At 49.0% G+C, this 121266-nt stretch overlaps 2 protein-coding genes across 6 annotated transcripts; both read left to right on the plus strand.

The window, feature by feature from the left end:
• The first annotated feature begins 17533 nt into the window (after positions 1–17533).
• On the plus strand, positions 17534–77088 carry ELN (elastin). 4 transcript variants are annotated; one of them, XM_060268537.1, is made up of 36 exons: positions 17534–17695; positions 42774–42821; positions 43583–43624; positions 44553–44609; positions 45412–45443; positions 46478–46514; positions 47758–47889; positions 48388–48492; positions 48826–48888; positions 50646–50693; positions 51593–51664; positions 52681–52713; positions 52837–52911; positions 54422–54469; positions 55895–55957; positions 56345–56389; positions 56493–56585; positions 57424–57486; positions 63191–63313; positions 63693–63731; positions 64378–64506; positions 65466–65522; positions 66600–66689; positions 67118–67180; positions 68183–68278; positions 69396–69446; positions 70217–70321; positions 70466–70513; positions 71107–71145; positions 71423–71479; positions 72134–72175; positions 72469–72495; positions 73978–74022; positions 75509–75538; positions 75647–75676; positions 76972–77088. In XM_060268537.1, exons 1-36 carry the CDS (start codon positions 17611–17613, stop codon positions 76995–76997), a joined length of 2238 nt encoding a protein of 745 aa, XP_060124520.1. In that variant the 5' UTR covers positions 17534–17610; the 3' UTR covers positions 76998–77088. The 4 variants fall into 4 exon arrangements, with proteins under 4 accessions (XP_060124520.1, XP_034995085.2, XP_060124521.1 ...); XM_035139194.2 differs by lacking the exon at positions 46478–46514 and having other exon boundaries at positions 45412–45444; XM_060268538.1 differs by lacking the exon at positions 43583–43624.
• A 5439-nt stretch (positions 77089–82527) lies between these two features.
• LIMK1 (LIM domain kinase 1) lies at positions 82528–120285 on the plus strand. Of its 2 annotated transcripts, XM_035139609.2 has the most exons (16): positions 82528–82658; positions 84719–84815; positions 103506–103644; positions 104504–104613; positions 105748–105942; positions 107989–108094; positions 108682–108857; positions 110857–111040; positions 112279–112365; positions 113162–113293; positions 113784–113843; positions 114419–114484; positions 114604–114751; positions 115982–116037; positions 116562–116719; positions 117460–120284. In XM_035139609.2, the coding sequence occupies exons 1-16, from the start codon at positions 82601–82603 to the stop codon at positions 117620–117622; spliced, it is 1935 nt and encodes a 644-aa protein (XP_034995500.2). In that variant the 5' UTR covers positions 82528–82600; the 3' UTR covers positions 117623–120284. The 2 variants fall into 2 exon arrangements, with proteins under 2 accessions (XP_034995500.2, XP_060124285.1); XM_060268302.1 differs by lacking the exon at positions 113784–113843 and having other exon boundaries at positions 117460–120285.
• Positions 120286–121266: the final 981 nt, after the last annotated feature.

Raw genomic sequence — 121266 nt, forward strand, 5'->3', positions numbered from 1 at the left:
CGCCTGCCTTGTTCGAAACAGCTTCCCCCCCTAGCCTTGTCCAAAGACTCAAGGCAGCATTGCAAAGAAAGCGATCCGTAATGTCAATGTTATTCTCTAATGTCTTTATATCCCACCTTGGGATTCAAGGTGGGCTTGCAACATTTAAAAATAGAAAGGGATAGAAACTCACAGGTAAACCAATAATTAAAATGCATTAAAAAAAAATACATCTAGAAGCAGTTAAAGACCACGTTAATGGCCAATTTGCCCTGACACCAGCCCAGGGATCAGCATTGTATGTACCTTAGTGGTTCACACCAGTTCATATGAAAAGAATCAATGGATCATAGTAGACCATGAGTCGACAGTGTGATGCCGCAGCAAAAAAGGCTAATGCAATTCTAGGTTGCATCAACAAAAGCCTGGTGTTCCGATCAAAGGGAGTTATAGTACTGCTGTACCCTGCCTTGGTCAGAGCCCGCCTGGAGTCCTGTGTCCAGTTCTGGTTGCCACAGATTAAGCTGGAAGGTGTGCAGAGGAGGGTGACCAAGACGATCAAGGGTCTGGAAACCAAGCCTTATGACAAGGGAGTTGGGTATGTTTAGCCTGGAGAAGAGAATATCTTCAAATATATGAAGGGTTGTCACATTGAAGATGGAGCGAGTATCCTTCTGCTGCTCCAGAGGGGAGGATCCAAACCAATGGATCCAAATTTCACAAAATTACAACTGAACCTTAGGAAGCACTTTCTGGCAGTAAGAGCTGTTTGACAGTGGGATGTACATCCTCAGAATGTGGTGGAATCACCTTTGTCTGAGATTTTTAAAGAGAGGTTGGGTGGCCACATGCCAGGTCTCCTTTAGCTGTGATTCAGGCGGTTCCCCCACTGTGAGAAGGGAAGTTACAGGGAACCAGGCGGAGGGCCTTCTTGGTAGTGGCGCCTGCCCTGTGGAAATCCCTCCCATCAGATGTCAAAACAGACAACCAGCTGGTAGGCTGCTGTGAGGTCAGGAAACGGGGCTGGATTGGGCCTGATCTAAGAAGCTCTTCTTCTGTAAAAAATTCCAGCAGTTAGAGCAGGGGTCAGCAACCGTTTTCAGCCATGTGCTGGTCCACCGTCCCGCAGACCATGTGGGGGGCCGGACTATATTTTTGGGAAAATATGAACGAATTCCTATGCCCCACAAATAACTCAGAGATGCATTTTAAATAAAAGCGCACATTCTACTCATGTAAAAACGCCAGGCAGGCCCCACAAATAACCCAGAGATGCATTTTAAATAAAAGGACACATTCTACTTATGTAGAAACACGCTGATTCCCAGACCGTCTGCGGGCCGGATTGAGAAGGCGATTGGGCCGCATCTGGCCCACAGGCCTTAGGTTGCCTATCCCTGAGTTAGAGCAAACCATGAAATGCCTGGTACGTGTGTCTGGGGCAGTAATCATGGTTAGGAAAATAGGTGTGTTGCAAGCATGCCCCTATTTTTCTCTGAAATTTGTTGGAGAACATGGCAAGCCCAGATCTCATTTCTGGAAAGAAGCAAGGCCACCAGGTATCATTTTTTTCAAGACCTTTGAACTGTGGCGACCTCTGGGATGTTTATGAACATCCAGTGTCCACCCAGCACTATTGACCTGTTATATTCATGCGCGGTTGCACTTTCTCCCTGGTGGAGTTTTACTCCACGTCTTTGTTTTAAGCTGCAAAGATGGCCCTGGATCCAACCTGAAGCCTTTGGGGGCCGTGCGGATTGAGCGCTGAGTGCCTGCACTGTGACTCACCCTCCGCTATGTTTAGAAGCCTCGCAGGATGCATTTTGCTCCGATTCCAAAAACATCTTTCCTTGCCCGAGTCAGGGCTCCAGTAAAAAGGGCGAAGATGAAAGGCCGGCTAATTCCAAGAGTTGCTCATGCTGGGGCCGGCAGGCGACTGGAGCTTTGTTGACCTTGGCTCCTCGCGGGCTTGGCATGCTCTCGCCTCGCTCGGAATCGGCTTGTGGAGCTAATCTCTGTCTCCCACACCAGTCCCAGCCTGCCTTGTCCAACCCCCCTCAACTCAAGAAGAGAGGGCGGGCGAGATGAGGAGCAGGACAAACTAGGCAACATCTTCCTCGGGAAAGGGAACACGAATTCCCATCATGCTGCTTTGCAAGGGGGAAGGGGCACCCTTGTCTGATTTCAGCTGGAGGCAAGGTGGAGGGGACACCTGTAAGGGCTCCAATGTCCATGCAATAATACAATCACAGAATTGGAAGGGACCCCAAAGGCCAAGTAGTCCAACCCTTTGCGATGCAGATGGCCATCCAACCTCTGTTTAAAAACCTCCAAGGAATGAGAGCCCACTGCCTTCCAAGGGAGTCCACTCTGGAGCAGCTCTCACCACCAGAAATTTCTTCCTAAAGGTTTCGTTGGAACTGCCTTTTGTGTCATTTGGATGCATTGGTTTGGATCCTCCCTAGTGTTTAGTCAGTTTCTCCTTCTTCATGCAAGGCACACTTGACATAAGAGCCCTACAGCTGGACCCCTCGAGGCCAGCATCCTGTTCTCACAGTGGCCAACCAGCTGCCCCAAGCGGAAGCTCGTAAGCAAAACCTGAGCACGACAGCAGCAAATCTCCCCACTTGAGAATCCCAGCAACTAGATGCACTCAGATTAATAAGCCTAAATTAGTTGTGTCCATTAATGCCCATGGGTTTACTCTAAGGCTAGCCTTTGATGCAATCTCTAGGCAGCTATCTGTAATTCCGCAAGGAAATGGAGTTAAGTTCATCAACCCTAGAAAATTCGGTTAGATCAAACAAGTTTGCTAGTTTGAAATAAGAAGGTAAGAGGAGCCTGCTGGATGAGGCCAATAGCCCAGCTAGCCTGTCCTCACAGTGGCCAACCAGATGCCTTGGGGGGGGGGGGGGACGGACGACCCAGAAGCAAGGCCTGAGCACAAGAGCATTCTTCCCTCCTGCAGTTTCCAGCAACTGGTATTAAGCTTCTTCTGCCTCCAGTTATGGAGGAAGAGAATAGCCCTCATGGGTAGCAGCCATTGATAGTCTTACCCTTTGTGAATTTGCCTAATCCTCTTATCTAAATTGGTATCCATCACTGTCTCCTGTGGGAGTGAGTTCCAATTTGTGAAGGGGAATTTCCTCTTACCTGTCCTGAAACGCCCAACATCCAGCTTCTTTAAATGGCCCCACCTGAGTTCTAGCATTATGCTAGAGGGGTTATGGAACTCATTGCTACAAGATGTGAAACTGGCTATTATTTTAGACAACTTTTCAAGGGCTTGCAAAGGACCTACAAAGGATAAGTGTATCAGTGGCTATCGGTTACTTTATTTGTTGACTACTTTTTACCACAGTGTGTTCACAAAGCAGTTTCCAACAAGTGTTATTGAAACAAATAAAGAACCCAAGTACCACAACATTTAAACCACAGCATTCATCTTCTCCCATATGAACCTTACTGGGTTCTGATATCTTCAGGGGAGGTGTGTCTCTCAGTCCCCCCACCCTCACTGGCACAATTGATAGGGATTCAGGACAGGGCCTTCTTGGTGGATGCTCCCAGGTTTTGGAACACCCTCCCTGGAGAAACCAGACTAGCTTCCTGCTTGCTGTCCTTCTGCTGGCAGGTAAAGGTAAAGGTAGAGAGAACACTGACCATTAGGTCCAGTCATGGACGACTCTGGGGTTGCGGCGCTCATCTCGCTTTATTGGCCAAGATAGCTGGCATACAGCTTCTGGGTCATGTGGCCAGCATGACTAAGCCGCTTCTGGCGAACCAGAGCAGCACACAGAAACGCCGTTTACCTTCCTGGAAGAGTGGTACCTATTTATCTACTTGCACTTTGACGTGCTTTCGAACTGCTAGGTGGGCAGGAGCAGCGAGCGAGCAATGGGAGCTCACCTCGCCACAGGGATTCGAACCACCAACCTTCTGATCGGCAAGCCCTAGGCTCTGTGGTTTAACCCACAGCGCCACCCGCGTCCCGGCAGGTAATACTGTTTTATTCCAACAGGCCCTTGAGAACTGATTGGTTTTCAGCTTTTTGTATTTTATCTGCATTTCAATTTGTGTAAGCCACTTTGAGTCCCAGTCAGGGAAGAAAGGTGGAATATAAATAAATACAGTAACAACAACAACAACAACAACAAAAACAACATCAATAATAACAGAACTATTGAAAGGCAAAGCTGGGCTCCTTTCTTGTCACTTAAATCCATTGGTTCAGGTCCCACGCTCTTCAGCAACAAAAAGAAGCTTGCTCCATTTTCCATGAGACGGCCCTTAAGATATTTGAAGATAGCTATCATGTCTCTGCTTCTCCAGGCTAAACATACCCAACTTCCTCAACTGTTCCTCATAAGGCTGATTTGCAGACCCTTGGTCATCTTGGTCACCCACCTTTCAGCTTCTTGATATCCTTCTGAGAACGTGGTACCCAGAACAGTGGCAAACAGTGCCGCTTGGCTGCCTGGGGCGGCACCCCCTGGGGGCGGCGCATCGTTCCGCAGCATGCATGCGTCCTGACGTGACGACGCATGATGTGCGCGCCAGGACAAGCCAGGACAGACTGCGCATGTCTGGGTTGGTGCTGCTGCTCTGCTGGCGCGGCTCTGCCGGCGCTCTGCTTCAGAGCACGCTACGGCAACCCGCCTGGCAACCCGCTCTGTAGCACGCTCTGCTTCTTTCTGCTCCGGCGGGGGAGGCGAGGGAGGGGCCGGGGGCGCTGCCCCTGCGTGCTGCCCCCACACCATAGCTGCCAAGTTCGAGCCTGAGAAATAAGGGACTGGACCGGAAGTAGCAGACCGGAAGTAGCGCTGCCGCCATTTTGGAACTGGGTGGAGCATGCTCAGAAGCTACTTTTGATGCTGCTCTGCCCTGTTCCAAAATGGCCGCCGCACCAGAAGTTGCGCTGCAGCCATTTTGGAACTGGGCAAAGCAGCATCAAAAGTTGCTTCTGAGCATGCTCCGCCCAGTTCCAAAATGGCCACCGTGCCACAATAAACCGGTAAAAAAAACAAAAAAATCCGTTTTTTTGGCTGGAAAAACGGGGGTTTCCCGGGGAATAAGGGAGACTTGGCAGCTATGCCCCACACCGCCCCTGCCAGAGTGGAGCTAGTGTGGAGCTAAGGGCGGCCCGCCCCCACGCCCCTCCCTTGCTATGCGCCTGACCCAGTACTGGCCAATTGCGGGTAGAATAGACTGTTACTTTCCTAGACTTTTGTTGATGCAGCCTAGAATTGCATGAGATCTTTTTGCTGCTGCATCACACTGTTGACTTGATGTTAAACTTGCGGTCTCCTTGATCCTTTCCTCATGTCCTTTAGGTATGGCCTGCTGTTACCTCCCCACCACCCCACCCTGTTCTCTTAATTCCACTGCCATGCCTCTCCCGGCCCAATCCCTCCCTTGCAGCACATCAAAAGAGGCAGGTGCCGTGCGCAACTTGTGTGTTCCTCTTGCGCAGCCCCGAGCATGCTACAGTCAACCTGCCTTGGATCCCTCTCTGCATGCTTGTTTTGCAATACTCCACCACAGCTGCGTAAAAAAGGAAAAAGGGGGGGAAAGAGAGAGAGGCTGTGTTCATTCAGAAGCAGAATCCACATCCGCCCAGACAGGCCATCTGGAGCCATCCAGAGCCAAGTGGAAAAGATAGAAACCCACTTGAGAGAGAGAGAGACAGAAGAGCAACAGGCAAGCTCTTGAAGAGACAGAGGCCGTCTCTAATTGAGGGCATTTCGATTGCTTCTTGGTCACTGACCGGAGGCTTCCCGCCAGGCTCAAAACAGCTGGGCGTGCAAACATCTGGCCGGGGTCCCTCACTGGCTGCCCCCTCCTCCCAAGGCGGTGTATCGTCAAGCTGTGCATTTATTGCCGGAGAGAGCCAAGGGCGCTGTCCTTCCTCTCCAGCCCGGTTTTGCTTTTTGCCCATCACACCTCGCCCCTTCAAAGCTCCTGGAGGGGTGCTGCACATAGACAGACCAGAATTTCAAAATTTGGGCAGGAACTCAGTTGCCGGGTGCCATCACAGGACATTCCCAGCGTGAAGCCGTAGAATGGATGTATGACGGCGGCAGTTTGGGGTCTGCACGGCACACGAAGGGGCCACGAGGGCTGGGAACTGTGGATGCAAGATGGGTTGTGCACACATTGGGGCCAGATAGACTTCTGATCCATAGGGTGGCAGGGGGGAGAGCATGTAGCCATCCAGATGTGGTTCCCTGGTGACAGGCCATACCGGTTGGGCTAAGGGCAGCTGGAGTCCAGAAACATTTGGCAGGCCCCCAGGGCTGCGCCAGTCATTGAGCAGGGCAGGCTAAGTGGACCACAAGCTTAACATGAGCCAACAGTGTGATGCAGCAGCAAAGCAAGCTAATGCAATTCTAGCTGCATCGACCAAAGTCCAGTATCCAGATCAGGGGAAGGCATAGCGCCTCACTATTCTGCTTAGGCTAGCCCCTAAAGCACAGTTTAGGAAGGATATTGATAAGATGGAAGGTGTGCAGACAGAAGATGGCAACCAAGATGACAAAGGCATGGTTGAGGGAGTTGGGCATGTTTAGCCTGAAGAAGAGAAAATTGAGAGGTCATACGATAGTCGTCTTCACATATCCGAACGGTTGTCCCTTGGAAGATGGAAAAAACTTGTTTTCTGTGACTCCAGAGGGGAGGACCCAAACCAATGGATATATTGTACAGTGGTACCTCGGGTTACAAACGCTTCAGGTTACAGACTCCGCTAACCCGGAAGTAGTACCTCGGGTTAAGAACTTTACCTCAGAACAGAAATCGCGCGGTGGCGGTGGCGGCAGTGGGAGGCCCCATTAGCTAAAGTGGTACCTCAGGTTAAGAACAGTTTCAGGTTAAGAGCGGACCTCCAGAACGAATTAAGTTCTTAACCAGAGGTGCCACTGTAAATGACAAGAAAGGAGAGTCCAACAAAATGTTAGGAAGATCCTACTGCTGATGAAAGCTGTTCAGCAACAGAATGGACTCCCTGCTAATGGTGTGGGCTCTCCTTCAATGGAGGTTTTTAGAGAGAGGTTGGACGGCCATCTGTCAGGGGCTTCTTTAGCTGTGTTTCGTGCGTTCCATGAGGTTGTACTAGATGACTCTTGGCGTTCCCTTCCAACTCTACAATTCCGTGATTCCATGAAGAGAGGGCTGGATACAGCCACGTTTGGTTCCAGGGCCCAAGGTTCCTGACCCGATCTCTACAGCCTGAACGCTCATCGTAGTGGGTCACATGCTAAGCAAAACCTCCCCACCAGTCGTTTGAGTACCTGACGTGGGGAAAGGACAAAGGCAGGGTAGCCAAGTTGCTTCATGGCGTGGTTATTCCCTCCAGCCCCATCCTATGCAAGGTCCCTTTGTTTCTGCCTGCACATACTCTCCTCACCCAGAGGGCTGGACACTCTCCTTTTAAAAAACAACAACAACACACCAGTGCAATCCAAGCTGAATCCTGCTCATGCTGCTGTCTTTGTGGCTCTCTCATGGGACCCGCAGAGCTCTGCTGGCCACAGCACTGATGGCAGGAAATCTCACTTGTGGCCGGGCATCTCTAGAGAGTGCAGCGCCCTGTGACAGGCAACAGGGTGGTCCTCTGCAGAGGTGGGTACAGAAAGAAAGAATGAGAGGGTTGCTTCAATGGCGCCACCTATAGGTTCAAAGAAGACCTTGGCGAGCTTTTCAAACTCTTAAGCTGTGCTGTTCTAGTTACAGATGGATGATTCTGTACTTTTCAATCTCTCTCGATTTATCATTCTCTTCCCCCGCCCACAATCTGAAGTTCAGTCACCCCTTTTCTGCATCCGTTTGCAATGTATTTAAAAAGTATGCATGGAAAAACAATTGGGTGCACAATTCTGGGCCTAATATACACGCTCCATTTTTTGCGAGCCATTTCCCCGTAAAATGATGGATTTTTGTACATGAAATGTGTGTTTGCTATAATTCGCTTTGATATGCATTTTCTGAAAGCAATTCCCTCAAATAATACACTTTTTGGAGCACCTTTCCATCGGAGACCTGCACTGCGATATTCAGAGTGCAGATGGGCAATTTGGGTGGTTTCTGATTTTTTCTTGTTCACTTGCCCACATTTTCACATCAGTTTGGGGAATCTTTCTTTTTTCAGTCTGTCAGCATTTTACTGCAAATTCCTCCCCTAATATACTTTGCCTAGATGCACATTCCTCTACCTACTAAAAGACTTCTTGGTATGCCACTCTCACTGATATATGCCCAGTGCATCATTATACACACTTTATGTTGATATATGAGAATATAATAGGAGCCTGCTGGATCAGGCCAGTTGCCCATCTAGTCCAGAATCCTGTTCTCACAGTGGCCAACCAGTTGCCTCTTCTGGGAAACCCACAAGCAGGATTCGAACCCAAGAGCCCTCTCCCCTCCTTCCATTTCCAGCAACTGGTATTCAGAAGCATTGCTGCCCTGACTATGAAGGCAGAACGTAGCCATCAATAGCCCTCCCCTGCATGAATTTGTCCTGTCCTCCTTTAAAGCCACCTAATTTGGTTGCTATCACTGCCTCCAGTGGGAAGGAGTTCCACAGTTTAACTATGCCCTGTATAGTCTTTTATCTGTCCCGATATCTTCCAGCTTTAAGCTTCATGGGGTTTCCACAAGTTCTAGTGTTATGAGAGAGGCAGGAAACTTGAGTGGAGAACGGCAGCTCAAGATTAGGAAACGCATGTCTTTCAAAGATTGGCTGTGTTTTGAGTCTGCATATTGTTTAGGAAACTGTGAATGCAGGAGGGGTGTCTTTAAGCGTGAACTGAAACAAGTTTCTCTGAAATACAAAGGGATGCTGAGTTTCCTCCACAAAGGAGGTTGGGAACAACGGATAAGCTGTCCTGAAAACCAGCTTGGTCAATTCTGCTTCTTGTCCTTTGCCTCCTGGGCTGCCAACTGATCACCCAAAGCCCAACCTGCAGCACCCTTGTGCCATTGACTGTAGTAGGTCCAGTAGGGGGAGCTTTTGAATGCAGGGAGATGATCGCCTGCTATTATTGCCCAAAATAAAGTACATAAATGCATTCTATTGGAGGGAAAGAGCTGGCGAAAATGTTTGTTTGAGACTAAAATGCATACAAAAATGTGTTTGTTGGGAGTACTGCAACACAACACAATTTGCACACGATATTCCAGATTTCTCCAGTTTTTACCTGTCTGAATGTGTTGTTTCTTTCCTTCTTTCTTTTTATTGATTGCATTGGAATTTTATTTACAACATAACACAAACCCCCCATCCCCCCATTACACAAATCCACCCTCATTAAACGTGAACATAACATACAACAATACAAACAACCAAATAAAATACTTCCTTTATCCTGTATCTGGCCCCCTTATTTAATTCTTATAAACTGTTTCCTTTATGAATAATTAGTAAGATTTTTCTAATTATAACTTAAATATCCACAAAGTCTCCTGCAGACATTAATAAAAACCAGTCCAGGTATGTATTTTAGGGCACTGTTTTGCGAAGTATTCTCTGCATTCCCCCCATGCTTTTTGAAACTCTTTTCTAGTGTGATCTCTAATTGCTTCTGTTAATCTAGTTCAGGCATCCCCAAACTTTGTCCCTCCAGATGTTTTGGACTACAATTCCCATCTTCCCTGACCACTGGTCCTGTTAGCTAGGGATCATGGGAGTTGTAGGCCAAAACATCTGGAGGGACAAAGTTTGGGGATGCCTGATCTAGTTCAATATACTCGTTAACAGTTTATATTGCCATTCCTTTTTTGTTGACACAGTTTCTTTTTTCCAGTTTTTAGCAATTAGGATCCTTGCCGCTCCAGTGGCATAGAGGAATATTTTCTGATCTTCTCTTGCTATACCTGTGTCCGTTATCCCTAGTAGAAAAGCTTCTGTATTTTTCATAAAGTTATACTTAAAAAAAAAATTAAGCTCTTCATGCACTGTGTTCCAGAAGCTTTTGATTTTTTCACAGGTCCACCAAACATGTATAAGTGTTTTACCACACCTCCAGCACAAATTTGTTTTTGTCTTATACATTTTAGCTATTTTGGTAGGTGTTAAGTACAATCTATAAAACATCTTGATTAGGTTTTCCCTCAATACTTCACAGGCTGTAAATTTCCAGCTCTTTCTCCATCCCATGCTGTTAATGGTTTTCCCAATATCTAAAGTCCACTTGATCATTACCTCCTTGACCTGTTCGTCTTTGACCTCCCACTCCAATAATGTATCATACATTTTTGGTGTTACAGTACCTTGGTGTTTTTTTTGTAGTAACACTTTTTCTAATAATGAAGGTTCATTTGAGAAACCTTTTTTCTTGTCTGTCCTGAACACTTCATGTAATTGATGGTTTTTGGATCCAACCCGTAAGGTGTTGTTTAATTTCCTCATAACCTTTAATTACCAATTTATTGTCTTTTTCCTTAATCAGATCTTTATATGTGGCCCATTCTAATTCCATATTTTTCTTTTTTTATTGTGATTGCTTCTAGAGGTGATGCCCACCATGGTGTTTTCGGTTCTAGGAGATCGTTATATTTTGTCCATGTTTTATATAATGATTTCCTTATGACATGATTCATAAATCCCCTGTGTACTTTTCCTTTTTCATAAGCTAAATACACATGCCAACCATAACGATTATTAAAGCCTTCTAGATCTAACAATTCATCTTTTAATACAATCCACTCTTTTAGCTGAATGTGCTGTTTCTATTCTACTTCTTTATTTATGTTGTGTCTTTTTAAAAAAAATTAAAATACTTTTCTATCATTTTATGTCACTATGCCTTTCAAGCTCAGCAGCAGAGCACCTGCTTTGCATTCAGAAGGTCCCCGCTTCAGTCCCTGGCAGTGTCTCTATGTTGGGCTGGGGAAGCTTGAAACTCTAGAAAGCTGCTGCCAGTCAGTGTTGTAGACAGTACTGAGCCAGGTGGAGCAAGGCTCTGAATGTAGATTAGAGGCAGAACACCTGCCTTGTAAATAGAAGGGTCCAGGTTCAACACACAGCATCTCTAGGGAGGGGTGGGAAAGACCCCTGCCTGAACCCCTGGCAAGCCGCTGCCAGTCAGTGTAGACAGTATTGAGCCAGTGGACAAAGGGTCTTAAGGTAGCTCAGCGGCAGAACACCTGTCTTGCACGCAGAAGGACTTAGGTTCAATCCACGGCATTTCTAGGTAAGACTGGGAAAGACCCCTACCTGACCCCCTGGATAGCTGCGGACCCATCTGGAACGGATTAATTCACTTTCCATTACTTTCAATGGGAAAGTTCGCTTCAGGTTAAGTACGCTTCAGGTTAAGTACAGACTTCCGGAACCAATTGTGGTTGTAAACCGAGGTACCACTGTATTCCTATGTTCCTATGAGTGGTACAGTCGTCAAATAAAATGACTGATAGAAAAATGTCAAAACTTCAGGATGTTCATTTTGCTTAATAGCCTGTCCTATCTCTCAGGACTTGGGGTGACTCTCAGTTGAAACCCGCACTTTGAAAAAAATCAATCAAATCTGTAATGCATCGAGCTTTCCCCTAATGCTTTTGAGTGCCTCCCCCCTCAATAGCTGGAGCCTTTCCCTGCACCCCAGGGGAGGGTCGGCCCTCCTCTCTTGGATCAAACCGAAGTCCACCTAATCTAGCATCCTGTTTCTGACAGCTGCAAGCCAGATGCCTCTAAAACGGCTACAAGCAGCGCATGAAGGCAACGTCCCTTCTCCGTTGGTGGTCCCCCAACATCTGGAGGTACTCGGAGGTAGATTGCCCCTGAAGCTGGAGGCTCCACATAGCTTGGCTAATCCAAATATTCGACACCTGTACCCAGCGACAGCAGGGCGGATGCCTCTGGGGAGCTCAAAAGCATGGCACGGAAGAGACAGCCTCTGTTGTTTCAGCATGCGGTATTTGAGGCAAACTGCTCCTGGACCTGGAGGTTCTACTCAGTGTGGAATTGAGTAAGCACATTTAACAGTTAAAGACGTGGGTGTTTGCTGCCGAAAATGGCAGGCCCCTTCTCCATCTATAACACGAGAGACAGCGTGGCGGAATTGCCCTAGTGCAGGGTTCAAATTTCTCCTCCATAAGAACGTAAGAGCCTGCAGGGTCAGGCCAATGGCCCATCTCCCCAGCATCCTCTTCTCACAGTGGCCAACCAGATGCCTCAAGCGGGATTTGAACACAAGAGCATTCTCCCCTTCCTGCGGCTTCCAGCAAACTGGTATTCGGAAGCACTGTTGATTTATGCAATGCACAGCTCCCATGGTTGATAGCCACCGATAGCCCTCTCCTCCATGACTTTGCCTAATCCTCTTTGAAAGCCATCCGAGTTGGTGGCGATCACACCCTCCTTGTTCCATAGTTAGATGATGTGCTGTGTGAAGAAGGAATTTCTGGATCACCGTAGTCCAGCTGTAGTCGCTCAGCTTGGCCTACCTCGCAAGGCTGTTGGGAGGCCAAACCAGGTTGTTGTGGAGGAAGGATTGGATAAAAACACTTGGAGAATTGTGGGGTTTGTTTGGTTTTGCAATCAATAAATTCCTCGAAATAAATAAAGAGATAACAAGCAAATGGTGGAGGGGGGAGGAAATCCTGATGGTGATGATGTATCACCTCACAAGGCTCCCCCTTGGCACCCCCATTAGAGAGGCTATAGAGAAAAGGAGGCCTGAATCTCTGGTGGTGAGGTATCTCCGACCTCTGATCTTAATTAACGACGTCTCCCCTTTTGGCTGTTGAGGGAATTCTGGCCACCCCGTATATGATGTTTATTCTGCCTCAGAAAACCCCACCTGGGGTGCATCTACACACAAGAAAAAGACACTATAAATAAATCAGAAATTAAATCGTTATAATAAAAGAAAACGAAAAACACTATGTAAAATCGCATAGGAATTTATTTATTTTTGCTCTCCGGTGCTCTCTGGTGTTGCATGTTTATAACGCATTCAAAACACTTTTTTGACTAATGTAGCTGAGTCCCTGGAGTCCTGTGTCCAGTTCTGGGCACCCCAGTTTGAGAAGGATGTTGACAAGCTGGAAGGTGTGCAGAGGATGGTGACCGAGAGGTTCAAGGGCCCGGAAGCCAAGTCTTGTGATGGAATTAGGGGTGCTTAGACTGGAGAAGAGAAAACTGAGACGGGATCTAAGAGCCATCTTCAAGTATTGGAAGGTATGTCGCATGGAAGAAGGGGCCATACCCGCCAACAAAATCAAAATCCAGGACGCCATCTTTCCGAATGCTGTCTTCCTGCTTTTTATCACAAGAGCCATTTGGGTTTCGTGCGATTTCGCATTGCGGTTCTCCTTGCCAAAAGTGCTTTGTCAGACACGGTGCCCCAAAACATGTGTTTTGGGGTCACTTGAACCCTGGCATCTCCCAGGTGCAGCCTGACACTCTAACCACTCTGCAACACTGTCTCTCTTAAGATAAAGCTTTGGCTTAGTTTGCACTTCATAGAAAGTCCATCTATTTATTTATTTATTGCATTTATATTGCCCCCTTTTCTCCAAGTACATCAAGCTGCTGTACCTGCCTCATCCTCCTCCCCCCTTAATCCCCACAGCACCCCTGTGGTTGGGCCAGTGGGGTAGTCACACCCAGTGAGCTTTGTGGCTAAGAAATAGAGATGCGAACCTTGAGGTCTTAGTCCAACATGCTAACCACTGTGCCACACTGCCTCTCAGCCATTGCCTCTACGTGTGGCAGGGAGTTCCGTAAGTGAATGGCTGCATCCTTTGCTCATTCTGAAGCAACCAAATGGACTTTGCTGAGTGCCTGCAAGCTCTGGCGTTTGGACAAGTCTCCTGCAGCAGGGAGTTCCATAAGTGAATGGATGCATCACATTAGGAAAAGAGGCTTTCTTTGCCTTGTTGAGTGCCTGCAAGCTCTGGCCTTCTGAGGAATCTGCTCCTGCCTGCCACCTTGTTCATGTAGGGAGAAGGAGGCCCACGTCTCTTCCTGTCTCCTCCACTGTGCCCGACAGTTTGGCGCAGGCGCCTAGGTGTGGCTGGGGAAACCGACAGGCCCCTGCCCAGCTGCCTGAGCCAATGCCACAGGAAAGTCTTATTCTGCCCGGCGGAGGGCTGCCGTGTTTTTCCAACCCTGCAAATACTCTGGGGCTCAGATTGCCAGGCCTCCTTGGGGAAGTCGGCTGAGGAAACTGTCAGATATTTGCAGGGTGTGGCTTCCCAAATGTCTGATATTTGGTTTCTCTCTTTCTCAGTTAAAAATCTCCGTTCTTGAGCCCTGAAGCACTTGTTTTTAAAGAAAACTTGCTCTCGGAGGAGTCTGTTCTCTGGGTTTCTGCCGGAGTCACTGCTCCGGGTGTGCAGCAGAGGGGTGCAGCGGTTTTGCCTGGGGCAGAAGGGCCCAACTGCAGCTGATGCAGGGTAGCAACAAAATTACTGATTCAAAGGAGGAGAGCTCAGACCAGTGAATCATGCAGGTTTGCAACAGGCAGCCTCCTCCGGATCAGGTGTGATGGAATGACCCACTTATATACAACAATAGGGACGAATTGCCCACTGTAGACCCAAACAGCGACCTCCTCTGAGAGAGGGATGGGTGCATTTATCATCTTTGGGTTTTAATTCTTCTTAAATTCAGTTTGCCACATTTCTGTATCAGTTTGCATTAAAAAAAAAAAGCTCTCATGGAAATTAATCATTACCTGGAGTACTGCGTTTGAGTCACTGATGGCCACCTTCCTTTTGATCCTTTCCAAATGTTTTTTTGTCTATCCTGGAACTCCTGCTAGCTTCATGCCGCATCCTAGTATTTCTGAGGGGGGAAAGCAACATTCCTCTCTACACCTTAAATACAGTCATACCTCATGTTGCGTCTGCTGCGGGTTGCGTTTTTCCAGGTTGCAAACGCGGCGATCCCGGAAGCATTTACTTCTGGGTTTCACTGCGCGCGTATGTGCAAAAACGTTCTGCGCGCTTCACGCATGCGCAGAAGCGTTCTAGTGTGCTTTGCGCAGAAGCACTCTATTGCGCTTTCACGCATGCACAAAAGCGCCACTCAGGTTGCGGACTTTTTGGGGTGCGAACGGTACCCCAGAACAGATCGGGTCCGCAACCCGAGGTACCACTGTAAAGTTTTGTGGTCTTCTGCACAAAATCTTTTTAAAAATCAGAAAAGTGGTATGCCCTCTCCGCTCTTTAATGGTGAGGGGGAGACACGCTCCAAACTTTTGCTAATCACAGTTCATGTTTCTTAGATTCATAGAATTGTAGAGTTGGAAGGAACCCCCAAGGGACATCTAGTCCAACCCCTGCAATGCAGGAATCACAGCTAATGAACCCCTCGCAGACGGCCATCCGTCCTCTTGTCTGAAGGCACTGAGAGGAACCTTTTTAAAATAAAAAACACTGTCCAACAACCTGGCTAATGTCTTCCAAACACTGACATCCTGAAAATGATGGGATCTGGCAAATAAATTTGCCAGACGGGGGTGGGAGGGAGCAGGGAAGGCACCCATTTCTGGCATCGAGGAAAAAAGTCAACAAAATACAGTACAGGCTTTCTAGGAGGCTGGGAAGAACAATTCCTTGGAAGCAAAAGGTTCCAGAAATTCTTGAATGGGGAATTCTGTGCCCCATGCCAGATTTCTGGGGATGGGGGTTATATCCATCTGTCTTCTCTATACGTGACCCTACACATTGTGGTGGAGCAGTCCTACTCTATCTGCCACTGCTGCCCACACCAAGGTGGGTGGCATAGCAAGGGATGGGACTCTATCAAAGGTAACACCTGGTTTCTGGGGCCTAGAGTGAAGATTTTACTAGCATCTTGAAGATGGCAAGAGTTCTCCTGGGCATATACAAAGTGTGCTTCAGTCATTATGGTCAGGTATGCCCACTGGGCTTCTCTATTCCACCTTCTGTAGCAGGATGGAGTGGTACTTTTCTTCAAGGGTCTACCCCACGCATGTGCAGAGAGCATTTCAGTCACCAAAGTGAGAAGGAACCTCATATGGAAGGATCTTCTCCAATCTTGCCATCTCCTAACCACCTTCTTCATTGCAGCTTTCCTTATAATCACTTCTACTAGGAATTTTGTCAACGGGTTGATGAATATACCCATTTCACAGAAGGGCAACAGAAGCCAAGAGAGTTGCCCAGCACTTTGTGGTGAATGCAGCAGGGCAAGACATCTTGAAATTCAGGCTTCCTCCCACTACCACCTACATCCCCAAAATGTGTGGGTCTCTTTTACCGCCCTGTAGGAGGCGTGGGGGATAAATTCCGTGGGCGAGTCTATCTAAATCGCACGTTCCCAAACAACCTGAGAACCAAACCTTTGACATATGCACTTCTCTGAATTTTGCAATGCAGTTCTCCAGCCAAGTAACAAAAATGCATTCTTGTTAGGCAAAGTGTGCCTAACATTGCATCTCTTAGCAAAAAGAACATGCCCAAAATGCATTATATTATGTGAAACTGTTTTGCACACAAAAAACAAAAACCTCGCATAGAGCCAGGCCAAAAATTGCATGCAACCAACTGCATGTAGCTGTGTGCATTCGGAGCTGACGAATTCTCGTGAGGACTTTTCGAAATAAATAAGCAAATTGCAAACCGATGTGGAAACATGCAGAAGCGGACTGGGGGACTGGAAGAACAAGGACCTGAAATGGGCAGGTTTATCTGTGCCTCTCCTCCTTTGCAAATGTGGCCACGAGAGCATTGGTGCTGTCGTTGGTGTGTGTGTGTGTGTGTGTGTGTGTGTGTGTGTGTGTGTGTTTGCTAAAGGTCAAGGGTCCGCAGCCCCCTTGGCTCAGTGCCACTTTCAGGCCACGGCTCCCTGTGTTGCAGAGCACCGGTCCAGGTGTAGGATGTCTGAGCACAAACAAAACTGAAGCAACCGCTTAGCGGGGGCTGGCTGGCTGCGGCCCAGGGGTTCGGCTGCTCGGAGCTGGAACCCTTTGGAGATAGCTTATCTCCAGACTCTCCGGCTTAATTTCCGCCACTTTCCCCCACCTCCTCTCTCCCCCACCCCACCCTTAGTCCTGTCTGTTTGGCGGGGACCCGTTTCCGCCGGCTCCCATCCTCAGGGCCCCTCACATTCCATTCCAAGACACCCCCCGCTTCCAAGACCCATTCCGACGAGGGACCCTCATCTCTCTAGGTTAAGTCCCACAACCTGACGGCCTCCTGGCCCGTCCTCTTGGCCTTGATGCCCTGCATTGGTCCGGGGCATCTGATTCGGCCAGAACTTTACCCCCCTCCCTAAAAGGAGGGGGGGAGCCGCTGTACCATTCTGGATCCCCCTCCCTCCAGCTCCCTCCCCCTTTTCCTGAAATCTCTCTTGGCAGCAGAGTTCGCTTTTGGCAACCGATCCCACCCGCGCTGGGGAGAGAGAAATTACAAAGGCAAGCCAGGCTCTTGGAGAGAGAGAGAGAGAGAGAGATCCGTCTGTGTGTGTGTGTGTGTGTGTGTGTGTGTGTGTGTGTGTGTGCCCCCTCTCCCAATGACGTAGTGTCCTGAGCCTTGTCCCCTCCCCTCATCCCTCCCCTCTCTCCCCCCGCTTTTACATCCTTGGAAGCCGCAATTAAGCAGCTCCGCTAGGATAAAACACTCCGGCGGCCAGCGGGCTGGGGCATTGCGTCGAGAGAGATGGCCAGGCTACGGACTCCTTCCTTCCTTCCCGGGGCTGTCACTGTCCTCCTGCTCTCCAGTCTCCCGGCTTCGTGGCAAGGAGGTAAGAGGCAGCGGGAGCAGCAGAGAAGGCTCAGTACGAAAAAACCGCAGACAAGCCCTTGGCCAGATGCTTTCCCCCGGCCCTGGAAGGGGTCGTCGAGCCGCCTCGCTTCCAAGCCATCTGCGGCGGAGGCTGCTCGGGTTTGGGCAATCGGGGCACCTGACCTCCGCCTGCACCCACCTTCCTGCCTTCTTGCAACAGGCCATTGGCTGTCACAGCCTCCTCTGCGGTGCACTTCTAGAACTCGGCAAGGAGCAGGATGGGGGGCGAGACTGAGAGGAGTCATCTCCGCCTCCCTCTGCGATGGGTCTCTCCAGCTCCTGCCCCACTGGTGGGCACCTGCCGTCGCACCTTTTAAAAACTCAGTGCCCCCCCCCCCGCCCCCGGAGCAAGACTCACTGCTCCTTGTCTCAGACATGCTGCAGGGACCAATTCCTCTACCCTCTGCTTGTTGGTGACAAGGGGCAAAAGTCTGGAGTCCCCCATACTGACCCTCACCATCTCCAGGCTCTCTGAAATCTTCCAGGGGGGCACCCTGGAGGTGGCTGAGGTGCTGCCTGCCCACAGGGAGTCACTAATATTACCTTGACCCCCACCCCCAATGAAAAACTTTAGGGGTCTATTGTGGCGGTTGAAATGCAGTGTTTCTGAGCATGTGCAGAGTGCATTGAGGAGCCATAGCCGTGCTTTGGGGCTTGGGGCACAGAACGTCGGAGTAAAAAGGGTTCCTCTTGAACCCCAACATTTACTTTCACCGACTGTGGTGGTGGTGGTGGGGAGTTACCTCCCCGCTCGCCCTACACAAGTGAGTTTGGTCATTGCTCTAGAATTAGCTGTGGTTCCTGCTTTGCAGGGAGTTGGACAAAGTTGAACCGCTGAGTCCCTCCCAGCTCTACAATCCTATGAATTATTGCATGTCAAAAGGATGTGCCACCTGCACGGCCCACACAATTTGCACAGGTCACTCTCCTGTGGTGATGATGTGGCTCTTCCCGGGTGACCGCAGACACTTTGCCCAGTCTGGGAAGACCATGGGGAGCGGGAGGGCAGGATCCAAGTGAGGTTCCTGCCTTGCACCCGATCCAAAAAGGGGAATCAGGCTGGAGAAGTGGGTCATGCCTGTAGGATTAAATGGGGTTCATCAGAAGGGACATCGCCATCTCGGACGCCTGTGCCCCATTTCTGGGAACACCGCGGTCCCGCCAAACAGCCTTTGCTGCCTTTGCCTGCAACTTGGGTGTCCTCTTGGAAAACATGCTCTTCCCGGGTTTTGAACACAGCAAGAGGCATTAATGAAACACACTCTCTTGCTTTTCTATTTTGGCATTCCCCGCGAGATCACACTGTCTCCCCTTGCCGCCCTCAGGAACTGTCATCGCTTCAGTCCAAGTGTGTGGGGTGACGGCTTGAGGTTCCCATTTATTTATTTATTTAAAAAAACTCTTTGGGAGGACTCAGATCTGATAGGCTGGGAGAATTCCCCATCTCTGGGTCGAACTAGACAGAGACCTGCTGTTCAGAAGGGTGAGCTTTCTCACTCGAGCAACCTGCTTGACAGATCGCCTCTGCATCCAGTAGGGGAAGGATTGCCTAGGGCTCAAATGTTGGGACCTGGGTGAAGAAGGGCACCCAAGGATCACCAAAGTCAGGGCTGGGGGGGCTGGTGACCCCATAGACATTGCAGGACTCCAACTCTCATTGTTCCCCATCGTTGGCTGCTGGGAGTTGGAGTCCAACAGGGTCTGGAGGGTCACAGATGTGGTGGGCTGTAAGGGGCCGGGGGTGTAAGGGGTCGGGGGTGGCAGCCCAACAACCTTTGTGACATCATGGGAGAACCTGTGAGGTAGCTGTGATGGGTGAAGCAGGCCCACTCAAGTCAACTCGGGTCCCTTGCAACTCTACAATTCTCGCTTCCATGGGACAAGAAGCATTCCCCATATTCTCTCTCTCTCTGGAGCCCTCCCTAAGTGAACTAGAGGAACGCACACGACCCGTCTCCATCTGTTCCTTCTATTCGGGTTTTTTTCACGCTGGTAGACCGAAGTCGTTTTGCTGCAAGAGTCAATTTATTTATTTCCCTCCTTATTACAGTGGTACCTTGGTTCTCAAACTTGGTTCTCAAACTTGGTTCTCAAACAGTTTGAAAACCAAGACGCGGCTTCCAATTGGCTGCAGGAGCTTCCTGCGCTCAATCAGAAGCCACGTAAGCCACGTCGGATGTTCAGCTTCCAAAAAACGTTCAGAAACCGGAACACTCACTTCTGGGTTTGCTGCGTTCAGGAGCTGATTTGTTCGGGAGCTAAGCCGTTTGAGTACCAAGGTACCACTGTAAATTTATACCTTGCCCCTTCCTCCCAAAGGAACCTGGGGGTGGTGTTGAGAATGAGGTCCCCAAATTCACAGAGAGACCCTGACTGGACGGGTAGCGGGATTCTTTTTTGGAGTGAGGCAGCTGGCTCAGGCTGCAGGCAGCAGTGCCCAGCCCCTCTGCCGAGCCCCCTAAGCTAGCCTCTACTCTGCACCCCCTAAGCCGCCCTGCTGCCTCGGGAAGAGCTGAGGATCTTGTCAATATTAGAGTAATTTGTCAGTCCAGTCAGATGCTTTCAGGGCCCCCGGGACAGGGCAGAGATCTTGCCATCCAGCCCCTTGCCTCAGGCAGTAAAATGTCATGACCAGCACCCCATCACCCCCAGCCAAGGGTGGCAAGTCAGCTGAGAGGGCAGGAGTGGCCAGGCTACTTGGCGTGCCCAACTGGGTCCTTCATCACCTTGCCACTATTCGGTACTTCCCTGCCACCAGAAGCCGCCTCCTCTACATTTCGCCCAACAGCAGAGCCGGCCCTGATGCAAACTCCTGGCTGGAGCTGGAGGGGGGGGTGCCCTTTGCATGTTCTCTGTTCAGACTGCCTCGTACGAATTGCTGCATGTGTGGCAGGTCTGGGAGGCAGGGCGTTTGGAGTGTGCAAATCAAGTGCCATTGGGATTGCTCCTGAGTATGGCTGCACATGCATAAGGGTCCCAGGTTTTGTCCCCAGCTGGGAGACACGCCTGAACCCCTAGAGAGCAGCTGCCGGTCAGTGCAGACTGTCCTGAGCTAGATGGACCAAAGGTTTGACTTGGTAGAAGGCAGTTTCCTGCTTTCCTATGAAATAAGTCAGATTCCCCCCACCTCCGCTTTTCCTGGGCTCTCCTGGGGTGTAACCAGAAAATCAGCCTGGATAGCTTATTAAGTTGGTTAGAGCACGGTGCTGATGCCAAGGTTCCAGGTTCGATCCCCATATGGGACAGCTGTATATTCCTGCACTGCAGGGGATTGGACTAGATGGTTCTCAGAGTTCTTCCAACTCTGCATTCTATGAAATATCATCCATTAAATAGTTTGAAGGTTCAGGACCCTCAAGCCCAGGATATGGATTAATCTCTGGTCCTACTAACAACACCCCTGTATTTTGCCACTACCCATTCCTCCGACAGCCGCATCTCCATAAATATTTATCAGGGATAAAAAGAGTCTCTGAAAGCCAGAGGCAAGCCTGGACCTTTTTGCCCTTCTCACAAAAGTGTGTCTGTTATTACAGACTAGATGCCCCTTTGCGTCCCTTCCGACTCTACAATTCAGCTATTTCCTCCTGCCTAAACAGGAGTTCTGTGCACAAAAGATCTCATGAGAGTTGGCAGAGCTCTGGTTTCCCCTTCTTTCATTCCTGGAAGGGAAACAGCCACAGAAAGGGGAAGCGGGCTCCCCAATAGCTCTTTTCCTAGTCGCCTGGGGTGAGCCGAGATTGCCTGCTGGTCGACCACAGCTTGCAAATGATCAAGAGGGTGGTTTTTCTTTATGAGGTGCTAGAGTGCTTAGAGATTCCTAACAGAGGCTAGTAAATTCTTTTGGTAATGACAAATATGAGCCACTTTTTGTTTTTGTTTTTAACGTGAGCTAGTATTCTCTTCTGTGGTCAGAAGGTCAGTTTATATCTGTAATTCCTACTCTGTGTTGCTTTAGGCAGGGGTTAAATTGGATTTAACTTTCGCCTCTCACACAGACACCCATTCGGAAACCCAGCTCCACTCAGGAAAAAGACCGCCACATTTTCCTATACATTAAGGATCCTCAAGGCCTTTTCACACCCACCCGCTGTGTTCTGAAGTGAGTGCCAATGAATTAAATTATGGAACTCCCCACACCCAACTGGAGGCAGTGACTGACCACCAATATAGATATCTTTGGAATGGAGAAATTCACAAGCTATTGTAGTCATGATGGCTCTGTTCTGCCTCCATAGTTGGAGGCAGCAATGCTTTTGAATAACAGTTCCTGGAAAACACAGGAGGGGAGAACGCTCTTGTGCTTTAATCTCTGCCTCTAAAAGTGCTCTGATGTCTTTTAATTACAGTATTACTTTCCACTAGTTTCCTTAGCATTTGATAGGTTGGATGCTGCCTCGAATCCCAGCTCTGGAGAAAGGCGGAGAGAGAGAGAGTCCAAATAAATTTAAAAGATAATAACTTGCAAATACACCCACCCACCCCCACCAGAAAGAATCCAGATTTGCATAAAATTTGCACCTGCTGATTGTTATGCATTGATGAAAATTTAGGGACAATGACTGTAGTTTCAGAAGAAATGCAATAATCTCACCCCAGTGGCCAAGTTAGCTGAGTCTGCAAGTTTAACCAGCTGTCCAGGTGCTGATGACTGTGGACGGCTCATTTCAAGCGTCCCAGATCCCCCTTCCGAGACGTTAGTGCTAAACAGGACTTGGGCCAGCTAGTTCAATGGTTTTCATAGTGGATAGCACTCCCTGACAGGTGTTCAGATTACCTGGGGGTGGCCACGCTGAGATGCAAGGGTGTGGCGGGGGTGGGGTGGGCACTGGAGGTGGAAATGACCACAGCCTTTGAAAAGCTGAGTTTTTTGTGGTTCCTGTATTGCCAGGGGTTGGATTCTTGGGATTCCTTCCAACCTTGCAATGCTGTGATTCCATCAGTTTTTGTTGCATTGATCAAAATAGTTTTAAATGGGTTTTGAATGGATGTGCAATTAATTGTCGGTGCTTTGAATTTTATTGGAGTCTTGCCTTGCTTAGTGGGTCACGCAAACCACTATTCTGAAAAATGTTTTTTGTAGTGGGTTTTTTTTTGGTGGTGGTCAATGGGGATGAGTTTATTTTCTCCTTCAGGGAAAAAGGTAGGGTGTAAATTAACATGTGATAATAATAATGATAATAGTTGGGGGGGTAGAGGTGACCCCCAAACGTTTGGGAAACGGCAAGCTAGCTTTTCAAATCGGAGGACCGTTTGCTGCAAAATAGGGCACATACGAGGCCACCCTTGTCCCAGGAGAAGTGCCCTCCTCCCGTCGGCTGATCCTTGGCGTTTTTACTGGGAGGTAGCTCCCACTTGGTCCAAGTGGCCTTCCTCCCACATTGAAGCATTCAAATAATTGCAGGGAAATTGCTTAAGGAAAACAGGACGGTGCATTTTTTAGTTTGGCCGGCCTTCAGACCCTTTAAAAGCAGGTCAACAATTCTGAGGAATCAGGGCTTGGGTCCTGTTCCAAAGCAATCTTTAGAGTTCAGTGAGAGCCTGGGCCTACGTCTAGGAACCATGCACTCCACTGGACAGGACTGTTATATATAACGATACAGCAGCCCTGCTTGCAGGATTGCAGGCTGATGGGGCTTTGCAAAGCAGTAGCCAGGAGGATAGGAGGTGGAAGGGGAAGGGTGGGTTGCTTAACCCCTCCTCCTCCAGCCCTCCCCTTGGCTTTCTCCTGCCTTGTTTTTCCCTCCCACCAAGAGGCTAGAAATACGTCCGGCTGCCTTGGGAGGCAAAGGGAGGCAGGCAGAGAAATGGTAGTGGCTGGGAGGGAGGGGCAAATGTTTCTCATTTTTACAAATCGGAATTGTAGAATTGTAGAGTTGGGTGGGACCCAAAGAGCCCTCTTCTCCAACCCCCTGCAATCTGAATTTCAGTTCCCCACATTTCGACATCAGTTTGCTAAATTTAGTAATAATAATTAAAAAGTCCTCGTGAAAGTTCACCAGCGTTTTAGGACAGATTTCTCCTAACTGGGAATGCTTGAGGGAGTTAGGGGTGTTTAGCCTGCAGAAGAGAAGACTGAAAGCCGATGGGATAACCATCTTCAGATGTCTGAAGGACTGTCTCATGGAAGACGGAGCCAGCTTGCTTTCCACTGCTCTAGAGGGGAGGATCCAAACCGATGGATCCCATTGTCAAGAAAGGAAATTCTGATTAAACGTTAGAATCTGATTAAACGGCCTCAGCCCAGTATACCTGAAGGAGCATCTTTACCCCCATCATTCTACCCGGACACTGAGGTCCAGCTCCAAGGGCCTTCTGGCAGTTCCCTCATTGCAAAAAGTGTGGTTACAGGGAACCAGGCAGAGTGCCTTCTCGGTAGTGGCGCCTGCCCTGTGGAATGCCCTCCTGTCAGATGTCAAGGAAATAAACAACTACCTGACTTTTAGAAGACATCTGAAGGCAGCCCTGTTTAGGGAAGTTTTTAATGTTTGATGTCTTATCATGTTTTTAATATTTAATATTCTATTGTGAGTGGTCCAAGTGGCTGGGGAAACCCACCCAGAAAGGGGCGGGGCCCAAATAAAAATAAATAATAATAATAATAATAATACTTCCTCACAGTAAGAGCAGGACTCCTTTGGGACGTGTTGGGCTGTCTTTCATTGGAGGTTTTAAAAGAGAGGTTGGATGGCCACCTGTCAGGGATTCTTGAGCTGTGATTCATGCAGGGGGTTGGACTAGATGACCCTTGGAGACCCCTTCCAATTCTACAATTCCATGATTCTCTGAAATCTTGGAGAGCCCCTGCCAGTCAATGTCAGCAGTACTGAGCTAGATGGACCAACAAGCTCAACTGTCTCTACAGAATGGCAGACTCTGCACAAGGCATTTCACTGTGTCCTTATGAGTGGGGCCTCCATCTACAGGGGAAGTCTACCTCTGAGAACAAAATCACGGGAGCCAAAACAACAGGTCTTGGTTGTCACCTGCAGGTTCCTCTTTCATGGTTCCTATGGGTGCCTAGGCAAAAAGAGGAGGCTGGACTCCACGGGCCAGGAAGGGAGGGAGAAAAAGTTTGCTCCATCCACGAAAACCTCACAGATTTTTTAGAGCTGGCAACAAATGGGACTTGCAAGGTTTTGGAGGTGGTCCGAAACTGAGCAGCTGCTTGTTAGAGCTGGGGCAAATTAGCAGCCCCAATGTTTTCCTTCCTGGTGTATCATGGTCCCAATGTTATTTCTTATAGTGTCCTCGTGAAACCTCTTTTGTTAAGAAGAGGCCTGCAAGATAAGATTACGACCCTTACTAGGCTTTCTATCCTCCTTCTGTAACCAAAAAAAAGGATTGGGATCTGAGGCTTGCATGCGGGGGAAAGGAAAGTCTCGCCTCCCTGATCCCATAAAGATATTGTGTTTTGCTGGTTCCAATTCCTTCCTAGCTTGCATGCCCTTCATGTGTTTTCTTAAGCTGTTCGGGACATGGCAAGGCCTTGCCTAAGCCGTTAAGTCAGTTTCTTAAGCTGCCTCTCCCCTCCCTCGTGAGTAGCAGGAGCAGAGGAAGGCTTGGGAATTAATGCAGCAATTGGCATCAAGGCACCCAGTTCATAGCAATAGGCCCACTGTATTGTGCTTAACGCAAGTCAACAGTGTGATGCAGCAGCAAAAATGGTTAATGCGATTCAGCAGAAGTCAGCTGTCCAGATCAAGGGAAGTAAGTCTGCCTTGGTCACCTGCCTTGGACTCCACCTGGTGTCCCGTGTCCAGTTGTGAGCACCCCTGTTTAAGAAGGGTATTTTCAAGGTGTGCAGAGGAGGTGACCGAGATTATCAAGGTTTTGGAAACCAGTTCTTATGAGGAACTGGGTATGAGTTTAGCCTGGAATAAAGGGGACTGAGACGTGATATGAAAGCCACCTTCAGATACCTGAAGGAAGATGGAGCAAGCTTGTTTTCTGCTGCTCTAGAAGGCAGGACCCGAACCAATGGAATCAAATGGCAAGAAAGGCGATTCTGACAACACATTAGGAAGACCTTTATGTCTGTAAGAGCTGTTTGACAGTGGTGGTGGACAGAAGGTGGTGGGCTCTCCTTCCTTGGAGGTTTTTAAGCAGAGGTTGGGTGGCCCATCTGTCAGGGATTGTTTAGCTGTGATTCCTGCCTTGCATGGGGGGTTGGGCTAGATGACCCCAGGGGTTCCTCCCAACTCCACAGTTGAATGATTCTATTATATTACACCTTTTTCTTGACTTTTCCCCAAGGAACTCATGACAGTGTAGAAAGCCTTCTCACTCACTTTAGCATCAAAACAGCCCTGCGAGGTGGGTGCATCATGCTTAGAGATGGAGACTGGCCTGAAGTGGGGATTTGAACCCAGTTTCAGTGATGCTAGTAGTCTGCCCCCACTACCACCACGGTGCTGGGTTGCCGGGGGGGGGGGGTCTGTCAGTTTCAGTTTCTACCAGTTTATCATTTTTTCAACCTTCAGTTCGGTTTTCCACATTTTTATATCAGTTTACAGATTAGTCCTTAAGAAAATTTGTTATCTTTTTAGTGCAAAGCAATTTCCGCTTCCATACTGCATGGATGTATTTATTATTATTATTATTATTAGATGCTATTTAGCCACGCTCTACCCCAGAGTTTGGATTTTTGTACACATAACTTGGCTGGAGAAGTGCATTGCAAAATCTGTTCAGATTTTGAAGGATGGGTTCTCTGTTTCATGTTTGCACATTGCTTTGTGTAAAGTGCAAATTAGGGAGGCTTGCTTTTAAATGCAAACTGAGCTGGGTTTCTCTTCCCAACCCTTGTCATAGCTCAGTGGCAGAGCATGCAAATGTTCCCGGGTTCGATTCCTGGCATCTCCAGGTAGGACTGGGAGAGATTCCCTGCCAGAAACTTTGGTGAGCTGCTTCCAGTCAGCATACTAAGGTGGATAGACAGGGTATAATAGAAGGTAGCTCCCTGCGTTCTTGTGAGTGGGGTCTCCATATACCAAAGCAGTCTACCTCTAAGAACCGGCGATGAAAAACCACAGCTGCACTGATTGGGGTGGCTGATAGGAGTTGTAGTCCATCAACATCTGGAGGGTTCTGAGTTGGCAAAGCTGGTTCTAGTCTCAGGAAAAAAAACACTATTATTTGGGCCAGAAATTTGGCTGTAGATGCAGACCTGATTCATCCAAGTCATAATGCAGGGGGTTGGAGTAGATGACCCTTGGGGTCCCTCCCAGCTCTAAAATTCTGTGATATTCACCTCTGCCAGGGCAGTCTTGGGCCTCCCGAGCCTGGCGTGTCTCAGCACTAAGGCGATTAGCTTGGCTGTCGTTGTGCGGGGAGACAGAGGGGAGGGAGGCTGAGGCTGAGACAGCTGGGCACAAGATGCCGGCACTTGGTGGCACTCTCAACTCCTGACCTCTCTTCTTCGATCGGAGCTTTGGCCTTGAGGACGTGGGTGGAGGAAAGGAAGCTGCTTTTTTTTGTCAAGAAAGGGGGCAGTGTTTGGGACTCTTTAGTTGAGGGAAATGGCGAGAAAGAGGCGACGCGACAGAAAATTATGCCTGGCATGGAGAAAGTGAATAGAGGACTTCCAGTGATGCTGAGTGTTTGAAGATTCAGGACAGACAAGAGAAAGTCCTTCATGCAGTGCAGAGTCCAACCATGGAGCTCTCAGTGATGGCCGCCATCTTGGATGGCTTTAAAAGAGGATTGGACAAATTCGTGGTGCATAATAAGGCTTTCAGTAGCTATTGGCCGCGATGGCTATGCCCTGCCCCTGTGGTTGGAGGGAATACCAGTTCTGAATACCAGTTCCTGGAAACCACAGGAGGGGAGTGTTGCTCTTGTGCTCAAATCCTGCTTATGGGCTTCCCAATGAGACATCTGGTTAGGAACTGATTTTATGGGTGGTTTTGTGGGGTGGACCATTCGACCTCTGCTTTTCTCATCTGTGAGATTTGGACAGTCAGGGTCCGGGAGATCCACCAGAATCCCAATTCCCATTTGCACGCCCACCCCACAAAATCTGGATGTTTCAGAAGGGGGTCTCCTCAATGTCTCTCCAGACTTTTCCCTCTGGCGGGAATTTGCATGAGGCGCCATCAGAAGTCCTTGGCAATGCTTTGGTTTGGGGTGGGGTGGGGTGGGTGGGTGGGTGGGAAATGACCTCCAGAGTTGACAAATGTATCCCTTGCCCCCCCCAAATGTTAACACCCACCAAGAGAGCAACCTTTCTTGCTTCCTCTCAATTTTACACCCCCGAAACAAATCTAGGAGGAAAATGAGAAAATGATCCCTTAATTTCCCCGTGACAAGAAAACATTCTCAGTCTGAGATCACGGCAAATGCAAACATTGCTCTCCACCTTTGGAACATGACCGGGGGGGGGGGGCGACACAGAATCTGATTATCTTGCCAGAAAAAGCCCCCCCTCTCCTTTTTGAGACACCCCAGGCCACACCTTCAGCTGAACATACGTTCCCAGACAGGAGATAAACACAGACCCGTGGGGGGGATCAGATTGGCTGGAATAGCAGCCAACTTTCTCGATTAAGAACATGATTTAAGAGCCTAAGAAGAGCCTGGTGGATTAGGCCAGTGGCTCATCGAGTCCAGCATCCTGTTCTCACAGTGGCCAACCAGATGCCCCAATGGGAAAAGCTCCAGCAGGATTCAAGCTCAAGACGAGCAACTCTCCCTCCCATCAACTGGCATTCATAAGCATTGCTGCTTCCATCCATGTGGCTGCCATGCCTAGTAGCCACCAATAACCCATGAATCTGTCCAATCCTCTTTTTAAAGCCACTCAAGTTGGTGGTCATCACAGCAGTGAGTTCCACAGTTTCACTCTGCTCTGCGTGAAGAAGGAGTTGCTTTTTTTCCTGTCCTGAATCTCCCAGCCTTTGGCCTCCTGGGATGTCCATGATTTCTAGTTTTCTGAGAGAGAGGGAGGGAAAAAACCCTTTCTCTACCCACAAGAGGCAGTGACGTCTACCAGCCTGCATGGCTTTAAAAGAGGATTCGACAAATTCATTGAGGAGCAGAGGGCTATTGATGGATACTAGCTGGGGTGGCTGTGCTCTGCCTCCAGCTCTGTGGCTGGAGGCAGTAACTGAATACCAGTTTTTGGATACCGCAGGAGGAGGGGAGAGGGCTTGTATGCTTGGGTCCTGCTTGCGGCTTTCACAGAAGAGGCATCTGTTTGGCCACTGTGAGAAGAGGATGCTGGAACAGGTGGGCCAATGGCCTCATCGAGCAGGTCTCTGACATACTCTCCAACATTTATCCAATGAAAATAGGGGTGTCCTATTCCCTTCTCCTCCTCCTCCTCCTCTTCCTCCTCTCGCCCATCTGACTGCATTGCCCCAGCCACTCTAGGCAGCTTCCAACATATATAAAAACATAATAAAACGACCAACTTTATTTTTTAATTCCTTATATAGGGCTGTCTTCTAAAGGTTGTATAGTTACTTATCTCCTTGGCTTGGGGGGGGGGAATCCCATACCTCCCAACATTTCTCCGATGAATGTCCAAAGGAAAAGCAGGACATTCCGGGATCAAATCAGAAGCTGGGGTGGCTTCTGTAAATCCGGGACTGTCCCCGGAAAATCGGTACATTTGGAGGGTCTCCTCTAAAGCTTTTATGTCCGCTCTGTTAACTTGGCACCAGCAAGCCAAAGCGTGGGGCCGGGCTGTGGGGCAGTGCCAGGTATCATTTCCCGCTCTGTAGCATCTGACCATGTGCTCCTCTTGCCCTCCTTGCCTGCACCTGGCAGGCACATAGCTGCCAAGTTTTCCCTTTTCTCGCGAGGAAGCCTTTTCAGCATAAGGGAATTTCCCTTAAAAAAGGGAGAACTTGGCAGCTATGGGCAGGCATTAGCTTAGCCTGCTCACTTGCAAGCCAGCCAGCCAGCCAGCTACAGCACAGAGACACAAGCATCCAGGCTGGCGGCTATCATCCCCGGCTGCCTGTTGCCTGAGGAACTCCATTATCTCAGGGCTTTAGGCCAAGCTGAGGCATCCAGCCGAGTCCTGATTGGCTAGCCTCTAAGGTGTGTGAGTAAGAAGGAGCTGGGAGGCCCATAATCCTTCCCCATAGGGAGGCAGGGCGGATTATCGGCGTAAAAATCACCATTCCTGGGTCCAGTTTCCGAAGGCCATCTGCGTGTGAGTCAGGTCTCTCTCTCTCTCTCCACCCACCGCCCAGGAGCTCTCTCCAATTGCTTGCTGGGTGTGTGTGTCTGCAAACACCTCCATGCCAAGACAATCGTATCTGTGAAAATAGGAGAGGTTAAAAATACATTCAAGTTGGTTTGAAATATAACAGACAGAACTCCCTCCCTTGTCTGAAATGCCAGCTCCCAGCCTTGTATCTTGCGCTGGCCAAGAGATGAGGCATCTGTGCCATCTCCAAACTGAAGCAGGTGAAGAATCATAGAATTGGAGAGTTGAAAGGTCACCCTTAGGGTCATCCAGTCCAACCCCCTGCAATGCAGGAAACAAATCTCAAGAATCCCTGACAGATGGCCACCCAACCTCCAAGGAAGGAGAATCTGCCACCTTCTGAGGTATTCCTTTCTACTGTCAAAAACAACTCTTACTTTCAGAAAGTTCTTCCTAATGTTTAGTCCTTATGTTTGCTGTTGTTTTGCTCATGAAAGCCCCCTTTAGCCCCAGAACCTCTTTTGAATGTCAGTTTTGCTCCCTTCTGGAGTATGAAAAAGCAGGCACAGACATCTCTGGGCATGTGTCAAGTGCATTTTGCCCTCACAATCTACGTTGTGTCAGTCACCACTGAGTTTTGTTCAGAGCAAAATGTCAAGATGGGTTTTGCACGTTACTGAGCAGAACAGCTGAGATGGCAGACTTGACTCTCCGCCTGCCTGGATTGGGAGACGGGTTTTGATGCCCAGTGCCAATTTTAGAAGAGGCAGGACATCTTCCTGAGAGTAAAGGCCAAGATCTCCTCTCTGTCCCAGCATCTTTATGCCTGGAAGCTGAGATGGTTCTTCCTGCCACCTCTAAGCTATGGAACTCACTGCCACAGGAAGCACAGGAAGCAGTAATGGCCGCCAACCTAGATTTGCTTTAAAAGAGCATTCAAGAAATCCATGGAGGAGAGGGCTATCAGTGGCTATTAACCATGATGGCTGTGCTCTGCCTCCAAATTCAGAGGCAGCGATGCATCTGAATACCAGTTGCTGGAAACCACAGGAGGGGAGAGTCCTCTTGTGCTTGGGTCATGCTTGCAAGTTTCCAGTTGGGGCATCTGGTCGGCTGCTGTGAGAACAGGATAGGCCCCCAGGAGGGTCTCCTTATGCTGCTGTGGGACACCAAGTGCAGCCTACTTGGCACCGAGGCTGTGCAAAGCTTTGCTCCAGCTCTGCCGGAGGAGCTGGAAAGGTCGGCTGAGAGCCGCCCCCACCCCGCTGTTTGTCTGCGGACTGCTCTCACACACAGCAGGCGCCTCAGTTTTCCCCAAGGAGATCGAGGGAGGCCGCAGCGTTGAGCCCACAGCACAAGCTCTCCTGCCAAACGCTAGCCTCTTTGACCTGTCGTAAGCTCTGGGAAACAGGCTGGAGGCAACTGGCGAGGATGTCTGGGGTAGAGGGACACACCATCAGGATAGACTATGCAGAATGGCCACAGAGAGAGCAAGGGAGGCCAGCTCTTTGGGTGTTTTGGGTGGGGGGGGGCAGTGAGGTCCACAGGGCCCTTTGAGTTGACTCGAGGACTGTGGCATCTGGCTAACAGATGCCTATAAATAGGAGATGCTAAGAAACCGAACAGATCAGTGCAGTTTTCAAGTCTGTGCAGTTTGGAAAGGTTCGATCCACCACCTTCATTCCAAATGGTATCTGCCAATATCAAAATTTAGATGCAAACATGCCCTTTTGTTATGGACACCATTATCTCAAGAGAAGAGACAGACAGACAGATCACTATCTAGTAGATGTGAGGCATGTTGTAATGATAGAATTGTAGGGATGAACCCTCTTTAATCCAACAGGGATCTTTGGGTGGCTGTATCTATAGGGCAGGCTTAGTGTAGCTTCCTATTCACTCATTCCTCTCAGGAAATCCCTGCGAATTGTAGTTCTGCAAAGGGGGCAGGGCAATGAAGGTTCCCTCCCCTCCCACATGCCCCAAGCGAAACAGCGACTCCCAGAATTCGTTGGGAGACATTGCGACATGGATGAAACTTGATGCGAGAGCATAAGAAGAGTCTGTTGGATCAGGCCAGTGGCCCATCTAGTCCAGCATCCTGTTCTTAAAGATGCCAAACCTGTGAGAAACCAGCAAGCAGGATCTGAGTTCAAGAGCCTTCTCCCCTCTTGTGGTTTCCAGAAAATGGGATTTGGGAAGCTTTGCTATCTCCAGCCACGGAGGTGGGACAGAGCCATTCCAGCTAGTAGCCATTGATAGCTCTCTCCTCCACAAATGTCTCTAGTCCTCTTTTAAAGCCATCTAGGTTGGGGGCCATCACTCTCTCCTGTGGGAGGGAGTTTCCTTTAAAATATGTTCTGTGGGCACTTCTTTTTCTCTGTCCTAAATCTTTCAGATTTCCTTTTGCACTTTGCAGTCTGCATGTTAGTACAGTATATGGGTTTCATTTGAGCTTAGACCTTGGCAACCGTTTACAGCTGAGCCACTTGAGAGCAGGGACGGGGGTGGAATCCGAGCAAGAAAGACTCTGGGCTCATGCAGAGTGCATTTTCTCTTGTTCCTAAATCACCAGCTCTAAACAATTGTTTGTCCGTCTCCAGCTGTGAAATTTCTGGCGAAGGAGTTGGGGGGGAAAGGCACACGCCCCGTTTTATTTTCATTTTTAATGAAAAGAAAATACGTAAACATTGTAGCAAAACAATGAGCTCTTCAGAGGGTTTGCTGAGTCCCATCCCACCCTTTGCGTGCAAATAGTTACATCCTTTGCGGGGAGAGGGTAGATTTGCAAAATGGCATCCCCCTCCCTGAAAACACTCATGTTTGCAGCAAACCACCTGGGGGGGGTGAGTAAGTTTAGGAAATAAGTCTATTTTCCAAATCCCCCATTTTGTTTTTCATAGCAAGCCATGGAAAAATGGGGAGGGGGGGGAGAGAGAGAGCATTTTCCAAAAGTTGATTCATTTTCTGGGCACAAACATCAGTGTTACAATTAAGCAGCCTTTGACTGTCCTTTTCTGTTTGTTAACAGGGAGTGGGGTAGAGCAGGGCTTAATTAGACTATGGTTGCATCCTCGTTCCAATGCTAATCGTCTGGGGGGAATCAAACACCTCTGAGCATGAGAAGAGTGCCTTCCTTTGCAGCAGTCCTTAAGTATGGCATGCATGGCCTGGAGAAAATGGACAGAGAAAAGCTCTTCTACCCCTCTCATATTAACACAAGAACTTGCAGATATCCAATGAAGCGGGATGTGAGATGATCAGGACAGATATAAACTTCTTTATGAAGCGCAACTCATTCTTGCAGGAGGCCACCATGCTCACCAACTTAAAATCATAGGATTTTAGAGTTAGGGTCATCTAGTCTAACCCCCCTTGCAATGTAGGAATCTCAGCACACACACACACACACCCTCCAAGTGTCACTGTTTTCCAGGGATAGTCCCAGATTTACAGAAGTTCTCCCGGTTTCTGATTTGATCCTGGGGTGTCTCATTTTTCCTGAGGACATTCCTTCAGATGTCCCTATTTTCATAAGAGAAATGTTGGAGGGTATGGAGTTATGTGACACACACACACACACACCGAACCAAGGAGATAAGTAACTGTACAGCCTTTAGCAGACATCGGAAGGCAACTGTATGGGGACTTTTGGTTTAATGTATAATGCTTTCTTATGTTTTTTAAAAATATGTTGGAATCTGCCCAGAGTGGCTGGGACAACCCAGTCAGATGGGTGGGGTATAATAATAATAATAATAATAATAATAATAATAATAATAATAATGGAATAGGACATCTCTATTTTCATTGGACAGATGTTGGAGGGGTATGTTATTTTCAATTCCTCTCCTGATGATCCCTAGCCTTTTTCACGCCCTTCTTGGGAAAGGGATTGTAGGCCATTCTCCTTTTTGCTCAGCAGTTGCAAAACCCAATGCATTTAGACTGAGGAGACAGCGAGATATAAGCCGAGTGATAAATACAAATAAATCTCGGAGAGTCGTCCGTCTGCGAGGCATCAGATTCTGGCTTGCCAAGTCTCTCCGCGTGCAGCCGCCTCACTTCCTGGAATCGCTCTCCATGGCTGCCCATTCCTGAGTCACATTGCACAAGGAGTGTGTGTGTGTGTGTGTGTGTGTGTGTGTGTGTGTGTTGCAACAACTCCATTTTATGCATGTTCACTGACAGCCCAGCAGAGCTGCGGTGAGAGAGAGAGAGAGAGAGAGAGAGAGAGAGAGAGAGAGAGAGAGAGAATGATGGCCTGTCTTGCTTCCCCTTTCCCTGGAAATTCAAGAGCAACACTTTGGCAGAGCTTTATTTGTTAAACAAAATCTATATGCCACTTGATCAAGGCTCCAAACGGTTTACGAGAAGTCATCCATCAAAAAACAGTAATTGGAAGCATTTGGAAAATGATTAAAATTAACGGCAGGCTAAAGAGAGATTTGAAGTACATATATATGTACATGCCTGGGCAGGCTTGCCTGAGCAAAATCTTTAAGCAGGTGCTGTAAAGAGTGCAGCCGACGAGGCTCCTGCCTGATGTCAAAAGGCAGGGAGTTCCAAAGTTTGGGTGGTGCCATGCTAAAAGAACAGATTCCCACAAGTGCAGAAGTTGCGTAACTGGGCCAGTTCTGCAGAGCTAAGCAGTTGAGTCGGCACAGAGTCAGGTGATCCTGCGATGAAAGTGGTCCTAAGTTGTTGACAGGTTTTTGTACCGGTAGCAATGCATTGCTATTGTTATGAAAAAATGTACCCCAAAATGCGTTGCCTTTTAAGAAGGACAGACGTGGGTCGGAAGCTCCAAAATTTGCACTAAGTTCAGCTCCGCCGGGAAAATGACAGAGACCACACTTGGCCTGATAGCAAACTAGCAGCCTGTGCAGATTCCAGTTAAATGCTAGGAAGAACTTTCTGGTAGTAGGAAATGTTTGATAGGGGAGTGGACAACCTTTGAAAGTGGCTGGACTCCCCTTCCTTGGAGGTTTTTAAGCAGAGGTTGGATGGCCATCTGCCAGGTTATCTTTAGCTGTGATTCCTACATTGCAGGAGGTGAGATTAGACGACCCCTGGGCTCCTTCTTAAACTGTGGTGCTCAGAACTGGATAAGCTTCCCCTTGGCGATTCATCTTCTCTGGTCTGGAGAAATAGCTCCTGGTTCCAAAGGTTTTCTGAGGCAGAATCCTGGACCCAATGGGCTGTGTTTGATGGCAGACCTATTTTCTTGGGGGGGGAGAGAGAGAGAGAGAGAGAGAGAGAGAGAGAGAGAGAGAGAGAGAGAGAGAGAGAGAGAGAGAGAGAGAGAGAGAGAGAAGCATGTTCTGGTTACAGGCAAAGGCAGAGGGGAGCTGGCCCACAGCCACTGACAATTTTGGGAAGGAAACAAAAGATTGTGTTTTTGTTTTGATTTGATTTGTTTCTTACAAAGGAGACACAGAGAGCTCTAGTGAAGCCAGCTGTGAGGGAAGGCCAGGATTGCTCCAGCCACATACCTGGGCAGATTGAAGCCTCAGCGACATCTGCTGGGGAAGGCAGAAGCGGCACAACTAATTGTTTCCTGGGCAGCAGGTGATCGTGCTGATCTGCCTCAGGAATGGCCACTGTCCCAGTTTCAATCCCATAGCGTCTCCTGGTAAAGCTGGGAGAACCTTGTCTGAAACTCTGGAGACTCACTGCCTGTCAGTGTAGACACTGCTGATCTAGATAATAGAATCAGAATTTGTAGAGGTGGAAGGGACCCCCAAGGGTCATCTAGTCCAACCCCCTGCAAGGCAGGAATCTTTCGCCCAACGTGGGGCTCGAACCCTCGGCGCTGAGATTAAGAGTCTCATGCTCTACCAACTGTGCTATATGGACCAGTGGTCTGACTTTGTCAAAGGCAGTTCTCTGTGCTCCTATTTGGGAAAGGCCTATTTAAACCAGCTCTTTGCCTAGAACCATGAGGACTAGAATCTTACTTTACTATTAGTGAAAGCACCATTGCTCACCAGTATAGCATCTGCTCTGAATGCAGAAGGTCCTAGGTTCCATCCCCAATGGCATCTGCAGGTAGAGCTGAGACTGTCTCCTCCTTGAAACCATGAAGAGCCACTGCCAGACAGTGTCAACAGTAATAATAAAAATAATATCTTTATTACGGTCATAGACCAGCTGTCAACAGTACTAAACTAGATGGACCAGTGGTCTGATTCTGTACAAGGTTGCTCCCTGTGTTCCTCATAGAGTAGGCAAAACTGATGAGGAGGGTGGAGGTCCCACATTGGCTAGGATTATCTAGTGCAGGCATCCCCAAACTGCGGCCCTCCTGATGTTTTGGCCTACAACTCCCATGATCCCTAGCTAACAGGACCAGTAGTCAGGGATGATGGGAATTGTAGTCCAAAACATCTGGAGGGCCGAAGTCTGGGGGTGCCTGATCTAGTACAAGGTATATTCATTGTGTTTATGAACCACCTTTTTTCTCCAAGGCAGTGGTGTAGCATAGGTTGCCAATGCCCGGGGCAAAGCAAGTTTTGCACCCCCTAAGCCATGGACCATTAGCACAGATGCCAAGAGGAAGTTTTCTAGGTGGGGCTTGGCGATCTCACATGGAGCTAAAATGGACCAAGTTGAGTTGTAGATAACCTTAATAAGGTTACCAGACGTCCCCGTTTCCTGGGGACAGTCCCCGGATTAACAAATCAGTCCACATACAAAATCAATTGAAGTTGAAAAGTGTCCCTGGATTCATTGAAAAAAATCTGGTAACCTTCCCTTAAAATCAGAGGCTGGCGGAAAAGCAAACATAACTTTCTTCTTGCCTCTTTCTTTCTTTGTTTCGGGCAAGTCTGTGCAAGGGCTCATTTCTTTTAAAAGAGGCGCTTTCTGAATCCTAGGAGGTGGGAAAATCACAGCATGGAAGAGGACAGCAGCAAACTGGGAAGGGCCAGTATTTTTTCTTTTGAAATTTTGTGCCCCCTAATAATGTTGCACCCGGGGGCCCAACCCTCTCCCCCCCCCCCATGCTAGACCACTGCTGCAATGAGCTCAAGGTGGCGGACATGGCCCCCCTGCCTCATTTAATCCCCACAACAACCCTGTGAGGTAGGTGAGGCTGAGAGGCAGTGGCCAGCCCCCAATGAGACCTTCATGGCTGAGTAGGGGCAGAATTCGAACCCTAGTTTCCCAAGTCCTAGTAGTCCGATACTACAGTACATTGGTCCACAAAGAAGGCAGAAGGGGATAAATCTGGCTGATATCTGAGCCTCTTCCTGCTCCTCCCTCCTCCCTCAACGCCATCCCCCCCTTGCCGGCAGCCATGCTCCTCCTCGGGTCTCTGCTTATTTCATCACCCTCCTCTTCCCACCCTCCTCTCCTCCATCCGTTTTGGCGAAGCCTCTTGCCTGTTTCCCAATCTGCCCTGGCTTGCATGTCTTGGGGATTCTGGCTTGTGTTGACTTCACTTTGGGCCGTTGTCCAGCAGCCAATTAAGCTATATAATGCCGGAACTTTAAACCAGTTCTTGACCCGCTCCGGAGAATGGGGGTGGGAAGGTGGTTAGAAGAGGCATCGGTGTGTGTTGGGGTGGGAATAGTGTGTGTGTGTGGGGGGGCCAACCTAGAGAGTTTTGCTGATCTGGAGATTGGAGGCCTGTTTCTTATGCTGGCTTCCAGATGTTTTTTTCACGGCGCTCCCCAGCACGGCCAGAGCAGATGTTCAGGCGGTAGCGCTTAATTGGCGCCTTCCCTTGAACATGAGGACCCTAGGCTTCTGGATCAGGCCACTGGGCCGTCGAGTTGCAGCATCATGTCCTCCCAGTAGCTGACCACTGGGAAAAGCAGGAGCAGGATTCACCACTTGTGATTCCCAGCATAACTGCCTCCAACTGTGGAGGAAGAGCGTAGACATCATGGCTGTCTAATCCTCTTTGAAACATTAGGAAGAACTTCCTGACAGTAAGAGCTGTTCGACAGTGGAATTTGCTGCCAAGGAGTGTGGTGGGGTCTCCTTCTTTGGAGGTCTTTAAGCAGAGGCTTGACAGCCATATGTCAAGAATGCTTTGATGGTGTTTCCTGCTTGGCAGGGGGTTGGACTGGATGGCCCTTGTGGTCTCTTCCAACTCTATGATTCTATGATTCTATGAAATCCATCCAGGCTGGTGGCCCTCGCTGCCTCCTTTTGGAGGCAGTTCCTGGAGAACCTAGGGAGATCTTGCTGGATCAGGCTGATGGCATCTAGTCCAGCATCTTAGGAACAGGAGATGGGTTCAAAATTTGAGCAGAGAAGAGATTCCGACTAAACATCAGTAAGAACTTTCTGGGGGTAAGAGCTGGTCTGGACACTATTGGAAGGTAGTGGATGCTCCATCCTTGGAGGTTTCGAAGCAGAGGTTGAATGGCCACCTGTCAGGGTTTCTTGAGCTGGGATTCCTACATTGCAGAGGGTTGGACTAGATGGCTCTTGGAGGTCCCTTCCAACTGAATCATCTTCACCATCACACCCCTAGGAGGTGCTGCTGATTCCTCAGTCTCAAGCCTTCTTTGCATGCTCCCAAGTATTGTAGCCTGCCTTTCACGGTTGTTGTGTGAAATTACTGCGGCAAAGCATGCAACTCTGCTTTTGGAGGGGGGAGAGGGAAGTGTTATGGAAATTCTGTGAGACACACGGTGATTTTTATGGAGCTTATGAAAATACGCCCCAAGCTCAAAGGCAGGAGGTGGTGGGTGCAATATTGAGTATGTCCCCCCCCTCCCGCTCCTCTGAGTCGCACTATGGCTCACGACTTTGATATGGGGATGGGCTGGGGTTTTGTTGCCAGTGCACAGCTTGACTCGCTTGCTTGAGCCATCCATGAGTCTTTGCTCAGTTGCCCCATCTCCCTTGGGTGCAAGATCAGTGGGGGTGCTTGTGCTCATGGGGAGGGGAGATTGAGAGGGCCCTGTCCTTTGACTGTCTGTCTTTTTCACGGTTTGAATAGAGGGAAAACAATCTTCAGAGAATGACCCCAGTGTTAATTAGCTAATTGGGGGGATGCTGAGAGGGTGTGTGTGTGTGTGTGTGTGTGTGTGTGTGTGTGTGTGAGAGAGAGAGAGAGAGAGAGAGTCCTTCATTTTTCCACCCCCTAAAAAAATTAAACCTCTTCACAGCCCAACTTGGCCTTTGTTTGACAATGGAACAAACTCCCTTGGGAGGTAGTGAATTCTCCTTCCTTGAGTTTAGATGGCCACCTGTCAGGGATTCTTGAGCTGTGATTCCTGCATTGCAGGGGGTTGGACTAGATGACCCTTGGGTACACCTCCAACTTATAGAACTGTATTCTGTGGTTCTATGCATCTGAGGCCCCTCTGGATGTTTTGGACTGAAACATCCTCCAACCTCATCAACATGGAGCTGTGTTCCCCATGAGCTGAAATATCACATGACCACACTGGCTGGGGCTGATGGGAGATTTATTTATTTATTTAGATTTACACACTGATTGATTGCAAAAAAAAAAACTCTCAAAGAGGTTTACAAAAAGATAAAACGATGAACTTATCCGTAAGAAGAATTAACAACAAAAGTTAAGACTTTCAGATTAAGAACTAATAGCAGATTAAGAACTAAAAGCAGATTCACATCAATTTTCTAAACATCTCAGTGGGCTTGTCTAAACAAAAATGTTGTTAGGAGGCACCGAAAAAGGTACTGGGACTGTTTATGTATGTGACAACAGCTGCAAGGACGCTACTAGCCCAAAGATGGAAGGAACCAACAGTCCTCCTGACTAGGGAAACTGCTGGACTATGCTGAAATGGCAAAACTGACTGGGAGACTTAGGAATCAAAAAGATAATCTTTAAAAAAAGAATGGGGAAAATTCATAACTTACTTAGGAGACCATTGTAAACAAAGCTGGACTTTAAAAATAACTTGTAAAGAAACAAAAGTTATGGATAATTTAGAAAGATAAAAATTGTGGAGAACGTAATGATATGTAGTTGTGTGGTTTTTTTTTAAATAGTTTAAGGACCCATGCAGGGGACGGGGGGACGTCACAAGATTAAGAGAATATCGTATATATGGATATGTTGAAAGATTTTTCTTTTTATTACTTTGAATTTGTTCTTGTACAAACCAATTTAAAAATATTATAAGAAAAGAAAATGGCACAGGGAAGGCAGGTGCTTGGCATCAAGAGGCAGGGAGTTCCAAAGTGTAGGAATGGGTATTATGAAGTCCAAGTCATCTAGAGGGCCCTAGGCTAGGGGAGGATGGTCTAATTCCTCCCTCTGCCAGCTGCTCCAGCTCTCCCTACTTGGCAAGGGCACTCTCCAGATTTCCTGGTGGACATCCCATAATAAATCACTGTCATAGGGGGGGGGGAACAGGACAGGGGGAGATGCCCACTTGAGCAAAAGAGCACATGGGCAGAAAATCCCAGGGTCCAGCTTTCTTTTCTTTGCTACCCCTTCACAACTTATCCAGAGAGAGCAGATATGTTTGGGTGTTGCCGTTCTTTCGTAACTACAGGCAGATCTGCATTAGATTGACTCTCTCTTTTAAAAAAAAATGGAAAAGGAAAAGCCTTCTCTCTTGTTAACAGAATGTTCAAAGCTTTAGAGGAAAGAGATTGATGTGCAACTGCGCGGTTTGCATTTCTTTCTGTATACAAGCAAAGCAATGTCACGCCATGTGGTCCACCTACAGGAAAGATGGGCAACATCTGGAGAGGGGCTCCAGATGTGCTTGACTCCAGCTCATGGCATCTGGCCTCGGGGTTGATGGTAAGAGCTGGGAATCCAGCAAACACCTGGTGCCCCCCCCCAAGATCTCCCCCAACCATGACCTGCATCCTGTTCTTACAGTGGCCGATCAGATGCCTGTGGGAAACCCATATGCAGGACGTGAGCCCTGTCCCCCCCCCCCCCCGTGGTTTCCAAACACTTGTATTCAGAAACATTGCTGCCTCCAAGGTCCCTCAGTGCCCCCCCAGCTGGAGCCCCGGACCCTGGGCTGACAATAGATCCCCTCCCTTTGCTGCAGCAAAAGAGAAGCACTCTGCTTGGGCTCAAGAGCAATCCTCTTTCTTGTTCCTACTTCAGAAGAACATAAGACAAACCTGCTGGATCAGGCCAGAGTCCCAGCTAGTTCAGCATGTTGTTCTCACTGCGGCCAACCAGATGCCACAAGCAGCATTTGAGCACAAGAGCACTCTTCCTTCCTGCAGTTTCCCGCAATGGGCATTGAGAAGTATGGCTGCCTCCATCTGTGGAGGCAGAGCAGAGCCATCCTGGCCAACAGCCATCTACAACCCTTTCCCCCATGAATTTGTGCAATACTTATTTAAAGCCCTAAGGGACCCAGGTGGCGCTGTGGGTTAAACCACTGAGCCTAGGGCTTGCTGATCAGAAGGTCAGCGGTTCGAATCCCTGTGACGGGGTGAGCTCCCGTTGCTTGGTCCCAGCTCCTGCCAACCTAGCAGTTCGAAAGCACGTCAAAATGCAGGTAGATAAATAGGAAGGTACAGCGGGAAGGTAAACGGCGTTTCCGTGTGCTGCTCTGGTTCGCCAGAAGTGGCTTTGTCATGCTGGCCACATGACCTGGAAGCTATACGCCGGCTCCCTCGGCCAATAATGCAAGATGAGCATGCAACCCCAGAGTCGGTCACGACTGGACCTAATGGTCAGGGGTCCCTTTACCTTTACCTTTATTTAAAGCCCAATCAGTGGCCATCACTGCTTCCTGTGGGAGGGAGTTCTGCAGTTTAACAATGTGCTGTGTGCAAAGTGGTTTCTTTTACCTGCCCTGAATCTCCCAACATCCAGCTTCCTTGGATGTCCAGTGTCACGAGAGAGGGAGGAAATCTTTCCCTTATCCACTTTCTCCATAACATGCATGCTTTTATAAACTTCTACCATGTTGCCTCTTACATTTCTCACAATGAAAACCCCCCTTTCCTTGGAGGAGGGTCGCTCCATCCCCTTGGCCTGCTCTGCTTGTCCTTTTGTGACCCTGCTTGGCACATTCTGGGGCTGGTATTGCAAACGGGTTCTGGGGCTGAGCCCCGTCTCAAACAAAGCTCTGTGTGGGCGCCTTGCACAAGGAAGAGGCGGGGGGCTTAGGTCAGCCTTCAGACAACTCAGCTCCTCCCCAGGGCTTTGCTTCCAGCTGAGCATCTTTGACTCCCACAAGCCACGCCAATAGCTCCTTGGCCCTGAGAGAGCCCTTCTGCAATCAGACAGTTGAGAAAAGGTCAGCTCTGTTGTTCGACTCCCAGGGCAAAGCATGTTGAACTTAAACACAAGTGTTTATTTAAGAGGGAAGGAGCAAGGAAGGCGTATTGGCTGGACAGGAGGGCGAGGGGGAGGGAAGAAGGCGATATGAAAACAAAGGGTGAGCTGTTTAGGGCATGGTTGTGCAATCCTCACGGAGGGTCAGAGGCAAAGCAGGATTCCACCCCAGAAAGCCAAAGCGCTGTCAGTAACTGGCAGCAAATGAACGGCTGACACAGGCCAGAGATGGTGGGGGCGGGGTGTGCAAAAGAGAGAGCGCAGATCATAACACGATACTTGCCATGTTAATTATTCCTCTTTATGCGTCCAGGAAACTAGCAGATCACACTTGCAGAATTGGTTCACAGAATCCCAGAATTATAGAGGTCGAAGGGAACCCCGAAGGTCATCTAGCCCAACCCCCCGCGGTGCAAGAATAATGGCAAACCCTCAACAGATTGCCCCTTGGACTTGTGCCCTGAGCCCTTTTAATACCCAGCTATGCTTCTGAATGGCAGGAAGATGGGAACGAGAGAAAGATGGAGGCCAGTCTTCCAAGCCTGTCAACACTTTTGTCTTAGATGGGCACGAATGGGGTTTCTCTTCATCACCAGCTCAATCAAACTCTTTTTTCCCTTCCAGGGGTCCCAGGTGCTGGCGTTGGAGTTCCCGGGAGAGGCTATTACCCAGGTAAGGGTCACCACTACCTGCAGTGTTTGCCACCAAATCCACCCGAATTTATTTGTGCGTGGAATTTCTCTGCCCCTTCCCACAATAAGCCACCCTTCTCAAAGCCCCTTTCTTGCAAGAAAAGGGTCACAAACAGGAATAATGGGGCGAGATGGTGCACTGCCCTGTTGAATTCATGCATGCATTCTTCCATTTGTCTGGCTGGTTGATTTCTGATCCTGCTGACATGTCCTCTCCCTAAGGGTCCCAGCGGGAATCGCAATCACAAAATAATGCATAATCAGTCAATGAGAGCTGGTGCGGTATTGTGGTCGGGTTAGGACCTGGGAAACAAGGGTTTGAATCTCCCCACACAACAATGAAGTTCCCTCGGTGACTTTGGGCCTGTCACTGCCTCTCAGCCTAGCGTACCTCATAGGGTAATTTGTGGGGATTGAATGGGGGGGGGACATGTATCCTACCTTGAGCTCATTGGGCAAAAAGGTGGGCTATAAATACAATCAATCAACAAACTGTGAATCAACAACAGTAAATGCTACAATTGATAGCACCATTTGCAGCGGGTGTGGCTTGTGGCCCCCCTGATTGTTGCTGAACTACGACTGCCATCCTCACCCCTGAGCTATTCTTGCTGGTGCTGAAGCTAGTTTCAGTTCCCATCAGCACCAGTGATGGGTGCTAGGTAAGCCCGCTTGCGATGGCTAGGCACTGTTAGAGGGCCCCTCCTGGGTCTCCTGAGACAACCGTCTTGATCCCTACAGGAGCTGCTGGTGTAGGAGGACTAGGAGGACTTGGTGGGGCAGGTGAGTCCCTGGAGGAGGGAAAGGATGCTCTCTGCCTCCTGTGCTTGAGCGACCGAACGGTTTAGAAGATAATGCATGGGGCGGGGGACATAGGTGGCGGTCCTTTCCCCTGTTTCACCAATGGATCAGCAGCTACTTCTTTGGACGGCTGCATTGAACCTAAACTGAACCAAGGATCAGAAAAGGGCAACCCAAACGATTGAGGGGCTGCAGCAAATCCCCCACAGGGAAAGGTCGCAGCGTTTGGGACTTTTTAGTTTAGACTAAGGCAAGTAGCAGGAGCTTGAAAAATTATGCATGGCAAGCAGAAAGTGGGTAGAGGAAAGCTTTCCTCCGTCTCTCAAAACGCTGGCACTCCTGGACATCTAATGAAGGAGAACAATGGAAGATTCAGAACCTGTAAATGGGAGGGCTTGTGGATAGCTTAGTTGGTCAGAGCATGGTGCTGATGATGCCAAGGTTGAAGGTTCGATCCCTATAAGGGATGGCTGCATATTCCTGCATTGCAGCGGGTTGGACAAGATGGTCCTCAGGGTCCCTTTCCAACTCCATGATTCTATGATTCTTCATGCAATGCATAGTTAAACTTTGAAACTCCCTCCCACAAGAGGCAGGGATGGCCACCAATTTAGACAGCTTTAAAAGGGGGTTAGACAAATTCATGGAGGACAATAAAGCTATCGACGGCTACTAGCCAAGATGGCTATGCTCTGCCTTCATGGTCGGAGGCAGCAATGTTTCTGAATTCCAGCTGCTGGAAATTGCAGGAGGAGAGAGGGCTCTTGTGCTCAGGTTTTGTTTCTGGGTTTCCCATTGGGGTATCTGGTTGGCCATAGGTGAATAGGATCCTGGACTAGATGGGCCATTGGCTTGATCCAGAAGCCTTCTCTTAGGTTCTTACATTCTGTGGTTCTCCTGTCCTCCACAGGAGCTGGTGTCGGAGGTCTGGGAACAGGCGGCCTTGGAACTGGACTGGGAGGAGCAGGTGAGGCCTCTGTTGAATGGTTTTGTCTGTTGGGTCAGCGTAGGGCAGCACCATTGTGGACCAAGCCCACTCTCTGTTGCTGTCCTTCAAGGCTATCCAACGGGGTGCCTTCCGGATGTTGCTACAACTCCCCTGATCTCTGGCCATGGCTGGGGCTGATGGGAGAGTTAGCTGTGATCCCAACATTGCAGGGGGTGGGCTAGATGGCCGATGAGGTCCCTTCCAACTCTACAATTCTATAATTCTATGAGCTGGCATCTATAGCATCTAGAGGGTGTCATGTTGGCTGCCCATGATACACTTTGGAGCTTAGCGTCAGACAGTTGGGAAATGTGAGTGGGGAGTCTTCAAAGTCCATTTCAAAGTCTTCAGGGTAGAAACCATGTTTGCCTTTCTGGGGAGGGAATTCCACAGAATGGGGCCAGTCACCATGAAGGCCATGTCTCCGTTTATGTCCGCATTAGGAAAGTGTGAGGGCAGACAATTTCAAGCCTGGGTGCTGGATGCAACTCTCTATGTGGCCCCTGAGACCCTCATCTGCCCTGCACCTGCCTGGAGTAGTATTGCCTGGGAGGGGTGGGTTCTTGACCTGAGACGTTGCCTCTTGCTTGCTTGGATGGCTGTTAAAGCAGTGGGTGTTTTTGTGGGTGTGAGAATTTCTGACTTTCATGGGGCTCGAATGTAGCCTACCATACAATGGTAAGTGTCCCAATTCATTGCTCTGCCCACTGTTGCTTTTGGGGACACTTCTCCTGACATAGGTGCTCATCTAACTGTACCGGATGCTTCCCTTTCTCCCCAGGATTTGGAGCAGGAGCAAAGCCTCCCAAACCAGGTAAGTGGCCATCTCCACTTCCCCTAATGCTTTTTGCGACTGGCATGGTCTCTCCTCTCTTGTTGTGGCTACTGAATGGGGAGAGGAGGAGGAAGAAGGAGCCCAGTGGGCTTCCTTGTGTACTCCTCTCCCCAGGTTCTGTACCAGGGATGGGGGGAAATTTGTGGCCCTCCAGATGTTGACCACATTATAACCGGCCACTGGCCATGCTAGCTTCCAGCCATGGGCATAGCTAGGATTCTTGTTAAGGGGTGGGGCAGGCCTTTTGTTGGTGGGAGAGGGCAGAACCTCAGTTTGTTATATGTTTTGTTGATTGATTTAGGGGGGCCTCTCCCTGCCCCCCTGGCTATGCCCATGCTTCCGGGGCTGGTGGGAGATGGAGAAGGTTTGGAAAAGAGCAAGGGGGTAGAATGTCTCCCCTGTGAGGAGTGGTTGCAGCCTCTGGGGATTTTTAGTTTAGAGGAAAGAAAAGCAAGGTAGACCTTTATAAACTGATGCACAGCCTCAAGAAAGTGGGCAGGAGAAAGTTTTCCCCTCTCTCTTATAACATTGCAACTTGTGGACATCAGGTCAAGCTGAATGTTGGAAGATTTGCAACAGCTAAAAGGAAGGGCTTCTTATTCCGACATTGCAGGGGGTAGGACTAGATGACCCTTGAAGGTCCCTTCCAACTCTACGATTCTATGGTTTTATGATTCACGCAGCACATAGTTGTCCTCTGGAACTCACATTTCCCACAGGAGGCAGCGATGGTGACCAACCAAGCCTAGATGGCTTTAAAAGAGGACTGGATAAATTCAGGGAGAAGAGGGCTATTGTTGGCTACAAGCCGGGATGGCTATGTTTTGCCTCCGTGGTCAGAAGCACTGATGCTTCTTAATACCATTTGCTGGAAACCACAGGAAAGGACAAGGCTTTTGTGTTTATGGCGTTTGGTGGCCACTGTAAGAACAGGACGCTGGGCTAGATGGGTCCTCTGTGGGCTGATCCAACTGCAGGACGTCTGATGCCCTGGCTTCTTTTTTCCTCTGCGGGTGTCGGAGGGGTTGTCGGGGGCACTGGAGCACTAGGTAAGCTTGCCGCTTGCACATGAGCTCTCCAGCTGTTTCCTGGGAAGGTCTGGCTGAGAGCAGGTATCTCAGACCCATCTGGGCCTCCCAGGCTGGTGAGAGGGAATTGTTTGGAGGATATACAGAGCACTGGCTCAGCACAACTGCTGCCTGGGGCAAAGCAGAAAGATGCCAGCTTATCCTATTCCATGCTCAAAAGCAGATTGGCAGCTGAGTCTTACTTCAGCACTGGCGATGAGGACAGCGCCCTATGCGGCATGTGAGGGCAGAATGCCTTCTTGACCTACCGTAGTGGTTCTCAAAGTGTGTGGCATTGTGCCCATGGGATGGGCTTACCTAGGTGGGTACTAAGAAGCAAGCACAGAGGCTGGAGGTGAAAATGACTCTCAGATTTTGAAAAGTTGGTATCACTGAATCATCCATTTTCTAATTGGGTTTTGAATAAATGTGCATTTCATTGTTGCTGCTTTGAATTTTATTGCGTTGTTATCTGCCTTAGTGGGTCATGAAGGCTGTTATTCTGAATAATGCATTTTATACAGTAGGGGAGATGAATTTATGGGACCAGGGGAGGTGGACCCCCCCCCCCAAAAAATAGCAACCAGGTTGGATGGCTCTTGCTGGTTTAAGAGATGGGCACATGGAAATCAAGTGGAGCCCAGTGTCAGGGACTGGCTGGACAAAGAGGAGTGGTGGGAGGTACCCGCTGGGGGACCCCCAGGGGAAACCCCCAAGGAGGAAGGCTCAGAGCCCAGGGATTGGTGGTGGGACACTGGGGAGAGGTCAGGGGGAGCGGATTGGGAGGAGCAACTGTATGCTGAAATGGCAACAGGGTTTGGCGAGCAGGACGAGCCTGTGACAGGGTGTTCAGACTCCGAGGCTGAAACAGCAGACTGCAAGAGGCTGCAAAAGAATCCAGGGAGCCTCCCTCTCCTGCTGCAACAAACTCCCCTCCTTGCTGGTCTCCAATAACACAGAGAATAATGAGGAGGGGGGCAGAGCAGAGGTCAGAGATGCACAGACACAGATAGCTTGGAAAATGTCTAGGAGAGGAAAAACCTTAGGAGGGGTGGAAGGCAGATGCTCCATAGAGGCAAGACCTGCTTGGAAGTGTTGCTGAGTTGCATGCCATTTCCTTGAAGAAAGAGTTTTCTTCACTGATGACAGAGTCCTGCATCTTTCATGCTGACCTGCATATGACTCCAGCCCTGGCACTCAGCGCCGTTTTCTTTCTCTGCCCCAGGTGGTGGCGTCTATCCAGGAGGTGCCTATCCAGGAGGTGCCTATCCAGGAGGTGCCTATCCAGGAGGTGTCTACCCAGGTGCCGGAAGCCCTGCAGCAGCTGCTGCTGCTTATAAGGCAGCTGCTAAGGCTGGTGAGTCTCTGATGATTACGGAGGTTCTTCTGATTGCCTACTCTGTGGGACACAGAATCCGTGCTCTGGCTGCCTCTCTGCCCCACAATGCAGCCATTGCTTTGCTGGTCTCCCCTCCTGATATTTTCCCCTTAGGAGGCAATTCCCAAACAATCCCTCGGTGGTGATGTTGGACTGTCCCAATACAGAGATGCAGTGCTTTGAGGAGGCTTCCCATTCTAGTCAATCGAACACCTTCTCTGCACCGGAAGATGCCATCGCTTGTGGTGCAGGGGCATAGCAGAACAGGCAGCCTCTTGTAGGCTTCTGGATGAGTTCCTGTTCTGGACAGCAACTCACCCAGAAGCACAGGGGATGTGATTCCTGCCTTTAGGCACTCAGAAAATAAATATTGTGGGTGAGGGGGAAGGCGGCTTTCTGAAATGTGATCATGGCTGCTCCAGCTGTGACAACAAGGCCTGAGTCCCTGAGACTCTGTTTGTGTTGTTCCTTAAACAGGCGCTGGGGCTGGTGCAGGTACTGGTGTGGGCGTACCTGGAGCCGGCGTGGGTGTACCTGGAGGCGGTGTAGGCGTACCTGGAGGCGGTGTGGGTGTACCTGGAGGTAAGCTATTTTCACAGGTTATGTTGCCTTGATCTCCTCATACCCCACTCCCAGAGACTTAGGAACACTGGAGACAGAATTGGCCCATCTAGTTCAGCCTTGCCTGTGTTTCCTGCCAGCACAGGAAGTGAAACAGGTTACATTCCAGCCAGGCAAAGGCCTGCTGGTAGGGCTCAGAACCAGGCTAGAGGGGTGAGTGGTCTAGAGAGGAGGCATGGCTTGGGAAGTGCCCACAGAGGCCTGGAAAAGCACATTCACCCCCAGGCCTGAGACTCTCTGGCTGTCCTAAGGCAAGCAATGTGATATTTCTCTTTCTCTGTCTCCCTCCCGCAGGTGGCGTCTTGCAACCAGGAGCTGGCGGGGCTGGTGTTGGGGCCAAGCCTGGCAAAATCCCTGGTAGGTCAAAGGCTGCCTCCTCTAAAATCCAGGGGCAACTTGGGGAAGAGCCAGATGTTTTTGTAGTGGACAGGGAAGAAATCTGTGTGGTCTGGTGTGTGAGCTGCAACGCAGCCAGTCCTTTGAAACGGTCACTTCTACGAATTTTGTGACCTACCTTTGAAGGTGACCCGGAAACTACAACTAACCCAGAATGCAGCAGCTAGACTGGTGACTGGGAGCGCCCGCCGAGACCACATAACACCGGTCCTGAAAGACCTACATTGGCTCCCAGTACGTTTCCGAGCACAATTCAAAGTGTTGGTGCTAACCTTTAAAGCCCTAAACGGCCTCGGTCCAGTATACCTGAAGGAGCGTCTCCTCCCCCATCGTTCTGCCCGGACACTGAGGTCCAGTGCCGAGGGCCTTCTGGTGGTCCCCTCGCTATGAGAAGCTAAGTTACAGGGAACCAGGCAGAGGGCCTTCTCGGTAGTGGCGCCCACCCTATGGAATGCCCTCCCACCAGAGGTCAAAGAGAACAACAATTACCAGACCTTTAGAAGGCATCTTAAGGCAGCCCTGTTTAGGGAAGCTTTTAATGTTTGATGGATTTCTGTATTTAAATGTTTTGTTGGAAGCCGCCCAGAGTGGCTGGGGGAACCCGGCCAGATGGGCGGGGTATAAATAATATATTATTATTATTATTATTATTATTATTATTATTATTATTATTATTATTATACAGTTCTCAACCCAAAAGTTCTGTATCCAAAAATAGTGTATCCGTTAGGGGAAAATGGGCACCAAGACCAATGTGTTTGTGAAAACAGCTTACAAAAAGTATATGGCACAGATTATCTTGATCCATAACTGTTGCAGTTTGGGGTTGGAAATTTCCGTAAGAGTTTTGAACAATAGTTATCTCAGCATCTTTTAATCAACTCCTTTGGACCGTTTCTTTTTTAAACAAAAAGTCTTTTATGGTTCTTCCACATATAATAAACATAATTTAAAATACAATTACAGTGGTACCTCGGTTCTTGAACGTAATCCGTTCCGGAAGACCGTTCGACTTCTGAAATGTTCGAAAACCGAGGCGCAAAGGGCTGACTGCAAGTTCAATAGTGAAAATTGAAAAACATGCAGCAGAAGCCCTTCGACTTCCAAAGAGCGTTCGAAAACAGAAGGATTTACTTCCGGGTTTTCAGCATTTGAAAACTGAAACGTTTGGTTTCCTAGGTGCTTAGAAACCGAGGTACCACTATAACAGCAGCAATAGCATCTAGTCTGTAATTCATTGGAGGGAAAACATATCAACAGCTTAAATCTGGAACCACCACTTCGAACAAGTTTATTAAGCATATTTAAATTTCTCTCCAGATGTTTCCAATGGTCTGGGGAGGTTGTCTCGATTGATTGCCATGTCTCATATGGGAGATGAATGGCTGCTAGGATAAAGGTCTCATCTTGCTTTGAGCCGCCCTGACTTAGAAGGTCAATTTCTCAGCAATGGACCACACCTGAGCATACCAGGAGTCTATTGACACACCTGTTGCTGGTCACCAACATTTAGCAACTACTATACGAGCAGCAAAAATGTCAGCACCTCCCAGTGAGATAAATGTTGATTTGATTCATCTATTATTCCTAGCAAGGGTAACAAAGGAGTTGGGTTTATCTTTCTATTACAAATTGATCTCATATCTTCAAAGACGGCTAGCCATTTCTGTGGGCTGCATGTTGCAGATGCTCCACAGTTTGTGCTCTCTCCTCGACAGGTGTGGGGATCCCTGGCGTCTTCCCTGGAGGTGTGCTCCCTGGCACAGGTGAGTTCTGTCCCATTCTGGAGAAGGGCCATCGCTCAGTGGTACAGTCTCAACCTTGCATGCAGAGGGTCAAGGGTTCAATCCCCAAGGCCATCTCTAGGTAGGGCTGGGGACGTCCTCTGCCGGAAACCCTGAAGAGGTGCTACCAGTCAGTGTAGACAATACCAAGTTAGGTGAACCAAAAGATCTGACTCTCAGGGTAAGGCAGCTTCTTCTGTTTCTATTTAAATCTGCCCTTGATCTGGAACCATGAGGCCTGGGATCTTAGCTCAGCTGCCTTGCAGGCAAAAGGTCTCAAATTCAGCCCTTTCATAGAATCATAGAATTGCGGCTTTCGAAGGGACCCCAGGGTCATCTAGTCCAACCCCCTGCGATCCAGGAATCTCAGTGAAAGCATCCATGACAAGTGGCCACCCAACCTCTGCTTAAAAACCTCCAATGAAGGAGAGTCCACCACTTCTCATGGGAGTCCATTCCGCTGTAGAACAGCTTCCTGCCAGAAAGTTCTTCCTGATCTTTTGCCGGAATCTCCCTTCTTGTAACTTGATGCTATTGGTTTGAGTCCTACCCTCCAGAGCAGGAGAAATCAAGCTTGTTGCCTCTTCATGTGACAGCCTTTGAGATATTTGAAGATGGCTCTCCTATCTCCTCTAAGTCTCCTCTTTTCCAGGCTCAACATACCCAGCTCCTTCAACCATTCCTCAGAGGGCTTCAACTCTGTGTTCTCCCATAGGAACTCAACAGCTCAGCACATAGTGACAAAAGTCAACACCTTTTTAGCACATCCCATCCTGTTTCCAATTTACAGTTCAGCTTTAGAGTGCATTCAAATAAAGATCAACATTTGAAGCCCTGTTGTAATTTTTTAAAGAGTCCAGCATCTTCTGTTTCTTTTTCAGGGATCCGTTATCCTGGTGTTGGAGTCTTACCTGGCGTTCCCACCGGAACTGGAGTGAAGCCAAAAGTTCCAGGTAAGCCTTCTTACCCCTCCCCAATGATGGCTGTAACCATTCCTTGCTCCAGAGAAGGTGGGGCTTGTCGCCTTCAGATGGGCTTTGTTTCTCAAATTATTATGGCAGTTTTCATAGGTAGGAAGTCTCCTGCAGCCGATTCTAAAGTCGCCTGGTTGCTAGAACAAGCATAGCCATTGTGGTGCCTCCAGATGTCATTGGACCCCAACTCCCAGCAGCCAGCAGAGCCAAAGGTCAGGGCTCATGGGAGTTGTAGTTTGGCAACATATGGAGGGCACCATGTTGGTTATCCTTGCACTAGAATGTGGGGCCGTTTAACACATGATTAATGCTCACTACTTCAGAACTCCGGTTGTCGTACTTACTTAAGAATATCAGAACACCCTGCTTGAATCAGGCTGGGCACCCAGAGGTGATGATGGGAGTTGTAGTTCGGCAGCATCTGGAGGCCCAAAGGTCCCTTGCACTTTGAAACCCACTCTTTTGGCCAAAACGAGCTTTAACTAAAAACAATTATGTGTGATCAGAAAATAAATGTATTTATCATTCATTGCGTTTATATACCCAACCTTCCGTCCGAGGAACGCAAGGTGGCACACATAGTTCTCCTCATCCTCATCTTACCCTCACAACAACCCTGTGAGGTAGGTTAGGCTGACAGAGACTGGCCTAAATTCACCCGGGGAACTTCATGGCTGTGTGTGGATTTGAACCCTGTTCTCTCCCAGGTCCTCGTCCGACACTAAGCATTAAATCGGGCTTCCTCAACCTCCTCCCTCCAGATGTTTTTGGCCTACAACTCCCATGACCCCTAGCTAGCAGGACCAGTGGTCAGGGATGATGGGAATTGTAGTCTCAAAACATCTGGAGGGGCGAGGTTGTGGAAGCCTGCACTAAATTTTGCAACACATTAAGCCTTCTGCCGATTGCATTGAAATGTTTTGACCACCATGTATCATGCTGCTAGTCCTTTGTGTGCAGGGACAACCACTGATCATTCCCTCTTTTCCTTTCAGGGGCAGGAGGAGGAGTTGCCAATGGGCTCTCTAGTAGGTTGTAAAAACACACCTATGCATGTGCCCCCTTCCCAACACAGCCCACCTTGGTGGAGTAGGGTGGTGAGAATGGTTGCACTGAGGGAAGCCTCATTTTCTTTCCCTTTGCTTTTCTAGGCTTCGGAGCCGGCTTCGGAGGGCAGCAGCCCGGGCTCCCACTGGGCTATCCCATCAAGGCACCCAAACTCCCTGGTGAGCCCGACACCCAGAACCAAATTGCTGTTGAAAACCCCACTCTGAGAAGGTCCTCTTTCCACAATCAAAAGAACGCGAGGCATATCTCCCCTCCCCTCTTGTTTTCGGCAAGCCACCCAGGCTCTGAGTTTGAGTCCTGTCTGAGACTGTTGACTCACTGTGTGCAACTCGGGCAGGTCACCGCCCACCCCGGCCTCAGTTCTGCTTCCGTAAAATGGGACCCAAACCCACCCTTGGTTGCAGAGCTGTTAGGTGGCGGTTCTGGGTTCCTGAAATAAAGGGCTGTAATGCTCGTGTCAAATGTGAAAGGCAAAGATGAGGAACCTTTCTTCACCTGGGGGGGCCACGTTCCCTTCTAAGCGGCCTTCCGGGGGCCGTATACCAATGGTGGGTGGAGACAGAAACAAAAGTGGGTGGAACAACAAAGGTTAATTTTAATTAATGGATAATAGTGTTTTTTCTTCTGGGCGGACGCAGGGGTACGCATACCCCTAAACATTTTGTGAATCCTTGTACTTTTGTCCATTTACTATATTTATTTTTCCTGATTTGAACTATAAAATGGTGATTTTCCTGAGTCAAAATGAGAGTAGCCCTAAACATTTTTTTAGAAAAAAGCACTGATAGTTCTACCTTTGAACACCAGCCTTGTTTTTACATTTACACACACACACACACACACACACTTTCTTTTGTCCAGCCAAGTAAGAAACATAATAATAATAATAATAATAATAATAATAATAATAATAATTTATTTATACCCCGCCCATCCAGCTGGGTTTCCCCAGCCACTCTGAGCGGCTCCCAACAGATTAAAGGATTATCAGGGTTCAAGGGCAGATCCTAGCCAGGAAACATCACTCAACGAGGGTGCCTAGCAGGGTCATTAAGGGGTGTGGCCTGATGAAAGTCTCAGGGGCCAGATAGTGAGGTTGGAAGAGCCTCTGAGCCTGAGGTTCCCATCACTGGTGAAAGGCGTCTCAATTCTGTTGTTAATTTGTTTAAATGTATTCAGATGGACAGCTTCTATCTCTAAGGCAAAATGCAAAACATCCCTTTAACATCTCAACCATTGGGAGGGGGAATTAATAAAGATATTAAAAACTGGCTCTATTTGCTTAACTTGCTGCTAAGGGGTCAAGGACTCGCTTTGCATTCAGAAGGGTCTAGTACAGGCATCCCCAAACTGCGGCCCTCCAGATGTTTTGGCCTGCAACTCCCATGATCCCTAGCTAACAGGACCAGTGGTCAGGGATGATGGGAATTGTAGTCCAAAAACATCTGGAGGGTCGAAGTTTGGGGATGCCTGGTCTAGTAGGCAGGTAACCAAAGACCATTCTGTGCCATAGCTGTCAAGTTCTCCCTTTTTTAAAGGGAAATTCCCTTATGCTGAATAGGCTTCCTCGTGAGAAAAGGGAAAACTTGACAGCTATGTTCTGTGCTCGATGAGGCAGTGGCAGGCAGTTCCTTAGGCTCACATTATCATTTTTCTTTTCTTTTCCAGGTAGCTATTATGGCCTCCCATACGGCGCTGGGAAGGGACCTTATGGCGGTGAGTTCTCTTGGTCTCAAGTGCCTAGCTTGTGGCCTGGGGGAGGTGGGGAGGGGCTGAGAGAAACAAATGCATTTGGGGGGCTGAAAGTGCATGGATCTGTGTTTGGGGTGGGCTACTCCACTGGGTACCACAGTGAGACTGGCTGTGCAGGCACCTCAGTGCTACAGATTTCAACGAGTCGGTTTGAAACCTGTTTCACTCTCGCGGCTTTTGTGTAGGACTGCGCTTTTTGAGGGGGGATTTTGAACCCCCTTAGGAAACTCCGTCAGTTGCCATTCAAAACTACAATCCCATAGCATGGGCGTAGCCAGGATCAAAACTAGGGGGGGGCAAGGGGAGGGGCCAAGGCACGGAAGGGGAGGGGCCACAAAGTGGGCGGGAACAGCGAACTCGCGCTCCGCCGGGCTGTGCCCCTCCCTAGCAGCAGGGCTGGTGGGCGGAGGCGGAGCCCAGCCCAGCGGAGCGCGAGTTCGGCGTTCCCGCCCACCGCGCCGCGCTCCCTGGTTCCCCGCCGCGCTTGGCCTTGCCTGAGGGCGCGCCGGGGAGCTGGAGGGAGGGTGCGGCGCGGTGCGGCGGGAATGGCGAACTCGCGCTCCGCCGGGCTGTGCTCCGCCTCTGCCCACCAGCCCTGCTTCTAGAGTAGGGCAGCTGCCCTAACTTGCCGCATGGTGGGTACGCCCTTGTCCCATAGGCATCCCTGGATTGAGAAGCAGAGTTGCTGCTGGCCCCAATATCTCAGTGTAGACGCCTGGTTCTTTGCATCAATCAGAAAGAGGAGGGGACTGTACCACATCACTCTGAAGCAGTCTGGGGATAGGCAAAAGCACAACAAAAGGCCTCTGACCCTTAGAACCCCCGTCACCAACCCCCGGCCAATTTCCTCTGGGCTTTGCATTGTGCGGTTCCTGTCCCCTGAAGACTTGACTTCTCAGACTTTATGGAACTTGCAGAAAAAGACAGGGAGACTACGCGACCAGAAAGAAGATACGGTGGAGGAAGTTTAAAGTTTATATGAAAAAATATTGTAATATATGGAAATTTTGAATTCTTAGAGGAGGAGAGTAGGCTTTCGGTATAAAGGTAGAGTGTGGTACTGTATAGAATCTAGATTTTTTTTGTTTTTGTTATATGGAAAAGCAATAGGTTAATGGTATATTTTATTTAAATGTTGAAGGATATGTGAAAAATCAAACTGCTAAAGGTGAGTTAAAATGAAACTCGGAAGGAGGAGACCGAGGGAAGTCATTTAACATTGTTAAAGAAAGTTAGAAGAGAAACAAGAATCTTTTTATGTTTTTTTGTTTTTGTTTTTTTGCATTTTATGTTTTTATTTGTGTAGGTTTGCATTTGTTGTTTGTCTGAAAAGGAATTAAAATTAATTTTTTTAAAAAATGAAGACTTGACTTCTCTTTGTGATTCTAGGTGTTGGGCCAGGCGGAGTGTACGGTGGTGCCGGAGGGAAGGCCGGTTACCCAACAGGAACAGGTAAGCGGGTTGTGCTAGCACACAACACCAGCAAAGAATGACACCCCCCCCCAGAGTCTTTGACCCCTTGGCTGACCCCTCTGTTGCTCTGCACAGACAGAAATCAACACATGCTTAGCCAACCTGGTGCTTCCAGATGTTGTTGAACTACAACTCCCAGAGACCCAGCCAGCCTAGCCGGGCTACCTGGGACTGATGGGAGTTGGAGTCCAAAATGGCCCTGCTGATTGAGGCTGATGGAGTCCAACAACTGCCCCAGGTTGCCAAAAGCTACTTGGTTTGGATCCTTGATGTCCGAAGCCAGTAAGTCAGGATACCTGTGCTTTGTGTCCTGAAGATTCTAGCAACGTGGCCACATCGCTGAAGCTCTTTATGTTCTTTTTGCAGGCGTGGGAGCTCAGGTAGCCGCTGCAAAAGCTGCTGCAAAATATGGTGAGTGACACCATGCTGGAGGAGCCCACATGTAGCCATGCTCTGAAGCCTGGGCTCTGGTTGGCCTTCATTCACTCCTCTTTCTTTCTTTCTTTCTCCAAAGGTGCTGGAGCTGTGCCCGGGGCAGTCGGAGTCCCTGGCGCTGGGACTCTTGGAGGAGGCTTGGTGCCCGGCGCTGGTGTCCCAGGAGCAATAGGTAAATGACCTTGGATGGGTAATTGGCAAACAGTTTTGCAAGGTTAATAGTCAATGCCTTTGGAGGGGTAATAGATAAGCATCTTTTAATGGGCAATAGTAAACGCCTTTAAAGGGGCAATAGTAAACACATTGGTATGTACAGTATGTATGTATGTATGTATGTATGTATGTACAGTATGTGGGTTTGTTTTTCTTTCTTTCTTTTTCTTTCTTTAAATAATTTTATTTTGACAAAGTAATAATCATAAATAAATAAGAATAAGAATATGCACCCCGCCACCACCGAGACCTTTCCATTGTAACTATCCAACCTCCCGAAATTTCAACACCTCTTGCAGTGGTTTGAGCCCTTTCCATTTTAGCAGTACAAATCCTACAAACACCCTCCATATCTCCTCAAAACCATTTCTCCTGCATATTCCCCGTCTTACTTTAATGGCACATGTTGATTTATCATTAATAGCTATATCCCACACCTCTTTATACCATTCTTCCATTTTATATTCCGCTTGCCCCTTCCACTTCCTAGCTATCATAATTCGTACAGCTGTCAATAAATTTGGGAGCAAGTCCTTCATAGCCTGCGATCCTTCTTTTCTTTGTTTTTCTAAGTCACTTTGAGTTGCCCCAGCAAGAAAAAGCAACTAATAAATTTAATTATTATTAATAATAATAAATAAATAAATGATATAGATAATGATAAATGCACTAGGTGAGTGCCTTTGCCGCCATTGTGACCAAAAGATTCTGCAGTTGTGCTCTTCAAAAATAAGCCCATCCAGGTAGGCCAGGTGAAAGGAATGGCTCTCAGTTTCTCTCACCCTTTTTCACCGCAGGTGGAGGTGGACCGGCGGCAGCAGCAGCAGCAGCCAAAGCAGCGGCCAAAGCGGCAGCTTACGGTGAGCTGTTTACCCAATTGATCAATAAAACAGTCCAGAAATCACAGGATTTCTGCAGTGCTTAAAACAAACAGAAGCCGTACGGGTAGAAATGCAAGTTCCATCGATAGGTACAGTAGAGCTTACTGAGAATGCCTGCTGAAGTCAAAAGGTCTTTGCCAAGTGCCTGAAATTAAACGGGGAGGAGGAGGGGGCTTGCCTGATCTTAGCTCCACAGAGTCGGTTCCGCAATCCTGAGGCTGATATGGAGAATGTGGCTCTCTATGAAAGTCGTTCTCCCTCTCTCCTAACACTAGAACCCACAGGCATCCATGTGGGAAGATTCAAGACAGAGAAAAGAAAGTCCTTCTTCACGCAGCGCAGAGTTAAACTATGGAACTCGCTTCCGCAGGAGGCAGTGATGGCCCAAACTGAATGGCGTTTTTTAAAAAGATCGGACAAATTCGTGGAGGAGAGAGATATCAACGGCTACTAGCCAGGGTGGCTCTGTCCACAGTAAGAGGCAATATGCCTCTGAATAATGCCAGAGGTTGGGAGTCAGAAGTGGGGAGAGTTGCCGTGGCACTCAAGTCCTGCTTATGGGCTTCCCTTTGGGACATCTGGTGGGCCACTGTGTCAGCATCATGCCAGGCTATGTTGGGCCACTGAGGAGTCCAACAGGCTCTACTTATGTTCTTATAGATATGAGCCAGGCATCTGAGCCAAGGGGGAACACTAAGAGAGAACCCTTTCCCCCAAGATCTCAGTGACTGGGCAAGGATATATGGAACCAGGTGGTCTTTAGAGTATCAGGTGGAATCAGGTGGTCTTTAGAGTATCAGGTGGAATCAGGTGGTCTTTAGAGTACCCCCCATCGTTCAGCCTGGACATTGAGGTCTAGCTCCAAGGGCCTTCTGGCGGTTCCCTCACTGCAAGAAGTGAGGTTACAGGGAACCAGGCAGAGGGCCTTCTCAGTAGTGGCACCCGCCCTGTGGAACGCCCTCCCACCAGATGTCAAAGAGAAAAACAACTACCAGACTTTTAGCAGTTTTAATGTCTTGTTGGAAGCCGCCCAGAGTGGTTAGGGAAACCCAGCCAGATGGGTGGGGTATAAATAATAAATTGTTGTTGTTATTTTTGGTGTTGTTGTTGTTGTTGTTATCTAAATTGTTGAGGGCCTTTTAATTTAATCGGGACTCTTTGAATTTTGCCTGGTAGCATATTAGTGGCCAGTGCAAAATTGATAGGGGAAGGAGTGGGGGGAAGGGTACTTAACCCTCCCCCCATCTGCCATCTCACCCACTGTACTCTCTGTCTGCTTTTGTGAACTAACAGCAGGAAACTCTCCTTCCTTAGAGGCTTTGAAACAAAGCATGGATGGCCACCTGTGATTTCTGCATTGCAGGGGGGTGGACTAGATGACCCTCAGAGTTCCTTCCATCTCTCTCTCATCTTTCTATAAAGCATACATCTGAGGAAAAGCAAGTGTGTGGGGTGGGGTGGGGTGGACAAAGGTGAGATAGCAGGGGGAGGAATTGAAAAAAGGGGCAAGGATTTCAATCAGGGCCGGATTTAGGTTTGATGAGGCCCCGAGCAACTGAAGGTAATGGGACCCTTTATATGTCCAGCTGTCCTTTGTCAACAACAAATTGTCATGGTTTTTTTGTGCTATATGATAATTTATGGACCTGATAGGTATCTAAAGCCATTTGCACATAACCAAATACGTATTTTATCATAAAATACATATTTTATGTAGGCACTCTATATATAGAAATGAGCAAACCAGTGATATTTTAGGGAGCAGGCTAGCAGGTGGGGCCCATTACTTACGTCATAGGAGCCTACACAACACAAAACACTGTTGCTGTATGTAGGCTTTATTTTATTTGTTTTTTATCTTATATTTTGGAAATGCACATCCAGGGTTTTTTTTGCTTTACATTTTTTTGGGGCCCCCAAGAGAGTGGGGCCCTAAGCTATAGCTTGTTTAGCTTATACATACCGGTAAACCCGGCACTGATTTCAACGCTCCCCACCCTTCGCTCCAGATTGCATCTCTTTCCCCCTGCTCTTTAAGAGGCCTGCCAAAGCCCGGATCCCCAAACCCAGATTTTCAAGCTGTGCCCTCGTGTTTTCTAATGGAAATTTCATTCCTGCCACCCAACGCCTTCTTGCATTTGGATTCGTGAATCCAGTTTGGATTTGGGGCGGGCGAGAAATCTTGCCCCAATTGCACAGAAGCAAGGAGAAGTGCAATATCAAGTATGGATCCATGCCAGTGCTTCTTGAGTGCTGAGAATAAGATCTGATTTGGGGGGTGGGAAGGGGGGATCTTCTGGACAGACTCCAGCTCCATAGGGGTGAGCTCAGCCAGGCTGGAGCCCCAACACACACACACACACACACACACACACACACACACACACACACACACTTTCTTGGAGTCCTTAGTAACTCTTTCCCCTGCCTCAAGCATTGCACACCCAGCTGCACCTGATCTGCTCCGGAGAGCGAGAGCGGCCTGGCTATTGCATTGAACTTGCATTTCCTGGGATTGTCCCAGAACGCCATCTGGTTTTGATTGGAAGCAGGCGGCCAGCGGGGAGCTGTGCAATTTTGGGATTGAAGAAAAGCCACAGTCGAATCAGGTTTCGCTGGAGTGTGTCTGCAAGCAAGAGAGGGGGAGAGAGAATGTACTCCGTTTCCAGTTTTTGCTGTGCTTAGTAACCTTCCGCCCTGCGATTGGTTAAGAGAGCGAGGGTGCCAGAGCTTCATGGATCATCTCTATCCACACCACATTGGAGCTCATTGTGGGCCCCAAAGCAGGATGCAGGGAGGGAACTTCCAGCGTTGAAGTTGGGGCACTTTAGATGCTGGAGTAACTCGTCTTCACAGCAAGACCACAGACCAAAATCCAGTGTTCATTTCTAGTCACCTCACCTCAAGAAGTATAATAATAATAATAATAATAATAATAATAATAATAATAATAATAATAATTTATTGTCTATACCCCGCCCATCTGGCTGGGTTCCCCCAGCCATTCTGGGTGGCTTCCAACAAAACATTAAAATACAGAAATCAAACATTAAAAGCTTCCCTAAACAGGGCTGCCTTGAGATGCCTTCTAAAGGTCTGGTAATTGTTGCTCTCTTTGACCTCTGGTGGGAGGGCATTCCACAGGGTGGGTGCCACTACCGAGAAGGCCCTCTGCCTGGTTCCCTGTAACTTGGCTTCTCGTAGCGAGGGAACCGCCAGAAGGCCCTCGGAACTGGACCTCAGTGTCCGGGCAGAACGATGGGGGTGGAGACGCTCCTTCAGGTATACTGGACCAAGGCCGTTTAGGGCTTTAAAGGTCAGCACCAACACTTTGAATTGTGCTCGGAAACGTACTGTAGAGTTGGAAAAGGTTGAGGAAAGGGCAACTGGGGATGGAGCGAATCCCCTATGAAGAACGGTTTCAGCGCTTGGGACTTTTTAATTTAGAGAAACGGCGAGTAAGAGGCGACATGATAGAGGTCTCTAAAATCATGAAAGGCGTGGAGAGAGTAGTCAGAGAAAAGTCCCCCCCCCCAATAATAACATTGGAACTCCAATGAATCTGAATGTCAGAAGATTCGGGACAAGATTAAGGAAGTCCTTCTCACAACGCAAAATTAACCTGTGGAACTCCCTCCCACAGGAGGAGGCAGTGGTGGCCACCAACTTGGAGGGCTTGAAAAGAGGAGCGGACCAATTCATGGAGGAGGAGAGGGCTATTGATGGCTACTAGCCAGGATGGCTCTGCTCCATAGCAAGAGGCAACAATGCTCCTGAATTCCAGTTGCTGGAAACAAAGGAGGAGAGAGGGCTCTTGTGCTCGAATCCTGCTTGCAGGTCTCCCATAATGAACATCAGGTTGGCCATTGTGAGAACAGGGTGCTGGACTGGATGGGCTCTTGGCTCAATCCAGCTGGGCACTTATTATGTTCTTGTGCTATGTTGAGCCTTGCATTTGCCTAATTCCAAGGCATTGTCCTCATATCGAGGGGCTTTGGCAGAGAGCAACTTATGACAGCCCTGAAGTGGCAGCTACTCCCTGTTTGTTTTTAGCCCAGAGGTGGGTGGTGGTGGTTTGGATTCCCAGCCATCCCATCCCCCTGTGAAGCACCCCTTGAGGTTGAAACAGAGGCTGGTTCAGCCTGAGTCTATCTCTCAACTTCATTCTGAAGCATTGCACTCCATTGACCTGGGTGCAGAAATGTGGCGGATTTAAATACTGTATGTTAAAACTGATGCATATGCAAATACGTTTTTGCTCACAAGTCCTGAGTTAGAATGTGTATGAACTGTTTATGCTGTAATCTTTTTTTGCAGAGGTGGGGTACGGGAGAGATAGGCTGCTCCCCTTCCATAGCTACTACAGTGAAATTTTAGATTACCCCATTGATTCCTTATGGGTACATACATTCCCGAAGGAGTTGGAGATGGGAGTGTCTACTGAAGCCAGAAGTTCAGGCTGCATGGTATTCCACATGCTTTTAGCTCCATGGCCCAAGCAGAGTTTGGGAGGTGGATCCCACAAAAGAGGGAAGCTGCCCTCTAGTGGATCAGTCTGGCTACAACACCCATGTGATTCTAGGGGTGTTTGCACTGCTGATGGCAGGTGGGGGGTGGTGGTCCTCAATTTAAGGCAAGATTAACCCTTCACCTTCCATATAGCCAGAACTGTTGAGGTGGTGGTGGGAATCACAATTTGTTGTGGAGCAGCAAAAAGCCCTCGTGTCACATATAGATAATCCTATGAAAGGGGATGCCCATTGGGCTGCTTTGGCTATTTAAAATGTTGGGGTGTAAACTAAAATACGGCACTGATGTACTCTTTCATGGCCATTCATCCACTTTAAGCCTCAGTGGGATTTGCATCTGGGGAGGCATGAGAAGGTTTGCTGTATATCTTAGACACACACACCCCTTCGAATTAAGTCCTACTGAACTGCATGAATGTTGGGTGCGACTTGCATGGGTTAAAACAGATAGGGACCTCCACATTCCCAAACTTTCCCTGTATGCATGTTTAACCCTCCAACATTTCTTAGATGAAAATAGGGACATTCTATTCTACATCAAGAGGCTTCTCCCGTGTTTGATCTCCCGCGCTCATATATTTCACATACACATCGACATCGGTCACCTTGAGACAATTGCAACCTTTAAGCTTAGCCTACCTCACAGGAAAGTAAAAAAAAATGCGTAAGGGAAGGGTTCGTGTACAACAGCTTCAACAGATCAATGGAATGGAATAGAATTGTAGCTGGAGGAGAGGAAAATGGAAAACAGGGATATTCCATGATCAAATCAGAAAGTGGGATGGCTTCTCTCATTCCGGGACTGTCCCTGGAAAATTGGGACACTTGGAGGGTATGCAGTAGTTCCCAAACTTTTTCAGGGCTTGCCTCTTTGGTTCCATAAACTCACCTCCAGTGCCCTCTACAGTATTCTGTAAAAAAAACCACATGATTCAGAACAGTGGTTTGCATGAGCCCCTAAGAAATATAATAAAACAACGAAAGAATCACAATTAAACATGCCTTTATTCAAAATCCAATTGAAAGTTATTTAGTTTAATTAATTCAACAAAATGGATTTATTTTATCCAGGGTGCAACTCCCCAACACCATTCCAGAGGCCAGCTGTGTTTCTGGCATTTTTTTTTACTCTCCTCTCCTCTCTCTTACCCCAGGTGGCCGAGTGCCAGGAACGGGCATCGGTGGCGTTGGTGTCCCGGGGGTCGGGCCAGGTGGCGTAGTTCCTGGTGCCACACCTGGTGTGGTTGGAGTCGGCCCAGGAGGAACTGGGGTAGGAGGTAAGTGTCACAGAAGATTGGTGGGGGGACAGATGAGGAAGGTGAAGCCAAATTGAAGGGATTTGATTCTGTTTGCACATTTGTAATCTGTTTTTTCATGACTTATGAAACACAGACCCCCCCCCCATCCTTTAAAATTGGCATTCCTCTGGCATTTGCGGTCCATTTCTTCAGCCGAGTTACATGTACAAAAATGCACAGACCAGAATAACTGTGCGTATGAATTATTATTTGTAATTCATTTCCTGCTCTTCACCCTAAGGTCCCAGGGCAGGCTATAGCATTAAAACACCATGTCAAAAGCGATTCTAAAGAATTATAAGCGTACCTGCTTTGCCTCCTATTTCTGAGACCTATCTTCCTGTTTTCTCTTTGGCAGGAGTGAGTCCCGCCGCAGCAGCAAAAGCAGCAAAATATGGTAAGATCCTGAGTTGCTGAGTCACAGTTTTCAAAGGGGTTTGAGATGGTGGGCATGGAGAGATCCTGACTCAAGTAGAGTCCATAGCACTGGGCACACCATGCAACCCCCTTAACATCCTTGTGCCCATTTCGAGTTCTCAGAGGCGAAGAATAGGTGGGAGATCCGCTTGGGTCACCAGTGAAATACCACTTACTCGTTGTTGTTTTCGCTTACCCAGCAATGGGGAGGGGAGCCTTTCTTCCAGCAACGATCTTCCACTGCAGCCAGCCCGAAACAGATCCAAATAATTGGTGTCATCCAAAACCTCCTGGAATAATAGAATTGTAGATTTGGAAGGGGCTCTCAGGGTCATCTTAGTCCAGCCCCCTGCAAGAGTTAAGGAGTCGAGACATCGCCACTCACTCTTGCCCCAGAATGGCAAATTCAGTCCCTGGCAGGACTCACCCAAATTGGCTAGATCCAGGCCGGGTTTCTTCTGAAGGGGCCAAACGACGACCTCCTGTAAGGGAGCTGCACGGTCCCTCAAAGAGGCAGTAGCCACCTCCGGGGTCTATATTGTGGATCTTTGGGTGCTTTTAATGGTGGGGATCTGATGAGCGGGTTGGAACTGGCCTGGCTCTCAGATGCATTTCTTCTGCTTCAGGTCTTATTCCTGGCGCTGGCGTTGGTGGAGTTCCTGGCGCTGGTGTTGGTGGAATTCCTGGCGCTGGCATTGGTGGGGTTCCTGGGGCTGGTGTTGGAGGAGTTCCTGGTGCTGGAGTTGGTGTTCCAGGTGCGTTTACATGAGAAGGTTACAACATGGGACCAGTTTACCTGCAAGATCACTTTGATTTGCAGAACCGGCATTGTTGCAGGGCCACATCATACCCGTTACGCGTTTGCAAGAAAATTCATTTTTAGCATGGCAGCACCAACACTTGGGAACTCCCTGCCTTTTGACACAAGGCAAGCGCCTTGACTGCACTCTTTTCAGTGCCTGCTAAAAACATCTTTTGTCCAAGCACGCCTATGCAGACATGTAGAAATCTGCTGGGTCTTTTAATCTGTTTTTTTAGTTTATTGCAGATGTTATCCTCTGAATTTTCAAAAGAGTTGTAGGGTGTTGGTAAAAAAATTTTTTTAAAAAAAATTCATTTTTGTAATGTATATAAAACAGAACAATTATATCGAGAGATGAAAATTGAAAGTAGAAACTACAAGACAGATACACAGAATGAGTACAGTTGCACACGGGTTTTTTTTGGGGGGGGGGAGCTAGTCACAAGTAAAGAATATCAGTATTATCTGATAGCATAGTTCCAGATTTCTGATGAGGGCTGCCTTAAAAATGATGGTTTCACTGTATATATAATAAAGAAATGGCAAATCATATTAAAAGCACCTGGGCATGCTAGCCCCTGTGGAAATCTACAATATGCGTAATTTGCGTCCAGTATAAGATTTTGGGTCGTCGTCCTCGTCCCCGCATTGCTATTCCTATTCAAGCTGCCAAGGTCATATATAAGACCAATTCTTTTGGCAATATATCTACATTGGTATCATCAGAAATATCCAGCAACTTAAAGAGTTGCTTTTACCGATAATTCTGTTGTTTGACTCGCTTTGTAAATCACTTTAGGGTTTTGTTTTTAAAACCAAGCAGTGCATAAATGAAACAAACAAGGTAGCTCCAGGAGTGCATGGGTGCCGTGGCTGGCTAGCCCCTTGACTCATTTTTGTCTCTGCCAACAGGAGCTGGAGTGTCAGCAGCAGCGGCGGCAAAGGCAGCGGCAAAGGCAGCCGCCTACGGTAAGCTGAGCATCCTTCTCCTCTCCCAACAGCATTGAGGCTGTCGACCAAAGACAGGAAGGAATGGAAAGATCTCTTTAGGGAAACAGAACATGGGCTTGACCGTTTAAGAAAATCAGGCGATTATAAAGCAGCACTCCGGACAGAACACCTGATGCCACTTAATATATTATGGAAAACCCATAAAGTCTAGAGCAGGAGCAAGGAAGTTTTTTCAGCCCTTCTGTTTCAGGAAACTTTGGGGGAGGGGGGAACGACGTATGCCAGAGACAGGCAGGGTCAGAGGCAAAGGTTTCAATCTGTTTTAGTCTGTTGTGTGTGTGTTTTTTTGTCTATTATTATTTTAACTTTTTGAAACCCGTAATTTCCTTAGAGATAATTTTACTGTTTTTCCTTTTTTGTACGCCATTTTTGTTTTTGTTTAGTTTTTTTTTTTTTGCAATCAAACGGTGTATAAATCTTACGAAATAAGTGAATAAATAGAAATGGGCAGAGCAACACATGTAGATTTTTGCTTTGCACATCAGGCTAGTTTCTACACATTCTCACACAGCCCTCTCTGTCCTCCTTGTGGGGGGCAAGCAAAGATACATTGCCAAGGACCCACTCCAGCCAGGCAAAAAGCTTTCGAGGAGAGGAGGGTAGGAAGACCCTGCTAACCATGCCAGGCTAGACAAAGCCGGGAGCAGCAGGTCTTGGTGGATACACAGAATTGTAGAATTCCAAGTGAACCACAGGGGCCATCTAGTCCAACCCCCTACAAGGCAGCAATCACAGCTCAGGAATCCCTGATAGGCCGCCATCCAACCTCTGCTTAAAAACCTCTCCAGTGCGTCAGAGTTCATCCCCTTCCAAGGGAGTCTGTTCCACTGTCAAACAGCTCTAACCCTCAGGAAGTTTTCCCTAATGCTGAGTCAGAATCACCTTTCTTATCATTCGAATCCATTGGTTCAGGACCTCCCCTCTAGAGCAGCAGAAAACAAGCTGGCTCCATCTCCCAGGAGGCAGCACTACTTCAGGTATTTGAAGGTTTGTGGCAAATGGCTCGCCTGACCTCTTGTTTGTCATCTCCTGCAGGGGCTGGTGTGGTGCCTGGTTATGGGGCCATTGGTGGTGTGGCACCTGGTGGAGTCGCACCTGGTGGAGTCGGACCCGGTGGTGGGTTAGGTAGGTTCCCCCCCCCACCCTTTGTGGGAAGTCAACGCCTTCTCAAGGCAACAGAGCGGCTCGTCCCGAAACCTTGGCCTTTGCAATAACTTGGAGGCTGCTGCTGCTGCTCTGTGGAACGGCATCCCCTTCGAGATGCGGCAGATACCTGCTCTCTGCATTTCCTAAAGACAATGGGAGATGTGAGGCAGTTGGGGGGGGAAGGTTCCTGGCAGGCTTTCACAGCTGGATGAAAAGGGTCTCTACTATGAGTGCGCACCACCCACTGCTCAAAAGCAACCAGGGTAATGGAAGGATGGGAGGAGAATGGTAGATGGGCTGGGCTGGGCTGGGGGAGAGCTTTGGCCAAGGTGGTCAACCACTGCTATCAGACCTGGTGCGGGTGGTCCTACTGACACCTCTCTCTTTCTCTCTCTCTCAATTCTCAGTGCCAGGAAGCCCCCTGGCCGCTCAAGCAGCAGCAAAAGCAGCCGCCAAGGCAGCCAAATATGGTAAGGAGGGCCACTGTGGTGTGTAGTGGCTACACCTGGGAGACGAGGGTTCAAACCCCCAGTTGGTAATGGAAGCTCACTGGGTGACCTTGGGGCCAGCCACAATCTCTCAGCCTGATCTGCCTCACTGGGTTGTTCGTGGGGATTAAATGAGAAGGGAAAGAACCGTGAAAGCCACTTTGAACTCCTTGCAGGAAAGGTGAGATTTTAATGTAGCAAATAAATAAATATCAAGACTTCCAACCAGTGCAGGAGATAAGGATGACAAAGGAGATGCGGATCAGTTTTTCTTTAGCCTTGCAAAATAGCAGCTTGTGCACAAACGTAAATTTCCATGACGCTCTTGGATTCCTGTCGTAAAAAACACTGACACTCTGGAGACACAGACAGACACGCCAGTGGAGGCTGGTCTATTAGGATGAAGAGGCATAGCTGCCAAGTTATCCCTTTTTTACAGGGATTTTCCCTTATGCTGAATAGGCTTCCTCGCGAGAAAAGCGAAAACTTGGCAGCTATGTGAAGAGGGCGCTGCCCCACTGCCCTCAGCCAGCCCCCACCCTGCCTGCCTTCTTCAATTACAACCACTCCATCGGGTGGCTCTGCCTATCAGCTTCCTCCTCCTCCTCCTTCTCCTCATCCATGTTGCCCCTTGTAGGGAGGAGGAGGAGGAGGAGGAGAAAACCAGGCATTGGCTCCACCCGCCATTGGCTCTAGCGCCACCTACTGGTAGGCTCCCTGCCTTCTGCCCTACCTATCCTGATGGACACCACTGAGGCAGGCCCTTCCCCTTTTGGATGATGTAGCCTCATTCCAAGAAGACACAGAAAACATCGGTGGGAATGCAACTGGCGTTAGGAAGTGAGCGGGCCGAGCGGGGAGCCTGCAATACCGTCTCCTAGTTTTGATCTAAATGATCTGAGGGCTTTGGCCCCACCCAGGTGCTGTTCTCTGGGTGTGGTGGAGCTCAGGACCATTTCCCCAAAGTGTGCCTTGCCCCAACAGGAGCAGGAAGAGGCATCGGTGGCGTTGGTGGTGTTGGTGGCGTTGGTGGCGTCGGCGGCGTCGGCGGCGGTGTTGGCGGTGTTGGCATTGGCGGTGGTAAGCAGCCCTTAAGTACCAGCAACTTAGAATTTTATCTTATTTTATTTGGGGCAAGGAGATTTCCAGGTGGCTCCATGCAGGGCAGAAGCTTCCTGAGCAGTTCACAACACAAAATGAACGTGAGCCAACCCAGAGACATGCTCGTGGGAAACCAAAATAATGATGAGGATTTTAAAAATGAAAACAAATTTCTTTCCTCAGCAGCAGCAACCCCGGTTTAGATAGCTGCACACAATTGCTGCTTTTAACTTTTTAAAGCAATGCATACTAGCTGACTGCACATCTCAGGTTGTGTCAGGGACTGGGTGGATGAGGAAGGGTGTTGGAAGCCACTTGCCCCAGAGCCCCCAAGGAAGGCACAGAAGAAGATGCCTTAGGTCCTGGATCCTGGTGGCAGGATACTGGCCCCATCTCAGAGGAAGGAACAAACTGGGAGGTACTAGAAGCAGGAAGCTTGAGGTATCGTGAAAAGGCAGAAGCAGGCTGGTGGCCCAGCACAGGGCAGGGGGGTGAGGTTTCCAGTTTGGCTGAAGGCTACGGCAGAGGCGAGCCAGACCCTGAATCTCTCCCACAGCTCCATCGTGACAACCTCTCTGCTGATGGCTCTCTGGCCCCTATAATGTGAAGGATGTTACATATTGCTGAGCAACAGGCTAGGCAGGCACAGAGAGAGGCTCCTGGGGCTTGCTGTAGCAGAATATTACAAGGGAGGAACCCTGACTCGGAGAGCTAGATAGTGATGGAGGGGCTGCATGCCACTTCAAGCAACTTCTTCATGGGGTGTGGGTGCCTTTATGAGCCTCCTTGTATTTTTTTCCTTTCCCTAATAATGAAACTAACTGCACGTTAGCTCATGTCTACCCCTCTGACCTGTGAATGACCTGATCTTTTGGTCAGCCCCCTCACAAATTGCTGGAAACCACAGGAGGGGGGAGGGCTCTTGTGCTCAGATCCCTCTCGAGGGCTTCCCGTGGGGGCATCTGACTGGCCACTGTGGGAACAGGAAGCTGGGCTAGGTGGGCCTCTGGCCTGACCCAGCAAGGGTCGTCTTAGTTCTTATGTCATGGTGTCCCAATGGGTTTGGCCATAATCCTGACTCCTGTTCTTCCACTAGTGCCTGGAGGAGCAGCGGCAGCTAAAGCAGCAGCAAAGGCAGCTAAATACGGTGAGTCTCCATTGCGTCCATCCTGATCTCATAAAGGTAAAGGGACCCCTGACCATTAGGTCCAGTCGTGACCGACTTTGGGGTTGCAGCGCTCATCTCGCGTTATTGGCCAAGGGAGCCAGCGTTCAGCTTCCAGGTCATGTGGCCAGCATGACAAAGCCGCTTCTGGCGAACCAGATCAGCACACGGAAACGCTGTTTACCTTCCCGCTGTAGCGGTACCTATTTATCTACTTGCACTTTGACGTGCTTTCAAACTGCTAGGTTGGCAGGAGCTGGGACCGAGCAACGGGAGCTCACCCCGTCGCGGGGATTCGAACCGCCGACCTTCTGATCGGCAAGCCCTAGGCTCAGTGGTTTAACCCACAGCGCCACCTGTGTCCCCTGCCTAATCCAGTTCTTCCCTGCCCCTCTGTCCCACTGCCCCATAGTGCCAGCCAGCGAGCTCTTTCCCAGATACAAAAACATGAGATCATCTCTGAAGCATCCCACATTGCCACGATTCAGATTGTTAACTTTCTGGGGCATGAGTTGTGTGCTCACTGTTCATTTAAAACACCTTCAGAACACATTCCCACCTGGAGAATCCTGAGAACTGTAGTTTGCCCCTCACAGAACTCCAGTTCCTCGCACCCTTAACAAAGCACAGTTCCTAGGTTTCTTGAACTGGCCCAATCATAATGGAGCAGATAATCATAGGATTATAAAGTTGGAAGGGGACCCCGAAGGACATTTGGTCCAATTTTGCCCCTAATTCCAATCTCTTTGTAGGTCGTGGTGCAGGTGTCTTTCCTGGTGGTGGAACAGGCGTCTTGCCAGGGGGCGGAACAGGCGTCTTGCCAGGGGGTGGCGTTGTGCCAGGTGTTCCTGGAGGAGGTAAGGGACCCCTCAGCTACTCCTCATCCTCAGATCTCGGGGAATTGGCACTGGAGAAGATTCCCAGTCCAGTTTTGCTGTGCACCAGAAGAGATCCCTGGGCATTGGGGCTCTGATCACAGATTGCTTCTCCTAATCTCACAGGAATCCCCCAAACTGGAGTGCAACCAGGGGCCAAGCCACCTAAATATGGTACGTATGAGTCCCTGTCAGGGAAAAGGGCACGATATAAGTAACAATAATTGTAATGATAGTACTGGAAGTTCTGCCTATCCACTCACCTGCCCACACCTCACCCAAAAAAACAAAAACGAAACATTCACAGGAGATCTAGCTACCTGTTGATAAAAGGAAGTCTTATCTTCACACAGCACAGAATTAAACTGTGGGACTCTCCACCACAACAAGAGGCAGTGATGGCCATCAAACTAGAGGGCTTTAGAAGAGGATTGGGTCAATTCATGGAGGAGGAGAGGGCTATGGATGGGTACAAGTCACGATGGCCATGCTCTGCCTCCACAGTTAGAGGCAGGAAAGCTTCCAGATACCAGTTGCTGGAAATCTTTGCAGGGAGCAGGGGAGAGGGCTCATGTGATCCTGCTTGCTGGTTTCCCATAAGAGGCATCTGGTTGGCCACTGTGAGAACGGGATGCTGGGCTGGATGGACCTGATCCGGCAGACTCTTCTTATGAGTTGAAGAACTGGGAGGACACGGAAAGTGTCTGGTCGGCAGTGGGGAGAAATGCCTTTGATAAGCCGAGACTCGTTTTTTCTCACCCCAACAGGTGTGCCGGGAGCTGGGCTGGGTGGCGTTGGTGTACCAGGTACGATGCGGCAGACCCAGGGGAGGGAGGGGAGAAGAGGGGCCTCCACGCTAGGCAGGACAAGATGGACAGCTCCATGGCTCATCCCTTGTCCTGGCTACACATCCGAAATCACTTGGGGGCTGGGCTGTGGGGCTTGGGAGCATTCCAGGCAGTCATAGGCTGAATAACTTCAGTATCCTCCATGTTCCTTTACTCTATGGGTCCTCCACAGATTATAGCTTATTTCTAACAAACCGTGAGGGTGGGTTTATGACTGAGCCACTTTTCCCGGCAGGCTTTGGTGGACGAGGAGGATATGGGGTCCCCGGCGCAGGTGGCATTGGAGCTGGAGGTGCGTAGAGATCGTTCAGCCAGAGCACTGGGAAGGAAACCCCCAGTGTTGTGCTCTGAATTTGGGGTGTGTGTGTGTGAGGGGACTTTGCAAGTTGTCTCGATGGCCTTACCCAACGGTGACCTCAGTGAGTTGACCCTCTGCTTTGTCATTGCTACCAGCCAGAGCCTGCAAGGAAGCAAGCAGTGGGATCTGCTAACTGTTGTAATTACACCCTGTTGTAGCTGCTCCCTATTTTAGCAACTCTTCGTTGTAGCTACTCCTCATCCTCTGACTCGGAGTACGAGTCAGAATTATGACAAAGCAGGAGGACGAAGCTCTCGTCATGGAGGATAAGATGAATATCAAAAGCTACTCCACGATTACCTCTTTTGGGGCAGCCCGTTGGCATTTTGTACTGGTACCTACGACACCTTTCTCGATATAGAAGTACCAGCACCACATTTTTCTTACCCCCCCCCAAAATAGTACAGGATATACCACAAATGTTACAGCCCCAATCTGCTTCCTATGGTCCTATTTCAGGGGGTCCTGCCTCCAGCTCCCCTAGCCTGTAGTGCCCATGCCCAGCCCCACCACTTCCTTGAGGTCAGCAGGCCGCAAGCCTGACTTCCAGGACGACCTTCTAATTCCCCCTCACGCTCTCTTGCACAGGGCTGGCGTACCCAGGAGCCGGTGGCAAACCTCCCAAACCAGGTATGGGCATAAAGGACAAATTTACCCTAATGAAGGTTCCCAGCCCCACGGGAAAAAAATTCATTTGGGATTGGATATTTGACAGAAGTCTTGGGATTTCATAGAAGGAACCCCCCCCCCAAAGCCTTCAGCTCCCCTAAGGATGCAACATTGAATCTGGACATGTAGATTTCAGACTTTCGGTGTATTGCGATATCGAACAGGGCGTTGCCACAGTTGTGCAATACACACCCCAATTTGACCTCCCTCAACAACATCTATTCTGATCAAATGTCTTCTTATTTCCATCACAGGTTATGGTGCCGGCATTCCACAAGTTGGTGAGTTGATGAACTAAGTTCCCTTTATTTTATAGATAGATAGATGATAGATAGATAGATAGATAGATTGTGTGTGTGTGTGTGTGTGTGTAAGAGAGAGAGAGAGAGAGAGAGAGAGAGAGAGAGAGAGAGAGAGAGAGAGAGAGAGAGAGAGAGAGAGAGAGAGAGAGAGAGAGAGAGATTATAGAACAAAGTTCAATAATGCTCTCACTGCGGGACAAATTTGGGTACAATAAAAATGCTAAGTCTTTAAAAAACACACACCTAAAATTACATTATTATGCTTTGTAGCCAAGATCATTAGACATCCAACATGCTTGCTTGTCAAGAAAAAAGAAAGCAAGGGAAATAAATAAATAAAAGAACAGGAGCAGCCTAGTGAGGCGAGAAACTCACAAAAACTGTAACGTACCGTGACTAGATTAAAAGGGGAAAATATCCTAATTCATATTGTCATTCAAAAAATGCTAAATCTAAATGATGTTAAATAGAGGTTAACTTCTTTTTATTTTAAGCACCTTTATCAGGGGTCACCAACCTTCTTATATATTTATATGTATTTCTATGATTATTTAATGCATTTATATGCCACACTTTTCTCCAAGGAGCTCAAGGTGGCTTACAAACAATAATTAAAAACAGATCTCAGAACTCATTTAGACGGGCAATTAAAATCCAGTTTGCCCTGGCAGCTACCCAGTTGGTCAGCATCGCCTGCCTCTCAGTTCCCAAAGGTCTGTCAAAGCAGGAAGACCTTATCCTGCTGGCGGAAGGATAACAAGGAGGGAGCCAGGCGGACCTCTCCTGGGTGGGGATCCCACAATCTGGGAGCAGCCACAGAAAAGGCTCCGTCTCTCGGTGCCTCTGATGTTGATGGGACCGAGAGAAGATGCTCACCCAAGGATCTGAGCCCCCAGGCTCAGAGCATCCTATCTTTCTGGTAGCCTAGATGGGTGGAAGAAGAAGAAGTGTGGAAACCTGTAAGGAGCGTCTCCACCCCCATCGTTCTGCCCAGACACTGAGGTCCAGCTCCGAGGGCCTTCTGGCGGTTCCCTCACTACGAGAAGCCAAGTTACAGGGAACCAGGCAGAGGGCCTTCTCGGTAGTGGCACCCACCCTGTGGAATGCCCTCCCACTAGAGGTCAAAGAGAACAACAATTACCAGACCTTTAGAAGGCATCTCAAGGCAGCCCTGTTTAGGGAAGCTTTTAATGTTTGATGGATTTCTGTATTTTAGTGTTTTGTTGGAAGCCGCCCAGAGTGGCTGGGGGAACCCGGCCAGATGGGCGGGGTATAAATAATAAATTATTATTATTATTATTATTATTATTATTATTATTATTATTAAGGGGTTGGACTAGACCCTTGAGGGTCCCTTCCAACTCTATAATTCTATGAACCAGGCTTGTGGAATTCCTGCCATATTGAAGCTTTTCTGACACTCTCTCTTTCTCCCCCACCCCCATCTTTTCTCCATTGTAGCGGGCGGAGCTGGATATGGTTATGGTTTGTCTCCTATTTACCCAGGTATGTTGATAGGGGGTGGGGTGGGGGTGAGTTCAGATCCTGAAAAACCCGGGTGCAGGAAGAAAGCAGTGCTGATGATGGATGACACCCACAAAGGAGCTAAAACAGGCCAGGGGAGAAGTCAATTTGGAGGCAAGCAGGTGGTCTTCAGTGGGGTCATCTCCCTCATAATGTATGCCTTACACCCTGTCACTGGTACCAGTTCATAAGAACTTAAGAATCTAAGAGCCTGTTGGATCAGGCCAGTGGCCCATCTAGTCCAGCATCCTGTCTTTACAGTGGCCAACCAGACGCCTGCGGGAAACCCTCAAGCAGGATCCAAGCGTAAGGTTCCTTGCTCCCACAGGAGGTAGTGATGGCCGCCAGCTTGGATGGCTTTGAAAGATGCTTGGTCCATTCATGGAGGGGGGAACTAACAATGGCTACTAGCCATGATGGCCATGTTCTGCCTCCATGGTTGGGGGCAGCAGAGCTTCTGAATATCAATTGCTGGAGACCACAGGAGGGGAGAGGGCTCTTGTGCTCAAATTCTGCTGTCATGGACTCGCTGGATGCAGAGGAGTGGTGCGAGGTGCCAGTGGGGGAACCCCCAAGGGAAGAAGTCTCAGAACCAGGGGGTTGGTGGTGGGTCAGAGGGAGAAGAGGGAGCAGATGAGGAGGAGGAGGTGTCAGGGGCTGAGGAGGTAACAGGGTTTAGTGAGCAGGAAGAGGCTGTGGCAGAGAGCAGTCCAGAGGCAGAGGCAGAAGCGGAGGCTGGGGAGGAGGAGGGCCAAGAGGCAGAGTGGAGACAGGCTGCTGAAGAAGCCAGGGAGTCTCCCCCTCCTGCTGCGACCAGCTCCCTTCCCCACTGGTTCCCCAGAACCAGAAGAGGTATGAAGAGGGCGGAGGAAATATGGGCAAGACGGCAAAGCCTCAGGTTGCTTGGAAAGAACTTAGGCAGCTGTGGGAAGGTGGGGACCTTCAGTCCTCACAACTGCCTCCTTGGGGCAAGCTCTATCAGGAACAGTTGCTGTGCTCACTAGGCCTGAGCTGTTTAGTTCCTTTGAATAAAGAGTTAACTTTACCTTGTGAGTTATGGCTGACTTGTTCCCTACTCCTGCCTTGACACCTGCTTGGGGGTTTCTCATATCAGGCATCTGGCTGGCCACTGTGAGAAGGAGATGCTGGACCAGATGGGCCCCCTTTGGCCTGATCCAGCTACAGGGCTCTTTGTATGTTCTTATGCTCAGGGATAGGAGTCCTATACTAATGATCTGAATACAAGGAAATATAACAAGATGCTTGGGTGTTTTCACTAGTCTAGCCATCTAGTCTAGCCTCCTGCAATGCATCAATTCCCCCTCTTCTCTTTCGCTGAGGCCCACTGTGACCTTTGCCAAGCACCCCTCACCCAAACACACACACGTAGTTCAGAATGTGGGGTGGGAGGGGGCTGCTGGCTGCTCTATGTGGCTAACCAGCTTTCCTGCCTGGTTTGGACTTGCAGGTGGAGTCCCTGGCCAGCTGGGCTATGGCGGTAAGTACAGTGCTTTCAGCTGGCTGGGTGGGGGATCGAGGGTGAACCCAGGAGAACTTGCCTGCCTTGAGTAACCTCACCGCATGTTTCTCCCCTGCTTCTCCACAGGCAAACCTCCCAAGCCGTACGGCTACAGAGGTAAGTCGCACCCCAACCCAGAAGCATTCCACTTTTGAACTGTTTCTGTCTTGTTCCAAGAGCCTCCAGGTTCAAAGGCAGTCTACCTCTTAGTGCCAGGCTCTAGCAATGGGGGGGGGAGAGAGAGAGAGAGAGCTTCTTCCCATCAGGCCTCACCTGCATGGGAAGGGTTTCACAGGCCTCCAGTGGGCCGCTAATTGGAACAGGAGGTCGAAGGGCAAATTCTCTTGGTCTGGCTGCTTTTGCAAAGGGTTGGGCGGGCCAGGAGAATGGCCACCAATCACGTTATGTTTGCGGACTTAAATGATGACAGCTAGTACCAACTGGTTCACTTGCCTGAATTCTGCCCCAAGTTGATAGTCAGCACACAAACAGACACAATTTGGGGTACTGTTTTCCAGTCCATTGGAATCTTCCACCATCACTACCTGTGAGCCACCCACGAAAAATGCCCCGTGTCACACAGTGTCCTCCCCCTGTTGTTGTATTTTATTTTAATGCCTTTCTCCGAAGGTTGGATTCAGAGTGGCTTGTAATATTATTATTTTTTATAAATTACAAGGTAATAAAAACAAAGTAGTTTTAGAACCAGCAACTGAAATACAGTTTGCCCTGATAGCAGCCCAGAAGATGGTTAAATAAGGACACCCCTGGTAGCAAAGGAGCTAGTCCATACGAACCCATCCACCAGTTCTGGTCCTGCTCCAGGTGCCTCAGGGCCAGCCCACCCATGAGGCAGGGTGAAACGGAAGCCCCTGAGGCACCACCCCCACAGACGTCCTTTAATGCCATCAACCCAGTCCTGTGGAACTCTCCGCCACTGGAGTTTCAGCAAGTGCTGAACGCTTTTCAATTCCGCCAAACCTAGTCAGGCAATTCAGAACACCTCCTCCCACAATGTCTGCTTTAAACTTTTTGAATGGTTTTTATGGTTTCATTGCTGTAAACTGCTTTGACATACAGTGGTACCTCGGTTTAAGTACACAATTGGTTCCGGAAGTCTGTACTTAGCCTGAAGCGTACTTAACCTGAAGCGAACTTTCCCATTGAAAGTAATGGAAAGTGGATTAATCCGTTCCAGACGGGTCTACGGAGTACTTAAACTGAAAGTTCTCAAACCGAAGTGTACTTAAACCGAGGTATGACTGTATATATTTTTCTGATGTTGCAGTATACTGGTAATATTAGGTATTATTATTTTTACAAGTACAAATAGTTCAAAGGCAGCTGGGATGTAGGTAAGACATGTGTCACCGCTGATTGTCTTCCTCTTCTCCTCTCCCCACCCCTTGCAGGTGGCATTGGCCGCAAGAGGAAGTAGCCCTGACAGACTGCCTACCATTCACCTCATGAACTTTGGTGCTACTGCCTGGTCTCGAATGTACCCCTCACCCCGAGAAAAGCAGATTCCACCACCACCGCCATCGTCACCCGCCGCCCTGTGCCTTTTTGCCCCACAGACCCCAAACAGCCCTCCCTCTCACTGGTGCTACACCCACCCTGCGGGGAACACCCAGCCGTCCACTTCCTGGGCGGTGGGGGGGCCTCTTTGGTGCTGCGGCCGAGGAGGGCCGCTTTCGGAGGAGGGGGGGAAGATGCCCGAGCACTTTAGCCCGCTCCTGAGCCCCATGCGGGGGGTCAGTAGTCACACTGGCCAGTTGGCCCAACTCCCTTTCCCAGTCTCCACCCCCCCTCTCTCTCCAGGCTCCAGTTTTTTTGGGGGGGAGAATGTCACTGGGTTGCCATAGGAGCCCCTCCCCTGGCACACTGCCTGTGCATTGACAGGGGATGGGGAGCAGGCCGGGCTGGGGGGTCAGTGCCAACAGGATTAACCTTAATCCCGCAGCTGCCGCCTGTCAGGGCCGCAGCGGATTAGCACAGCCCAGGCCACATCCGGCCTTTCAGGCAAGAGAGCCAGAGGCCACTCCGTCCAGGTCCGAGCAAAGAGGCCGCCCTGGGGGTCCCCCCCCTTCCCCACAGGACAGTGGCCGACCTGCTCCACGACTCTTCATGTTTAATCACTTCGATGTAACTGGGATGGGACACTTTTTATAAAGAGGAACAGTAAACCGCTTTCCGGGAGAAAAAAAAAAGAATTAAATAAAACCTGACTAATAAATAACTTTTTAAAGGAACACTTCTTGTGCTTTTTCCTCCTGGAGACGTCCAGGCTGGAACCTAGTTTCCCTTGAGCAACCCAAGCAAACACAAATTGAGTGTCTCTGAGCCTCTGCAAAGGGGCAAAGCGAGTGCATCTTGGCAGATGGGACTGTTTATTATTAGAAGCATAGAATCGTAGAGTTGGAAGGGACCCTAAGAGTCATCTATCTGGTTCAACTCTTTGCAATGCATCATGGCTAAAGGTCCCTGACAGGTGGCCACCCAGCCTCTGTGGGAAAACCTTCAATGATGGAAATTCCACCACCTTCCGAAAGAGCCCGTTCTACTGTCTAATAGCTCTTAACCCCAAACTGTTCTTCCCGGTGCAATTTTTCTAGAAAAAGAGGTACTCGAACTCGCCATGAACGCCACCCTTGTTTTCGTATAATGGCAATGGTGTTCACCTGAGAGGTGCCAGAACTAGGCAATGTATTGTGCAAAAAACCAGTTTGAAGTCCATATTGTGATATTGGTTTCATAATTTTTGACCTGGCAATATATCACAAATCATGATGCATGTGATAATATATCACAATGTTGAAAAGCAGATCTCACCCAGCCCTATCCAGAATCAAGTTCCAGTGAGTTCTGGCCAAAAAAAGGGTCCTGGTTCTTCCTACTGTTTAGTCAAAATCTCCTTTCTGGTCATTTGAATCCATTGGTTCCAGACACAACTGAGAAAATGATGGTGTTGGTTTGTTTTTAAAAATACATTTTATTGAATTTCACACATATAAGCCATCTCAAACAATAAAAAACACTACAGGGGGGGAAACAAGAGAGTAGAAATCAGAGAAACTGTAAATGAAGAATTAATTATCCTGGAAAATATTACAGAGGAACTGTTTTGGATTGTCATTAAACTAGGACCATTATATTTAAATGTAATATTTTTCTTTCCCTAGTCATAAAACGCACAAGTGAATAAATGCATCTGGTGGAGACGAACTATGTTAGTCCATGTTTGCAAATAGAATAAAATCATAAAATCATACCTTGCTGCCAAAAACGAATCTGCAGGGGCCCTGCAGCACCTGTGTGAATTTCACAAGGAAATATCAGTGTTTGTGGTGCAAGTGAACTGAAAATAGGCAGGAAATCAACACCGAGGAGGGGGGAGAGCATCAGTAATCATTGGGGAATGGAACTGAAATTTCTATGGGCCATGTCATAATGCCACCATACAAATCTATGCTGCGGTCGCATTTTGAACATTGTGTGAAATTCTGGCCGCCTCACCTAAAAACGGGTATTGTAGAATTGGAAAAGGTTTAGAAAGCAACAACCAAAATGATCAAGGGGGTTGAAGGACTCCCCTATGAAGAAAGCTTACAGCGTTTGAGGCTTTTTATTTAAGAGAAAAGGCAAATAAGAGGCGACATGATAGGTTATAAAATTATGCATGGCATAGGAAAAGTGGATAGGGAAAAGTTTTTCTTCCTTTCTCTCTCATAGCACTAGAGGTTGTGGACATCCAATGATGCTGGATATTGGGAGATTCAGGGCAGACGTAAGGAAGTCCTTCTTCATGCCACTTGCTCCCACAGGAGGTAGTGATGGCCACCAGCCTGGATGGCTTTAACAGAGGATGGGGCGGTTTCATGGAGGATAAGAATACTATTGATGGCTTCTGGCCATGATAGATAGCCTCTGCCTCTGCAGCTGGAGGTAGCAATGCTTCTGAATACCAGTTGCAAGAAACCAGAGGAGAGGAAAGGGATCCTGTGCTTTGGTTCTGCTTGCGAGTTTCCCAGTGAAGCATCTGAGTGGTCACTTTGAGAAGAGGATGCTGGACTAGATGGGCTGTTGGCCTGACCAGCAGACTCCTCTTACGTTCTTAATGGAAGCTAGCCACCGCTTCTGGTGGAAAATAGTAATAATAATAATAATAATAATAATAATAATAATAATAATAAATAATAATAATACACATCAAAAACTCTCAATACTGTATAGCCATATGCATAATTGTCCCAAGACTCCTTTTAGAAGTTGTTCTGTACACTGGCAGTGTGTGCCGGGGTGGGGTGGGGGAGGAGATACATACACAAATAAACTGAAGGAATTGAAGGCTGTCACTGCTTGCTGCTCTGTACAAATTCAGAAAGGCAGAAATACAACAGAACAATAGGAGATCCGAATGCATCAAATAAGCACTCTAAGAAGAGCTCTGCGGACAGATCAGGCCATCTAGACCGGCATCCCGTTCTCACAGTTGGTGACCCGATGGCCATTGTGGGAAACCCACAAGCAGGATTCATGCTCAAGAGCACTCTGAGCCCGCCTGCCTTTCAGCAGCTGGTATTCAGCAGCATTGCTGCCTCTGACTGTGGAGGCAGAGCATAGCCGTTGTGGCTACTACCCATCGATAGCCTTTTCCTCCACAAATGGCTGCACATTAGCAACCAGAAAATAGACAGCAGATAAGAACCTAAGATAGGACCCAGGTGGCGCTGTGGGTTAAACCACAGAGTCTAGGGCTTGCTGATCAGAAGGTCGGCGGTTCGAATCCCTGCAACGGAGTGAGCTCCCGTTGCTCGGTCTCTGCTCCTGCCCACCTAGCAGTTCGAAAGAACGCCAAAGTGCAAGTAGATAAATAGGTACCGCTACAGCGGGAAGGTAAACGGCATTTCCGTGTGCTGCTCTGGTTCGCCAGAAGCGGCTTAGTCATGCTGGCCACATGACCCGGAAGCTGTCTGCGGACAAACGCTAGCTCCCTCGGCCTATAGAGCGAGATGAGCGCCGCAACCCCAGAGTCGGACACGACTGGACTTGATGGTCAGGGGCCCCTTTACCTTTAAGAACCTAACAGCTTGCTGGATCAGGCCCATCAAGCCCAGTTTCCTTTTCATATAATTGTTGAGCTGGAAGGGACACCTAGGGTCACCCAAGTCCATCCCTCTGCAATGCTGGAATTTCAACATGTAGTTCCCCATCTAATATGAAACCACACCAGACCCTGCTTAGCTTTGCAAATGTGCCAGCAGTTTTAGAGGCCAACCAGATGTCCCAAGGGAAATCCCACAAGCAGGATTCAAGTAGAAAGGGACTCCCCATCACCCCACCATGGCATCTGGCAACTGGTATTGATAAGTCTTGCTTCCTCCCACTGGCTAGAGCAGTCCTTGGTTGGTAACCATGAGGACTGGCATCTTAACCCAGTGGTAGGAGAGCATCTGTCCCAGGTTCAATCCCAGGTGGCATCTCCAGGCAGAACGCAGGAAGAGACTCCCACTTTGGAGAGAGCTGCTGCTTGTCTGTGTCCACCATACTGGGCTTGACTGCTGGTCTCACACAGGACAAGGCAGCTTCCTAATGTTATGAGTTTCAGACTCTCTCTCTCTCTCCCCCCCCCCCCAATTACAAGTTTCTGGGTGCCAGACACTGAACCTCTGGGTTCAGTAAATGTTAAAATATAAACCAAGCCAGTTTCCTGACCAGAAAATCGACCGGGATGATGGAAAACAAAAGCCATTAGGAAAACCAAATACAAGGGGCCTCAGCTCAGAGTTAGTTGGGAAGACAACGAGTTCGAAGTAGAGTTTTAGAGTTGACTGTGACCTGACCTAAGTTGCAGGCTAGAAAAAGTGACCGGCTGGAAAAGGCAGAGTCAGAGCACAATGGTTGATGTCTGTTTGAATCCAGAGAAGCAAGAGCCTTTTGGGGTGTTAATGCTGGGAACTGCTGCATCGTAGGCTCAGGTTGCATATACAGTATGTGTAAATAAACCATGTATCATAAAAAAAATACCTGAGTCCCTGCTATGCCTCATTTTTAAAAGGAAACATGATGTAGGGGTGAATTTTCGTATTTCAAATTTTTAGTGGCGCCCTCTGCGAGGCCAAAAACTGATGTCCCCTGCCTCTTGCCTTCCATTCTGTGCACTATGTCACAGTTGTGGCGCCCTGTGGTGTATCCTTGGTTCAGCGCCTGGTGCCGCCCTAAATCTGGCTCTGGAAACATGGACCCTTGGTAAACGTGCCTGGAACCCAATGGCGTCTTGCACAGCTCAGAGATTGGGGTGGCACACAACAATACGTTTTCCTCTTCCCCGCACTACCCCCTCCCCTTTTGTCTGCACTTGCCCCTGGGCGCTCTGCACATACTCAGGGGCCCCTTCTCCATCCCCTCCTGAAACCCTGGAGAGAGCGGCTGCCAGTCAGCGTGGACCATCACAGCTTAGCTGTGGTCTGACACAAGATCATACATTTCTCTTCACACACACAAACCCGTCGTTTTTATCTCCCGGTGCCCCCGGACCCTCTGCACGCGCTCAGGGCCACCCTCACCATCCCCTCCCTTTCCATCAGCTTCGCTTCCCAGAGAGCGCGCGGCAGCGGGGTGTGTGTGAATGTGTGTATGTGCGTGCGTGCGTGCGTGTGTGTGTCCGGTTCTGGCTGGCTGGCTGGCTGCATCCCTGCCGGGACTCCGCTTCTTCTAGCCCCCCGCCCCGTCCAAGCGAGAGGGGAGGCGCCTGGCCTTGCATCGCCTTGCATCGCACGTTGCATTATAGCTGGAGACGGGCGGAGTGAGGGGGGGGGTCCCCTCTGGCTGGCTGGCTCCTCTTTGGACCCGCCTCCGTCCTCCTCCTCACCCCCCGCCCCATTTTCCCAGGGCTGACGCGCAGTCGGCCCGGGTGAGTCCGCAGCCGGCGCAACCAAGCAGCCCGCCCTGCCCCCTTCGCCGCCCGGCAAGCGCAGGGAGGAGACGCCGACGCCGACGCTGCTGCCGCCCGAGCCGGGGTGGGTCTGGCGCGGCGTCCGCATGAGGCTGATGCTCCTTTGCTGTACCTGGAGAGACGAGCCCATGGGAGAGGACGAAGGTGGGTCTTGGAAGAGAGCCCTCCCCGCCCCCACTCCACGTCGCCCCTCACCCGGCTTCTGGCCTGCCTCCTGGGGCGCGGTGGTAACGGAGTGGGGTGCAGGGCTCCTTCGCCCCCTCTCCTGCTTGACCTTGAGCCCCACAGGGGGTGGGGGGGAGAGAGAGAGAGAGAGAAACGTCCGGGCCGCCCTCTTGCTGCATTGCACGCGTGGCAAGCATTCACACGTGCAAGAGGCCGGGAGTGGTGGGGGCGAAAGGAGAGATCTACTTCACGCGCGTGCGCTAGTGGTGCTTGTGGAGTGGTCCTCGGAAGGTTGGGAGAGGCCCCCAAGGCCTACTTTGCCCCTTCACTCGCCTTAACGGGCGTGCGCCAACTAACTGGGAGCACGTCTCTGAGCACGTGCAGAGCGCGCTTCCTCTCGCCCCACCTCCAGCCAGTTGTCTTCACGCTTTCAACTCACCCCAGGAGGCGGGGGCGGGGAGGTTAATCCGGTGCCCATCCGGTGGGTGCTGTCCAGGGTGCTGTTTTTTCCGACCTCCTGCTGAAATCTCCCTACCGCAGGCAAGGGAGTCTCGTCTGACCGGAAGGCAAGAAAGTGGAGTCAGGATAAAAGACTTCAGGGTTGATTCTAGGGTCCACGCTTTCCCCTTCCTTTTGCAAACATTTTAGCTACTTTACTGAAAGTTCAGGATTCACAGAGTGTGGGAATTCTCCTTTTGCAAACAGGTGGAACAGGAAAGGGTGAATGAAATGCTCCTTCACAGCAGGAAGAAGGGTGCCCCCCTCGCCCCACAAATCCTATCATCTTTCAGATCCTCATCACCTCAATGGCATCTGGGCCCAGAAGAGGGTGGGCATGCTGTGGTTACAAAGTTAAAAGGGGGGACCGACCCTCTGTGCATGCTCCAAGACACTCTTGCTCCCCTGTAATTGTTACAGCGTGGATGCCTGCTACTGAAAACAGGTTCAGAGTCTGAGTGCAAGGGAAATTTTATCACACACATCCCCATTCAGTTCCCCATTTCCAGGGATGCCCCCCCCTGGTTTCCCTGCTGCTCCTCTCCACACCCCCAATCTGGGGGGGGGGGGTGAAGTAGGGGACAGTCCTGCTGTTATATAAACAGGAGATCGATCTGTGGCCACCAGCCATGGGAAAGGAGGTCACAGGGCCAGCCTCAGCTAGGGACCTCTGGGCATTTGTGAGCAGCTGCGTGCAGGAGAATTGCCATTCTCTCCCCCCCCCCAGTGCCCCCATGTCCCCTCTCAGAGTTAACGGGGATGAGGCTCCTGCCGAAGCCATGCTTCAGGTTTGGATTACGGAAGTTATTCTGCGTGTTCTCAGAGGAACCCTTGTTCATTCAGTGTGAGTGCTGCATTTCTTTGAGTACTGCTTCAAACAAATCTATTTGGGGGTGTACAGCAGGATGAGATGCATTCTAGCAGTCATGCCTTTCCCCCACAAAAATCCTGGGAAGTATAGTTTGCTATGGGTGCTGAGGATTTTTAGGGGACCCGTTATTCCCCTCCCCAAACTGCAAATCCCAGAGTGGTTCGACAGTCAATCCCTCTTCCCAGGGAACTCTGGAAATTGGAGTTCTGGGAGTGGGGGCCAATAGGGGTATTTCTAAAAGCAACTCAACATCCTTAGCAAACTATGGTTCCCAAGATTCTTCAGGAGAAGCTGTGCCTGTTTAAAGTGGTCTTAGACTGCTTTAAATATGTGGTATGCAATGACTTCCTCCTTCTTCTCTGAGGTCGCACCACACATCCAACATGCACTGAAAGCCTGTTTGGCTTCCCAAGATCTGTAGTTTGTTAAGGGCTCTGGGAATTGTAGCTCCTCAAGGCCGAAACTGCCGCCCACAGAATTCTTTTCGTGGAAAGCCATGCCAGTTTGAAGTGGTACGATACCACTTTAAAAGTGCCGTGCAGACAAGGGCCCTGTTTGCTAGGCCTACATCTGGTTTGGGGCAAAAACTGAAACCCTGCAGTGAGAGCCCAGGCTGTGCTGATGACCCCCCCCCCAATCAACCTGCCTCCACCTCTGTTTTCCTCTCCAGGAAGCGATCTGCCGATATGCGCCAGCTGCAGCCACAATATCTACGACGGCCAGTATCTGCAGGCCCTCAACGCGGACTGGCACACCGACTGCTTCAGGTAGGACCGCTCTGGTAGGGAGGCTGTCACCAGTAGGGTGGGAAGGGGGAGCCTGTAGCCTCAAAGCTGCTTTTCTGAACTCCCATCTCCCATCAGGCCCTGCCAGGAGGGTTGAAGGTCAAGGACGATGGAAGTTGTAGTCCTGCAAACTAAGGGAAGGGCTATAGCTCAGGGATGGAACACTTGCTTTGCGTGCAGAAGGTCCCTGGTTCAATCCCCAATGGTGAGAGATTCTCCTGCCTGAAATCCTGGAGATCTGCTGCCAGTCAGTGTAGACAGTACTGGGTTAGATGGGCCAGTGGTCTGACTTCCTGTATTCCGATCTGGAGAACCACAGTTTCAGAAAGCAGTGAGGAGGTTATGAGAGCAAGGGAAAGTTGCAAAAAATTTTCCTTTAGAAAGTGGTAGTGTTGGATTAGGACCTGGGAGAGGCCAGGGTTCGAACCCCCACTGTGTCATGAGGCTCGCTGAGTGACTTTGGAACTGTTGCTGCCTCTTGGCTTAGCCTACCTCACAGGGTTGTTGTGGGAATTAATTGAAGGGGAAGAGGGGAGAACTGTGTACACCACCTTGAGCTCCTTGGAGAAAAAGGAGAAATGCTGGGAGAGTCAAGGCAGACATAAGGAAGTCCTTCTTAATGCAGTGCATAGTTAAACGATATAACTCACTGCCACAGGAATCAGTGATGACCACCAGCTTGAATGGCTATGGTCTGCCTCCAGTCTGAGGAGTGGTCTGCCTCTGAATACTACTTGCTGGGGATCCCAAGTGGGGAGAGGGTTGCTCTGGCACTCAGGTCCTGATTATGGGCTTCCTGGAAGAGGTGTCTGGTTGGCCACTGGGAGGACAGGACAGGATGCTGGACTAGAAATTGGCTTCTTTTCGACTGAGCCATCCCAGGACTCTTCCTATGTTCACTGTTGCTTATTTGGCCAGAAAGGAAGTGCCCCCTCACCCTTAGAATATTCTTTAGCACGGGTTGGTGTGAGCAACAAGATCCAGCACTCTCCTGCCAAGGAGGCTTGTGGCATGGTCCTGGGACAGTTTGAACAGCTAAAGAGTCCCTGACTGATGGCCGTCCAACCTCTGTTGAAATTCCTCCAGTGACAGAGGATCCACTGCTGTGCAAGGAGGATCCTCCACTGTGGAACAGATCCTATGGTCAGAAAGTTGTTCCTAACGTTTTGTCAGAATCTCCTTTGTTGCCATTTGAATCCTTTGGTTCGGGTCCAACCCTCTGGAGCTGCAGAAAAGAAGCTGGCTCCATCTTCCCAGTGAGAGCCCTTCAGATATTTGAAGATGGCTATCATATCACCTCTTAAGTCTTTTCTTCTCCAGGCTAAACATAACCAATTCCCTCACCCGTTCCTCAAAAGGCTTGGACCCTTGATAATCTCCGTCGCCCTCCTCTGCCCACCTTCCAGCTTGCCAACATCCTTCTTAAACTGCAGTGCCCTGAGCTCCACGCCGCACTCCAGGTGGGGTCTGACCAAGGCAGATCTGGCCACTAGACTTCTTCTGAAGATGGCTACCATAGAATTGTAGAGTTGGAAGGGGCCCTGATGACCATCAAGTCCTGCAATGCAGGAATATGCAGCTGTCCCGTGCGGGGATCGAACCTGCAACCTTGGCATTATCAGCACTGTGCTAGTCTAACCAACTGAGCTATCCTGCTTACACCTCTCAGTCTTCTCGTCTCCAGGCTAAACATACCCTCTCCCCTCCAGCATATGTTCCAGGTGTCTGGTGGGGAGGGGGTGAAAGACGAGAGTCACCTTCCTCCGCTGATCATCTGTTTCCCCAACAGCTTGGCTGCTCCATTCATTCTTGGCTTTACAGCCCGCCCGCCCCCTGCCCCCCGCCTCCTTCTGGGCAGCCGTCAATATGGCTAGTGGCATCTGGCAAGCACAGAGACTTGGCTCTCCTTGCAAGAGACATACTCCTCACACGTCCAGCTCGAAGCCGATTCCCTGGGCCCTGACCTTGGCTACTTTGGGGTTGTGTGCTTTTAAAAGTCTGGCTGCCTCCCTCACCGAGCAGGAAATAAAATAGCTCTTCTCTCACGCCCACACTGGAGTCTGCTTGAGGACAAACGGGCGCGTCTGTGATCCATCTGAGGACATGCATTTAAACTCCAGAACTTGCTCCTGCAGGACACAGTGGGGAACACCAACCTGGATTCCTTTAAAAGACAGATTCATTGAGGAGAAGGCAACTAACCATGATAGCTATGCTCTGCCTCCTCTCTCAGAGGCAGCAATGTTTCTGAATAGCAGTTGCCGGAAACCACAGGAGGAGAGAGGGCTCTTGTGCCCTGCTTGAGGGTTTCCCACAGGCATCTGCTTGGCCACTGTGAGAACAGGATGCTGCTCTACATGGTCCCCCTTAGGCCTTATCCATCTGGGCTATTCTTATGTCCTGATGGAACCTCCAGGCCCAGTGGCAGTCTATCTAGATTTCCAGGTTCTTAGGGGCATTTAGCTATTCTGAGAACAGGGTGCTGGACCAGATGTGTCCTTGGCCTGATCCATCAGGCTCTTCTTATGTTCTCACATCTATACATGCTGGGGAGATGCCCAGGCGTCGGTACTTCCCCACCAGCTGGAGGCGAGTGGAAATTGCTTGTGTCCTCTGAGGCGGGTGATGCGCAGGCTGGATCGATGATGCAAGAGGAGGTGCAGAGAGAGGCCTGCGCTCCGGCCTCCCAGCTGTGGCAAGAGCACATTTGCGCAGGGCTGTTGACAAAGATAGCTACATGACTCCCAGGGGGGCGGCTGAGAGAGAGGCCTGATGCTGCGTGGAGGCGGCAGTCACAGAGGAAGTGCTCCCTCTGTGTGATTACAGAACAGCTTCCTGCCCTGAGGCTTGGCTGGCCAGAGTCGGCTTCCGAGACAGAGCAGAGCAGAGCAGAGCAGCGCAAATTGTGGTGGCAGCGAGGAGCTACTCTTCGGGGTCAGAGCTGGCGAACTCGGGGGCTTATCTTGGGGGCCAGGCTCAGCCCCTGGCTGCCCAGGGGAGGCAGGGGAGGGTGTGCCTCTGCCCACGTTCAAGGTACCAGCAGTGGGCAGGTGCCAAGGAGGAGGCCCCATTGCTGGCTACAGTGCTCAAGAGCAACCACTTTCTGACAGCAGGAGCCAAGTAAGTCCCCGCCGGAAATGTTAAAATTCAGGATTCGAACTCAGAGTTGGCAGGAAGATAAAAGCCGACTAGCTGGGTCAGGCACTGGGTTGGGCTGGTTCAGTGCACTGCCTCCAACTGTGGTCAGTTGGGCGCCTCTGGAAAGCTTCCCGGTAGTGCTCCTGTTGCCCTTTGCCTCTAAGCATCTGAGATTGAAAGATACACTGCCTCTGAATGTGGAGGTTTGATTTAGCGGTCAGGGGTGAGAACTGCTGACTAGGACTGGGCGATATATTGATATATCCTCCAAAACCAATTTGCAGTCCTTGGCATAGAACAAGCGGAAATGTGGACGAGCCCAAAGAGGTGACATGGTAGAAGTTTATAAAATGACACACGGCATGATGAAGGTGGCTTAGGTGGTTAGAAGGTGGTGTTAAAAATGCCAAGGTTGTGGGTTTGATCCCCGTATGGGCCAGCTGCATATTCCTGCATTGCAGGGGGTTGGATAGAGGACCCTCAAGGTCCCTTCCAACTCTGCCATTCTATGATTCCATGGAGAAAGTGGATAGAGATAAGTTTTTCTTCCTCTCTCATAACACTAGAACTCGTGGACATCCAATGAAGCTCCTGGAAGATTTGGTACAGAGGAAAGACAGCCCGTCTTCATGCCATGCATAGTTAAACTGTGGAACTCCCTCCAACAGGAGGCAGTGGTGGCCAATGACCTGGGCGACTTTAAAAGAGAATCAGGCAAATTCATGGATGAGGAGAAGGCTCTTGAAGGCTACTAGCTACGGTAGCTATGCTCTGCCTCCACAGTCAGAGGAAATAATGCTTCTGAATACCAGTTTCTGCAAACTACAGGAGGAAAGAGGGCTCTTGTGCTCAAGCCCAGCTTGCTGGCTTCTCTATGGGGCATTTGGTTGGCCACTGTGAGAACAGGATGCTGGAATAACTGGGCCATTGGCCTGATCCACCAGGCTTTTCTGATGTTCCTGTTGTTCTTTGTCTCTAGCATCAGGTGCCCAAAGATACACTTCCTCTGAACATGGAGGTTTGATTTAGTTGTCGTGGCTAGTCACCACTGGCCGGGTTCTCCACGGTATTTTCTAATTGCCTTTTAAAACAAGAATGGAGGGTCCCTGTTGGGCTTGTTTTTGCATTTGGTTTCTGATTCAGAACCATCCCCACCTAAAGTTATAGGCAGCAATGCTTCTTTTGAAATGGTCATGGGGCGGGGATGCCTGTTCGGCCCACTCGCACCTGGGATAAAGAGGTCCGGCAGGTTTCTGCGTGGTTTCAAAAACCCGCTGTACATTCTATCTCGTATACGTGGTTTTACCCAAGGCAAAAGGAAGGCGGAACAAATTCGTGTTGCACTCTGGGATATGAAATCCAATTCCATTTTCTTCAGATTGAGAAAAGGGAGCTACCAGCTCCTGCTTGCCTTGTAGAAGCTTCTCAGTGCCAGCAAACTCAGAGAGTTTTGAAGCTTCTGATTCTATTTCCAGATCAGCGGCGACCACTTGCCAGCACATGCCGGCAAAGGTCACCTTTCATTGTCCTTTGCGGAGAAAGAAAGGCAAGCTGGGCTCCTTTTGTCAGCATTCTATCTCGTATTCTTAAGATCACTGGTCCTGGGCAAGGTGGAATTCTGAAGGAAATGGGAACAGGAGCAGAAAATGGCCAGTGTCTGCTTATTTGTTCCTTGTGTGGGACAGAAATCAGTCCAGTGAATGCTATCCACATTCACTGTTGTGGCTTTCAGTCTACAAACGATATGTAATTGATGGTGTTCCTCTCCCCTGTTTGCATTGCATTTCCTTTGCATCGAAACAGATAGTGCTGATTGATTGATTGATTGATTGATTGACCTACTATATATTTTGGAAAGTAGTTTGTCTGTCTGCTCTTGGACATGTCTTGGGATAATGTTGCCCCAGTGTGGCATGATGGTGCCTGAGATAGAGGAGCATTTTTTCCGTCTATGTTTGAATACCATCTGATGCCATTTTGAACTGAGATACTGCTGTAGTTGTAGTAGTAGTAGTAGTAGTAGTAGTAGTACCGGTAGTAGTAGTTCACCTTTCCCCCCAAGGAGCTCAAGGTACCGTGCATGATTCTTCCCCTTCTCTTTCCAAAAGGAAGCCAAGACTCATTTTGGGTGGGTGTCCCACATTTAACCTCATTTAAACTTTAGATCTTTAAGAGGAAGTCCAGCTATCAGAGTTCATGGCTTGGCAGCAGACCTTTTTCCTTTCACAGCACCTGATTTTGACCGTGCTTCCTTTTAAATGTTGGTTTTCCTTGGTAGGTTTTTGGAAATCCCATTGAAACCCCAAATTCTTTTCTGCATTAACCCCCCGGGGCAGACTCTGAACAGGGAAGTGACTAGGTTTGGTTCCTCTAGCTCAGGGTGGTCCAACTTTTCATACCAAGTGGGCCGCAAGAGTACTTAGACACAGAACCTGTGGGCTTCATCACACAGCGTGGGAGGGGGAGTGAGGCCAAAATTTTAGCTAAGGACCAAAAGTGTTCAGGTATAACACCAGTCCATTACAGGAGATGGAGATCTGGGAGGAAGACTGGTCATTGTTGTCATAAAACATATTTGGCAAAAGGAAACCCAACAACTGAGAATGATGTTGTTACATAATTCGATACGTAACTGGTAATGTCAAATTCCAGAGAGTGAGATGAGTGTCTTGGTATGAAAATGGCATGTGTGATATACAGTCTTTCATGTGACTCTTAATGGAGGGAGCATTAAAATTAGAGGCTTCTCTGCCCCCAGAAGCTTACAAATTGAATTGTGTTTGAGAGGGAAGCGGCAAGGCAGGTAAGAAGGAAGGAGAGAAAAGAGAGAACTTCGAGTGGCTGCAGTTTCATGTTTTCAAGTTTCCATTTTGTTGTGGGCAGCAGTGAAGGGGCCTGAAGTGTAGGCCTCACAGGAAAGGTGTGGGGTTTTTTTTGGGGGGGGGTTAGGGGAAGGAACCGAACATTACTTGCTTAGAACCAACTTCTGTGAGCTCATGAGTTTGCAATCCACAGGATAGACATCTGAAGGCAGCCCTGTTTAGGGAAGCTTTTAATGTTTAATAGATTATTGTATTTTACTGTTTTGTTGGAAGCTGCCCAGAGTGGCTGGGGAAACCCAGCCAGATGGGCAGGATATAAATAATAAATTTTTATTTATTTATTTATTTATTTATTTATTTATTTATTTATTTATTTATTGAATTTACACCCCACATTTCTCTCTCTCCAAGGAGCTCAAATTGGCATACATGTTTCTCCCCAACCTCATTTAATTGCCTCCACAACCTTGTGAGGTAGGTCAGGCAGAGAGGCAGGGACAGAGCCCAAGCTTCATGGCTGAGTGAAGGGATTTCAACCCTGATCTTCAAGTTCCTAGCCTGACACTCTAGCCACTGTGCCACACTGGCTCTCCACACAGCCTTTTGAGAAATCTTAGAGTTCTTATTTTACATTGCGATGTTGTACTGAGCCCGTGGAGGCAGAGCTAATAGCCACTGATAGCCCTCTCCTCCTCCTCCTCCTTGAATTTGTCCAGTCATCTTTTAAAGCCAACCAATTGGTGGCCTTTCCTGCCTCCAGTGGGTTCCACAGCTGAACACGATAGTCTTTTGTCTGTTCTGAATATATATTCCAAAAATTCAGCTTCCTTGGATGTCCACAAATTCTACAGTTGTGAGAGAGGAAGGAGACCTATTCTCTATCCGCTTTCTCCATGCCAGGCATAATTTTATAACCCTCAATCTGATTGCCTCTTTTACTTGCATTTCCTCTAAACTAAAAACTCCCAAATGCTGCAACCCATGTGCAAATTAGCGTGGTGTGGAGGGGGAGGAGTGGAGAAGGAAGCCATCCACCAGCAAGGAAGTGCGAGTAGGCTTTGCATGGAAGTGAAAGTGATATCCAGCGGATACTGGATGCCAGATATCAGCATAGCTGCCAAGTCTCCCATTTTTTGCCAAGTCTCCCATTTTTCGTGGGAAACCCCCATATTTAAACCCGTTTCCCGCTGTTATCCCGAACAGAGAAAAATCCTGTAAATCCCCCGGATTTCCTACCTTCCAGGGAGGCTCCTTCTGCGCATGTCTGGACACGCACAGAACCGATTTCAGGTGCCGCTCTACCCATGTCTGGGCACCGGAAATTGGGCAGCACCGGCACCAGAAGTTGCTTCTACGCATGTCCAGACATGCGTAGAAGCAACTTCCGGTGCCACGCCACTGCTGACGCCGGATTTTTCTTACCGGGAGTTGGAGGGTATGGATATCAGGCTACCACAGACCAGCTGCTTCTTGTAGGCTTCCAAGGGGCATCTTGTTGGGTGGCGCTTTTGCTTAGATCCAACAGGGCTGCCCTTATTCCCTGTGGCAGTTAGGAGTGGACCCTCCATGTTCAGAGGAAGTCTATCACTGAACGCCACTTTCTTCAGGTGGGTGTGGTGGCTTTTGCTACGAACATGAGTTTGACCAAACTGCGGGAGGCAGTGCAAAACAGGAGTGCCTGGCATGCTATGGTCCATGGGGTCACGATGAGTTGGACACGACTAAACGACTAAACAACAACATTTTAATTTTAAAAATACTAATATCTTGAACGCCTTATATTCAAAAGAATTTCAGATCAGCGCATGGAAAACAGAGCTCAGATACAGCAGGGTAGAGTCTGAGAATGTTACACAAAGCGGAGGTCCAGTACTGTAGGGGGGGAAATAGGTCGCAACATTTGGGGACTTGTTTTTTTATGAGTAACAGGCAACACGATAGGCAAAACTATGCCTGGCATGGAGAAAGTGGATGGAGGAAAGTGGATGGAACGCTAGAACTGCTAGACATTCGATGAAGCTGAATGTTGGAAGATTCGGGACAGATAAAAGAAACTTATTTATGCAGCGCACCGTTAAACTGTGGAACTCATTCCCACAAGAGGCAGGGATGGCCACCAATTTGGGTGGCTTTGAAAGGGGATTAGGCAAGATAATTAGGGAGAGGGCAGGGTGGATTTGATTTAAATCAAACTGATTTAAATCAAATCACGATTTAAATCACTAGTCAGTAAGGCTTGATTTAAATCATAGTTTTCTACATAAAGACTACCGGTATTTCTTGCTGGTATAACTTTAATATGCAAGTAGATGAAGATTTTTAGAATAACAGCTTTTCATATTAGTTTTTTATCCCCAGTTTAATAGGTTAATCATTCATATTTGGACAACTTTACTGTTGTACTTAGGAAGGAGAAAAATAATCATTACCTTAATAATAACAATTTAAATAGATTTATTCAACTGAAACAATAACATTACAGCATATGTTATTTGCTTAAACAACATCCATGTTTGTTAACTAATTTGGCTAAACAAAAACAATATATATATATTTTAAGAAACTTAGACTGTCAGCCCAGCCTACACATGAAAAACTTAAATACTGTCTACTCCAAACACTCAGAAAAATATTGTTTCTATTCTGTTCAGTGAACCTCTTGAAACTTAGCACTGAAGGGGTTGTTTCTGTATTCATAGGTTTGTAGAACAATAGGATTAAGGTCTTTTTCTCAACTCTGTTCATGTTATAACATTTTTGCTGTGAAGAAGAGGCATGTGATCTGTTGAGTCAAATTAAGTTTTGAGACCTGCAAAAGTAAACCAAGTGTCTGTGATAATATCTTGTAGGCAGAGAAACTGCCCAATAATCTACAAAAACCTCTGGAAGAGCATGACATTGTGAATGGATTAATGGAATTTATTTACCCAAAAAATTAAACATATACAACCTTATTCTACATAATTTAAAAACTAATCTTTATTTCATGATGGAACAACCTTTGGATGGTAATATATTTTCCTCAAAAAGCATTTTATTTAAAAAAATTCGATTTAAATAAAAAAATCGATTTAAATCAAAAAAATCCATTTTTTTTTAATTTTAATTTTTAAAAATCATTGATTTTTATCCACCCTGGGAGAGGGCTATCATTTGCTAAAAGCCACAGTGGCTCTGCTCTGCCTCCACAGAGGCAGCAATGCCTATGAATGCCAGTTGCTGGAAACCGCAGGAAAGGGGGAGGGCTCTTGTGCTTGGATCCTACTTGCTGAGTAACAGTCTGGCCACTGTGAGAGCAGGATACTGGACTAGATGGGCCATTGGCCTGATCCAGCAGGCTCTTCTGATGTTCGAAAATGGAGATCCAATGCAAAAAAGCCAGATACTCTAATCGACATACATTATCAAGTATAATCTCACAACAAAATAAAAAGTGTAGGTCAAATGCAGCGCAAACAAAGATCAAGCAATATACTGCACCAGGCAAAAGTCAAAGGCAAAAAACAAATAAGTGCTCATTCACACTTTAACTTGACCCATATTTTGATTGGATTGTGTATCGATTAATTCCACTGCGTCTGAGAGCTTTTATCGCCGTTCCACTGCTGTGCCTTGTGAAAATCAGATCTTACCCGCTGAATCAGATCTCATCAGATGCGTGGAAAAAACCGGAGAGAGATTTTGCTTACCGAGTTTCTGATTCAGCGGGGAAGATTGGATTTCCACGAGGCACAGCTGCAGAACATTGAGGGAAGCCTTTGGACTCGGAGGAATGAATTGGGACGCAAGGCGATCAAAATATGGGGCAAGCAAAAGTGTGGATGAGCCCTAAATCTCAGAATGCTAGGACTGTAGAGTTGGAAGGGCCCTGAAGGGTCATCAAGCCCAACCCCCTGCAATGCAGCGAATAGAAAGAAGATGCTGTACAAAATAATAAAAATAAAATAGCATACACGAATATTAACAATAAAATTAGAGACCCTTTCCAAATAGCATTATGCTCTCAATTCTTATGTTCTCCTGCTCTTTACTCTTACGTTTGTATTCTCCTGCTAAATCCCAGGAAACCCAGAATAGCCATCGTTTGGTAGCTAGGCAAGGGTTAAACCCAGCCAGCTCTGCTATTGGCTCCCTTCTCTCCCTGCTTAGAGTTTGAGCTGGGAAGTTCCGCAAGGGTGATGTAATGAGGTGGCCCCCCTGCAGGTGACGTCAGTCATTGCTGCTTTGGCATTCCCCTCCTCACTCTGGAAATGAGGAGAGGAGGGGGCTGAGCAGCAATGATGCAATGGAGCCTCTTTACACAAGGCAAGGGGAGACACACGGTCCAACTAAATCTCCCCCTCTGGCATGAGCGTTTCTTTCATGGGGGGGGGGATGGAGAGTCTGGGAAGACCCTCTCTGCCTGGGGCCACTGGGAGGGATGAAGGGGTGCGTGAGGGTCGCTGTGACGGAGCCTCCAAATGGCAGCTGATTCCTGGCACTTTCACACCACAAAAGGGGGTGCCAAAGAAGATAAGAGCCCTCTCCCCTCCTGTGGTTTCCAGCAACTGCTATTCAGAAGCATTGCTGCCTCTCAGCAGAGCACAGCCACCCTGGCTAGTAGCCATGGAGAGCCCTCTCCTCCTCCTCCTCCATTGATTTGTCTAATCCTCTTTTAAAGCCATCTGGGGTCGCTGCCTCCGTGAGGTCAGCCGGGGTGGCACCCGCAGCATGCAAGGCTACTGTGCAGAAGAACACACCTGCTGGGTGGCGCCATCCTTCTGCAGGTGCCTCGTCCTAGGAGAGTTGTGTAGGTAAACTTCACCAGGGAACACGGAAGCTTATAGCAAAAGGGTGGTTTCTGCCCTTGGGGAGGGGGCAATTACAGGCTTCGTGTACCGGAAGAGAGAGGGAGAGCGAAAGAGAGAGAGAGAGCTTCGCATGACAGCTTGCTCAGATGCCTCCTGTCACGTAAATCCATTGCACCAGTCGGAGGCAGGCTGAGTCACGCTGAATACCTTTCCGCAGAAACTCCTGCTGCAGGCTCACCGCTCCCAGGGTTCGTACTTGGTTGGCCAGCCGGCGAGGCAGCCACAAGGAGGCAGGCCTCAGACAATGGGAATCGTGGCTGGCCTAGGTGGCGCTGATGCAAGCAAAGACCTCCCTCTCCCTCCCCAAATGATCTGGACATGGAAATTAACTGCACTGTTAAGAAGGTGGCAGATTAGTAAAGCAAGGCAGGTGTTTTTCCAGAGAGTGGCCGTTCCAGAAGCCTTTTCTTCTTCCTCTGCCATATTCTGGAAAGTTTCATTTTTAAATCTCGGCATGCTTGCAAAGCACAGGTATATGTGTGCACCCTAAGTTCGGGAGGCACACCTTTTTATTGCCAGTGACACCTATAGTGTTTTTTTATTGTCAGAGGCAGTGTGGTGTAGTGGTTTGAGTGCTGGACTATGATCTTGGAGACCAGTGTTCTAATCCCCACTTGGCCAGGAAGTTCACTGGGTGACCTTGTGGGACCACCTAACCTACCTCACAGGGTTGTTGTGGGAGTTGATTGAAGAGGGAGAGAACCATGTACGCCACCTTTGTAGAGTGTTCAGGTAACGCTACCTCTTGCCAACCTGGGCCCTTCCAGCTGTTTCAAAGGACAGTATGTTCATCCCCTGGTGGTGGTGCTGATGGGAGTTGTAGTCCAAAACAGCTGGAAGGACCTAGGTTGGCCAAAGGGTTGGCATAACTATACGATTGCCCAATGCTGGTTTCCTGCATGAGAGTCATCACTGATCAACTCAGTGGGGCTTACTTCCAAGGAAAGAGTTGTAGGGTGGTGCGGTTCTGTAAATCTGGCCAGATGGTTGTGATCCAACTGAGTTCTACTTGAATTGGTCCCATCAAAAGCAATGGGCCTAAGTTAAATATACTATTTTACTTCAGTGGGTCTATTTTGCGTCTATTTTGCGTGGGACTAGTGTTGGACACAACATATGTCATATTTCATGTAGAAGGTACTGAGACTTACCCTTTTCAGAACAATTATAATTAAATACTTTGCCTGATAATTAAAAGACCTGCTGCTGTAGGAGATAAAAGAAGGAGAACATGTGTCACCAGGCTAATAAAATGGTCCACACACAAAAAGGTCACAACTCACTACGCAGAACACCTATTTAGCGTGTGGATGGGATCCTGGGTTCAAATCACAGCCGTTCTAGAGGATCTCAGCTTGACATTGGAGACAAGCTGCTGGTCAGAGAAGAGGACCTTTGGGACTAGATCCATCCAGTTCTGATTCCCTGGAGAAGTCCCCAGGGCAAGTCGGGTCAGTTGTTTCAGGGCCACAGAAAGCTCCTCCTGAGCAAGTTGCTCCATCAGGGTTGGATGTGAACCAGAGCCTCAGCTCAGTTGGCATCAAAAGAGAACTATTAGACAAATTCATGGAGGATAACACTATCATAAATGGGGAGAGTTTCTGTCATGCTTTGGGGCTTCCCATAAGCGTCCGGCTGGCCCCTGTGAGAATAAGATGCTGGACTGGAAGGGTCCGTGGCCGGATGCATCACAGGGGGGTTCAGTTTTGGGCCCCTTCTGATTCTGTGATCCAGCAGGGCTCTTTTCACACAGAGACCACCCTTCAGATTTGCAGGATTTATGAGTAAACCTTAGGAGCAAGGTTTTTCTGCTCAGAGTTGAAGGGCGATGGTGGGTCCCCAGGGATGCCTGCTTGGCTGCCCTGATCCACCAGAAGCAGGGGGGGAGGACAAGCTGGAGGGACATTTGACACCCAAATGTAAACGGAGTGCTCAAGGACAAAAGGAGCGTTGCAGACAGAGGCAAAAGCAGCCTTTGCAGGTGGTCACTTTTCAGGAGACATCCGAGCCCAGCTTCTCCCTTTTCAGATTGGCATATCCGAACTGAGAATGAATCAGAGAGCCTCTCAAAGGGGATGCAGTGGGGAATGCCCTTGGGATAACCGGGGGGGGGGGGGGACTTTGACAGAAGCAGAGGCTGTTTGAGAATACAAGAGCCTGCTAGGTTACACTAGTGGCCCATCTAGTCCAGCATCCCATTCTCCCCGATGCCTCTTTGGGAAAACTTGCATGCAGGACCCGAGAAAAAGGTCGGGATAGGGATATAATTAATAATGATGCATTTAGCTGCTGATTAAAAATGGATCCTGGTAGAAAAATGAAAGTGTGCTGAGAACTCTGTTACTAAAGCTCCATGTTGGAATAAGGTGGGACCCAGGATGGTTAGACTGGGAAGGTTTGGGAAGTTGGCCCACCCTTCATCTGTCCTGAAGTGGGATCTGAGCCTCCTCCCAGCTAGTAAGGGGGGTTTCTGTGGCTTGTTGCTGATCCCATGCCACAATGGCGTGAGAAGACATGCAGTGGCTTTGCAACCTGTCAGACCCAAACAGGAAGTGAATCTGTCCCATCACTTCCTCCTTTCCTCAGGAGAAATTCCCACCAGCCGTTAGCTCAGCCCTGCCTGGTTCCTCCCATGCAAAATATACATAAGGAAGGATTGGAACCACCCATTTTTTTATCCTCATCCCTGGCATCTAGACTGCCCCTGACTCTGGAAGTTTCGTTTAGCCACCAACCAGACACACAGACACCCCAATCTCCTCCTCTCCTATTAATCTGTAGGATCCCCATTTGGAGTCACTTCAAGGACTGCCCCCACCTCTCAGTAGTGGCACCCGCCCTGTGGAACGCCCTCCCACCAGATGTCAAAAAGAAAAATAACTACCAGACTTTTAGAGGACATCTGAAGGCAGCCCTGTTTAGGGAAGCTTTTAATCTTGAAGAAATTAGTGTATTTTAATATTTCTGTTGGAAGCCGCCCAGAGTGGCTGGGGAGGCCCAGCCAGATGGGTGGGGTATAGATATTATTATTATTATTATTGCAGGGAGTTCCACCAGTGAATTCCTGCATTGCACGGGGTTGGACTAGAAGGCCCTTGGGGATCCCTTCCAACTCTACAACTCTATGATTTCGTGCTGCATGTGAAGAAGTATTTGCTTCATAGAATAGTAGAGTCTGAAGGGATCCCAAGGGTCATCTAGTCAGAACATTGGCCCATCCAGCTCAGTGTTGTCTGCACTGATGGGACAGCAGCTCTCCATGGTTCCAGACTGAGCTGGAGTCAAGCGTAGGTCAGCAATAAAACACCCAGTGTCAATGAAGTTAACTCTCTATTCACAGCAAGCAAAATATTGCAGGCCTTGTAATCCCACCAACTCCTCCCAGTGGGTCTTGCCTCAATGAGGCAGTTGTGAGGACTGAAGGTCCCCACCTTCCCACAGCTGCCTAAGTCCACTCCTCTCCAGGGTTTCCCCCCCCTCAAGCACTCAGAGACTGAGACTGCGTCTGTGCACAACCAACCTCTGCTCTGCTCTTTTCATGTCTCTGTGTGTTCTAGGAGACCCATGGGGAGGGGAGCTGGTCGCAGCAGGAGGGGAAGACTCCCTGGCTTGTTCAGCAGCCTGCCTCATCTCTGCCTCTGCCTCTTGGCCCCAGCCTCCGCTTCTGCCTCTGAACCCCTCTGCCACAGTCTCTTCTTGCTCACTAAACCCTGTTGCCTCTTCCGTTTCTGACACCTTCTGCTCCCAGTCTGCTTCCTCTTCTCCTTCCAACCACTCATGGTCACCCCACCACCAATCCCCTGGCTCTGAGCCTTCTTCCCTGGGGGTTCCTTTGGGGGGTTCCCTAGCCGGTGCAACCACTCCTCTGCCTCCAACCAGTCCTTGACACTGGGAATATTCGCAGCCCTGCCTCGTAGATGCCTGGGATTGAACCTGGGACCTTCTGCATGCAAGGCAGAATGATTGCCACAGAGAAGCTCATCCCTCTCACCATCAGAAAAACTCAGCTGTTCCCAGTACTGTAATAGCCTTGAGGGCAGAAAGTTTGCTCTGCCTGCAGTCACCTCTGGCACCCCCTGCTGTTGGGTTCCCTGCCTTCTGCCCTATCCTGTCTCGATGGGTTCCAGCCACCATCACATCTGACCTTCTGGTGTAAGGAAAGTTCTTACAATATTTGGAGTGTGTGGGGATTTTCCTCTGAACCCAAAGGACATGTGATTTTGGGTGGGTTTTGCCTCCTCATGGTTGGGGAACTCGCCCAGAAAAGTGTCACAGCTCTTTGGCAAGCCAGGAAATGACCTCAACAGAGGTTCATAAGGGTGGAAAGTAGAGTTACTTCCCTAAACTTTCAGTTTCAGAGACAGAAACAGCAGGTGGCTTGTTTTGCCAGCCTTAGACGCCTCTTTGTTGCCGCAAACAAACTGCATCTAGCCTGTCTCTCTTCCACACGGCCCACCAGCCTTTCGGGGTTGCCAAGGATTCACCAACCTCTGTGCCAAAGAGGCAATTTCACGGTGGATATATTTTGAATGTGCTTGGCAGTCACAACCAGATTGCCAGACGTCACCAAATATTCATCAGAGTTTTTAAAGAGCCGAGCCACCTCTGCCTCCCATAAAAACTGCAATCTTTTCTTTTCTTTTCTTTTATTCTTTTCTTTCTATTGCTCCTGCTTTGCCTTTAACCATTAGCCCTCGCGCAAACCTCAGGAAGTCATTTTAAAACGAGGCTGAATGTTTGGAGATTGCAGTAGGGGGTATTTCTTCACACAGTGCATAGTTAAGTTACAGAACTCCCTCCTGCAGGAGGTAGTGATGGCTGGATAAGAGAATTAGACAAATTCAGGAAGGATAAGGCCACGATAGCTATGTTTTTTGGCGAAGACTTTTTGTTTCATGTTATAATGCATATAAAACAGAGAGAATGGTGATAACAACAGATGAGAATTCAAAGATGACAAACAAAACTATAAAATAGGCACATGTGCACATGGGCTAAAATAACGAAGTCCAAGTAAAAAATATTAGCATTTTCTGATTATTAAGTCTAGTTTCCGATTTGCCAGGCTGGGGACAAGGATTGTTATGAAAATGATGTTTCTGCTGTAGACATCATAATGCAATGCCTAATCGTATAAAAAGTGTCTGGAGGTTCTGATCCCTATGGAAATCTCAAATCATGCGTAATTTTCTCCATTATTCCAGTGTGAGAGGTACCAAACGTCCAGTGTAAGATTTGGGGCCATTTTCCATTGAGTTGCAGTTACTGTTTGACCTGCCAAGATCATATATAAGACCAATTATTTAATTTTGGACAATAAACCATGGTTTCTTTAGGAATAACCATCTGCCAAAATTCCCCCCCCAAAAAAAACCTTGCACCAATTTACAGCACCACTATAGATGATAATATGTACCAAGTTTGTTGCAACCTCCCCGACAATTAAGTGATGTAGAAGAAAGTGTTTTTGATATCTGCCAAGGAGGGTAATACCATCTGTGACGGCTGTGTTTGACCTCCGTTGTTTCTGAATGCCCATTGCTGGAAATTGCAAGTTGGCATAGCGTTGCTATTGCACACAAGTCCTGCTTTTGGAGCTCTCATTCAGGCATCTGGCTGGTCATAGTGCTGAACTATGATGGGCCCAATCCTCTGGATGTTGTAATGAGCCCAAGGCTCATGCCAGCTGACAATGAGAGGATTCCCCTTTGTCCTTGTCAATTTAATGCTTTGAAAAACTTCTTGACCATTATTTGACCGGCTGAGGCAATCGTTTCCTCAATCAGTCAAATGCCCAGTCTGAAATCCATGACTCATGTTTAGGGAGGGAGGGGATTTATTTTATCTCTTGCCCTGATATCCTACCTTTCCAACAAGGAACTCCGTCGGAATACATGGTTCTCCTCCCATTTCCATTGTATCCTTAAAACAGCCTTGAGAGGTTGGTTAGAGAGAGTATGGCTGGCTCAAGGTCATCCATGGCTGGCTGGATTTGAACCCTGGGCTCCCAGGTCCTAGTCCAACAACCTAACTACTATGCCATGCTAGAAGGGAATTACAGTAACTCAATATTAAGTGGATCTGACCCAAAGGGACCATTTCAATCTTTCCCCAAACTTTTGGAAGGGCTGCTGTGCACACATTGTTCGGTTGTTGAGGGCAATGGCCATCTGTTAAGATGCTTGAGGCTGAAGCTGCAATTGGTGCAGAATGCTGCAACACGATTGCTGACAGGAGTAAGGCCTTGGCAGCATATAACACCTGCGCTCCAAGAACTGCACTGCTTGCCAATTTGCTGTTGGGCCAAGTTCAAAGTGTTACTATCTCTATAAATAAAAAAATGTAACTGTCCGTTCGTTACCAATCTATGCCCTCTGAAAGTACTTGACCGATTGCTCTGAAATTTTGACACGACGTTGCATTCGAATACAGGAGTGTTTTTATATACCTAGATTACATAGGTGTGTCACCTGTGCCCTTCTTTTTTAGAAAAACCTTCTTCCAAATTTAGTTGTATTACCATCTGCTGGATGTCAAAGCAGCACAGCTGAGGATGTCTCAGTTGCTGCCATTGGCTACAGAGTACCTGTGACATCACAATAACATGGCATTGCCCAGCATTGCCCAGCCAGAGGAACAGGCCAGGCCCTTCCCAAGATGCACATGGGGTGTGCAGATAGAAGAGAGAGGGGGGTCGGGGTGATAGGTTCCATCACACGGGAGGAAGATGACGTCACGCAGTGGGGGGACCAGAGAGAGAGGTGTCGTGACGTCTGGAGTGAGGAACAGGGGTGGTATGAGATATGGGGGCGCTGAGTGGGGGAGGGTCGTGCCTTTGGGGAGAATGAATGGGTCGGGGCGGGGATTTAACAGAACACGTGTGCTTTTTTGGGGGGGGGGATGATTGCCACAGCAACGCGTGGCCGGGAACAACTAGTTAGTATATAAAGCTCTTAACAATTGGGACCAGTTTACCTGTGAGATCGCCTTACCACATCTATATCCATTTGGCTGCTTTGATTTGCAGAACTGGCATTGTTACAAGTGCCACATAATACCAGACTCTCCCAGTGTCCTTGTTTTCCAGGGACAGTCCCGGATGTACAGAAGCCGTACCGGTTTCTGATGTGATCCTGGAATGTCTTGCTTTTCCTTAGGACGTCCCTATTTTTATTGGGAAAATGTTGGAGGGTAGGGTGTTATGTGACCGTTGAACCAAGAAGATAAGTAACCTCAGTCATACCTTGGTTTTCGAACAGCTTAGTTCCCGAACATTTTGGCTCCTGAACGTAGCAAACCCAGAAATGACTGTTCCGGTTTGCGAACTATTTTTGGAACCCAAACGTCTGACAGGGCTTCCAAGGCTTCTGATTGGCTATAGGAGCTTCCTGCAGCCAGAAGCTGCAATTTGGTTTTCAAATGTTTTAGAAGTTGGAACAGACTTCTGGAATGGATTCCTTTTGACTTCCAAGGTACGACTGTGTGCAACCTTTAGAAGGCATCTGAAGGCAGCCCTGTATGGGGAAGTTTCTTAATGTTTAATATTTTATTATGTTTTTATATGTGTTGGAAGCTGCCTAGAATGGCTGGGGCAACCGAGTCAGATGAGTAGGGTATAGATAATAAAATTATTATTATTATTATTATTATTATTATTATTATTTGGTTGTTGGTTGTTGTTGTTAAATACTAAAAATATTATTGTTTGGGCAAGCCCACCCAGAAGTTTAGAACGTTGATGCAAGCCTCAATCTGTTTTTAGTCTATTGTTATTTTAACTTTTTGGAAGCCGTCATGGAATGAATTAATAAATACGGGTCCCGGGGCCTGACACCTCTCTCTCTCTCTTGCTATCCTTGCAGGTGCTGCGAATGTGGGGCGTCCCTTTCCCACCAGTACTATGAGAAGGATGGACGCCTCTACTGCAAGAAGGACTATTGGGCCCACTTTGGGGAGCTCTGCCACGGCTGCTCAGAGCAGATCACCAAAGGACTCGTTATGGTAAGAAAAGGGGTCCAGGAGAGAGCAGAGGGATCTCCTCTAGCCTAGATGCTTTGCTAAAATGAAGACATTCTGTGTCTTTGGCATCCGCATGATCTACCAAACCAGCCACTGCATCAAAAAAGGAGACAAGCTTTGTCTGGCATGGCTTCCTCTTGAGAAATCCATACTAGCCTCTAATATCAACACATTATTTTCTAGATGCTCCCAAACAGACTCCTTAACCACCTGCCCTAGAATTTTGCCCAGTATAGCCATTTTGTTGGCCTGCCTGAATTTCCCAGAGCTGTTTTCCTTTCCTGTTTTGGAAAAGCAGGGGCAATCCCATCCCACTCCTTTTGCCCATCTCCTGTCTCCAGGTCCCTCACCCGCTCTCTGAAAATGCTCAAAAGAGGCTCTGAAATAACACACTGCAAGCCCCTCTTTCGGCTTCTTTGTTCTGCATTTCCCAGGTTGAACATAGTTCCCCTTGGAGAAGAAGACAGAGGCCGAAAAGGAACTGAGTAGTTCCTATTTCCTCCAAGTCACCTCTTAATTCAAACCACAGCCACCTGCGCGTCACCTGGTGTCATAGTTCTGGGAATTAGGTCTACTCTATGTCGTGTTCTGGGAAGGGGGTCACATGCCCCCTATAGGATCAGACTTGCAGTGCTCAGCTGGTCGGCACTGACAGCGAGCCCCTCCATAGTTATCCATTTGCAGGCAAGGCTTGAATTTAGCTTGCAGCTGCCAATGGGCAAAGAGGGGCTCCCTATTGGTTCCTGTTGGTTTGTTTCAGAATTTATAAACCCCTCTGCATAGAACTGGAGAACCGGAAGAATTGTAGATATGTAAATACGCGTGTCTGCTTCCCTCCTAGGTTGCTGGAGAGCAAAAATATCACCCCGAATGCTTCAGCTGCCTGAACTGCAGAGCGTTCATCGGCGATGGAGACACTTACGCGCTGGTGGAACGGTCCAAGCTCTACTGGTAAGAGGGGAGAAGAGCTGAGCTGACTTGCGGGGTGGGGGCAGTATTTGGACAGGAAACAGGCAGAGAGGACCAAAGAGACAGCTTTCATTATTGCAGGCTGCAAATGGAGATTTCAGGCTCCGCCGTGGCCTTGTCATAAGAACGTCAGAAGAGCCTGGGGGATCAAGTCAATGGCGAACCTAGTCTAGCTTCCTGCTCTTGTAGTGGCCAACCAGATGCCCCAAAGCAAAGCCTAAAAGCAGGATTCGAACACAAGAGCCCTGTCCTCTCCTGTGGTTTCCCTCCTGTGGCTTTGCTGCCTCCAACTACGGAGGTGGCTAGTAGCCATTGGTAGCCCTCTCCTCTATGAATTTGTCTAGTCCTCTTTTAAAGCCATCTAGGTTGGTAGCTCTTCTGGGAAACAAGGGTCATTATGTAACTTGTAAACTGCGAGGCAAAACAACACCGGTTCCTCCCTTTAGCTAATTCACTGATCCAAGTATTTGTTTCGTGTAACATCGGTGTAGCTTGTTTTCTCTAGGCTGCAATTTTGTGCTATTTCCAAACGATTGGTACTGGGATATTTCACCAGGACGCAGCAACCCTTTCATATAGACAGCTTCTTGAACATTGAGGGCAGCCGGGGACAGTGTGGAATTAAATTACACCTTCAAATAAAATGTGTATGGATTATTATTATTTTAGTGATTGATATTTTTTATTTCTAATAGTTTCTAATATGCTTTATTTTATTTTTTTGAACCGTTGTACTTAAGTGAACACATGAGATGTTGTGAGCCACTTTGGGCAGACTTTTGTAGGAAAATGGCATACAAATAAGTAGATGGTGATGATGATGATTATAAGAATTCAAAGGCACATTTCCAGCCAGGAAGAAACACTCAAGGAGGGTGTGAGGGAGCACCAAGGAAAGGTTTGGCCTGGTGAGAAGGAGGATTGAAGAGTGCCAGGCAAAGAGGCCTGGTTTCCCTCACCCTGATCTAGAACCCTCATTCGGAGGAGACCTGTTGGAACATCTCAGGAGCCTCAAATTACACTGTTTACTCCATTTCTCATGGGACTTCTGGGGCACGTTCGCCATTTGAGAACGACTTCCCTAGCTCCTGACCCTTGTCCTCCTCCCTGCCACAGCGGACACTGTTATTACCAGATGGTGGTGACGCCAGTGGTGGACCAGCTGCTCCCAGAATCTCCCGGCACCCGGATCCCGCACACGGTCACCCTCGTCTCCATCCCGGCCTGTTCTGATGGCAAGAGGGGCTTCTCCGTCTCCATCGAGGCTCCGCATGGAGGCTCAGAGCACCCACACACTGTCCGTGTCAGAGAGTAAGTACAGCCCGCCAGGCGTCAGGCTCATGTCTTGCCCTTGCTCAGGTGATGTGGTTCACCTCAAGGAACTGCCCACACTCAGCCTCCACGGCCTTCTTATTCTGATCGTTCCAGTGAATAATAGCCAACACAACTTGAAATCCACCAAAGCTTCCCATTTCAAACACAGTTTTAAATTTATCATGTTTTCCTGTGAAATTTTACAGGCGGCATTTTGAAATTTGCATGCTCTTAGGCTTCACAGGGCCTGCTGATTTGTTGCGATTCCAGTAGGTTTCAGATACGAAATCTCGTATGCTGTCGGCTCTCAAAGACCAAGTTACCATTGCATGTCAAATCCTAAATTACCACTGCATGTCAAATACCAGATTACCATTCCATGCTGTCTTGTGTAATGCATTTGTGTGGCCCTCTCCAGACACTATGGAATTCTGAATAATGCGATACGGCTGTTACAAAAATTTTGGATACCATGATTTTCCATCTTTCAAATGCCATCAAATATTGTCAGGTGTTTTTTGTTAACGTGCTTTATTCTTGTGTATTATTACATGCCTATCCCACCATTTCCTCCAAGGAACTCACTCTAGGTGGCCCCCGTGGTTCTCCTGCTCCCCATTTTGTCCTCACAAGAACCTTGTGAGGTGGCTTAGGCTGAGAGACAGTGCCTGGTCCAAGGTCACTCAGTGAGCTTCATTGCTAAGGGGGGATTCAAGCACTGGTCCCCCAGATCCTAGCCTGACATTCTAAGCACTACACTGCACTTAATATTTGCAACATCCACTGAATGTCAAGTGAAATTGGAGCTCGGGGCTCCAGCAACGCAAGTGGTTCCGCTGTACAGGGTGCCGAGCCAAGAGGGCACAAAATAACAACAACAATAATAATATCACCTATATTTATATGGGTATCTACTGAGAAGATCCATTAAAAAAACAACTGCACCAAAAGGAATTATTGTGAAAATCTGAAATATTTAGAGAGGAACAAATTTTGTCCTCTCTCACGGTACCATGTCCACCTTTGCTCCAGGCTGGTCAATTGTAAATAAGAGATGGATGGACTCGGGGGTCCCCGCGTCCATCACCCCTTGCTGCCTCCTTGCCTCTTAGTGCCCCTCTAGGTAATCCCACCGCCTGCAGGGGATGGTACCACCCACTTTAGTAGTAATAATAATACTTATTAAAGGTAAAGGGACCCCTGACCATTAGGTCCAGTCGTGACCGACTCTGGGGTTGCACGCTCATCTCGCATTATTGGCCGAGGGAGCCGGCGTACAGCTTCCAGGTCATGTGGCCAGCATGACAAAGCCGCTTCTGGCAAACCAGAGCAGCACATGGAAACGCCGTTTACCTTCCCACTGTAGTGGTTCCTATTTATCTACTTGCATTTTGACGTGCTTTTGAACTGCTAGGTTGGCAGGAGCTGGGACCAAGCAACGGGAGCTCACCCCGTCACAGGTATTCGAACCGCCGACCTTCTGATCAGCAAGCCCTAGGCTCTGTGGTTTAACCACAGCGCCACCTGGGTCCCCAATAATACTTATTATTATTTATTTATTTATACCCCGCCCATCTGGCTGGGTTTACCCAGCCACTCTGGGCAGCTTCTAACAGAAATATTAAAATACAATAATTTATTAAACATTAAAAGCTTCCCTAAACAGGGCTGCCCTTCAGATGTCATCTAAAAGTCTCGTAGTTGTTGTTCTCTTTGACATCTGGTGGGAGAGCGTTCCACAGGGCGGGTGCCACTACCGAGAAGGCCCTCTGCCTGGTTCCCTGTAACTTGGCTTCTCGCAGCGAGGGAACCGCCAGAAGGCCCTCGGCACTGGACCTCGGCACCTTAGGAACTGCTGGTCATGATAGAAGGAGGTAACATGGCGGGAGTGTGATAGGTGACATTGTGGTCCTGCTAATCTTCCGCTAGGAATTCTGGAGTCTGGTTTGCTCCCCTGGGACTTGGGTTTGAGGAGGGCCCCCCCCCATATGCCAGATTGGAGTAACCCTTTCCTTGCCTCCCTCTCCAACACTCTGAAAACAGATTGAACCCAGACTGCATAAGTCCTGACATGAAGAACTCCATCCACGTCGGCGACCGCATCCTGGAGATCAATGGCACACCGATCCGGCATGTCCCACTAGACGAGGTGATGTTCTGGGGGGTTCTTTCTCCTCCATGCTTTTAAGAAAGTAACTGCTGGATCCCATGCCTTGACGGGAAACATCTGGGCTCCCATTAGGAACATCAGAAGAGGCCAATGGCCCAGCCAGTCCGGCAACCTGATCTCACCAGGGGCCAATTATCCCTAGGAATCTAGATAGACTGCCTCTGGACCTGGAGGTTCCAGGAGAAGAACCTGGCTGGTGGATTCAGGCCCAAAGGAGCCCATCTAGTCCAGCATCCTGTCCTCGCAGTGGCCAACCAGATGCCCTAAGGGGAAACCTGCAAGCAGGATTTGAACACCAGAGCCCTCTTCCCTCCTGCCATTTCCAGTAACTGGTATTGAGATGCATCACTGCTTCTGACTGTGGAGGCAGAGCATAGCCATCCTGGCTAACAGCCCTCAGTAGTCCTCTCCTCTTCCATGGATTTGTCTAATCCTCTTTTAAAACCATCTAGGTTGGTGGCCATCACTGCCCCCTGCGGGAGGGAGTTCCACAGTTTAACTCTGCATCGCGCAATGAAGTCGCTTATTCACGCCACACGGCCTGCCTTACTGTCTCCCCTCTGCAGATCGACCTGCTGATCCAGGAGACCAGCCGCCTGCTGCAGCTCACCATCGAGCACGACCCGCACGACATGCTGGAGAGCAGTGGCGGCAGCCCCCTCTCGGAGCTGCGAAGCCCCCTCCGCTCCCCCAGCCGCACCCCCTGCCCAGAACCGTCCGCCATCCGCCAGCGCTCCGTCATGTAAGGCTATGAGGCCAAGCAGCCAGCCTTAAATCAGGGGGTGGGGGATGGGGGTAATGCCTGTATCCCACCCCTTGAGCAAGGATGGTGGGAGTTCAGCAAACTTGGGAGGCAACAGGTTGGGGAAGGGTGGAGGCAGGGTTGTACCTGCTCCTTTTTTATTTATTTTGTGAAATGTAGACACTGCTTGGTTGTAAAAAGAAATGCCCAATACAGTTTACAAAGAAGATAAAACAATCAAGTTATCAACAAGAATAACTTTTTTAATTTTTTTAAAATAATTTTTAAAAATTATTTATAAGCTTTTACAAGATATACAAAAAATCTTTCATATGTCTCTTTATTTCTTTTTTAATAAACATTTTTATTAGATTTTCCAATTTTAACATACAATACATTCTCAAATTATACAAATTTCATTTAAACAATTAATCCAAATCTTCTGCCAAATTATACAAATTTAAAATTGACTTCCCATTCTTCAGCCTCAGAAAGTTCCCTCCTCCTCTTGTCACTGCTTTCTAATCCATAATGTCCAGATCTTATCCAATACTCTATTAAAGTCCTTTCATCTTCTTTCAAGCCCCTGAGTTTTCTCAGGCAAGCGAGTTTGACCAAAATATAAGTTTCTGTGTGAATTTGTGCCTATGATTCCTCTGTAAATTAACACTGTCTCTTCGCACGCTGGTATCTTGCCAAGTCCGTCCAAGAATCCTTCTCTCAGCCGGCAACAGCCATCTTTGAGCAGCCACCATAAATCAGATCTTTACACTCCTGTGGTATTTCTCGAGATAGTCTTTCCAGGGGGAGAGTAGCCAAATCAAAGCTATAAACACACATCCAATGTCTTATTTATGGCTCTTCCCCCCCTTTGACTAATCTCGAGCCGGCATAGTCTCCTCCATGTCAGACTCTGAATTAAAGCTGCGTCATAACTCAAAAATGTCTCGACAAGTTTCCAGCCGCTAATGAGACGGCTTCTCTGATGACCATAATTTGAGGAGCCTTTAACCACATTCCAGGCGATTCCAAGGCTGATACAGTACTCTGATTGTTCATATTTTCAATTCACACAGTATATATACTCAAAAAACTATATTGATTCAATAAATTTCCATATCTCCCTTATTTCAGCTCCCTTCCCCCTCTTTCTTCGTTTCCTTAATTTTATGTTGTTTTTATCAGCAAGAAGAATTAATAACAAGATGGGAAAGTTCTAAAAGTTAAAATAGCAATAGACTAAGAACAGATTGACACTCACACCAACTTTCTAAACATTCTGGTCAGCTTGTCTAAGCAATATATATATATATATATATATATATATATATATATATAAATCAAAATTAGCAGGCTCTGAAAAGAATGCAGCAGAGGCGCCTGCCTGACTTCATTAGGCAGGGAGTTCCAAAGTTGTAAGCATTGACAAACTAAAAGACCAAGTTCTTACAAATACGGAATGGTTATGATGTGGCACCTGTTAACAGGCCACTTTCGCCAGTCGAGGCTGTTGAGTGGGTATAAGGCAACCTTGCAGGTAAGCTGTTCCTAAAGTGTTAAGGGCTTTGTATACTAATAGCTACATCCTGAAATTGGCCCAGTAGCAAATCAGCAGATCTTTGAGCACAGGTGTTACATGTTGGCAAGGCCTCGCTCTTGTCAGCAATCGTGCTGCAGCATTCTGCACGATCTTCAGCTTCTGGATCAGGTGCCAGGAAGCCCCACGTAGAGCACATTGTGGTAATCTAGTCTTTGGTAACCAGTACATGAACTACAATTCCCATAAACCCTCAACCAGCTGTGTTGCCCAGAAATCGTTGTGGGGGGAAAACATGCTTCAAACATGAAGGTACAGTGCCAAAGCGGTTGGGTGGGCGCAATTGGGGTGATCTTGCCGGTCCCACATTTCCCCGTTCAAGAGGGCAGGTGTGACCACTATTGTTCCTCTGTTGTGCCCCTGCTGATGCCACCTGTCTCTTTTTTGCCTTGCTCCCCCCAGGAGAAGCTGCAGCATCGACAAATCCCCCTGCTCCAGTTCCCTGGGCTCCCCTGCCTCGCAGCGGAAGGACATCGGGCGCTCTGAGTCGCTCCGAGTCGTCTCGCGGCTTCACCGGATCTTCCGCCCCTCGGATCTCATCCACGGCGAGGTCTTGGGCAAGGGCTGCTTTGGGCAGGCAATCAAGGTACCAGTGTGCCCGCTTTGCCCCTTCCCCAGCTGGGCCTTGCCCATAGCCAGATCTCGCCAACCCCGGCCAACTCGTTGATGGTGAACATGCTGTGACATCACTCTGGGATGCTCTCGCAAGATCTCGTGGGGCCATCTGAGCTCCTGTGAGATCTCGTGTGAGCATCCCCAGCCTTCCAGATGCCACATGCTGAGCCCACCTTGCCCCACCCCACCCCAGCAAGGCAGAGAGCTTAAAAGCTATTTTCCTGCTGTTTCCACTTGGCTACCTGGCGCAAAACGAGCTTTTAAGTTCTCTGCCTTGCTGCAGTTGGGCAATGCCCATTCAGTGCTCCAGCTAAACAGAGGAATCTCCCCCCACTAGCTGTGGGGGTGGCTCCAAAGGTTTGGGTATGCACGATTTTTGTGCATTTGTGGAACCCTTGGAACTGAACCCCCGCATGAGGTGCGCTAATACTGTTAATGATGTTTTAAAGGTTTTGAGCTTCCTTTCTGGGCATGAAGAGTAGGCAGGGGCTGGATTTAGGTTTGATGAGGCCCTAAGCTATTGAAGGTAATGGGGCCCTTTGTCCTTTCATATATTTTGTGTTGAATATATGCTACATGGTAATTTATGGACCTAATAGGTATCTAAAGCTGTTTGGACATAACAAATAGGAGCCCACACAACACAAAACACTGTTGCTGTAAAAGGTAAAGGTAAAGGGACCCCTGACCATTAGGTCCAGTCGTGACCGACTCTGGGGTTGCGCGCTCATCTCGCATTATTGGCCGAGGGAGCCGGCGTACAGCTTCCAGGTCATGTGGCCAGCATGACAAAGCCACTTCTGGCGAACCAGAGCAGCACACGGAAACGCCGTTTAGCTTCCCGCTTGAAGCGGTACCTATTTATCTACTTGCATTTTTGACGTGCTTTCGAACTGCTAGGTTGGCAGGAGCTGGGACCAAGCAACGGGAGCTCACCCCGTCACAGGGATTCGAACCGCCGACCTTCTGATCAGCAAGCCCTAGGCTCAGTGGTTTAACCACAGCGCCACCTGGGTCCCAGGTTTTATTTTATTTGGGGTTTTTTAATCTTATATTTTGGAAATGTACATCCAGTTTTGCCCCCTTTATATTTTTTGGGGGCCCCCAAGAGACTGGGGTCCTAAGCTATAGATTGTTTAGCTTATACGTAAATCCAGCACTGAGAGTGGACCACAAAACGTTTAAAGAAATAAATGCATCCTTTGGCAGGTGACGCACCGGGAAACCGGAGAAGTGATGGTGATGAAGGAACTGATCCGCTTTGATGATGAGACCCAAAGAACATTCCTTAAGGAGGTAGGTCTGACCTAAGTATATTCCAGTAGCTGTGGAGTCCCGTCGCAACACCCTGCTCTGTTTTTCTCTTGATAGCTACCATGGAGTCATAGAATCATAGCACCGTCAAGTTGGAAGGGACCCCAAGGGTATTCTAGTCCAGCCCCCTGCAATGCAGGAATCACAGCTAGAGAATCGCTGGCAGATGCCCATCCAACCTCTGTTTAAAAACCTCCAATGAAGGGGAGTCCGCCACCTTCCAAAATGTCTTTTCCTCTGTCACATGGCTCTTACGCTCAGAAAGTTCTTCTTAAGGTTTAGTCGGAATCTCCTTCCTTGTAACTTGATTCCATTGGTTCAGGTCCTCAGCTCTGGAACAGCAGAAAACAAGCTTGCTCCATCTTCCATCTCTCTCACGGAATGCCTGTATGTTGGCAGTCCGTGGCTGGCCCTTTCAGAATGTTGGAGGGCATCCCTTATGTGAAGTCACAGAAATCCAGCCAATGGCTAGGGAGAATCCAGAAACAGCCCTAATACAGTCTGAATTAATCTGCTAGGCAACCCCTCCCCAGGGCCGGCTCTAGGTAGACCCCTGGTGGCACGGTGTGCCAGGGCTGCACCCTGCGAGGGCGAGGGCGCCGGAGCGATTTCCGCCCCTCAGCACCAGGGCGCGCGACCTGCTCGAGACTGCCCTGCCCCTCCCCACCCACCCTAACTGCTTCTGGCCCCAGATATATTCTTGGATAATCTCTGCCGCTCTATCTTGGCCTGGTGGCTGACCCCCTTGCGGTGCTCTTGCCCCCCACCCCCACCCCAGGTGAAAGTGATGCGATGCCTGGAGCACCCCAATGTGCTGCGGTTCATCGGGGTTCTCTACAAGGACAAGCGGCTGAACTTCATCACGGAGTACATCAAGGGAGGGACGCTCCGTGGGATCATCAAGAACATGGTGAGGGCATTGGCAGAGATTACAACCTGGGTGACTCAGGGGCTTGGGAGACCCTCATTTGCACAACACAGGGGTTGGCGTCTTCTGCCTCCGCCATCCCACCAGCTCAAATAAGAAGGTTACAGCCACACATAATTTTGCTAAAGTATAATTCCATAGAATTTTAGAGTTGGAAGGGACCCCAAGGGTCATCTGGTCCAACCCCCTGCAATGCAGGGATCACAGCTGAATTTGACAAACAGCAGGAGGGGATGCATTCGCAACCCACCAAGTGTTTGTGAACTGTCCTGGGATTTTCTAAATTAAAAGCAGTGCATAGAAAATATCATTTATTTCATTTATGGAGCAATCCCCATGAGGCATTCCAAAGCAACTTGCACTATCATTTGCCATTTACAAGCCCACAATGGTTATCCCAACTGCCCGGCCGTCTTTGCTCCTCTGCCCAGAAAGTGGGGTGCCCCCTCACCACCTGCGTCTCTGCTTTCAGGATGGTCAGTATCCCTGGAACCAGAGGGTCAGCTTTGCAAAAGACATTGCTGCAGGGATGGTGAGTATACAGGGGAATCAGCCACCTTCCTGCAATGCAGTGCGACAAGGTGCTATGTGAGGTTCAGGAGTGAACAAAGCCATCACAAGATCCTCTGGAGAGCTATATTTTCCTGGTTTTCAAAACATAACTGGAGGCATTCCTGTTGCTGTCGGTCCAGAAGAGCTTCACTGTCCAGAGGCAGTGTACCTCTGGATGCCAAGTGCCTTTAACAGGGGGAAAGCCAAGAATTAAACATAAAATTATTATAGATATAAAAGAAAGAGGAGGCTTTACCCTGCCAGACCTGCAAATGTATTATGAGGCAGCCTGTTTGTGTTGGTTAAAAGAATGGATTACATTGGATAATGCAGACATCCTGCACTTAGAAGGTCATGACTTAAAATTTGGTTGGCATGCATGTCTTTGGGAAGAATTTTTTTAAATAAAAGTTTTATGAACCATATTCTTAGGAAGACTCAGTATAGGGTTTGGGAGAAATATAAAAATCTGCTGGAAAGGAAAACGTCTTTAAAGTCTTCTGAAAAGTAGCATGGCAAAAATCTAATTTGTCTCCCCTCCCCTGCCACTTCCAGGCTTATCTGCACTCAATGAACATCATCCATAGAGACCTGAACACGCACAACTGTCTGGTGCGAGAGGTGAGTTGTTGCAGCACCAGGTCCAATGCAGCACGGAGGGTCTTGTGCTTCCTCTGTCAATGACTGCGGACCTTGAAGCTGCCATGTGGCTGACGAGGGCCATTTCTCTCCCCGGACAGAACAAAAGTGTGGTAGTGGCCGATTTTGGCCTTGCAAGGCTGATGGTTGATGAGAAGAACCAGCTGGCCACTCTGAAGAAGCCAGACCGCAGGAAGAGGTACACGGTGGTGGGGAATCCCTACTGGATGGCTCCAGAAATGATCAATGGTGAGTGGGACAGAGGGAGGGCGAGTGGGGACCTTGCCAGGGCTTCCTTGCTTGGTGTTCAGCATCCAGAGCAAGGGAAAGTTCATGGGAACAAGGGAAACTGTCTTACCTTGAGTCAGACCATTGCTCCATCAGTGTTGTCTACACTGACTGGCAGCAGCTCTCAAGGGTTTCAGGGGGGACATTCCCAACGCTGTTGGGGGTCGACCCTTGGACCTTCTGCATGCCAAGCAGGTGCAAATAGTCCGATCCCCATGGTTCCCCATGGAGAAGGCAGCCTTACCCTGAGTCCAACCATTGGTCCGCCTTGCTCAGTGTTGCATGCACTGACTGGCAGCAGCAGCCCTCCAGCGTTTCAGGCTCAGGGGTCTTTCCCAATCCTCCCTGGTGATGTCACTGGGGATGGAACCTTCTGCATGCCACCGAGCTATGGCCCTTCCTGTCAGGGACTGGATGGATGACGAGCAGTGCAGGGGGGGCGGGTCTTCAGATGAGGAACTCCCTAGAGAAGCCACAGAGGAAGAAGGCTCTGACCCAGGGGAGTGGTGGTGAGACACAAGAGGCAGATCAGAGGAGGGAGGAAGCCGGGAGGTGGAAGAAACAGGCAGCTTGGGTAAACAAAGAGAGCCAGAGGCAGGAATCCCTCCAAGGACAGGAAAAGGGATGTACTTCAAGCTCAGGAATAAGAGTTCAGGGAGGGGGCAGAAACTGCAAGGGCTTGACAGCAACTGCCCAGTCCCTCTGCCTTGAGCTCCCCTCACCCTTTGAATCCAAGATCACGCAGAGCATTACACATAGGAGGAAGGCTAGGAGGAAGAGGAGGTGCAACATTTTCAGTGAGGGCAGCCATGCCGGAGTGATCTCTGTTGTATACAAATCTCCTGAATGAAGCTGCTGGCTTGACTCTGAGTCTCCCTCCTGACCTGTTGATAAACCTGCTCCCCTGACAGACCCCTGACACTTGCCTTGTAAAGTGGGGAGCAGTTGATGGCGCCCTCCCAGGCGCCCTCTGTGGCCGGGCTGAGCAATCCGGTTTGAGCCGCACTTTGGGGAAGATGTCTCTCACGAGGGCTGTGCCTCTGTGGCCCTGGTGAAATGGGTCTTTCGTTGGCACGGAGGAGCACCGGTGTCTGCAGGCAGCGCCATGTGGGCAGAGAAATGGGTTTGCTGAGAGAGTGCTTGTAGGCCTGGTGCCTGGGTAATGGACTCTCCCTCTCTCTCCTTGGGCAGGCAGGAGCTATGACGAGAAGGTGGACGTGTTTTCCTTCGGCATCATCCTTTGCGAGGCAAGTAGGCTCAGCTGCACCAGCCGCTACTACCATCTTTCCCAAACCATGCCCTTTTTGCCTGCCGATTTCATCGTTTGGAATTTCAGCCATGCACCTTTCTCTCTCTAAAGCGTGCGTGGCATGGAGAGAGTGAATAGAGAACAGCTTTTTCCAGTTGACACTTGAACTAATGGACATCCAAGGAAGCTGGATAAAATGAAAGTTCAGGACTTTCAGAAACTATTGGGAAGCGTTGCTGTCTCCGACAGTGGAAGCAGAGCATAGCCATCTTGCTAGCCCGCTCCTCCTCCATGAATGTGCCTAGACCTCTTGTAAAGCCATCCAGCTTATGGCCATCACTGCCTCCTGTGGCAAGGAGTTCCACAGTTTAACTAGAAAGGAGTTTCTTTTATCTGTCCTGAATATGGCTGCGAGTTCTAGTGTTAGGGTCCTTCCTACACTGGGCTCTGGGTTCTAATTCTGAGTGAGCCCCTGATGCGGGGAGGCACATCTAACACCTCCTTCCTCTCCGTTGCACACAGATCATTGGGAGGGTCAGCGCAGACCCCGACTACCTGCCTCGGACCCTGGACTTTGGCCTGAATGTGAGGGGCTTCTTGGACCGCTACTGCCCCCCCAACTGCCCCCCAAGCTTCTTCCCCATTGCCGTCCGCTGCTGCGATCTGGATCACGAGAAACGGTGAGCGACAAGGCGGGGGGCACCCATGTATGGGAGGTGGATTTAATGCTGGAACGGGGGCCAGGGTGTTCTAAGCTGGCCTTCAGGGTGGGCCCATAGGAACTAATTTGCATATGGTAATGTATAGCTGTAGGTTCACATTTGGAAGTTCAATGTCGCATGGCAACCAACCATTTCCCCTGTCCAGATCGCCCACAGAGACATTCTTCGGTTCATTCGCACCCGCCAACCCCTATTCCTATTCCCAACAGACCCCAATTAAAGTCCCCTTCAGTTACCCCCATTTGTTATCTCCAGATAAACTCCTGCATCACCAGGGGTGGGATTGGTGATCCTTTGGTCCCCTTACAACTCTAAAGTTCTGTGATTCTGTGATTCTTCTTCAAATCATTTATTTTCTCAGATCACGACCCATTAACTCCCCAACAAATGCATGTACTCACCCAGAAACAATCAGGCCCCTTAGACAACTATTGGAGGGCTGTGTCTCTTGGGCTCACCGCTTGCAACACCCCTAATCAAAATTTTTTTGAGGGGGGCAGTGCTTCCTGGCCCCTCTTGCAACACCCCTAAACTCACAGGTCCCTGAGATGAATTGGGAGGTAGGCTATGTCTCCTGGGCCCCACCCCTTGCAACACCCCTGCCAGCAGGCTCTTCTTACGATATTGTTGAGCCTCCGTGCACAGGAGCAGTCTACCTGCAAGAGCGAATCCTCATGTCCTCCTTGCTCTTCCTCCAGGCCTTCCTTCAGCCAGTTGGAACAGTGGCTGGAAGCCCTCCGGATGCACCTGGCCATACAGCTGCCCCTCATCTCCCAGCTGGAGCAGCTGGAGCGGGACTTCTGGGAGACGCAGCGGCAGGCTGAGGGCGGGCTCCCTGCGCACCCCGAGGTCCCAGAATGAGCACCGGGGGCTGGAAGACGCTTCCCATCCTGCTGGGCCATCCTGCAAGCTCCCTGCGTCTGCCACCTCCCCCCCCCATGCCCACCGGAGCCGGTCTCTGGGTCCAAAGAGGCCACGTCCGTCCGTGGTGTCCTGCGTGGCTGGGAGCTGGTTCTCCCTTCTTCTTTCCCTGGGGGTGGGCGGGGCGGGGCGGGATCTGTGCCTGGCATGCACAGTCGTCGGAAGGGGCACCTTGAAGCTCTTGTAAATACCCTTGTATATGGAGAGGCACCTGGACAAAAACACTGCAAGGGAAAGGGCGACGCCCCCTTGCCCCACACTGCCCCCCAACTTCTGCTTGGCACGCTTTGTGGCTGCGAAAGTCTTGGAACACCCACTGAGCACGTTCCTTCCTGTTACCAGCTGGCTATTGCTCCACAAGCTAGCGTTGTGTGTGTGTGTGGTTTTCTTGGGGGGAGGATCTCTGGGGTGCCTCATTCCAGTGCCCCACAAACAGGCTCTCTTCACTCCCTGCCTTGGGCAGGGTCTCCCACTCCTGCAAAGCGGTGCCTTCGGGTTTTCGTCGTTCCCTGGTTCTCTGCCCGCCCCCTTTCATTTGTTCTCCGTGTGTGGGTCACCTCCGTGGGGACGCAGGACTCGCACCTGTGACGTGCAACATTTAAGGCATGGCCTATGCGCTGCCCGGAGCCCGTGTGGTGCCCGTATCTCTCTGTGCCCAGATTGTGTGTCTGTCTTTCCGTACCCCCCTTAGGCAGTCTCCTAACCCTGCTGGTGGAGGAACTGTTGCCACCCCTTAGTTGTGGGTGTTTGGAGAGGAGAAGTGCTCTCTGTGTGCATTGTGGAGTGGCATGATGCGCTTGACCCCTCCCCTCCCGCCGCTTCTCTGCTCTGCATCGCCCTTCCATGCCAAACTGCTGTTCTGATAGTGGGGATTTTGTTGTGCTGCAGGGAGATATTTGCGACATCGGCCCACTCCTCTTTTTCCCACGGAGAGCTTTTGGCACACAGGCCTGGATCCTCCGGAAATGCTTCCCAGGTCTGAGGGGGACCCCCACAGCTTAGGAGTGGAGCAGAGTGGGGCCCGGAGGAGGTAGAGCTGGCACCATCAGGCATCTGTTGAGAGCCCTCACTCTTACAAGGGGCCACTGCCAGCCCCCAGGGCCTCCTGGCCTACTTCTCCTCCTCCTATCTTTTAGGAGCACCTTGGATAAGATAGAGAGGAATCATAGAATTGCAATTTAGCTGCGACTCCTGCATTGCAGGGGGTTGGGCTAGATGAACCTTGGGAGTCCCAACGCTACCATTCTAGGAGTCGCTAAGCTGCAAAAGGATGCATACAGTGGTACCTTGGTTCTCGAATTTAATCCGTTCCAGGAGTCTTTCGAAACCGTTCGAAAACCAAGGCGCGGCTTCCGATTGGCCGCAGGAGCTTCCTGCACTCAATCGGAAGCCGCGCCGGAGGTTCGGCTTCCGAAAAACGTTCGCAAACCGGAACACTTACTTCTGGATTTGCGGCGTTCGGGAGCCGATTTGTTCGACAACTAAGCTGTTCGGGAACCAAGGTATCACTGTACTAGGAAAAATGGCATTAAAAAGCATATTATGAGATATTCGGACTAAGATGCTGGTGAATTTTCATGAAAAAAAATATTTGCAAACTGGCATTGAGTCACTCGCTGCCGCTGGGCTCCACTTGGATAATTCCTGACCCTGTCTGTGTGGCCTCCCTTCCACGGTTGACCTGACTGGGTCCCTCCCTGCTACATCTGGGAGGAAGGCAAGCTTGGAGAGTGTGTGGCATCAGAGCCAGGGTGACCCAGGGCTGTGGCCCCCCTCTGCCGCGGGGGTCTCCTTCAAACTAATGGGGAAGTGTTGCATTTCCATGGGGCCCGTGCAGAGTGCATCCCTTGTGTCCCAGGTCAATCCTGATCTCCCATTTGGGGCTCCTGAGCCCCTTGCTGCTATCTTTGTTCTCTGGACCACTCCACTCCCATTCTGTTGTTTGTGAAGGGGCCTGGGCCAGCCTCCTCCAGCCCCGCCCCACCCTACTTTTGCCAGCTAGTGGGGCTGGTCAGATCCTGGCCTTTTGCCTTGCATTGATTTCTCCATGCCACACCATCCCTCTAGGTGCTTTTAAGCTCCTTGGTTGCTGAAGGGTTAGGCCCAGCATCTCAAGGAGTTTTTCCACGCTGGGTGGGGGAAAATCTTCCACACAGCCTTCTGCATTTTGGGGAGGGGTGCTTCTGCGCAGTATGTCTGAGGCCCCCTCCTCTTCCCTTCCCTCCCACCACTACATTCAGGTTAATTTTTCTGTAACATATTTGAAGAGAAGAGTTTGTATTATTTTTTCATATACAGCTGCCCTTGGCGCTTTTTGGAGTTTTGCCATGTTTTCACTCTGCCTCAGTTTCGCCTACGGGGAAGTATTACTTTGGGGAGTCACTGGGTGGGTGGGGAAGAAAGAGCACGCGAAGTTTTTTTGTTTTTTTAAAATAGACTGTGAAGCATCTGTACGCACTTTGACCCGGAAGTGAACCTAGATGCCGTCTCCTGAGGGGAGGCGGAGGATTTGCAAAACAGGGATGTGATTTTAAATCACGTGGAATTAATAAAAAAGATCTTTCCACCCCACACTTCCGTTTCCTGTCGTTTCCTTGGAGGGGAAGAGGGATAGAGGAAGTTGTCATGTACTGACTCAGACCATTGGGTCGTCCAGCTAACAGTATCACCTGCACTGACTGGCAGCAGCTGTCCAGGTGTTTCAGGCAGGGGACATTCCAGTGCTACAGGGAGATGCGGCTGGAAATTGAACCTGGAGCCTTCTGCATGCAAGGCAGGTGGACGATGGAGCACCCTTGTTTTTCGCTGCTCCAGAGTGGAGGACCCAAACCAATGGATTCAAATGGCAAGAAAGGAGATTCTGACTTAAACAGGGAGAACTTTCTGATGAGCAGAGCTGCTTGACTGTGGAACAGACGGAAGCTGGCGGGCCTCTCCTTCACTGGGGGTTTTTAAGCAGAGGTTGGATAGTCATCTGTCAGGGATTCTTTGGCTCTGATTTGTGCATCGCAGGGGCTTTGACTAGATGACCCTTGGGGATCCCTTCCAACTCTACACTTATTGGATTCTATGAAATGCCTTCTGGAGGAGACCAGGGCTAACTACCCCCAAATGAGAGCTGCATGGAGCAGTACTTGATGGTGGTGGGGTCTGCTCTGCTTATTGAGTCCCTCCTCCAAACTTCTGGAGTCCTCCATGCATTGCTTTGAAAGCTGTACCAAGTTGGTGGGCACGACGGCTTCCTGCAGCAGTGAGTTCTGTAGTTTAACTAGGCACTGCAGGAAGAAGTACTTTCTTTTATCTGTTCTTAGTCATCCAGCATTCAGATGCCGACAAGTTCTAGTGTTACGAGAGGGAGACAGAAAAAATATCTATTTCTTTAAAGTAAAAAACAAACCCAAACACTGCAAGCATTCCTCATACGGGAGTCAACTCCATCCCCTTGATCCTCTTCATTGTCCTATTCTGAACCTTTTCCAATTCTGCAATCTCCTTTTTGAGGTGAGGCGACCAGAACTGTGCACAGCATTCCGATCACGAACGCGCTGTATATTTGTATATTGCCGTTGTGATATTGCCACGGA

This window comes from Zootoca vivipara, chromosome 15 (genome assembly GCF_963506605.1).
Source record: "Zootoca vivipara chromosome 15, rZooViv1.1, whole genome shotgun sequence".
Taxonomy (NCBI): Eukaryota; Metazoa; Chordata; class Lepidosauria; order Squamata; family Lacertidae; genus Zootoca; species Zootoca vivipara.

What these genes read in the sequence shown, in the direction of transcription:
- LIMK1 (XM_035139609.2), top strand. Translation starts at nt 82,601, where the DNA reads ATGAGGCTGATGCTCCTTTGCTGTACCTGGAGAGACGAGCCCATGGGA. An exon ending in GGCATGTCCCACTAGACGAG is followed by an intron (nt 108,095 to 108,681) that starts GTGATGTTCTGG and finishes TCCCCTCTGCAG; the next exon opens with ATCGACCTGCTGATCCAGGA. An exon ending in AAAGAACATTCCTTAAGGAG is followed by an intron (nt 112,366 to 113,161) that starts GTAGGTCTGACC and finishes CCCCCACCCCAG; the next exon opens with GTGAAAGTGATGCGATGCCT.
- ELN (XM_060268537.1), top strand. Translation starts at nt 17,611, where the DNA reads ATGGCCAGGCTACGGACTCCTTCCTTCCTTCCCGGGGCTGTCACTGTC. An exon ending in CCCGGCTTCGTGGCAAGGAG is followed by an intron (nt 17,696 to 42,773) that starts GTAAGAGGCAGC and finishes TTTCCCTTCCAG; the next exon opens with GGGTCCCAGGTGCTGGCGTT. An exon ending in CGGACCCGGTGGTGGGTTAG is followed by an intron (nt 66,690 to 67,117) that starts GTAGGTTCCCCC and finishes CTCAATTCTCAG; the next exon opens with TGCCAGGAAGCCCCCTGGCC.